General features: G+C 35.4%; 1 protein-coding gene across 3 annotated transcripts; it reads right to left on the bottom strand.

The window, feature by feature from the left end:
- Positions 1-9,846: 9,846 nt before the first annotated feature.
- Positions 9,847-83,101, bottom strand: LOC119075869 (B-cell lymphoma/leukemia 11A). Of its 3 annotated transcripts, none has more exons than XM_037182430.1 (5): positions 81,810-83,101; positions 33,860-34,015; positions 33,564-33,752; positions 32,943-33,149; positions 9,847-12,826 (listed from the first exon to the last, which is right to left on the bottom strand). In XM_037182430.1, exons 1-5 carry the CDS (start codon positions 81,844-81,846, stop codon positions 10,566-10,568), a joined length of 2,850 nt encoding a protein of 949 aa, XP_037038325.1. In that variant the 5' UTR covers positions 81,847-83,101; the 3' UTR covers positions 9,847-10,565. The 3 variants fall into 3 exon arrangements, with proteins under 3 accessions (XP_037038325.1, XP_037038326.1, XP_037038324.1); XM_037182431.1 differs by having other exon boundaries at positions 33,860-34,012; XM_037182429.1 differs by lacking the exon at positions 81,810-83,101 and adding an exon at positions 48,500-48,867.
- Positions 83,102-102,870: the final 19,769 nt, after the last annotated feature.

The following is a 102,870-nucleotide window of genomic DNA, read 5'->3' as shown; positions in this document are numbered from 1 at the left end:
ATATTGCCCATCTACGAACTTAACCTCATGATTTTCATTATCCATCGATTAAAACCAAAATTTTGCAAATCGGTAAAGAATTACTCGAGCTATCGAGTCCACAAGTGTACGGACGTTTTCTGTATTTAACGTTTTTTGCCAATGTAAAACATTTTCAAAATATCAAAGTGAACTTAGCGTTACGGACATTTAAGGGTATTTTCTTTCATAAGACCCTGACTTTCAGTCAAGGGAATAAGCTCATACAAATATGAACAGCACATTGCAACCAACCAACTGCATAAATATTACCTATCAACCACTCTAAAATTTTAAGACCCTACCACTATGCGCATCTACTGCCATCTATTTGCAAATAGATGAAACATACAGCGCATGCCGTAAGCAGGTCACAATTTATTGCATTATACTCACCTCAAAAGGTACACAATTTGTACGCATAAATTCAGGCGAAATATTTACGTTACATTCTGATTGGAACCTCATCATCGAAAATGTTGGAAATGTAAAAACTAATTGGATTTTTCTTGTGCATTCTTTGATGACTGGATATTGCATAACAAATGTGGTACGGTAATCTGTTTGTTGATAATTTTCTAGGGTGCATTGTAAACATTTTTGATAATTATTTAGAGCTACGGAGAAATGATTCCGGTCAATCATAGAGTGTGGTTCAATGTTTACAAACAATCGTTGGACCACAGTGTGCTTGGATCGGATTTGTCGCCAACCTCGAAGGAGCACCTAAGAGATTCTCGACGTTTGAAAAGTTGATTAAACATCAATTCTTGCAAACGAAATGATTTCTGAAAGGGCGCCCGGACATTTTAGTCACTTCGGCAGATAAAGGTGAAGTCACTGTGTTAATGTCGAAACTGGATTATGATTCAAAAATGAAAATGTTGCCGAATGCACCAACTGATCGCCGAAAAGTGTGTTTCAGGTGCCTCTGAAACTATAGCAAATTTTACCAAATATGAGGGAAAACCTTTGAACTACTGTCGGCCTCTACGTAGTTGGTCTCCAAAACTAATTCTTTTGCCATTGGTAGAGAAAATGTTGCTTTACTGCTAGAACTATTTATTAGCTTCATCCCTCAAGCATCCACGCCTCTATGACTGTTTGAGAATCACGTTTTTTCAACTTTAGCGTGTCTCTGACGGCTTCACTTGCACTTACGTCTTGACCGTCTTGACTTACGTACCGCATTTTTGTACAATTGTAGAATTGCAGGCACTACCGATGTTTTCCACCACTCTCTCTGTAGACAGGATGGGCTATGCACCAATGTCACCAACGGTACGAATGAAGATCACAAATTTTTGTGGAATCTTGTTCAGGGCTCCGAGTCGACTAATAAGATTCAAAAATATCAAAAGTGCATCGAAATGCTCAGTTAAAATGCATGCCGCACCGTGAGATTTAACATGCTGAGGGGGGTGGCGGGACATTTCGACACCGTCAATATCGTCAGGAACGATATTATCGTTTTTTTGGACGATACTATCATCTAAAAAACGATACTATCGTCTAAAAAACGATATTATCGTCTAAAAAACGATATTATCGTCCAAAAAATTTTCATCCAGGACGATAATATCGTCTAAATTGGAAAATTCTAAAATATTGTCTGGACGATAGTATCGTTTTCTGGACGATATTATCGTTCAGAAAACGATACTATCGTTTTCTGGACGATATTACCGTTCTAGAAAATCTAATGGATATTTTCGTTTTCTGTACGATAATATCGTCCAAAACGATAATATCGTCCTGGGCGATATTATCGTTTTCTTAAATGATAATATCGTCCAGCACGATACTATCGTTTAAAAAAACGATAATATCGCCCAGGACGATATTATCGTTTAGTTTTGGGTGGTAATATTGTCCAGGACTTAATTTTACTCAAGAGGTGCAGCAAGAACCGAATTCTCTTCCAAAATATCAAAAAACAATTGTCAGAGGAAATCACCTACACATCAGTGTTTAAAAAAGGCGTTTAGTTCGTCCCTAAATAATTAATCTTTTTACGAAATGAATACCAACTTAGATTGTACATAAAAAGCGTTTTAACACGCCGAGCGATCCGGCCCATTGCCCCGGAGCGAAGCGGAGGGCCGCAATGCGAGCCGGGCGCCGGAACGGTGTCGGAACTTAGGAGTTATTTTTTTTTTCTCGCATCGTCTCATAATTAGTCTGTGTAATTTTTCTATTATAAAATTTAAATTTACGGAACCAAATGAACCAATTCTTAATATATATTTGCCGTCTATAAAAAGGTGTTTATCTACAAGATTTTGTGTTTCGTCTTCAACAACCATCCAGAACGATAATATCGCCCAGGACGATATTATCGTCTAGAATTTTTATTTTAAATAAATTAAAAACGATATTATCGTCCTGGACGATACTATCGTCTCAAATTTAAAAAAAATTAATAAATTAAAAACGATATTATCGTCCCAAAAATTATCGACCAGGACGATAATATCGTCCAAAATAACGATAAATTTGTTCAGAAAAAGAAAATAGCGATAATATCGTCCAGCGGATATTTTCATAGTATCATCAAAAAAACGATAGTATCGTCCAAAAAAACGATAGTATCGTCCAAAAAAACGATATTATCGTTTAAAAACGATATTATCGTTTTTTTAAACGATAATATCGTCAAGAAAACGATAATATCGTCCTGAAAATATTTTAAAATTTTTAATTTTAGACGATATTATCGTTCTGGATGAAATTTTTTTAGACGATATTATCGTTTTTTAGACGATAGTATCGTCTAAAAAACGATACTATCGTTTTTTGGACGATACTATCGTCTAAAAAACGATACTATCGTCCAAAAAACGATACTATCGTTTTTTAGACGATACTATCGTCTAAAAAACGATAATATCGTTCCTGACGATATTGACCGTGTAGTTATGTCGCCTCACCCTGAGGGGGCGTCGAAAGACGTCCTTCAAACATGAAAAGTACGGTTTTCGACGCATGTAGTATGATGAAAGGGGCTTTTCGTCCATTTCGATACGTTGATGCAGAAAAAGTTGATTTTTGTAGAACACGTCCAGTTTTCCATACGAGCGAAGCAAGCGCCACGATGCATAATTGTACTATGACGTGTTTTAGTTTTAGAGTTGATGTGACAAGATTATTGATTGAAACACATTTCGATTAAATTAAACAATTTTTCCATTTTTTATTTACTTTTGTTTTTGTTTCTCTAAGTCTCATTACTAATATAAATAATCAAATATAGGTACCCTTAAACGCACATTAAAGATGAAATGAATAATTTCTATCACAAAAACGTACGTTTACATTTTGTTGGATGTTATTATCGTTCTAATGTGTTGGTTGCTTTTGTCCAATACTTTTCTTTTTCAATTATTTTTTTTACAAATTTTCTTGGAATTTTTATTGTTAAAAATTTTCTTATTTTGAATTGTATTTGCATTTCTATTGCAATTCATACCAATCAATTTTCTTCGTAATTTTCTTAATTAAATTTTCATTTATTTCACAGAAAAACGTTCGGTTTTTTTATCTAAATTTATTTATTGTTTTTTTATAGTTCTCCTCCTTGTCCGTATCTTTCATCTTCTTCTTTGCTCTAAATACATTTTTTTATGATTTTGTTAGAAAAGAAAAATCAAGTTTAAAACGGTCGTAAGTTACAATTAGAAAAAGGGGGCGAACTGTTCACCTGAACAACGTTAAAAGTATTCGCCGAAAGGGCATAAATGGCGTTCTGGATGATTTTAAAGGCCGACGATGTTAGATACAGGAAAATAAAATCAACTATTCACACACAAGTTCATAAGATTTTTAATACATTTTCTCGCTTTGATTTTTCTCAGATATGTTCGTTTAGGATTTCGAAGACCATCACGCTCATCAAATACACAAACGCTAAGAATTCATAATTTCTATGTCAAGCTATCCTCAAAGACGACATGAACGAGACCACTGTCTTCCATTGACTCATTGTTCGATAAATCTTGAATCTCATCCAGCTCCCTTTTTTATCTTCCCCAATAAATTTGATGGAACATTCTGGTTCCACATTAGCAGAATTTGAATTTGAAGCTCTGAAAAAGTGCAGATTATGTTTAATCGTGTTTAACCGTTAAAAATACGATGGCATTCCCTCATCACGGAGTCATGACTAAATCTGATACTTCAGTTGTTGAAATGCAAAATCTCTTACTTCGTTGGTTTTGACATAACTTCAGCAATATAAGACAACACCAGTAACAGCTCATTACTTCTTACTGTCGTCGATGTCGATAACAGATCGACGAATGGGTCCAAAGTTGATTTGAAAACAAGTAATTTTATAGTCTTCCCCGGAGGTGAAAAATCATTTTTTTTTTCAAACTCGCTTGTATTGAAATCAAAATGTTTTGAAAAATTGTACAGTTTCTGACGCTGCATCCTCTTCACTGCCACAAGTTGGAAATCAATTTCCGTTTTAATGGAAAAACATTTTTGCTGAAGAAAGTTTCTCATAATTGACGTTGGAACTGTAGGTAACAGCAGAGATTCTATGAACCAAAATCTTCTCTTTATACTCTCTTTGAACCACTCAGACAGTTTCCTATTGGAATTGGGTAAAATTGGAGGACGTTTGTGTTGTAAAGACGGGGACAATACCAAGATTGAGGGATGCCGGCTCTTTTATGGCTGAAACGCAATCACTCCGATTGTCCGCTCAAAAATGGTGCAACTCTTAGAATATCGTTGAAGTCGTGTGAATGAAAAAGCCGGAACTCCAGGAATGGCAAAGAAAAGAAATTGAATTTCGGTAAATTTTTCTGTTTATTTGTTTAAGTTAAGAGTTTCTATTATATGTCTAAGGTAATTTTTTTTGTTTTTCTTTTATATAAATAGTGAAAATATCTAAACTAATATTGCGGAGCTTTTGTGTCTTTTTCATTTCATTTCATAAACAACAACAAAAAAAAAGTTTTTTTTTCTTTTAAGTACAAGTTCGGTTTTCCTTTTTATATCATTTTTGTCTTGCGTTTGTTTTTTATGGTTATTATAATAACATCGGTTGATTGGTTGGTTCCGTTTGTTTTTTGTGTGTTTTTTATCGTGTCAAATATAAGTTCTTGCAATTGGTTACTATACTTCATCGTTTTTTTTTCTACAAAATTTTAAACTATTGAATGAATTCCGCCTGTTTATTTTCGTTTTGGGTCGAATTTTACCTTTGATTTTTCTTTCTCCATAAAACGCCCAGCCCCTGGACGAACTTGGAATGGTCATTGGAATTTTTTTTTAATAGAAGTAGAGGGATCAGTGTTAGTAGATAGCCTTTTCCTATAATGGCTTCTCAACCAACAAATTCAAATTTACCAGCGGATAAATGTGGAAACGGGACATGTGACATTTTAGCGAATTATAAGAAAAATGGAACTCAATCACCATTTCAAATAGGCTGGCTGAAAATATCGTAAGCCCATTCGAAAAGAGAGCTAATATAATGAAATTCAATTTTCTTATAATTCGCTATAATGTGGCATGTGCCGTTTGTGCATATATCGAAATAAAATCGGACGACATAGGCCTGAATAGTTAATCATATGGAGAATCTAGGACAGTTGAGCTTTCTGAAATCGTTTAAAAAATACTCGAGTGGTCATTTTTTGAAGGCCTGTAATTACGATGGTTTTTGGTGTAGAGTAAGAGCTATTTCCACAATTGAAATCGTCATTATTCGGCTTGTGTGGCTTGTATTCGATAATTCAATGGATTGATACAATATCGATTTTTTGATTAGAATCGATTATCGATATTTTCAAAAAGTCAGTATTAATCGAATCTTTTATCGATAATCGATCAGTATCGACTAATAAAATCGATCAGTATCGACTGAGAATCGATCAGTATAATCGACTGACAATCGATCAGTATAATCGACTGACACTCGATCAGTATCGACTGACAATCAGTATCAGTATGGACTGACTGGCAATCAGTATCAGTATCGACTGACAATCGATCAGTATAATCGACTGACAATCGATCAGAATCGACTGACAATCGATCAGTATCGACTGACAATGAGTATCAGTATAGATAATTTGCAAATTTTATCATCGATTGATGATATTTTCACTGAACATGCTTATCGAACATGAAAGAGAAATCATTCAGCGTTGTATACAGGAAGTATTTTTAGGAAAAAGTTTTCCTAAAAATAGTCCCTCGCTGTATGAAACCTCACTCTACTTTCTGTATACAAAATTTCTCTGTAAAAAAATTCCTTGGACCATTCTGAGCGCAAACTGGGATTAGGCGTTTGACAAAATATAGAAAAATCAAAGTAAAAATTCGGTCAGCCCTATTTGTCATAACAGTTTTTCTTCGTCAGTTTTCTTTTTTTTCTTTTTTAAATTTATTTTTAATGTCAAATACCCTGTTGAATAATTTACCGGAAATTGGGTAACATATTTCTTTTGTAAGTTGTGGTCGCTTAAGTACATTCATAAATTGTTTTTTTTTTATAATTTTTTACACGAAAAGTTATTTTTTTAAATTGTTTTTAATTTATTGTTTTCAAAAAGTGATTTTTTATCCGATAGAAGAGGAACTGAAATATTTGTTTTGGAAAATAGGAAAAGGAACCGAAAATAGTTTTTTTCATTTTTTTTTTGTTTGTTTATTTATTAATTTTTTGTGATTTTTTAACAATTATACCATCATTTCTAATCAAATTTTTCATTATTTTCATTATGAGAACATTTATAAATATTTTTTGAATTTTTTGTTATTTTCTTAATTTTTTTCTTGCTTAAAATTACGTTTTTTTCATTTAAATTTTTCGTATAGGAATTTCATAATTTATTTTGTTTTTCATTTTGTTGTCTTTTATTTACTTCAAAAATTCGTGTGTTCGTTTTTTTGTTGTTTTGTTGGTTATGAAAATAACTTTTTACTTTTTGCTAAAAACGGTTTTCATTTCTCCTCTCAATTTTTACTTTAAATTTTTTTTAGTTTAAATTTTACATTTTGTTTTTGTACATAATGGACTTAAAAAACATTCAAGTAGGTAAATTGGTTTACTGGGTTTACTCTCTCTCTCTCTTTCTTTACACCTAAAAACAGAAAATTCATTTCACATTAATTTTTGCGAGTTTTTAAGTTTTCATAATTTTGTTTTTGTTTTTTCCCTTTTCCGTTTTCTTTGTTTTTTAATTTAATTGATGAAATAATCACATGTCGCTGATTTATATCTCTCTTGTTTGGTTAGTATCTCGTTTACATTAATTTTTAGTTCACTTTGTCTTTTCAATTCTTTTTTAATTTTTAAAAATTATGTCTCTTGATTGATATGTGGTTCAGGAAAACTGGAAAACAAAGAATAATTTCAAGAAAACTAATTGCTTGCATTTAAGGAATGATTTCATTTTGAAATTTTAGGAATTTAATTAACAAATTAAGTGAATTCATTTCGTGGACGTTTTTTTTTAAATTGAAAAGGTGCGATGCGTACTTTTAGCCGTTCTTTTGCAGTAACGGCAGATCGATATTTAACCTCACTTTTGAATCGAAATTTTTGATGCGGAAATATTTTTAGAATCAAAAATTTAATCAAAATCAAGCTCAGAGACTCCTTCGACTTTCGCTACAGATTACAATATTTTTGTAACATCAATGAGACATCACAAGATGTATCGAGAGCTGCAGTTTTGATACATTTTTCAGAATAATTTTATTTGTCAAGTTGATTGAACTGGTTTGACCCAACCAACATCTTAGGGATTTTAATCAAAAAAGTACGCAAATCAGCTTTTCATTCATGACGAACCAACAACGCTGCCCACATCTGTTTTTGTTGTATTTTTGTGCAAAAAATTAATTGTTCGCGTAAAGTTCTCAAGTTTTTAAGCCAAACTAAATATCAGAATTTATGGAGATCCACTCAGTGTGATTCTGTGTGTTCTACAGTCAATAACGAATCCACCGAATCCACTGCCAGTAGAGGCAGTAGAGGCAGTATTTGAATACTTAATTTTTTGTACGAGACAGATCGAAGAGTGGATTGATATCACGATTTTGATGGGGATCTCTGTGGTCTTCAATGTAATTATCACGGGATTGGTTGATGAATTTTTGTTAGTTAAATCGTTCCGACTGTTAAATGAATTCACTAAATCTGGAAATTGATTTTGGTCGGTCAGACTCTCGATGATTTAAATTTAAATTTTGTAAAATTTAAAAACAAAAAAAATGTTTTTGGTTTAAAGGAAATAAATTTATTCTTTTTATCATTCATCTAAAAAACACAAACTCAAAGAAACAACAATGGAATTCAGTAATAATTCAGTCTTAAAAATTAGTAAAAATAATCAAAAAAAATGAAATTTTTCTCTCTTTGTTTATTCATTGTAATTTTATGAAAATTCTCTGGCTTCGCCCACCCCAAACACTTATGTTAGTTTTGGTTTGTATTGTAGTACACGTTCGCGTTAAATTATTAACCACAAAAAACGAGGGGCAGATATTCATAGATTTCTTTTTCGAAGGATTTTCTAAAAAAAAAGAAGGATTTTAGAAGGATTTTATATGATTTCAGTGGACTTTCGAGGACTAACGTCCAATTTTCAATGTTTTTATGATCTCCTTGGATATTGAGGATTTTCAAGGATTTTTCTTTTTGGGTTTCTTCAGCACTTTTTCTGAAGAGTTTGGTAAATTTCGTTTAAAAAAGTCCTTTCAAAGAACAATTCCTCGAAAGAAGTTCTTCCATTTTGGCTATTTTATGATCAATTGATTTTCCGATCACTTTTCTGCTTTTCAAAAGAATTTTCTTTCACGTTTTTTTTGGTGGATTTTTGAGGATTTTCGTCCAATTTTAACGATTTTTGAAGATTAGTAGTCCAGTTGCTTGTGTCAATCCGCTAGCTTTGCATGGTTCGAGATTGTCGATTAGCCATTCGATTGGAAACGAGAATCTGTGCAAAAATTCCGTTACTTCAAAAATCGACTTTTTCCATACATTTTTCGCTATCGGACCCGTTTTTTATGACACAAGCGACAATACTCAGAGAGTAGATTTCGAACGAAATTACATAAAATATGTGGTCCAAATATGAATATATTGGTGTAAAATCGTACGAAATGTGCATCTTACACAAACTGATGTTATGGGGACACATTTTACCGAACGAAATACCAGTCTAGGTATAATTTGTCAAAGAATTCCTCTGAAGGATTTTCTTCCATTTTGTGGATTTTATGATCATTTTTCGAGGATTTTTTCTTACTTGACAGAGATTTTAAAAAGGTTTTCTCTGACGTTTTTTGGTGGATTTTTGAGGATTCGAGGATTTTATAAGAATTTTTTTGGTTTCTCACGGATTATTTGAACATTTTCGTTAATTTCGTTCACAAAGGATTTTCTTCCATTTTGGGGATTTTATGATCATTTTTCGAGGATTTTTCCTTACTTGACAGAGATTTTAAAAAGGTTTTCTCTGACGTTTTTTGGTGGATTTTTGAGGATTTTATAAGAATTTTTTTGGTTTCTCACGGATTATTTGAACATTTTCGTTAATTTCGTTCACAAAGGATTTTCTTCGATTTTGAGGATTTTCAAGGATTTTTTTTTATTTTTTTTTATTTTCGTTTACAACGGATTTTTTGAGGATTTTCTGAAAATTTTCAATGGATTTTCTGAGGATTTTGTTACAATTGACAGAAACCTTAAAAGTATTTTGATGGATTTTTTAAGATTTCGTCCAATTTGAATGATTTTTGAGGATTTTATTCGATTTTGGTTTTTTTTTAACGATTTTTAACGGATTTTCGTCGGATATTTTATTTCGGTTGACAGAGAATTTTCTAGTTTATCCGCCCCTCGCACCTCGCACAAAAACGAAATTTGTTTGCTTCTTTTTTGATGTTTTTCCGACAATTTTATTAATAAAAAAGAAAAAAAAATAATTAAAAATTAATAACAGAAAAATTGCTAACGTAATTCAACTATTTAAGTGTTCAATAAAACTACACCACTCTCTTCCGTCTTAAGTTTAAACTTAAATAATTTCTCATCTTTCTCTTGTTTTTAAATTATTAAATTTAGTTTACACGTGTTCCATGGGGAATCGATTAAATTGTTTGTCTTCTCTTTAAATTTTATCTCTATTTTTACACAGCTTTTATATGTACACAGGATTCTCTTATTGTTAAAAATTCTTTTCTTTTTTTTAATTCTTTTTTTTTCACTTTTACTTTAACTTTGGTATTAATGCCTCAAGTTTTCAAGTATACGATGCCTTGTTTTCTATTTAATAATAATAATTTATTTCTCCTCACTTACTCTCGCCGTATCATTCTGCACTCTCTGCGCTCTGTTTCGGCCTAAACAAATCCACCGTCACATTCGAGTTTTCACTCATTTGTCCGACTAGGTTCACATTTTCCGTCTTCTTCTTCCTTCCGTTTTCCATTTAATTTAAAACCATAAAATCTAGTTAAAATGTCGTCGACATCATCCGGTTGGTCGGTGGCACCGGAATGCCACCCCAATGAGGATAAAGTCATGCGGTTTCCTCTTTCTTAATCAATTGAGGACATTGCGATGTTGGTTGCTGTAACGATGGTGGATTACTGGAATGTGTCTCATCGTCCGTACTGCTGCCGATCATCGGCATCGGTGGCATGGTGAAATTAGTGGGCATTATTTTGCCCTGGCTGACCACACACTTTCGCATATGCTTTTCCAGCGTTGACGGTACACTAAATGGCATATCACAGAATCGGCACCGGTACACGTCTTTGCCCATTCGGCCGTGTGTTTTCATGTGTCGGGTGAGTTTGCTGCTTTGGGCACACGCGTACGAACACAGTTCGCATTTGTACGGCTTCTCGCCGGTATGACTGCGTCGATGGACCGTCAGGTTGGAACAGTTTTTGAACACTTTGCCGCAGTATTCGCAGGTGTCGTTGCGTCGTGATTCCTTTTTCATCGGATTCATCATGTTCGCGGACGAGGTGGGAATTATTTGCGTTTTTGCTTTGAAACTCTCGTACAGCGGATCGCCACGGTTGAGTCCGGGCAGCCACCAGTCATTGTTGTCGAATTTCATTCGTTTCGACGGATCGAAGGGATTCTCGAACGGATTGAATAGAGGAACTTGTGCTGGCGTTTGGGCTTGCTGCGACTGGAGCATATTTTTTGCGAATTCTTCGCGAAGTCGTAAGGCAGCTGGCAGACCATTCAGTTTATCGTTTAATGGTGGATGAGCACTGCTGTTGTTGTTGTCCCGATCCTTGCTGGTCAGGTGAAACTTTAAAGCGTGATTTGATTCCTGTAGCGCCTGTTTGTAGGCTTCCGAATACTGAGCAATGTTCGACAGTCCAAATTTGTCCATCAGTTCGCCGACCAACGATGCTGGTGGATTCGGTCCCAGTAGCATGTCCCGTTTTATAACGAATCGATTATCACCTTTGCTGCTGACACTCAAATCTTCAGCCTCATCTTCCATTTCATCACAATCTTCCATGTCTTCGTCTTCCTCTTCTTCCTCCTCGTCCATTGCTTCGGCATCTTCTTCTTCGTCATGCGAATCGTCACCGTCACACGTTTCCACCGATCCTGCATTACTTTGTCGATCTTCGGGCGTACTGTGAATTTTCAAGTGGCTCTTCAGCTTCGACGCTTGGAAACACACAAAATCACAGCTCGTACATTTCAGCGTTTTTTCGCCTGTGTGCGATCGTCGATGCACCAGCAAATTGCCCTGGAATCTGAACTTCTTGCCGCAAAATTCGCAAGTATGAACAACATTACTCGCTGCATGATGATGATGCTTATTCGGCGGTGTGGACGCAGATCGAGGCGTTGTGGTTATGGCACCGTTCTCATCATTCAAATCGGTCTGATGATGATCGGGCGGTGTTAAGCTTTGCGGACGTGAATTGCTTGTAAGTGGCGTCGGAGGTAATTGTGAAGGTGATGGGCTCGCAAATGACGGCGATTGCTGCTTACGGGAACTCGGCGAGCTCGTTGTACCAACCCTTCCTCCCGGGCTAGTTGTTCCGGCAAGCTGTCGCAATCGCTGCGAGTAAAAATCCATCTGTGGCTCGATGCGCAAACTTTGCGTGGACGGTGGCATGTTCGTTATGTTACGTGGTGCCGATGTTCGGTCGGATGGTGACTGACTGTTCGGAAACGTTTGCGAATGCGGAGTGAGCGAATTTGCTGCAGCAACGGCAGCTGCAGCTAAATTAAGGCCATGATGTCGAAACTGTTCGGACACTAGCTGTTCCATGCGGAAATCGTGATGTTGACGCGAAAATAACGGTGCTACGGGTGGCGGTGGTAATGGCAATCGAAGTAAACCGAATGGATTGCCGTGCATGTCTGGTGGCGGAAGCATTGGATGATGTCGAAGACCGTGCGGTAAATTGGGATTGATTTGGTTCGATTGAAGTTGCGATTGAGATTGTTGTTGCTGCTGTTGCTGAGATTGTTGCTGTTGTTGTTGCTGCTGCTGCTGCTGTTTCTGTTGAGAAAGCTGCATCTGCTGTTGTTGAATCTGTTGCACTTGTTGATGCAATGACGTTGGTATGTTCAATTGCTGAGATATTTGGCTAGAACTGACCGACGAACTAGTCGACGAGCATGTGGAGCTGCCACTTAAATCGGTCAGGGCTTGATTCTGTGGTTGTCCAGTAGCTGCGTTACTGTTCGATTCGATGTAGATCTTAACACCATGAGCGTGTTGAACATGCTCAACTAATCGCCAGGCTGAATAGAGACGCGTTTTACACGTGGAACAGACGTAGTTTGTGGGTTCTGCAAAGGAAAGAAAAGAAAATTGAGATTAAAATGACAAAGAAATGCATTCGGGGGTTTGAAAAAATTTAAAAAAAAATGAAATTTCCCGTCCAACGAATCCCATTAAAACCGTATCAGACACAATGTGTTGCGCATTCCGCACCCTTGTCCACCTCAATATTAAAAGAAACAAAAATTTATGGAAACCGAAACGATGAGCGAAATGTTAAAATTTCATTTTTTTTTTCGGGTAAAGAGGGTTGTTGTATGGTCGTTTAAACATTTATATGACTCCGTGGTAACAAATGTGCTAAATGGCCCAATTTTAAAGAAATCATCCATCTAAACCGCACACAGATCCAACAAACAAGTTTTTTTTTACATCAAACAAGACGTAGGCAACAACACACAAAAAAAAAAACCGTGTCGCACATCTTGTACATCTATTAACACCCCTAAATCCTTAAGGGTGGACGTTTATTTATAAAATTTTGTCACACACATCCTGTGTGCTGTGTATCTGTTCCAATTTTTTTTTTTTTTTTTTCCTACTTGCGGTGCCGCAACAAAATATTTTATTAAAAAAGATAAAATTTGAAAGTCCGACTTTTGCCGTCGTTCTGATGGGGCTGGCATCAACCACTGACGAAAGAAAAAAACCTCACACACACAAAATGTGCGGTCTCCGCTGGTTATAAATGCCGTGAATGGTTGTGAATGCTGAATCTAATAATAATCCAAAATCGTCGAATTTTCATTCTCCGCAACCGAAATAATGGTTTTCGGTTTTTCGATCATATATGGATGCGAGAGGCACCATATGTTTGGTACGAATATGTATCGAAAAACCTCGAAAACTCTCCACCAAACTATAGATATATGCATCCCATTCGCGGCTAAACATCATTTGTATTCCAGCCGAGAGAACATCGTTTTCCATGCATATACAGATACGTGGACAAGTGTAGATTACGAGCTTTAGTAAGCCATTGATGTTCCCGTCATTTAATGTGTTCATGTTTAGATGGTTTTTGTGGTGTGTTACTCGGCTACTTATCATGCAGGCTTTTCCCAACACACAACAGCAGTGTACGAATTTGAATGATTAATAAGATTTTGCATTTTGGTTTTTGTTGTTGCATTTCTATTCCTCGCACACACAAAACGTTTGGACGAAGGAACCGGAAGCCACCAGGAAAATCTTCATCGGATCCGTAGTTTTTGAACGCAAAATAAAATTCAAAAAAAGAAAATTGTTCCACTGAATTGTCTCCAATAATAACCAATCGCAGCCCCTCGAGGGGTAACCGACTGGCCAAAATGGTGGCAAATCAATTTCTAATTCCTTTCAATTCCGTTTAATTACCTCAATTACCGGACCAACTCGTCTAATTGCCGGATTCGCTCTATTTCCTTTCAATTCCTTTCAATTCCGTTCAATTCCATTCAATTCCCTTTCAATTTCCTTTCGATACCCTTTCAATTTCTAAAGGTACTTCCTGTCAATTCCTTTTAATTGCTCTTAATTCCTTTTATTTCTTTAATCGCTCCTCCGCACAAAAGTCCATCGACTTTATACACAAAACGTTCCTCCGCACAAAAGTCCATGCTTCATACGCAAAAAAAAACAATTCGTTCCTCCGCACAAAAGTCCATCGACTTTATACACAAAACGTTCCTCCGCACAAAAGTGCATGCTTCATACGCAAAAAAAAAAAACAATTCGTTCCTCCGCACAAAAGTCCATGCTTCATAACACAAAATGTTGCAAAAGCCCATCGACCATAAATTTCCATCGACCATAATATATACACGGAAGAACACAACGCACAATAATTGCGTGTAACATTTTATGGACGATGGGCTTTTGCAACATTTTGTGTATGAAGCATGGACTTTTGTGCGGAGAATGTTACTTTTTTGTGTGTATGAAGCTTGAAGCATGGACTTTTGTGCGGAGGAACGTTTTGTGTATAAAGTCGATGGACTTTTGTGCGGAGGAACGAATTGTTTTTTTTTTGCGTATGAAGCATGGACTTTTGTGCGGAGGAACGTTTTGTGTATAAAGTCGATGGACTTTTGTGCGGAGGAACGAATTGTTTTTTTTTTGCGTATGAAGCATGGACTTTTGTGCGGAGGAACGTTTTGTGTATAAAGTCGATGGACTTTTGTGCGGAGGAACGAATTGTTTTTTTTTGCGTATGAAGCATGGACTTTTGTGCGGAGGAACGTTTTGTGTATAAAGTCGATGGACTTTTGTGCGGAGGAACGAATTGTTTTTTTTTTTGCGTATGAAGCATGGACTTTTGTGCGGAGGAACGTTTTGTGTGAGAGAAAAGTCTATATAAGCCGGTTGCAATATGAAAATGAAACATACTTCATTTGACAGTTTCGAAAATTTCGTCATGAGAAATAGGACCAAAACACGTTTTCAATGTCTCGTTTGTTTTGAGCATTAGGCTTTTGAAAAGTTGATGGAATAGATGATATTGTCGGTTCGGTGATGCATTTTTTTGTAAATTTGGTTTGAAACTGGAGCATTTCGCATCGGCAATGCCCCAGCCTAACATTCCCCCGACGAATATTCACTTGTTTGTTTCGGCTCAAACTCTTCCGTATCTGACTCACAAGAATCCTCTGAAGAAGAATCCTTCAGTGTGCATATTTTGAACATAAAAGGACGTTGGACCTGTTCTAAAATGGAACTGATCAACACTGTACACTGTTATTTATTGTGCGGGGGCTTTTAAAATTAAAACAAAAAGGAAATAAAGTGGTTTTGCATTCGCTGGTCCTTCTTTCCGATAATCACACTTATCAGCATTTACTCTCATTTACTTTCAATTCCACATATTTCCAGTCAATTCCTATCAATTCCGATCAATTCCTGCCAATTCAGATCAATTCCGGTCAGTTCCATCAATTCCAATTATTTACCGGATACTCCGGCAATTCCTTTGAGGGTGTGCAGTCAATTTCCCGAGTCGGTTACCCCTCGCAGCCCCTATATAACATCGCACACACATATCACACATTGTGCTACTTGGTGTGTGGTTATTATCCTTCAAAGTGTACTTGTTCAGTAGCGCTATGAATATGATCCCTATTGTCATTGTCCTCTCTTGTCCTATTTCGAGCATTAAAAAAAAATCCCAGAAAAGACATTGTGTATGCGAGGATGTTGATGCGATTTTTAAGAGAGTATGTTGTCGTATGTGATGGCTAGCTCTGGCGGTATATACATATAGGAACAGGATATTTAAACGTGTACAAGAGGTTATGTGCGCAGAACATTTTTTTCTATTTTAACAACAACAGAAGTGAAGAAAAAAAAGAATCTGCCAGCAATGAATGCAAGGAACAGGACGACACACATTAAGTGGTTTAATAGAGCATTACATAATTCACCTAACTTCCGATCGATTTCATTTGGTAATGTGTGCTGGTGTACTGTGCTGTAACTTAGATATGTGTAGGGGTCTGCGATTTTTTTTGCTTAATTTGGCAGAGATGCAACCGGAATGTCGGATTGGTCTTTTGTGTCGATTTCTATTTAAGTATGACCAGACAATGGGGAATGCAAGTTTACTGTGACATCGCAGGTAAAATTGATGGAAACCAATTTCGACAGGTCTGACTGTCACAAATGGCAAGTGGCTTTTTTGTGCTTGCATGGACTCGTATGCCGACTAGGTTTGTATAACAACTATTTCTTACCCAAAAAGTACTCCTTCTGAGAGACAAAATTGATTTTTTTTTTCAATTTTTGCTTTGTCTATTTGACTGCTCGCTCTCTCACGGCTCTCTCGCGGCTCTATCTACCTTTTGGAACGGAAACGTAAGACAATTGACAATTACAAATGACGAAGACAAGTAGTTTATGTAAGTTGGGCCAACATCTGTAGCCTAAATATTTTTTGTTGATTCCAGGCGATTGCCATTGGCAATGACTACGAAACGTAGTCGAAATATTTGGCAAGAAATACTACTGACTAAGCCCTTCCAACTAAACTTCCTTTCATTTTTAATCGCTGCTCAAAAACTAAAGAACCGAAAAATATTGGCACTTGATATGCACTGTATAGGGCATGATCTTCATATGAAAAAAAGAGCATGAGCAACGATCACGAGTCGTTATGTCTTTCATTTTTCCATTTATTTTTGACGTATCGGGATCTTTGCCAAATGTTGTTGCCAGCTCCCACCTCAAGCGCCAATATTTCGACACTTCATCACACATTGTTACCGTAGAGAGATTTCGGCTCAGTTATCCCTAACACTGGCCTCGATGGAAATGTCAAAATGAGAGACCGATGCCGCCTTTTCTCTCTTTGAAACATTTACCGAAACTTCAATAAAATTGACCGAATTCTCACTATCTTTACATGAAAATAGATTTTGTTCTGACGGAAATGCTTTGTGAAATATTGATTGCTCTGATCTAATGTACAACGCACAAAAACCTTAGAGAGGCGAATTTGTGAGAGAATTTCATATATTTTCTCTCACAAAATCGCCTCTCTAAGGATTTTATGCGTTGTACGGTATGATGACTATTATTTATTGGACTTTTCACATGACCAAATCACTGTCTCTTTGGCGCAGTGGAAAGCGCGTTGGACTTCTAATCCAAAGGTATTGTTACTGTTAATCAAACAAGCTTCAATTGTTACGAAAACATACAAAGCTCATACTTCGAACGTGAAATTGATCTTCGCATTTCGTTAAGAATCTAGGTGAATGACAAGTCCAGCAAGACAAGTTATCATAAATTGGTACTCGGACGTCTCGCTCTGATCACAGCAGTCTATCAGAATGGGGACGATGAAACGCAGCGTTACACTTTCGGATTTGAATTTTTTAGCTCACTTACGGCGAGAATTACGTACCGTGGACAGATAAGTACGAAGTATGAGACTTGTTGCATGGGAGTACTGTGTAACTGTTCATCTTCATTCACAATCTCATGATTTGAACAGCGTCAACCACACAGTGCCTCGTTAAGTGTCAATAAATCAAAAGAATTTCATCCGCATCGACAAAGTAACAAAGTAACTGCGCGACAACGCATCCCGAAATGTATGCATACTCATTACTGCATATGAACCCCCGTATAGACTTGGTAGTACGTGTGTAGTGTACTCTATCTATCCACACTCAAACAGAAGGAAAACATCGGTCGAGACAGGATGTGGAAAATCGTTTCCTTTGATATCCGCCTGGCACACACAAAAAGAAACGCATATGGATGGGATATTGTGCATATCTCGTTTGGTCTTATTATAAATCGTCAACTTTTCCACATTTATAATAATCTGTATGCATATGCAGGCGCGCACACACAATGATTTGTCCGAGAGATGAAGTGAGTCTGGTGTTTTGAATAAACATTTCTTAACTTTTTATGGCTCATTTTATAGAATATTTCATTCAGTAGTTTGCCAGCATGTGTTCGAAGGTTTTTTTTTTCTTTCGTCTTCTTGTTCTTCGTCGTTTGGGTTTTTTTTATATCTCCTCTTCGTCGTCGTCGTTGTTGTACTTTCTTATAAAAATGGTACCATGTATCGTCTTGTTATGTGTGTACCATACTGGAGTGTTGTAGTTGAGGATATTATTTATGATGTGTTAAACAATTTGTCTGTCTGTCTGGGGGTTTTATGGTTTTTAATGTTTTTATTTTCGAAAATACATTTAATTGCGGACAAAGATAATTTGTAAGTTATTATCGTCGGGTGGATTGTACTGTACACTGGTGGTAATATAGTTGTTTGGACATGAGAACCAGTGGTAATTTTCGACGGAAAATTGGTTACCATCGGTAAAATGTGTGTGGATTCATTTGTGGATAAAGAGAAATAACAGAAAAAATGAATTCAATTATAATTCAGAGAGGATGTTCCTGTTATACCAAAGAGAATTTATTCATCCCACTGTCACTGACACACAGACAAATCGTTGATATGAGTTAGAAGCATGGATTCCTCGGACATAGACTCCAATTTTTTATCCAAAATTCAATGAACCCTGTTATCGCCGGTCGTTGTGGATTAAATGCTATTGACAGCGGAATAACTCGATGTGAACAAGAAATCATCTGTTACCGGCAAAGACTACAAAAATGAAGCAAAACGCTGTTGCTAATGCTATCTTATATTACAAAATAAACGTTTAAACGAACGAAGTAAAAGATTTTGCTATTTACACAGAAAGGTTTATACTTTCAACAAACGAAGTACCAGATTCAATGAACACGTTGCGATACTATAAGTCTAGAGATCATAAATGCATGTAAGTCCTTCATGAGCGGCGCTCTGAAGCCATATTCAAATTGTTACCCGTTACCCGTTACGAAAAACATTTCTTTTTACGACTTTTATTTTGGTGCGCTAGAAGTAATGAGACCAACACCATCTTGTTGACACCAATTTAACTCTTCACCATGTCATTCGAACTGTGAGATAATGTGATAAGCATCTTATGATGCTTTGCATTTGATAATGCTGTTCAAAAATACATCACACCTCACCACGCCACGGCGACATTGGCAAAGAGATGACCAACGTATATGAAGTAGGCGGAAGTAGGTCATACCTTTTTGCATGTACAAGTCTAGTGAATCATAAACGAAATGATAGATTTGAAACATCGGCCTAATGAGCGACTGACATGCTCATATGGGCTCTGGGTACATTCGAGGAATTCTCGAAAGGTCAATGGCATACGCCGAAATTAGTCTCGGTGTATTACGTTAAATATAGCCATCCACAGGCAGTCAAACAAACGAACAATATGCCATACCGACCGATAAATAATTAATACGTTTTGTGTTTGCGTTCTTTTTCTTTCTTTTTCTGCAAGTCCATTATTAAACATTTATCATTTATGTATCGTACCACATTCAATTATTTTAAAGCGCGCACACGCCTTAAAAAACTAAAAGTAAAATTTTGTGCGTTTCTGTTTGATGTTTTAATCATTCGTAAGGCTTGCGTGAAGACAATAATTTTTCATAAATATTATTTCGAATAGAGATACACTGACTGGTACTGGAACCCACCTAAAAGCGACCATACACAATTTTCGATGTTTAAGATACATTTTATACAACAAATGCTGTGTGTATGCATAAATAAACGTTTTGTTGGGGAGTAATGGTACTCATGCTGCAAGAAATTGTTTTTTTTTGCTTCGCTTTATTGTATAATTTCTTCGATATTATTTTCGATGTCCGATCAGTCATTGCAGAGGTAAATAAATGTAATTACAATGATTATTGCATTTGTAGCGTAGGAGCGTATAAAAAATGTTGTTCGTCAAATAAAAACTTTGTAGTCGGTTGACGTGAGATAAGTAAGGAAATTACTCACTCTTAAGCCTTCGTCTATGAGGTGAATTCAAAGCCACTAGAGACTTTGTATAACTAAAATTGTTTGCTAGAAATGTTGATCAAATTACTCTCCGGTAATTGTTTAGGACATGGCTTTGCAACCGAGATCTTGTTCAAAGAAAACTAAATTCTGGCGAAAAGAAAGTCATTGACGAAATTGTACGAACTGCTGGAATAGAATCGGTTCAGACTGGTTGAACTGATTGCTTAAAAAAATAGTTCCGCAGAAAAGTTCCGAACTTTACGAACTAATGCTTGAAACATGAAAAATCAATTCAGAGAGCTGCGGGAAATTGCGACTTTGTACTACGAAAACGCAAAGTTATATTTGGCTTAAAGGTCATTTCTCGAAACTAAACAATAAATTTCGCTTGACTATATACAGTCTTCTTGTTTGAAATTTATTATTTATGAAAGGGACGTGTTACTTTAGTGAATTATAAGAAAAATGAAATTTCATTGAGATCTATAGAACGTCGTCCTATATAGCAAAGTATGTGTTACACCTAATGAAGTAATAGATTTTCGACAAATTTCTTAAAAATACAAACATCAAGTGAAGTAATAGATCCGGTTCAAATATACAGATGATGTCAAAAGATGTTTCTTCGATAATTCCTCTATGCGAAACGGAGTTTTATCGATGAAATGCCATTTGTCATATAATTCGCTAATGTGACACGTCCCTTTTTGCATTGTACTCATCGCTGCTACCGTATGTAGAGTATCCTTAAAGTTTTATCTTTAAGTTCTACCTGACAGGTCTTTGTACTCGTGGAGTGAAACAAGGCGTTAAAAGTTTAGGCATCGAATACAAAAGCACAATTTCCCACCAATAGAAATTCCTCAATTTACATGAAGACCATATCCAAAACGCTGCAATCACCCAAATCGTATCTTAATTACATTATTCTTTGGTTCAATCGAATTCGAACGAATTAAGATCTTCAATGCAAAACTGTTTTAAAGTTTACAATATTCCATTCACCCATATATATTCACGCCGAACATTAGACGCTGTGATTCAAGCGAAGCCTTCAGGCACCATAATAAATATAAATAAATTGCCAAAGCAACAATATTCTTGCCTTCACCATCATCATCATTGTGGGCATGCGAAATTGACAACGCGGATTTTTTTTTTCAGGTCTCTCTGCAACATAGTGCCATGACATGCGGACAAGAAAAACAATTATAAATTTTGTTGTTGTTGTTGTTGTTGTTGCATTTTTGATTGTTTAGCCGTGCGCGCATAATAATATCATTATTTGTCTTTATTTGTTGACAGGCATTTAATAAGAGTTATGGGATTTTATGAATAAATCTCGGAATGAATTTGTAATTTGAATAAGCGAAAGTCTTTTCGAATCGAATCGATGGATGAACGGCCGATTTTGGAACGGTCTGGAAAATCTTTTAGATTTGAGGAGACCTGAATTAAGAAAATTCGATTGATTATGACGGATTTGTGTGCCATATAACCTCGACCACAAAGTTCAAATCAAGCAAGAATCGAAAACATTTCTCTTTTACGAAATACGAAATCAAATTGACAGATTCGCTTAAACTACCTATTTAGACGCAAACACAAAAATAAAACGATAAAACCTCGTTGAGCTCTACCGAACGTCTTACTGTATATAGCAAAACATTTGTTACATCTAATGAAGTAATAGATTTTCTACCAATTTGTTAAAAATTGAAAAATCGAGTGAAGTAATAGATTCGATAATTAGATTACGCTTGCCGTCTACGGTAAAGTTATCGTTCAATGTTTGTCGATCAACTATACTACAAACATAGTCTAGCAAGAGAGTATACTAGGCTTAGATGGTGTGATGTCAGCTCAAGTTATTGCTAAAGGAATTGTTATGCTTAAAGTCTATTAAAATTGGTTATGAAACTGCGAAAGGACCTTGAGCAGACCGTGATGAATACATAACATCGAATGAGTTAAAATAAAAATTGAGCACAAAAGATAAGACCAATCTACCGATCTCTATTAACATCGAACTAACGACAAAATAATGGTTCCGCTCAGTGTTACATACGCCGGCATTCAGACAAAAACAAAAAAAAATCTTTTCACCTTTCACGCCATCAGCATAAAATTACCATCAAAATTAATCGACGAATTTACGAAATAATGATATGCCGACTCGACAGCAATCATTTCTCACCTTATACGATTGTACTCTCTGAATGTGTAGAATGTTTAGTAAAAGCCGACGACAAGTCGAAAAATGAAATTATTGACTGCACTGTACACATAAAACATTGAAACATATTTACACTCTCGTTCATTTTGGCATAAAGTGCATTACCCGTAAGGCCTCCATCAAAATATAATATGGACTCGGCACCCATCCATCCGATTATATGGTGGAGAAAATAAATTTTGTGCAATTACCATACAAAACGAAAAGCATAAATAACTTCTTCATCTTATCGTTCGAATGTTTTGTTTTAATAAAGATTGTCGTGTGTTGATGAAAGGGAATTGGTGTGGAAAACACAATCCGAAAGATGCTGGTGTGCTCTTCTCTCGTCTCCGAAACATTCACCAATGAATGCGACACATAATAGACTCTTGATATCATTGGGAATACAAAAAAAATGTGTAAATGAATGGCAAAAACAGAAAGGTATAATAAAGAGCGTTTGTTTTCGGTATAAATATTGGCACAGATGAATTTGTACGAAACACTATGCGATCAGCGAAAAATTATTGCATTTAAAATCGAAACGAAAAATGTTGAGCGGTTCATTAAAAAAGAGACCTTGGGTGCCTGTAATTGTGAGTGTGTGACAAAACTTAGCGGTTCTTGGAGAGTAGATTTTCTTTAAATGGGCAGTGGAAACGATAACTTTGGATAAATTTCATGTTAAACAACTGAACTTTTTCCAGCCGGAGAGTCGATTTAAATCATTGAATCAATTGTGGAATTTGTATACACATCGCAGAACATTTGCAGAACATAATGTCGATATGTTTAATGTGCCATTTGAATACGTACGGTTGATAAATGGTAAAATGGTAATTGTATGCGCGTTGGTATAAAAATGGTGATACTTTGATATTTATCGGAGAAAGATGGTTTGGGACACGATGTGTGTGACGATCTTAATCACTGGAAATCTGGCTATTGTTGCTCGATTTAGTTGCACACGAACGGAAAGCCATTTTAGATCCGTTGTAATTGAGACCGAATTAGGTGAAAACAGCAAATCTAGTGGTGCATATGACACAGACGCTATGGCTATACAGTCTGATCGGTCAAATGAGATATGACTAAAATATGGAGAACCTTCGGTATAAAACTGAAATTTTCGGCATTTGCCCGATTAGCCCATGTATCAAGTCTGGGTGAAGAAGTGATTTGAAAATTTTCTTTTTTTCATTCTGCTTATGATTCACTAGACGTTTGCATGCGAAAAAGGTATGATAACCTTCCCAGGTCTGCTGTCCCTTTGCCACTGTCACCATCACCTAATGATTTGTGACATTCGTATCTCAGATCTAAACAGAAGCAGAAACTGTTTTCACTCCGAAAACCTACTTCCGGAATCTCATTCATCAACTCAATAATTACGAACCTTCACACCAGCTGCTGCAATATGCATTTCCACTTTACCGATTTAAAAAAAAAATTGAATCTCGAAACACGCGCGACATTTTAGTGATCATCTTCAATTACAAACCTTTTTTTTCCATCTCATCAACAGCCCAATCATACACACACTCACTCGATGTAATATTTTCCTTGAGCCGAGAACCAAAGGTTACATCATCAGATTCACATTTTATGTTAAAATAACAACAACGAATTGAATAGGTCGACGTGAATGACGAAGAAAAAAAGCGATTTCGAAAAGGGTGAGGAGAGATCAGATTGTTCGTCTTATATTCAACGATTCACATATTTTTTCGCTGTTGTATAAAATGTCAGTGCGTCTTCGTAGCAACCATTCGTAGAAGTCCCAACAACAACAAGAAAAAAAATTATTTTTTTTTTCTTCCTCCTCAACTTAATATACAAAAAGGTGAGGTAAGAGGTAAAAGGCATGTTGTCTTTAATGAACAATGATGTATATCAGATGCGAATGGTGTGTGTATACCTGGTTGTTGTTTCGGGTGTACAACGGAAGCATGACTGTCACGTGTTGTAAATAATTAATTGAGGGTAATCTACGTCGTTGCTACTTCTGCTTCTTCGAATCGGGGATGATGTGCGTCTTGTGCGTGGACACAAGCCATGCAGGTAAATGCAAATGATACTTTTTTTCGGGACATTTTTTTCTCTTCTCTCTCAATATATTTGAATAATTCGAAAATATCATCTCTTCACGAATGGGTGTGTGGATGGATATGGTATCTGAGTGTGTGTGTGTGTGTGTGTGCGTGTGGCATCAGGGATGCATAGATATTGTATTTAAATTTTAATTTCTTGATTGTTGAGTCGCGCGAAGAAGAATATTATCATAAAGTTGAAGTTCAAAGACGAGAACAAAAAAAGGGCTGGGCTCGGTATATGTTGAATGTCTGGGCGAGATTTGAAAATTTGTAAAGATGATTCTTGGTGTGTGCACAAAGACCCATAATTATTTATCCATCAGGTCGTTTAAATGTTAAAAATGAATTATTTTTCTCTCCGTTTGTTTGAATATTGATTGGTTGAGTGGGCGATCTTCCATTCATTTCTTTTTTTGGCTTGGCACATTTGAACTGGTGGATAGATTTTGATACTTTGTTAACAGAAATCAATTGACAAAACGATCTGCTTGTAGTCGATTGTGATTGATGACAATGATTGCAATTTGTAGAACCAACCCAAATGGTTTGGTGTACCAAAAGAAATGAACCGAGAGGAATTGAAAGTGGGTTTAATCGTGGTTGAGATATGGAAGGAGTTGTAGACAATTAAAATTCGCATGAAGTCGATCGAAATGGAAGAATGATTAAAACTGGTGGGTCTGGTGATGAAATGTATGAATTTTTCATTTTGCTTATAATTCACTAGACTTTCTCATGTGAAAATGTATCTTGAAAATATCGTTTTTCGGAGTTTTGGACTTCCAAATGCAAGTTTTCATCTCTCAGATCAGGGTGAAAACCCAGTTGCTTATGTTTTAAGCGACATTGGTATGTATAGTTTCCAACCAACAAAAAGTACTTCGTGAGAGAGCCGTTAGAGAGCAAGTTGTCAAGTAAACAAAGAAAAAATTCAATTTTGCCTCTTTAACGAAGTTCTTTCTTGATAAGTGGAAATCAAGCTATTCGTATCAAAAGCCTTTAATGTGAAACTCTTCATTTCTCTTACTTCATTTTCTTCTCTGCTGAAAAACTATTCTCCCTTTAAAATCACTTACATTATCCACTCTTTGCCTTGTTATCATATACAACTAAATTGCCGGAGGCAATATAGACAGCCCCGTACGAAGACAAATTTCATAAATTCCTATTTAAACAGCTATATACCGCTATATTTAACTATATTTCACTGTAAATAAACATTTCACAGAGGAATATGCTATTATATAGCTCTATATGCCTGTATATAGCTCAATATAGCTGTATATAGGTATATATAGATGTCCATATATGGAATCCCTGAAACCCCACACACATAACAAATTATTTCCATGTTAACAGAAACTCTATAAGCATCATTTTTCCCAAGATATTTCTATTTTACTAAAATCCAATATGGCCGCCGGCAGCCATTTTGTTAGGAGACCGAAAATAGTACCGACGCTTTACATTCGTTAATACCTTTCAAACAAAAAAAAATTCATGAAATTCGGTCAAAATTTACTCGAGATATTGTCAAAATACACCACGTTCACTGTACTTCCGAGTAGCCAGATAAGAGCTCACTCCAAGAGACCTAGCTCACGCTCCGGAGAACATAATTTCATAAAAAAAATTTTCCCTGATTGGTACGGTCAATACCTATCTAATAAAGCTAAAACAGACGAAATATGTTCAAATGTGGCCGACCTACAAACAAAAACTGCTTGCCGCCCTGTGCCTGTTCCACACCAAGGGGTCTAACTCACAAGTCGGTCATCCGATTTCCATAAACTTTTTTTTTGTCGATGGGTATTGTAAATACCTTTTATTTGACGTATCAGTTACAAGTGTAACGTTTGAATGTCCGGAGATATCTTCGAAAAACCGTAAAGCACTTATTGGGCCACAGCTCGGGAGGGGTCGATCCAAAATCACTCATCTTCGAACTTAGCCTGTCTTTTGACATTACCAAACGGGAAAAAAAAGAATTTTCAAAATCGGATGCGTTTTACTCAAGTTATCGTGCAGACAGACGGACAGACGGACAGACGGACATTTTTTTTTTCGCGGATTTGGCATCTCTAGACAACCACAATAGGTTTCCCCTTACTCAGGGAGTCCAATTCGACGTGTTACAAACGTATGCGTAAACCCATAAGACCCCAGTACTTCGTACGGGTCTAAAAATAGGAAATGAGATAAAATTATCAGATTCTCTTAATCAAACTGAGTCCATAAGTGACTAAATAAAGTTAACAAAAAAAATGATGCGATCGAAAAATCCAACGAGAAAAAACAACCATTCCATCGAATCTCAGCAGGATATTATTTTTCATCCATAAAAAGCAATAAAAAAACCGAAAAACTTTTCAGATAGCAATCCATGTGTCCCGTTTATTCACATCATAACGATGACAACATCAAAATAACGTCACTTTCCTGGAAATTTATCCATACACCGAAACCGTATCCACACATTGTCCATTCCTTTTATTATTCACTATAATTGACCGCCCGCAGAATGTATAATGGCAGCAGAACAAAAATAAAATTGTTTTCGATATAAAAAAAGAACGAACACAAGACATAAGAACAACGAAGGCAGTCCGCAACCCCCATGCTTAGCATAAAAAAACCGCTAAAAGAAATGAGTTTTCGTTCAAATGCATAAACATTAAGCGACGAATCGTACGGAAATCTTTGCATTTCATGCAATAAAACAATGAAACCGAAAGAAAAGAGAACTGAACCGCACGTCAAAACAGTTTTTTTTTCTGAAAGGACAGAAGTAGAGACAAATTCCTAACGGAATCCGATAAGATTGCTATTGTACGCCAATGTTCGTTCATATCCCAGTGAAGCAAACGGTGGCGGTGATGTGTGTGGTACAGACTATAAAAACCCTTACGAAAATTGTCCGAGATAAAAGATAAATATGTTGAACTGTGTATGGTGTGTACACTGTTGTTGTTGTTATGTGTGCAGAGGGATTGCATATTAGAGGGTAACGGTTTGACGATCTAATTTTTTCTTCTTTCTTTTCTTTCCGTCGTCGCTTCGTTCTTCATCATACTACACGACTATGACTTAAGTTGATGTGTGGAATAATACTGTACAATGGGGGTGTTTATTAGTCGGGTATGGAGATGGTTACATATGATGGAAAAGAAAAATAAAAGTCCCGGAAGGGTCGAGAAAAACGAGAAAATCGCTTCGGACAATATGTATTTTGGGGATAATAGTCATTGTTAAATATGGACTTGCCAACAGAGTGATGGATTTGTTTATGGGGATAATATTGGGGGGTAATTGTTTTTTATATTGACATATTATGTCACTGCATATTTTTATGGTAATTTTTTTGTGGTTGTGGGGGGAGATGGTTGGATTAATGTGTTTGTTTTCGGATTTTTTTTTTTTTAGTATTTTTCTGTTCATACTGTCAATTTGAATAAATATTCGAGTTTGCGGTCAGATTTGGTGAAAGATGTCAAGAAAACTGGAAATATTTATTTGAATATCGGACTCGGTTCTTGGGAAGCAATCAGAGTCAAATTTATTTTGAGGGCTTTGGAAAACAGCCAACCAATTTCAAACGCATTTTCCACTGTTTTTTTTAAATGTCTCTAGAAAGGCTTGCGTAGCCAGTCGGAGATGATCGAAAACCGAAAACATGCACTTTTCTTTTGGAAACTTCTCGAGGTACACGAAACTAGCATGGCAGTGTGAGGTTTTAATAGAAAAGTATTTTCATGGTCTTTAAGGGCAAATATGGTCGTATGAGGGTTTGAAAGCATCTACCATTAAATATGAGCACTTAAGCACTTCAACTTCTCTTATTTCATCGTAGATGCTTCCCAAGCCTATTTGCCCTGAAAGAATATGAAAAAATCTGTCTAATGACAACCCACATGACCATGTAAGTTTCGTGTACTTCGCGAGATTTCCAAAAGAAAAGAGCTTTTCAATCACCTCCCACTAGTCTCACAAGCTTCGAAGAATTTTTTTGAAAGTTGTTTTAGCTTCTAGGGTCGAATACCTTCCCATGCACATACAAAACATTCCAACAGAAAATGCTTCCGAAAACGGTAAGATCTTTTCAAAAGAATCCCTCTTACGACGAGGGGACGTCTATAAAGTACTAACGAGATCATAAATTCGAATCTTTTCCTTTAGAAAAATTTCCTTTAGAGACCATCGAGACGTAAAGGGTCGGTGATTGTATAAGTACAACTACCTCTACTTTGACAGTACAACAAAAGAAAAATTTGATTTAGGCCTCTTTCACGTCGCTATGCGTGCGAGCAGTTATAGCGACGCGAAAGAGACCTAAATCAAATTTTTCTTTTGTTGTAATGTCAAACTTGACAGAGAAACAAATGCAAAAATTTGGATTAGGTCTCCTTTGCGTCGCTATGTGTAGCTACACTATGGATAATTGGATATAGTGGACGTTTCAAACCAACAATCTACTTGGGCAAAAAAAATTCGAATCTTTTTTTTTGACAAAATTCTGTGAGACAAGGAGTTGGCACTAGAAGAACTATCCACAATCAAAATCTTCGCCGTAATGTTAATGAAAATATGGAAAATCGATTTTTTTTCGTATTTTTCCGCTACAAACAAATGTGGACATCACAATACCTGGTGGAAAATTTCTAAGAAATTAGCCATACAGAAGAAGCCAAATTGAAAACACCTAAGCAAATGTTGAATTTTTAATGAAAAAATGGTATCAGACAAAAATAACACATCTCCGATGCGAGAGGATTTATTGAACTATTTCGAGGTGACACATCCACTACAATGAGTTTTCGTTTTTTTTCGCTTTGCTATGTCGTATCAAACAGGTCGAAATATTTTGAAAAAAAAAACGAAAAAAAAAATTAAATTTGAACAGATGTACGCTTCCATACCACAAGCACAACAGCCTTGGTGCTTGTGATTATTAAAATTTGAAAGAGAGAGAAAAAAAATTACAATTTTCAACGTTCACGTTCTCAATTGAATGTAGGTTAGTCTAGGTTAGTTCGAACTATATGTACGGAGAAACAGTCACCGCTTAATCCAAGTCGTGACCCAGCTAGAAACGTACACTCATCTGGTATCGACAACGATGACAAAAATCTGCGATGAGCTCTGGCTACCGTTCTCTTATAACGTAGCAAAAGATCATATAACAAGTGAAGTAATAGATGTCGAATCGAAAGCGATGTGATATTTTAAACAAAAGATGTAATAGATTCAAATAGAAGAAAAGTGAATTGCATTGGCTTATTAAGAGTCAATCATATCAGATCAAATTAAGTAAATTTTGAAGACCTCGTTGAGACGATACACATTGTTTCCTGTTCCAGTTTCGTTCAACCGTTTAAACTCTTAATATAGACTGCGAAAATTCACCCCTAAATCCTAATTCAATACAACGCCACGCAGACCATGAGAAATATAATAATCCAGCGTTTACAGTTCTACACCTCAACGTTTCCCATATATTGTCGTTACAATGTGAGAACATAAAACGACTAAATCTGGTATTACACTCATCGGAAACATTGGCGAATTTCAGTCCGCGTTTATCTATACCTTCATTCATATACATAACAACTCGTTCAAATCATTTCCTGATGCACTTACGGCACACACACACAAAATTTTATTATTATATCTCACCGAACCGAGAGATTTTTCGCCCGTGTGTATAGCCGATTCGGTTGCATATAAATGAAAAAGTGTACATCATACGTAAGGGTTATCACCCCCATCAATTTGTAAAATTTGTCAAAGCGAAACAATGATATCAAACCGATGTTTTTCTGTTGACATGTCAAAAAGTATCATCGTGTCCAGCATTGTTGGAATGGTTTTTTTTCTCCTCTCTGCGTTGTTTTGTTTCGTGATTTGCATGCAGTGGTTTTTTGCGTATGGTATAGGATGGGACGACGGGAAGTTGTTCCAGGGAAAAGTTGAAATTGAATTATTTCTGTAACTGAGCGACCTCACTCGAAAATCTATATGTTAACGCAGGACATGTCGTAAATTAGTGAATTATAAGAAAAATGGAATTTCATTGATTTGACTTCAACGGTGTGTAAGACGACGATTTTTCTTCTGAAGCATCAACAAGCTTCTGTTACAATGTTTTGACTGAAAACGATGAATCGATGAAACTTCATTTTTCCTATAATTCGCTAATTCACGACATATCCACGACGACTTCTGCATTTACATAGCAATACTCTAGTAGATAGTGCTAGCTAACGAAGCAATAGGTGTTAGGACCAAGGCCGACTTTTGAGAAAGTTTTTGTGAACAAAGAAGAAGTCGAGAAATTCAGGAAAATTCAGAAATTTTCCAATAATTATTTCAAGAAAATTCAAGAAACTAATCTGTAAAAAATCTGGCCCCTGTCAGGACGGATAAAACGTTTTTCCGATCGAAAAGAGTTGAATTTCCAAACTATTTACTCGACCCACCCTGTGCGGTTTTTGATCCTGAAAACTAAATTTTAACAAAACATTACTTAGCCTCCCAGGACAATAGTTAATTCGAGACGAGAGAGAAAAGAATTTTGTTAACGGTTGATCGACGTCACTAGAGGGGGTTGCATTGAAGAAAACAATTGCAAAAATCCTTCCAACAATTTTTTTCATTTTTTTTGTGTTTCAGATGGACTTTGGAGAAAAAAAAGGGTTAATGAATATAACTGCTGGCTGTAGTTTATTTCAATGGGTGCTTTTTAATTGCATTACATTTATTCAGAAGCAGAGGCAAATAAAAACGAGAAAATTTAAATATAACTCGGACATCTGCATATCACATTCAGATTTCGAAAAAAAAATCTTTTCATTTTTGACAACTCTGCATGTGGGTACTCCTTTGTTTATAAATAAAATGATATTTCAATCGCGACGAACGGAACGGCGAACCATTGCCGGTTTTATATGTGGTTTTCTGTCAGGTTGAAAGTAAACCTAGAGGGTCATTCCACGAAATTGATCAGCAAGTCTACAGAAATCTTTAGCGCTACACCAAACGAAATACGGCGCTGCACTAAAATCCATTCGAAACTTGGTTTCTGCAGTCTTTGTGTAGCGCTAATGTTTGCATTACCATTGGTGTTCACACCACAATTTCGCTTCATACTTTGTAAGGGAACAGACCGAAAGGATAATTTTAGAATGTACCGTTTCTAACAGTTGTTGAATGATATCAACGCACCTTTTACCGAGTTTCCTCCGGTGAGAACGATTCGCTCACAGAATCAATTTCGGTGCGATTGGTTTCAACAATTGAAAGAACCAAAGTCTGAGTAGCGAACCGGTTCTTTTCAATAATTTTTCGTGTCAGCTTGGCATGTGCTCATTATTTCGAAATATGAAAATCTCTATTCAGAGATACAACCCTCACACATTATGTCCAACGTAGAAAAAACAAACTCTCACTTTCCGATAGTTTTTTTTTACGTCGTTTGTGCCTGCATCGTCACAACAATGTAACATTAAACTGCTGCACACACACAATATTCTCACCTTTAATCCTTTTGCCAATATTTAAAAGCCCTCATCACTTGCTCAACATGTCACAATGTGACGGTGTGTTAGAAAACGGGGTGAATTTCATGAATTACTTATTGTGTGTAATTGATATGTCAGCGCGTACACATTTTGTCCGAATGGTCGTTTCATACTAGACAAATGCATCACCTTTTCACCTTAGGTTGTTTTTTTCATGTTCAAATGGATATGCACGCAGTGGACACATAACATGTACATTATCATACGTGTGGACATTACAAACGAGGTGTTATGACCCCGGTTGTGATGCTTTTTACTCACATGTAATGATCGTAATGTGTATGTGACACATTTCCACTGTAAAGTGTTCTCGGTTCGCAGTCAAAAATCGATGGCTTACGTACGTATACGTAACATCTAACTAACGTCCGTGCATAGCAAACATGATAAATGTCCAAACATTTATTTTCCCATATCATCATCATCATACAGGTAGGCTTGTATATAACAAACACGGCTAACCCCATCGGTCAAACATTGAATGACTTGTAACCGTGTAGCATAACACACGGACAGAATGTTTCTTTCAGTTTTGCCTTTTATAATTCATGCCGTTTGAAAGAAGCAAAAAAAAACTAAATAAAAGAAAATTGTACAATGAGAGAGTGAGCAGAGAGTCGTCTGCTGGACATATAGACATCAAAACAAACAACAGAGCAAACAGGATACTCTAGCAATGGAATTTCAAAGTAGCTGGTGTGCTATTTCTGAATTGAAACAGTTTTCCGTTTAATGAGGTTCAATGGATTCGTTCTTTTTGTTTGTTTGTTTGTCGCTTTGTTTTTCCCCAGTTTTTTTAAAGGGCTATTCAAAGTGAACGGGAAACGATTTCGTTTTTAAATTTATTTTTGTTGGAGATGTAGAATGTAGACTTACCGCTGTTTATTGTATTTGATTCGGCATCGGTTACGTCGGTTCGTGATCGCTTCAGTGGCTGACCGCTAGATATTGAGCTGGCTTCTTCGTGACTAGAACTTAGTTCCAGTCGTTCCTGTTTGATTTGAAGATTTCGTCGATTTTCCTCATCTAAACTACTGCCTAACGGACTAGCACTGGATGGTCGTTTGGTTGAGCTATCCTCTTCTGTAAAAAGTGAAATGGGAAAAGCTTATGAAACATGTCGCGAATGTGAAGGCCGTTGAGCAATGAACATTTAAATAAGATTCGGACACTTTAATGGGAACTGAAATGATTCTCTGACACCTTAACAAACATTTCGGGCTTATTAAGCGACCTGCAACGATCTACTACTTCGAATCATTAACCGACCAAAAATCGCAATTTCACTTGCTTCGCTCCTGTTAGAGTCACTTAATTTAGTTCGTTCTAATAAAGGCAACTCTGCATCAATGAATTAGAGACTTCACTCGCTTCGCTCGAAAGAAACTTCGCTCTTTTAACGTTCGATTTTCGATTATTAACCACGACTAACCGAAATGTTCGCATTAAAATGTCTGAATAAACTAAAAAAAATTTTTTTTTTTAAACTTGACTCACCATCAGCTAATCGTTTTGGTGTACTGGAAGCGCCATCGCCAATTAACAGCTCTGACGGACTTGTTGGTAGTGGTGAATGAACCCTTGACCCCGAAGGCTTTCTAGCTGATATTGGAGCTGATATCGACGGTCGTCGGTTCACTAGTCCCAATGGCCGACCATCATCTGGATCTCGTTCACTTGAACCAGCTGAATGATAAGGAAAAGAAAACGTTAGAAAACTAAATGAAGTAAAAGTGATGCAACGGTATGAATGGTTGATGCATCACACACATATACGCTGAATAGACGGTTACCTTGTGAAAAACATTGTCCATAATTTTCTTTGTTGCACTGTAACACTTTGTGTTGTATAAATTTTACGATATCCGATAATGCAAATGTTTTTTGACATGACCCGCATGTTAGTATATCCTGTGTCACTTCTGGTTGTTCGGTTGTATCAGAATCTGCTGTAAACAAACAAAAATTTATTTTTACTTTTGTGGAATGAATAATTTTGTAAAAAAAAATTAAATTCTTGGACGGACAGAGAAAGAGAGGGAGACGTGCTACAGAAGGACTCTCGAATTTTATCCTCAAATATTTTCCAACCGACGAACAAAACAAAACCTCCATCTCCAGACGAATCAAATATCTTTACTGGATTTCTCTGTGCGCCCTTCCCAACAAGTACGTAGTTTAACTGGGAACAGAACGGAAACCGAAACGAAACTGTGTGTAACTACGTCGTCTATTTTCATCTCAATATCTTTTCCCGTCTCCATTCAGAAACATTCTACAACTACCGTTTGGCCGTTAGTGTCACGAACGGAAGGGTGTTTCTCATGCCTTCAAGGGGCAATAAAATATCCATGTGAAACATTTGGACTTTATTTGCTGAAGGCATTAAAGTGACTATTCGGTTAAATAAATCGTCTCGATCACGTGGTACACACAGGCGGGATGGGAATTCCGACTAATATTTTGTACAATTTTAGATTGTTTCTGCTCCAATTCCCATTGTTTTTATGGTTTTGATGGTAAAAATAATTGATTTCGGGGGTGGAATGGAGTAAGAGATAGGAATTTATGTTGTGCAAAGGTGGGATGCGAGTTAACTGGCAGTTGATGCAATAAAATTGATTCATCTGATTTGATTAGAGAAATATTAAGGGACGGTCAGTGGAGGATGCATGAGTAGTGTAAATCCCTGCTCGTAAATCTCTGCTATAAAATCCCATAAGAACTGTCAAGTTACGATCGCTACGAGAAGTTACACCCAGGGCGCCGATTCTCGTGAATTTAAGAATTCGTAACTTCACAGTTGTCACCTTAAAAGTTACGAATCGTATGAACCACTCTTAGCTTTAAGGTGACGTCTGTCAAGTTACGAATTCTTAAATTCACGAGAATCGTCGCCCTGTGTGTAAATTCTCGTAGCGATCGTAACTTTTTCGTAACTTGACAGTTCTTATTGGATTTTAATCACGCAACTGCCAAGTTACGAATATTTATCGTTACGAACGCATGAGAATCGAGGCCCTGGGCGACGATTCTCGTAACTCCAAATATTCGTAACTTGACAGTTACGTGTATAAAATCCCATAACAACTGCCAAGTTACGAACGGCATAACCGTGGATTTACATAGCAACGTAAAAGTGACAGATGCAATGTTTTTTAAATACTGCAACCCGAAATTTCATTCATAAAATTAAAATTATGAATGAAATTTCGAGTTGCCGTATGAGAAAATTTTTGCTTCTGTCACTTTTACGTTGCTATGTAAATCCACAGTAAGAATCTACGCTCTGTACTTGTGTCTATAAAAAATTGGCGCACAATTTGAAAACATTTTAGCCCAGGAAATCTGATTGATTGCTTGTCGTAGCAAGCATTTTACAGGGAAATAATGCTTAGTTTCCTCTTACCCAAAAAGTACTCCGTGTGAGAGACAAAATTGAATTTTTTCATTTTTTCTTTGTTTATTTGACAGTTTGCTCTCTCACGGCGCTCTAACGGCTCTCTCACGGCGTACTTTTTTTAAGTGGAATGGGCACTTAAGAGGGACGACGTGATAACGTGAACATCGATTATTTCGATTGAACAAAAATTCATCCGACGTAATACCGTAAGCGTTACAAAAGACTACAATTTCGTTAATGGACTACACACTATTCAATTGATTTGTAACTGAAATTTTAAATTATCGCAGGACTCGTCACAAAAAAAATGGTTTTCTTTCTCTGCTCTGGAAAAAACGCCATAAGCGCTACACATCACGGTTAATACCCACACTTATATGTTCACCCAGAGAGACCGCTTGATGAGAATCATTTGTCCATATTTTATTGTTATATGGTGATAATATCGAACAACCAACACCCCCGCCCACACACCGCACACATTAAATCAAACGGTACAATTCGAACTGAAAATGCTACGGATTAACACCCCCCAAAAATGTATGTCGTTATGTGTATGGATGCTTGGTCGTCGGATATATATTTATAATATTAAATGTAACGCTTTTTCACTGTTGAATGGCATGAGAGTAATTTTATATGTTTTGTAACTAGCGTATCGGTAATTAGTTTGAGTAGAGAAAAAAAATGAATTTTTACTTTATTGAATTAATGGAGTTCGATGTATTACATTTTGCGACATAAAAATATATCAAAGCGAAATAGCCGCTCATTTATTTTAAGTTCTTTTTTTGTTTAGTTGTTGTTGTCGTTGCTGTTGTAGCTGTTGAACATAATATTTTATTTCAAAGAGGTGAATATGAATGTGGATTTAAAGAAAGAGTTTAATTTATTATAAAACTCATATTACGTTTGCGACAAATCAAAGAGAGGTAAAATAGCATTTAATATCTGAGGAAGGTACGAGTGTGTATTATATGCATATATGCGACAAAACACTGTAATTACTTATGAAAAATAATTGCAAATCCCCTTCGATTCAATACCATTTTATATATACAATGCACAACCGACAGTCAGATTGTTACATGAACACACAGAGAGAAATGTTGGATCTTTCAAAAATCTGTTCAGTTATCTCGCTTCGCTCGTAAGGAAAAGTTGACTGGTGCTTAACAAATTTACTTTTATTGCCTTGCCCCAAACGAAGGCTGAGTCTTAGACATCTGTTCCCAACAACTACAACAAAGGTAAGCGATGAACCTAGACAAATTGATCATTTATTTATTCGGGAAGCTTCGAAAAGTTTTAAAAGAAAGCTAATATCTCACGGTAGAGACCTTCAATCAATTTAAACCTCCACATTCGTCTCTGTATTGTAATTGTGTATTAGTGTGTGCTCGTAAGCGATCGTTTTGTTATATTTAAAATAATTTTCAAACCTAAACTTAAAACATTATTATAATTGTTTGAAATTGTGAATAATTTTCTTTGAATATATCATGCATTAAAACATGGAATAAAAGTGAAGAAAAAAAAAACATTTTGTGTTTTTTTGCCGTGTGTGTACCGTATGGAACAGCCGAATGGAAATTATCAATCGTATATCGTGTATGTACTTGAACGAAAAAAAAAGAGAATTGGAATATGCTTCGACGATATGGTTTTGTTTTCGAAAATTGTTTTGACATTTCCATTGTTTTATGTAGTGTTTGAAGATGTTGTTTGACGTACCGACATGAGTTTCTTACCATAATGATTGCCATGTCGAAGGTCTTTGAAGGTCTTTGAAATGGGAATGGAACTAACTATTTTATCGTTTACCAATCTGTTCGAACATAGAGTTAGGTATGGTGAAAGAATTTGTACCTCGGGTACGGTTCAAAAATCTTTTATCGGCTTAAGGTGATTCACGAGTCTGGTGAGTCTTATTTTCTGACCACAGGAATGAATAACATTGTCTTGATACCTTACTAAATAATATTTGTCCTTAGCCACCTAATGAATCTGTTAAAGGTCTGTCATTTCTTTCATCCCGCAGTTCCTCGCCTAATCTTTTAGTTATCGCAACAAAATCTATTACTTCATTCGTACAATCTTGTTAATGAATATTAGATTACGACACCGTTTGGAACTTTTGCTAAGTAAGAGGTTTTCAACCCGAGCCGAAGGAATGGGCTTCTCATTAGTAAATAGTTAAATGTACAAATGGGACATGTCATATTATAGCGATTTATAAGAAAAATGAAATTCTCAGTTTCAAATAGATGGCCGATGTCAATAGAAGTTTTATTGTAGTTTAAAACAGAAATCATCGTCGACCTTTTGGAATCGAAGCTGAATGAATTAAATTTCATTTTTTTTATAATTCGCTTATAATGTCACATGTGTCATTTGTACATTTAACTATTCACTTAAAGTAGAAGCACTGTACGGCTGCTCCGTTGATGGAACTATTCTCCATAGATTTAAAGAAAATCTTCTACTTCACCAGATTTTAACCACATTCAATCAAATCTTTTACTTCACTAGATTTAACAAAATTCAATTTTCTAAAGAAAACAAACTGTTCATACATCTACTAATCCATGTAGCATATTACTAAATCTACAAAATCTATTACTTCATTCGGATAATCTTGTTAAAATGAATATTACGACATCGTTTGGAAGTTTTGCCAAATGTGAGGTTTTTAACCCGAACCGAAGGCATGGGCTCCATTCACACAAGACACTCACCGAAAATGAGTTTCAACGCTTATGTCAATCAAGTAATGACTCATTTTCCGGGAGTGCGGTTAGTGCAGCACCACCTAAAACTTTTCATTACACGTTTACATTAGCGAAAAAAATCGTTTTTGCAGGGCTTCGCAAGTCCAATAAACTACGCCCTTGTAAGGGGTTTGACTAGCCAGTTTGCATCCCTCGTCTACGGCTCGAGCTACAAACGACACACTAGTGAAAATAAAACTCTTCAAGCCAGTACTATTACTGTAGGTATATGGTAGCCGACCAATCACTATTGTCGGAACTTTGAGTAGCTCTACCAGTTGTAGGTGTTAGTCACAAGTTCCCCAACGTGTTTGAAACATGTTATCGATTGATTTAACCTTTCCACTGAGGCGTCCAAAATAACCCGTAAAAAACACACACTCGTCGCCGATGGCCTTCGTTACATTTCCAGGCGACTCATATGTTCATTTCACCATGAAAAGGACATCGAAGTTTGTTCAATCAAACAAAGAAATGGCAGGCAGGAAAAAAAGAGATTTTCCTTTTATTTGTGTAATATCAATCGAAGCATATAAACATACATCGAACAACAGAGCAAAACACATGTACTTTCTGTGGCATTGTCGACCAAAAATTAATTCCCTTATCTCTAATCCGTAGATTTGATTATTTATTTATACAATCGATGGAGTGTGGAGTGTGTGTGTGGAGTGAGAGTGTCGGTTGGTTCATAATAAAATATATTTCTGCGGAAAATGTTTCCCCGGTTTTATGATGGTTCGACAAAGTTTTCCTCTGTGTTGTTTGTGTGGCATATTTATTATATGGGTTTTTGGTGGCACTATCGCTGGTAATTTGGTAATTTGATAAGTGGACTGCTTTGGGGAATTTAATATACCATAAAGGTTATAGTGTCAACTTTATCAGCTTTTTTTTCGTTGTTATGCCTCGACAACAATTGTCATAAGGATTAACATTTGGAAATTAGTTTTTTTGTTTCGGTTACAAACAGCTATGGTTAGATTTGATGTTTTCCATATTAAACGCCTTCTCGCTATACGAATTCATTCCGTTAACGGCATATGGAAACCCTCGATACTCACATTCCATTCATCAATGCACATCGAAATGCAAAGACTTTTCGTTCGCTTAAAATCCTTGACCACATTTAGTTCGATTGAGGGGGTGAATTTAGAACGAAAAACTGCCAGAAATTGACTCCTACTATAAGAACACACCGTTAATGGTTCCAACAACAAAGGAATTCAGTTCGGTATGTGTATTTTGGTTGTCCTTTATTAAGGGTAAATATTGGTGCGTCCCTTTGCACATACACGACTATTGTATTGTAGTTGGATCGGTCGTTTTGTGTCCATATCAATTTTTGAAACACATTTAATAATTCGGGCGTAGTCATTGGTGTATTGAGTCCGCACATAATGCATGCTTCATGCATCTGCTTTCATTTGTTCGGGTTTTGTGTGTACAATGGGAGAGAAGGGAAAGTTTGCTGCAGGAATATTCATCGATGGAAGAAATTTTCTGATTTCGCTGCAAAACATCAATTGTTTCGCTTGAATGGTTAAATGCAGAAGTTAAATCTGGTGAAGTAAAAGATCTATCGAAAATACTTCTATCAACAGATAGGATAAAGCGTGCAGTACTTCTTCTTTAAGTGACTAGTTAAATGTACAAGTGGGACATGTCACATTATAGCGATTTATAAGACAAATGAAATTCTCAGTTTCAAATACATTGACGATGTCAATAGAAGTTTTATGATTGTTCAAAACAGAAATCATCGTCGGAATATTCAAACCGGAACTAAATCAATTAAATTTCATTTTTCTTATAATACGCTATAATGCCACATGTCCAATTCGTACATTTAACTATTTACTGAAAGTGGAAGTACTGTACGGTTTATCCTTACAGTTGATGGAACTATTCTCAATAGATTGAAAGAAAATCTTCTACTTCACTAGATTTAACAACATTAAATGCTAAAGAAAATTACGAAACTGTTCATACATCTACTCATCAATGTAGCATATTACTAACTCATCTACCACATCGTCCAGCCAGACGTTTCTATCCATAAGCCATTTCAATTTCTAATTGAATTGTTGACATCATTTCGATTCATTACCGCACACAGACAAAGTCCTTTTCCACCCTTCATTTCAACAACAACAAACAACGGAAAAAAGAGAGACTGCAAAGATAATCCTAACACCGCGTTACCAACGTGAGATTATAAACCATTTCGCATAAAGTATTTAAAATTCAATCTGCTTGAGCAGAAATAATCTTTCTGTTCAACCGGATTTTATTCGGAATTTATTTGAATAATGTGAGACAAGGTACCCACATTTATACACACACCGAATGGCAATGGCCAACCGCTTACTAATTAAGTTAATTAAAAAGTTCAACGAAAAAAAAAGACAAAAACAAATTTGTATGACACAAGACTCATACAGAAAAAAGCATCAAATTTTTGGGGGGAAAGCAACGATGGTTATAACACAATGTAGACAATACATTACATTGTCTGCAACATCATAAAACAAACCGTAAATACAACAAGATATCTAAACGGTAATACAGGTGAAAAAGTAATCTTTTTCTCTCTCTCCACTGCTGTGTAACATGGACACTACACCATATCATAAGTCACCATATCTACCACATATACCTCTGCATAATCCACGTCTCGCCTCATACGGAATGTGAAAATAAAAAAAAAAACACGAAAGAAATTCAATAAATGCATGGGCGTTTCCATCCCCTTAACCATGCGCATCTGGATGACCAATGGTCAAACATATAAGGCGTGTACCGGTGACCACTTTCCTATACGAATGTCCTGTAAACCACCTCCCTTTTGGTCCTGTTTCGGAATGCTTTGAACGGTTGTTGTATATAGAAGTGACCAATGTCTGTGCGGTGTGTGTATAGTATATGCAATCCACACGAAAGGTGTTTGGGTTTTTTTTCTTTCTGTGGATCGTCTTCGCTTTTAAAACAAAAGTAGAACGGAGAGATGTACACACCACAACGTGCATAAAAAAAACACACAGTTTTGTGACTGTAGAAACGGTGGGGTAGGTGTGTATAATGCTGATGTGTAGGACTCTTGTAATTCGGTTCGGGAAAAGTTTTTTTTTTCTTTTTTGGTGGAACGGGTGGAATGAGATACTTTTGCGATGAGGTTTTAAGGTACAGATAGAAAAGTTGTGAACTTTTCCGTTCGAGTAAAATAAAAGTCGATGAAAGTAACTTTAAGGTGAGCGCCGGTTTTTTTAAAAGATTTAATTGAATTTAGTGGCGACATGAAAAAAAAGTTGAAAAAGATTGTTTCTCTCCCAAAGAATATGCTGAAACAGGGGTTATTCGGAAGAATTTTCGGAGTTTTCAGAAATTTTCGGAATTTTCAGTACTTTTCGGAGTTTTTACAACTTTTCGGAGTTTTTACAACTTTTTAGGAGTTTTCAATACTTTTCGGAATTTTCAGTACTTTTCGGAGTTTTTACAACTTTTCGGAGTTTTTACAACTTTTCAGAGTTTTTACAACTTTTTAGAAGTTTTCAGAACTTTTTAGAAGTTTTCAGAACTTTTCGGAGTTTTTACAACTTTTCGGAGTTTTCATAATTTTTCGGAGTTTTCAGAACTTTTCGCAATTGTTCAGAATTAAAATTCCCTAAAAATAAGCCCTGCGCTGAGATTAAATTCACACTGCCGTTGTGTCTGGTATAAAAACCATCGTCGCATACACATACGATAATAGACCGTGTCTATCCAACTAACAGCGACAAAGAATAATAGAAAAATTTTCATCCCCTACAGCCAATTTCCTACCCATATTATTGACACATCCTAATCAAATTTATTAGTGGTCATGAATTTCATGTTTGTCAAACAGACTATGAACATGTGAAAGCCACACCATACATTATATCCACACACATTTCAAATTTATTTATGATTCTCATATTGGGTTTTATTTGGCTGTTGTTGTTGTCATATTCTCGAGTTTTTTTTCGATAAAATAACCAATTCCTCCTACTCTTAGAGGATAGCAACACACACACGACACACAAAAAAGTACACGAGATGTTCCCAAGTAATTTTCATGTTGGGTGATTTTTTTTTGCTGTGTGTTTTTTGCCTCTCGCCGTCCGTATATCGTTCAATATCACGAGAAATTGGTTGATTCGGATGTTCGTTTGTCCATTGATTTTGATGATATTGTTTTTTTCCCTCTGCGACCTATATTATAGACTTGAACTTCGCCGTACAGATATAGTTGTACCTCCACATAGATAGAGAGCCGCGACGAAAAGATCTTGGGAAAACCGCACACACATAATGTTATACACGGAAAAAATTGTGTACATTTATTGTCTTGTAATACCGCAAGAACGTAGCGGCGAGGGATTGGTTGAAGAAGAAGAAGAGCAAGGAGAGAGAGGACATCCATCGACATATAGATGTACAATTTTTGATAACAGAAATGTATAGAAACATTGATATTTTGTCGGTACGGCTTTGGCAATTTAGAACCAATTTTCTTTGGTAATAGAATCGGCATTTTCTGATTTTACCATATTTATAAGCGTATATCATAAAACTGGAAGATAGGAATCAGTGATGTGTGGGTGGGGTGGTGATGGTTATAAGGGAAAAATTGTTGATTTTTCATTTTTTTGTTGTTGTTGTTGTGGTGTATGTCTCCGATTCATTTTATTGTAATTTTTATGTGGCATAATGGAGAAACGACCGAAAATTTAGTGTGGATTGATGGATATAAGTGACGGAACACGAGCGGGGGGTTCAAAGTTGAGCGCTCGGTTTAATGAAGGGTAATTGAGGGAAAAGTTATGTTTTCATTTCATTTGGTATGCTTGCCGCGTCGTATGGGACTTTTGGTTCAGTCGTCGGTGTCATATGATTAGTTCACATTTTTTGAGGAAATTTTTTTGACGAATTTTTAAAGAGAAATTTTTGTACGAATTAGACATAATTTGGAAATTGGACAAGAATTTAAAACAAGGTAGACGCTAGTAGAGGCTCGAAAGCTTAAAAGCCTCTTATTCCCTTAGCACAGCACGGTGCAACATTGGTCAAATTATTATTCGACTAGAATCTACCCGAAGCTTGATTTATTACGCGCGTTTTGTTTGAAAGATTCGTACAACGCGAAGTTAGAAGTTATATAACCAATCAGACATTGAGCTTACAAAGCCTAGAGTAGCCCTACAAGGATCACATAATGATAGACTCAATCATTAGTCATGTGTTTCATAAAGAATTTTATTCTTTTTCTCCCAAGCAGGACCCAATATTCAGAATTAGTTAACTAAGTTTCACTAAAAAATTCACCAAATTTGAAGAAATTATAGTGTTTGGTAAATTTGGTAAAAATTTGTGAAATTTGGTGAATTTTTGAGTGAAATTTGGGGAACTTTAGTAAAAACTTTAGTTAAATTTGGTGACGTTTGATTGAATTTTAGTGAAATTTGAGATGAAATTTGTAAAAGTTTAGTTGAATTTGTAGCGAAATTTGGTGAAGTTTGATGAATGTTGATGAAATCTAGTGAGTTTTTGTGTGAAATTTGATGAAATTCAATAATTTGTGGAAGTTTAGTTAAAGTTGTAGTGAAATTTGGTGAAGTTTAGTGAAAATTATATTGAAACTTGGTCAATTTTGATGAAATTTGGGGTAATTCTTAGTGAAATTTGGTGAAATCTAGTTAAATTGTGTTAAGTTTGATGAAATTTAATATAATTTGTGGAAGTTTGATGAGTTTTAGTGAAATTTACTGAAAGTTTTATGGAAATTTGGTGAATTTTCGATGAAATTAGGAGAATTTTAGTGAAATTTGGTAAAAATTAGTAAAAATTTTATTGAAATTAAGTGAAGTTTGAGGAAATTTACTGAATTTTTGAGTGACATTTGATGACATTCAATATAATTGGTGAAATTTAGTTAAATTTCGTGAAAGTTTTAGTGAAATTTTGGTGAAGTTTAGTGAAAATTGGTGAAATTCTCAATATTATCCCCCCGCTGGTAAAATTAAGACCGAAGATTAGCACCTATAGACTCATCGGAAAAATTCGCTCAATGTGCTAAACGTATACACACAATACATTGTAACTGTTAGCAGTGCATTTAATACCTCAACAACACTGTTGTTCCGTTTTAGACTATATTAAGTTAAAACACAAAAAATTATTCATAGATAAAATTTGAAAACGTTTACCTCGCTCCACATTTTATTTGTTTAATAATATAAATTCTGTTTAACGTGTAGGAACGAACGAAAAAAAAAAAAGTAAAACTTCAGAGGTTTTTTTTGGGCGAATATTTTTTTTATGACCGCGTCGCCTGTTGATAAGAAAAACACTTTTTGTGTCCGCCTACGCAATAAAACATGTTGTCAAATATTTGTCATTTAAAAAGGTATGTGTTTTGTATGTTGATACTGATAATGATATGCGATAATGTACGGGAACAAAAATTGTTTCATTCATATATATATATATATATGAGCACCATACCAGTACTGTGCGGTATATCTAAATGATATTCATACACCACAGCTCACTCACTCTCTCCGCGTTATACTACTTTAGTACCTTATGAATTTAAGCTGTAAGCAAAGTTAGATTATTATTATAATTAAAATGACTCTATAAATGGCAGTTTTTTTCGGTATTGTGTGTGGACGTCGTATGTACATATGTACAGTCATAGAAAAGAGACTGGAAAAGCTATATTTGAATTATGATTAAAAGGTGGTTGAGCTATTTTAAATATTTATTTATAAATTCTTTTTTTTCGAAATAAGCATTCGTTGTTGTGTGTACGGACGGATGATGATGAAATCATATTGCTTTTTCATCCGAAAATGGTTTTAAATGTTATACACACAGCTCAGATCTCTCATCATCACAGGGCTTATTTTGAAGAGTTTTAATTCGGATAAATTCTTAAAGTCCGAATCATTCCGAAAAAATCTGAAAAGTCCGAATCATTCCGAAAAAATCTGAAAAGTCCGAATCATTCCGAAAAAATTCTAAAATGTACGAATCAATCCGAAAAAATTCTGAAAAGTCCTAATCATTCTGAAAAGTCCGAAATATTTCGAAAAAATCTGAAAAGTCCGAACCATTCCGAAAAAATCTGAAAAATGTCAGAATTTTTGCTGATTTTTTTCAGAATTTTTTCGGAATTACAATTCCATAAAACAAGCCCTGCATCCTCACAATCATCATACCTTCATCATATAAAACTTACACCAAACAATCGCGTCAAGTGAGTTAAAATTTATTAGTTTAATTGTTTTTCGCTTTACGTAAAATGATGAATAATGAATTAAGTCATAAATTTACGACCATTTCATTATTATAAATAATATAAAGTTGTTGAGACACTCGACAGAGATATTTCTATTTAATTTTTTTTTTGTGCTACGCTCTGTGGTGTACACTTTTCTTCATAGCCTTTGTTTTTGTCCCACAATGTTTGTCCAGTTTATTGTCACGGTGTGTGTGTACTTAATTGCTGCTGATAACAGCAACGAGTCATGTCGGTTTAATATTTTAACAAATTGTTTGCACATGGATGTGCTCGATTCACGGTATTTTGTGTCCGCAAATAGACGTAAAGTGTCAGCCGTAATGCGTGATAGACAGTCAATATTGGATGGAAAAGACAATTTTAATTTTGAAAGGGAAATGAGATTATGAATGCTCAGGTAAGCATTCCCTAAGACGACGGTGCGTCAAAAAAATATGGAAAAATGAGAGAGAGAGAGAGAGAAATCAGATGCTAATTTGTGATCTTTGCTTTTTCATAGAAAGTTGACGCCATCTACAGCGCATCTGAAGCTTCAGCAGTATTACCTTGAGTGTTTCAAAATCGTAATACACTACATAGCCTAAGGGTCATTCAGAAATTACGTGTGGCTTTTTCAGTGCTATCATCAAAATCTCGAGACAGCTCAGAAAAATCGTTACGTAATTTATGAATGTTCAAAGATCGGGAAATGTACTAGATTACCTGCAGGGGCTCCGACAAAAATGATTCGAAAGTATTTGTATGTAATAGCTGTCAAAGTACTGCAAGGCTAATCTAGTACATTTCCTAAACCTGGACAGATTTTGACAAATTGATTCAAGGCGTGCCACAATCTTTTAGCCATCTGTTATCGGACAATTGTGGCAATAATAGGCGATGAGATCTCGTGTTTTATCTTGTATCAAAATCAATGTGCTAATAATAAAGAAGTAAAAGATCTAGAACTGAACATTGAAAATAGTTTTAAACAACGGAAGTACTAGATTTGCGGACTATATTGTGATGCGTTACGAAATGTAATGCGTAAATCTCAAGTTTTTTGAAGTCACTTTTCCATCGGTTAATCGATGGAGCTGATAAGTGACATTAGTGCTGAAGTGAAAGCTTCGTCATGTACTCCTCATGAACTAATCATTCATCGTTCCGAGAATCTTATCGACCATGATGCCACGTATAGCCCATGTACACATCGATTGGAATCATATTTTCATAAAAAAAGATATGAAAATTTGCTTCCATTTAGCCAACCCCTTTGACATTTCTGACAGAACCGATGATACATTTAATAAAACCGTTTGTCTTCACCCTTTTTTTTCCCCCGGCTGCTCATGTTACGGATGTCAAGGCTGTGTCTGATAGGCGAATTATGAATTCGACCTGAAATTGTGAATGTCCTGCCAATGTCAATCAATTCATTGCTGCCGATCCAGTGTGGGTGCATTTTGTTCGACGATTTATTTATGATATTGGAGACGAGTGAAGGTTTGTTTCTCTCTCTGGCGAATATTGTACGATAAATAAATAAACCCTCCGCACAAGCACTCTCTCTGTGAATATAATATTCGCAATCCACCACACTCATCGATTTGATAAGAACTTTACCAAACAGTCGGGTGGTTTTTTCTTTCCATATTCGCTTTGCCATTCAGATTCTATCATAACCGTATTGCCCGGGAAAAACAACTTAACTTGATGGGTTGGATATATATATAAGTTTCGGAGCGAAGAAAAAAAATATGATTTTTGTTGGAAGTGGATCTAATTTTCCATATCGATTGGTTTGTGTTTCAAATTATCTCAATCTTATTTCCATATTAATAGTCGCTGAGAAATCAGCAACAACAACAACAAACTAACAGCACAAACAACAACAATTTCTTGTACTAAATGTTGCCACTCATATAAAACTGACATCCATATTCCGTTTGATTTTTATTATGGCACAGCCCCGACTCCACACAGTGTATTAAAACATTACATTTCTACATCCCCCGATGTATAAAAATTAGATGAAAATTTCTGTGCTGTTGGTAGAAATTACGTCTGTATTTTATCTGCGATACTTAATCGTTTGGGGTTTTACGCGAACCAATTTTTCCGTTTTTTTTTCTTCTTCTGCCGTCGTCGTCGGAAAAATAGGTCGTCCAATTTGCAATTACTTTGTGCCAGTTGGTCATTAAAAAGGTGACATAAATATAGAACGTTTGCCGATTCGAATTCTGTTTAATATTTCTAATAAGAAACGGTAAAACGAATTGTTTATTGTTTACTGTTAAACAGAGAGAGGCATTAATAGTGTAGTGGTGCTAATTGGTTCAGTTGTTATGAAGAGTGATTGAATTCCGATAAAATTCGTTCGTTAACCGAACGTGGATTAATGGTATGCGGAAAATTAGTGAGTTTTCTGTCTCTTTGTAGCGCTTTTTTTGATCATGTTGATAGGGTGACGCATTAATTTGTACATTTTGATCAGAAGGTGGTAGTCAACGATCGAATAAACCATTAGAATGAGTAATGGTACACACAAAAACAACCTTAAATTTATTAGCGAGTTTAAGGTTCTATTTCATTGTACGACATGAGTCTCAGATTGTTAACTTTCGTTAACGTGCGATATCACTTCCACTACCATTCCCATTGTCATTTCCATTCCCACTATATGAGTCATTACGATCATCTGTTATCGACAACGACTACGAAAATAAGCAATGAACAAAACGTGTACTTAAACGAAAGAAGTAAAAGATTTTCCATCACATCCTGATGGATTTTTAGTTTGATCAACGGAAGTAGTAGATTTAGGAATCTTAATTTGTGACGACATGCTCAGTCGTTTATGGACGATTAAAACGGTCATATTTACTAGATTAATCAATGAGCAATGATTCAACATTCAACATTTACATTACATGAGCTTTTCCGAAAAACTTACTACTTTGCGGACTGAATGAACGAAATCCTGCATCTTCGCTGGTGGACAACATTGCGGTCAAATAATTCACAAAGAACATGTAAGCATTAACATTAAAATCCAACGTGCACATAGAAAGTGTGTCTTCAAATTTCTTAAAATCTCGCAATCTTAGCGATCAAATCGTCCAAAATGTCAGTCGCGCACGATACACACAAAAAAAACTGTTTTTCTATTCCTTCACACAAAACATCGAAAAAATTGACGACCGACACTCGTAACACTAAAAATCGCAATTCCGAAAATCTATGCGGCCTCAAAAAACTATCACTCTCTTTCTGTGTTGACCTCACCAATAACTGAACCAAACTGAAATGGTTTTTGTGTCTGGTATAAAAAGAAGTTGTTAGGGACGATGTGTGTAGAAACAACAACAAAAAAAATCATTTTTTTTTTTGGGTTCGAATGTGCAAAACAGAGCGAGAGAGGAAATGATTGAGAAAACAGCAAAAGAAAAAACGAAAATCAAAAATTAAAATTTTTTTCTGTACGATCATCGTGATGATGTGAATCCAGTGGGGTGACACCGTCCCTTACCAATTTTCGTATATCATGATTACATATATTGAACCACTCTCTCTCACTCTCTGTGATTTTTATAGTTATGCAGTTTGAGTATCATATTGAACATTACATTTTTTCTATGGGGTGCAGGTCAGGTAAAAGAAACGTATATGAGCCGGGAGATGAAGAAGAAAAAAACAAGATTTCAGGTAGGTAATAGTTGGAAAAAGATAATTTTTTTTATTCAAATTTTATCAGCCAAAATGAATAAAGAATATTTTGATGAAATAGAATTGAATAAAAAAACGTCTCAGCTCAGGGGATCATTTTTTAACCATCGCATTCAGACCGGGGTCCCTTTTTATTCATAAATTCTCTTAAGCAATATGTGATTACATTTTAAATAATTTTCGTGTTTTTTTCCCATTTGTTTTTTAAGGGTAACCCTAAGTTTCATTCGCAGACCCCAGAGGAATAGGTTTTTTTGAAAGCCTGGGAATGTTTGTCAGTAACGGCATTTTTTATGCTAATTTTTTTCGATGTTCTCCTCATATATCAAATCCACATTGTACCTCTCCCGGCTTATTGTGCGCATACCTTTCAGTTTTATTAATTTTCTTAAATTTATTTAGATTTTTTTTTCCCGGTCTATTCGGTTTTGCCATTGCGCAACGGTTACGAGATTATTTTTTATCTTCTCACACAACTCATGTTTTATAAGGAGACCGAGAACAAAAAGTTTCGTTCTTTTTTCGGCAATGTCCCTTTACCAAGAAAAAAAAAACATTTTTATGGAAGGCTGTGTGGAAAAACATTTGCATTTTTTTCCCGTTCACCGAAAAAAGACCCATCATTCAACATTCACTTCAAGCGCATAATTTTATTGAAGAGTTTTTGTGGCCAACAATTTCAATTTTTTTTTCTCTTGTCCTATCTCTCTCGACCATTCATATCTTACAACTTTGTTGCATGGCATAACTAAAAAAACGAAACGAGAAACGACTGTGCAATCCTACACATTGCATTATTGAATTACACATATTGCATCTTGAACAGAAATCTTTTCTTTCGATCTTTCTGACCATTTTATGATAAAGAGCACATTCGTACGTCAAAGATCAATCATATTTCTGTGGACCATTCACTTGAACAAACAGCAACATTTACAACAAAACGACATAACGAAATATGACAGGAATGCTATTTTCTGCCGGACAAAGTGAATTTAATTTCAGTTTTTCCATTCAACAATTGGACGAACACTCTACAGAAAGGAAAAAAAAAAGTAGAAAGAAAACACAGCCCGGGTATATGACACGTAGGTTTTTGTAGCAGGACATTTAATTTTTTCGTTTTATTCTGATGGTTTCACTGTTACGCTATTGACCGTCCACTCATCGATTATTGGATATTGTGTGATTGAACAATAGTTTGTTCCAAGTCTTTTAAATTGTTGGATGATGTGCTGTCAGGAGGAGGATTTAAATTGCGAAAGTTTGTGGAATAACAAAAATTAATGAGAATTTCGGTCAACATTTCGTTTCTTATGCTAAGTGTTGTTGGTGGCAGGATATTGCTGCACCGTCGATATCGTCAGGTACGATATTATCGTTTTGTGCACGATAATATCGCCAAGGAAACGATAATATCGTCCAGGTAGAGAAATGTTAAGTTGGTGCACATGCGGCGAGATAGAAGGAACATGTGAATGACAGCTGGCACTTATGGGAGAGAATTCGTATGAAATTCTCTCGCATTCTCTCCTATTTATGCCAGCTGTCATTCACATGTTCCTTCTATCTCGCCGCATGTGTACCAACTTAACATTTCTCTGTGTATAGGCAATAAGAGTTTCTACGTGCAACCGTCAAGTTACGAATATTTGAAGTTACGAAAATACGAGAATCGTCGCCCTATATGAACGACAACATTTTTTAAAACGATATTAACGTAATATCGTCCATAGAACGATAAATCATACCTGACGATATTGACGATAAAGAAAAGTCGCCTCTTCATCAAATCTGGTAAAGTGTGAACAATTCCACACAGAACCCAAGTTTCGGGTGAATTCGAGTACAGCGCAACTTTATCTTAGCACTACACTTACGATTTCAATAGAAATGTGTTTCACCACATTCCATTAATTTTGTAGAAATCGTTTCGGATTTGGTGCCACTCAATTACTCCTAATCGTTGACGTAAAATTCATGCTAACTGAAAACATATCGAAAATGATTCTTCTAAGCGGATGCTCTAAAACGATGCCGACAAACAAAACTATCCGAACAACGAAACGACAATAAAATATGCAAAAAAAAATAGATAAATTGCAATTCGGACAAAACTCTAGAAAAAAATGTAATTTTATTGCCAAAAATGGATTGTAAAACAATCAGAGCCGTTTTGTCTAAGTCTCAACTTCCATAATGTTTAACCAAAATATTTACGAAAATTTGTCAAAACAAAACGCCCCCCATTTATTGCGCCTATTCACCGACGTACATCTATATTGCGAATGTCCGACAAGGCGTTAGAAAAATACCGAAATTCATTTGTAAGTTTTTACGTACACAATTTATGGTAAATTAAGTGTGTGTCGTAATGTCTTTTTGACGAAAAGGAACAACAAACAGACAACAAATTTACGAAGGTTACACAGAACAATGAGGATCGGTCGGTCCACTTTGGCAGTAATAATTGCGAGCACATTATTTTGTGCACACTGAACGAAGTAAAAGAAGAAGACGGTAAACAAAAACGATGAGAAAAGGGAATCTGAAAGAAATATGGAACCCAACGGTTGGATTGTACCAGATAAGAATAGAAATAAAATTTATGAGATTGTTTACTAAAAACGAAATAATTGAGCTGCGGCTCTCAAAATTTATGGTCAATTTGTTCCTTTGCTGTGTGTGGTTGTTCGTGCAGTGTTTTTCTTTATTTATTTTTTCGAACGATTTGGGTCTATTTACTACAAAACATTTCAATTGTCTGGTTGTGCAATACGGATTTTACACAATCTTTTACTGTCGAATGGGAGATATGTCAATTAGCGCTATTGTTACCTCTGCCTCGGTTAAGATTTCGTTTTTTTTTGTTGGATGAGCACTCACCTGAAAAGAGAAGAAAAACGAAATTAATAAATTTGTGGAAATTGTTGATAGAGAGAAAGAGAACAACAAAGAATTTTTTTCCGCAAGATTGAGTAGGCAAACACTGAAAGTAATGCAAGTTCTTCAGCGAATCACAAAAAAATAAGGAAACCAAGTTTCGGGTAAATTTGAGAGCAGCGCCATATTTCGTTCAATGTAGCGCTAATGATTTCTATAAAATTGCTAGCAGCATGAATGTCAGCAAAGTAATTCAACACTGCAAAAAGTCTATTGAAATTGTAGGTGCTACTCGGGCTGCCCTCCAATTCGCTCAACACTTACTCCATCTACACATAGCAACGCGAAAGAGTCCTAATTCAAATTTTTCCTTGGTTTTACTGTCAAATGTGACAGGAGAACAAAGAAAACATTTGAATTAGATCTCTTTCGCGTTTCTATGTGTAGCTGCATTACTCTAGCATCTAGCTACACATAGCGACGCGAAGGTGACCTAATTCAAATGTTTTTGTTACAATGTCAAACTTGACAGTAGAACAAAGAAAACACTTGAATTAGGTCTCTTTCGCGTCGTGAGTAGCTACTCTACTCTACTTGATGATCAAATTATTTTTTTTTTACGATAATCGATTTAAGAACAAACATTAACGAACACCTAATCGAATTGCCTAGCTCCACATTCTCTGCCCTGCACATCAGAAAATTCATTTCAACTCTTTTTTTATCGACTTCTAGCTTCAATATACTACACCATACACCATCGATTACATCATACTGAAATTTACTACGGCCTTTTTTCCACTAATTGTACACAACATTTTAATTAATGTCTGGTTGTTTGTTTGCTTGTTTGTCACCATATAAATATTGGATCTAGGTTTGTGTTCGAAATATATGACAACCAAAAAAAAGCAGAACCGAAACATTGCTCAAATGACCACAACCAATTTAAAAAAAAAAAATTTTTAATCTACAAAATCGTGTTAATAAAAATGTGACAATCAAATTGATATCAAATTGTATTTAACTGAAGGCGCGCATTTATATCGAGTGAGTGGTATACACATTCAGTCTATTTGTTCAAAGAGTCCGTTCAATCTAACCGCTTTCTTGAATTGGTCTCGGTGAAATGGGCTCGGTGCTAACAATTGTCCACAGTGAGTTTCATTGAATGTACAAGGATTAAACGATTACAGAAATTAAATTTCATTTATCCTGATGAAGGTGTTCAAAACGATTAGAAACAAGTATTTATTACGAAATTATTACACCAATTACGATCTGGCAAAAGTGTAATTATGATGACATCCATACACTTTAATCAACCTAGTTTCATCCAACAACAACTATTTGCATCGAACGCTTAGTATAACCGTTTTCGATGAATTATGCCTTGTCGTAATAAAATTACGCTCTTCTAATGTGGTGGTGAATAGTGACAGTTCAATTGAATTGTAGCAATGAGTGTCATTCTCCCGCAGTTACTCACCATTGCGTGACCATTGCATTTTCTGGTCAATTCGTGATTCGATACCATACAAAATGGTCAATCCGACAAAGAAAACCAGAACCAATAACGATAACCGTAGCGCAAAATTGTCTTTGGTTCACAACTTTTAATTACCATCGCATATACGATGAATTTAGTTGATTTGTTCAATTATAGCCGAACAATGTTTTATGATTTTATCTGTTCCAACTAGACTATGAGATCATTGCAATGGGTATGACCACAGTAAGGCCTTCGGTTATATATGGTTATCGAGAAATGAAACCAAAATTAAACGTCATATAGCCAAGGCATACACATCTAGTTATATCCAACAATATTTTATGACTTTGAGACTGGGTTAGATTGAAGCACACACTCTGTGAATGCGATATATGTTAGCGAGCGCACATAAATTGCGAAATGTCACATTATTCATATTACAATATTCTTAATTGACCACAAAATATATTATTAACAGAATCTCTCTCTCTCTTTCTCTCCTTCTCTTGTCAACCATTTGGATTTTTCTGTATATCCAAAGCATCAATCGAGTCCATTCGTTTGGTTATTCGTTAGAGGCAAAAGTGCGCATTGTGTGCGTGATTAATTGATCATTGTTGTTGCTGGATCAATTAATTCGAAGTCATAAAACAAAGCTGATTAAGAGACACATTTTCGTTCGATGAAACGATCAGTGTGACACAAAGAAATAATGTGGACGAATGGCGTTAGTATGCAACCTTGGTCAAGTGAATTAGTCATGATAGACTAATTTGAATGCTTGCGTGAGTATAAATCTTGAGTGAGAATGTTTGTGGAACGAGTGGAGGCGAAGTCGAGTGGAATGACTCTCTCACGAGGATCTATGCCACATTCAAACAAGTTAATCATATGACCCACTAATTTGAATAAAACATAATAAATTAGGCATGTTAAAGCGAGCCTATGAACTTTGGTGGCTGTAACGGTCACTACAATCACAGTCAGTAGATCACTATACAAGTGCCAGCTAAAACGGTCAGGTGATGTGCTTGCGGTAACTACAACATTTAATGTTATTACCAGCAACGGCTAAGCCTTAACATTCCAACAAATCAAACAATTTGGTTCATTTTTACTTCACGCAATATTACAACTTAATGAAGAAGTGTCGACACTTGTATGTACAATAGCATCTGTCATCGACCGTGACGACAAAGACAAGAGATGAGGTCGGATCAACGCCGTGATTTATAGCCAAATTTATGTTAAAACAAATGAAGTAAAAGATTTTGCACCAGATCGTTGGATCTGTTCAATATTTCAACGCAGTTTAGTACGTCTTTAGTACAGCGCTGCTGGCAAGTCACTATACACAATGTAATGTGAAGAGAGTCATAATTAACCATTTTAAACAAAAATGTCATTGAAAACGAACTATTGTGCTAGGCCTGTGTCTTAATTCGATTACCTCCACATTATATCTGCCTTGGATTTGTAGAAGTATGCTTTGTGTTAGTGCGTGTATGCACTTACAAAATCCACTCTTTAGACCTTGATTGTAACTTACCTGCCTACCTTTGACAAAACTTAAGAGAAAATCAAGGAAATTTTGCTCAAAGGCAGGCAGTTAGCGTAGATTGACTAGAGAAGATTCAGCTGCCACTCCAAGCGAAATTAGTCAAAGGAAACCTCTATCTCGATGCACCACTTCTCTACCAACAATATATTCTCTGATTAAAACCATAATTTATCACTAATTCCTCATAGAATGCATCATTGCATTTATCGTCGTAACATATACCCATCCCTATCCCGTACACTAAATGGGTCACCGAAAAATCAAGCATAAAACATAAAAAATCATCGATCCGTGTCACCGTCTATGCCCACAACATATCGATAAAACAATAAAATGTTTAGAGAGACGACAACGACACAAACAGAACTTCGGCACATTTTGTTATGGTTTTGCATAAATGAACCGAATAAACCAAAAAAAAAATGAAGAGAAGCAGCACAACTTGTAAGTAAAACATATTTCCATGTCTTCCATTTATAATGCACTCGATGTGTATACACACCAGGCGACAATTTTTTTCTTCTTTTCTTTGAAAAGGTCGGGTTAAAGTAGCAAATTTATGAATTGCAGCATATTTATACAAAATGCACAATGTGTTGTCTTGTTGTTAATAAGAATGCATATCACCGCAACGGAGGAAGACGATGATGCTGAAGATGAAGAAGAAGAAAAAAGTGGAAGGTAGAGAAGAAGAAGAAAAAATTGTCAAACGGTTTGATGCAAAAAACCCAGAGGAGAAGGAAAAAAAAACGATGAACAAGAAACTGGAAAAGAGAAATGAAAAACATCATCTTCAAACTCATGCCCGCCAAGATCTAGGATACATCTCCCTCAAAACAAACAAACAAACAGAAGAAAAAAGAAACGATATTTTACGATGAAGAGAAAATATAAATACAAAAAAGAAGTAAGAGACGCCGTAACCAGAAGTTAAGATTAGATTAGGTATGCAAGCATATGATGCACATAATAATATCAACTGATATATGTAAGTAGTTATATATGAAGAAATTATAGTTTTATAATACCAACCACACACAATATAATAGCGAATATAAGTCGCTTTTTGATAGCCATCTAGTTCTCACGAACTATAGATCTTATTCATGCAGCATTTTAATGTTTATTATAGAATGTTACAAGACTTTTCTGTTCCTCGATGGTTGTACGTTTGGCGAAAAAGTCTTGTCGGGTTTTCGATGGCAATGTTTTATTAAATTATGTTTTCGCTTAAAACAAAAGTCTTTTGCTGGTACACAATGTACACACTCAACGAAATGCTGATGTCTCCTTAGAGAGTGTAAGACGGAGCATTTTCCAATGACAATTTTTTTGTGTTGTTGTTAAGTGCAGTTGTTGTAATGCTGCCCGCTAAATGGCATTACATTGGACACGATGATTTTCTAATTTATTTTATTTCGATGAAGAAATTTTGCGAATCTTTTCCATTTGTTGGAAAGTTACGCGATGTCGTTCCCGATGTTCACATATGGGACATTTCAGTTAAATTAGGACTTAAATTAGGATTTCGGTAAACTGAAGATGATTTTATCGTCCAGAAGATGATTTTATCGTCCAGCAGATGATGTTATCGACCAGAAGATGAGTTTATCGCTCAGGTGATGATTTTATCGCTCAGGTGATGATTTTATCGCTCAGATGATGATTTTATCGACCGAAAGATGATTTTATCGACAGGAAGATGATTTTATGGTCCAGAAGATGATTTTATGGTCCAGAAGATGTTTTTATCGCCCAAACGATGATTTTATCGTCCAGACGATGATTTTATCGTCCAGAAGATGATTTTATCGACAGGAAGATGATTTTATGGTCCAGAAGATGATTTTATGGTCCAGAAGATGTTTTTATCGTCCAGAAGATGATTTTATCGTCCAGAAGATGATTTTATCGTCCAGAAGATGATTTTATGGTCCAGAAGATGATTTTATCGTCCAGAAGATGATTTTATCGTCCAGAAGATGATTTTATCGTCCAGAAGATGTTTTTATCGTCCAGAAGATGATTTTATCGTCCAGAAAATGATTTTTTCGTCCAGAAGATGTTTTTATCGTCCAGAAGATGATTTTATCGTCCAGAAGATGATTTTATCGCCCAGAAGATGATTTTATCGTACAGAAGATGATTTTATCGACAGGAAGATGAATTTATTGCCAAGAAGATGATTTTATCGTCCAGAAGATGATTTTATCGCCCGGCAGATGATTTTATCGTCCAGAAGATGATTTTATCGTCCAGAAGATGATTTTATCGCCCAGAAGATGTTTTTATCGCCCAAACGATGATTTTATCGTCCAAACGATGATAACATTTTGAACAGAATTGTGTAGTAATACCACTCTGAGTGATAGTATTGTCCAGGGTGATAATTTCTGGGCAATAATGTCGACTAGATGGTGATATTATCATCTTTTTTGGCGATATTTTGGTAAAAATGTCACGTCTTCCCCATGATTTGGTGTCTCATTCGCGCATATTTGTTCAATATCAACACCTAAAATATTGTGAAAATTTAGCCTCAAACAAACAGACCAACTTTTTGGGCTCAACATAGCTCTCAAGGGAAAAAAAATGTTTTGTGCCAAATGGATTTAGCTGAGTTACAATTGGGATCAAAAAATGGTCTTTTCCATCTGTCAAAGGGACGTTCTAAACGTCAAACAAACCTACATATTAATACATAGTCAGAAAATGGTTTATTTTTCCTCAAGTCTATTTCTCTGATAGAACCGTTTTTTGATCCCAATTGTCGCAAATGTGTAATTGAACTCAACCTGCTACCTCAACGACCAAACAGGTCAAACTGAGCAGTGGACAACTTCAAAAACTGATAGATGTGAACGTACGGCGTAAGCTTAGGTGGAGAACATTATTAGTTTGATTTTTCACCGAAAACCATAGCTGACACAGCATCCAGTTTATAGGTCAATGAGGAACTTTGTAGCACGCGACTAACTGTTCGGAATGTCCCATATAAAACGTGACATGTAAAAGCGAACGCTGCCAGAAAATGTGGTGGTGAACTTTATCTTATATGCATTTCGGTTGGCTCTTCCAAAAACCAAAAATAACCAATTCAATTTTGTCAGACCGAATGTCAGCAGCGCTGAACCGAACCCCATAAATAATAACGGTGCATGTCTCCGTCGAATATTATATTTATATATTAACCGTTTTCGCTGAAAAGCTTTTCTTCCAACCATCGGTTCGGTATTTTTACTTTTTCATTTTGACGAAGCGAAAGAAAGAAAAAAAAACGGAATTTGCTAAATGTGGATCGTCGTCGTTACGACCGAAAACGGAATAATTCACTGGGAATATATGTGGCTGCAAACGTACAAATAATAATAATAATCGGTCTTATGAGGGCTAATAAACCTTGAGTCGATATTGTAATTTGTGATGTTTATGCGTTTCATCATGGCAACGTGGTTATAACAAACATATCGTACACACACAAACTGGCTCCGCTTTAGCTTATATGTATTTTTGAAGCGAACATAAATTGCGGTCAACAGTTTCGATCAAACTTTTGGTTTTGGTTAATTTGAATAAATAATTGGATTTTGCCAGTTTGTTATTTTATATAAATAGAATTCGATATTGCGCTGAAGCCAATCGGGAAATATGACATGGCATCGGGTAGTGAGTTTGACGGAACATTGTTAAAAAAGAGGAAAATCCCAAAATGAGGTGGTGACTTGCAGGTGTTGGTTAGACCACTCGTCTGAGTTTATTTCGAATCGTTTTCAGTTAAAACTAAATCGAAATTCTAAACTGAGGCGAAAATTTCTTGGTTCCGACTCATGTCTACAGACAACCCGAAGAAAATTGATTCATGAAACTATACAGGGAAGGAAAGGATATTTCAATGCAGCCAATTCTATTCAATCCACATGCGCTTACACATGATAACGCCAGTGGAATGAATTGAAATCGTTGTACCTAACAATTAAACGGCTTTATTACATCTTTACGGTGTCGGACACCATGCTTCATGGAAAACTAAGAATCAAAACGAATTGTATCCCAAACAAAGTGACAGAGCTTGGAGATTTGGATGGACCTTTTGGCTTGTGACAATGATTTTATGGAAAGTCTTACCATTAAGGCCCGTCATTGGGAAATGACAGGACAGTTTCCCGAAAATGTACGGAAAATTTTATCACAAAAATTCACCGAAAAACTTCAAAGAAACTCACCTCTTATGCTTTCCATTGTATTCGGGCATAGTCTCTTTGGGTTGCCAAGGCATATTTGAACACTAAAACACTTTTTACTCGATGCAAAAACAGAAAGTTTTCTTTGTGTTTTGTCGCGACAAAAACACAGAAAATATTTTGACACAACTGTGACACTCCGCTATTAGTACTAGAATGAATGTTTGCTGTGTTCACTTCACCGGTAAAATATTTTCATTCAAAAAAGTGTCCGACACTTCAACGATGGTGGACATTTATTAAAATTGAAACTTCTCTCACTTCTTTAGTAAGCTAACAAGACTTCGCTGAGTCTAATTATGCCAATTCTTTGAATAAAAATATCGGCTGAGGTCGAATAATTCTCCGCTGAGCTCTAATAATTCTCCGCTGGGCTTTGGCAAACCTCTAATGAGCTCTAATAATTATCCGCTAGGCTTCAGTAAGAGTCCGTCAGACCTTAGTACGTTGTAGTAAGGCAATGAAGCTAAGCGAACACTCAATAAGCATCAGCGGATACCTAATAATTGTTGCTATGATTTAATAAGACTCCACTTAGCTTTGGCAGATCTCCGCTGAGTGTCCGATTCGCTCCATTAACCCTTCCTGCAACTTGCTTAGGCCTAATGGACACTTCCTGAAGCTCAGCGAAGAATTATTAGAGCTCAGCGGAGAATTATTAAAACTCAGCGGAGGATTATTCGACCTCAGCCGATATTTTTATTCAAAGAGGTGGCATAATTAGACTTCGCGAAGTCTTCTTAGCTTACTAAAGAGGAACGAACATTAATTTACGCTCAGCGCAGTCTTACGAGAGGCTCAATTTTTAATAAATGCTCTCCCATCGTTGAAAGAATGTCCGCTGAGCTCTCGTAAAGCTTTAAAAAATGGTCGATGAGCATTATTAAATGTATACGCTACCCTTTGTCAACTGTTTCATGATTTTTATAATATGTCCGACACTTTTTTGAATGAAAATATTTTACCGCCGAAGTGAACACAGCAAACATTCATTCTAGTACTTATAGTAGCGGAGTGTCACAACTGTGTCGAAATATTTTCTGTGTTTTTGTCGCGACAAAACAAAAAAAAACTTTTTGTTTTTGCATCGAGTAAAAAGTGTTTAGTGTTCAAATATGCCTTGGCGACCTAAAGAGACTATGCCCGAATACAATGGAAAGCATAAGAGGTGAGTTTCTTTGAATTTTTTCGGTGAATTTTTGTGATAAAATTTTCCATACATTTTCGGGAAACTGTCCTGTCATTTCCCAATGACGGGCCTTAACCTGAAATTTAATTTACAAAATTTTACCGAAAATTTACCGAGAATTTACCAAATTTTACCTAGAATTTTCCGAAATAAACAGAAAATTTACCGAAAGTTTACGATTTACCTAGAATTTTCCAAATTTTACCGAAAATTTACCAAATTTTACAGATAATTTACGAAATTTTACCGTAATTTACAGAATTTTACCGAAAGTTTACCATAATTCACCAAAAATTTACCAGAAATTAATGAAAATTTACAGACAAAGATTTTTGGTAAATTTCAGTGAGTTTGATAAGTTTCAGTAATTTTCAGAAGTTTCAGTAAAAAGAATTTCCAATGATACGCTCTGCCTTTACCATTAATTAATCTATCTATCTCGAGTAGGACTATAAAAATGCTTGCCAACTACTTCAACACAACCTTTTGCAGTTAATTCTATGTTATCCAGAATGACGACAACAATAAGCGACTAGTTCTGGTTCTCTTATAAATAGCAAAATTAATGTTAAAACTAATGAAGTAATAGATTTTGTACCAAACACTAGACGTAGGTTAAACAAACGAAGTAGTTGATTCGACAATTATACTGGTGATATGCTTGCCGACTGTGAAAGCCTAATTGAATCAATTGATTGTATTTTATTGAGTTTCTGAATAGAATAAAACAAATTAAAACGAAGAAAAAGATCAGGAAAATGAATAGCAAAATTTTCAATTTAAAGATCAGACTGCACACGAGAGCGAACCATTCAAACGAAGCGGATAGAGCGCGCGGCTTTTTTTCCGTTTTCGTTTGTTGGCCATAAAACTGTTTTGTTTATGTTTTTTTTTTATTATTTATTTATTACATTTTATTGATATGTGGTATCGTTGTTTCGTTTTTCTTTTCATTTTTCTTTTCTTATAAAATATGTTGAAACATTTTGATGGCCTTGCGGTCAACTGATTTTAATCACAATAAATATAAATGCAAAAATCTCTTCCACAGTTCTCTGTTTTTCGTATTTAAAATGCAATCGCCGGCTCACCACTGTGAGTATACATACGTACATGTAATATTCAAAGGCAGCAGAACAGAAGATCGATCGTTATCATCCATTCGCTTTGATCGAAATGTATATAACGAGAAATATTTTTCCGTTTTGTGCATACACAGCAAACGAATTAAAAAAAAACGAATACGATGACCCATACATCAATTTGAGAAATGTTGTTCGATGGAAAGAAACCGCGAATGGATTTGTGTGATGCATTTTTGTGGTTGAATTGAGAGATTGACTTTAATTAAAGAAGCTCTATTGTCTTCGGAACTTTGTCTTGTTCGTTGCCATTCAGTTTAATGCAAAAAAAACAAGGACGTGCAAATGCGGCTCGATCGGAATGAGATTGCACATTTTGATTTGTTGACGGTTATTACAGGGAACAAAAATGGTTTTTTATTCTTGTGAGAAATGTTTCTCGGTTCACGTCTATCCCCTCATTTACTATGAATAAATCATAACTTTCGGGACTCAGTTCTTTATTTAATGGACCGAATGATGGCGTCAGAAAATGTCTTGCATTTCATCGCAATAAACTGCAGAACAAAAAAATGTTTTTCTTTTCTTTCTTTGAACTCGTACATAACATAAAGCGAACAGTAACACATCAATGATCGAAATGAAAACAAAACAAAAAAAAAGTCGATCTCCCGCCGCGTATTTGTCGAAACAAACTGGACCAATGGCAACGCGTTACGGTAGGAATAATTTTTGTTGAAATTTAAACATCAAATAGTCGAGTTGAGTGTGTGCTGAAGGTTTGTGAGGTCTTAGCACTTGTATCCTTAACAGTCGTTATTAGACAAATGTCTTAGGATTTTCGTTGCAAAATGTTAAATTTTGAACTACATTTTCCTTATAATTCACTAGAAAAGTACTCGGAAACGGAGTATTTAGTATTGTTGGAACGTTTGCGCCTAAAATATGATTTGATTGTTTGAGGACTTGTTATCTTGAGCACTCGTAATTTTGCAAAGTTTTAGGATTTTCGTCGTGGAATCTCAAATTTTGAACTACATTTTCCTTAGAATTCGCTAGAAAAGTGGTCGAAAACGGAACATTAAACCTTTGCCACCAAAAAAACGATTTGATTTTCTTAGGACCTGTTATCCTGAGCACTTGTAACTAGACAAAGATCTTAAGACTTCTGTTATGGAATTTTCAATGTTGAACTACATTTTGATTATAATTCACTAGAAAAGTGGTTGGAAACGGAGTACTTTATGTTGTTGGAACGTTTGCGTCAAAAAGGATTTGATTTTTTAAGCATGATCCTAACACTCGTAAGGCTTTAGGTGTTTTACGTGTTTAGATGTTCTTCAATTTTGATAGAAATTTTCCTTAGAATTCGCTAGAAATGTAGCCGGAAATGTAGTAGTGAACGTTGTTGAAACGTTTGCTCCTAAAATATGATTTGATTTACTTAGGACTTGTTATCCTAACACTCGTAATTAGACTAAGATTTTCGGTGTTACGGAATCTTAAATTTTGAACTACATTTTCCTTATAACTCGCTAGAAAAGTACTCGGAAAAGGAGTACTTAATGTTGGTACGTTTACGACTAAATTACGATTGGGTTTTCACCATCCGGGATATTATTCAAATTTCCAAAACATAATTCCGGTTCTTAGGAGTTAGATCATCCTCAATTTGATTGTGTAACGAATCCATCTTGTGTCCTCAATCATCATTATATCAGAATGGAACACGCGACTCAAACATTCTCGGTATTATTGCTAAAACGAATTACTTGTGATATACTTAAAGCTGTCGATTTTTATCAATTCGAACGTTATCCGATGAAATTTTCACATGCTTTTGTTTAAGATAAGCCAAGTACGTACTCAACATTCAGTGAAGTGGGATTGATATTGAAAATATTTTTGTGGTTGATTCTTTGAATCGCACTGCACATTCATATTTATGTACACATGACTGATTGAACCGCCACATGTCACAACCGGACTATAATTTTGATGGTAACATTATAAGAGCAAGATTTTTTGTTTGTTTTTTATTTCTCTTCATGATATTACACTGCTTTGTTTGGTACCTATCGCGAGCTGGTGATGTTGTTAGCCTTCGGCAGTTACCTTATATACACCGATTAAAATATAATTTTATGAATGGTGATTGGTGACTTGACTGGTTATGTATTTATTGAGTGGAAGTAGGTCCAAGTTATATTTTGTTCGAACGGCTATTGGTATATCGTGCGAGTCGTAAAATTACATTTTTTTTTGTTATGTGGCCATTTTGTATAAGAAATATTTGATTTGATTGAAATTAATTCGGTGAGAGAATGGCGATCGCATTTTTTTGTTGTATTTCGTTTCATTCAACATTTTTTGTGGCAGCTTGGAAATGTAACTAGGTGAAGTAGGAGGTCACCTTTTTCACAATAGAAAAGTGGTTTCAGATCGTTCTCGAACACAATAAATTCTCTTAAAAGAATTTTTTCACCATCTCCATCTCTCTCTCTCTCTCTTTTCTAGTGTTAACAGAATTGAACTGAGTCTGAGTCGAGCGATACGGTCTATTGTATTATTCACAGAATAAGTAAAAAATGGTAACATCACAGAGCTTATTATCAATTAGCTGTACAAATAGAACGTACGAAAAAAAAACTAATTTTCGTTCATCATAACCCATAAAATATCATAAATAATAAACGAAACAATATACAATTGTAACCGAGTCGCATATCTTCCTCTATGTGGTATGAAATACACTCATGGCATAATACTTGTAATACAAATAATTGTCTATATCTTTCCTCTGTCGACATTCTTTTTGAACAAAAAAAAATATTTATAGCTCACCACAATGGCTATGGCAGGCCCGTACGCAACGATACCAAAATAGACTATTAATCAAAGAATGTAAACTATACTAGGTCTAAAATGTCCCCGTAGATGACATAACTAATTTCAAAGCGGATTCAAACGCACTCATTTACATATTATTTTGACAGGAACAATGAATGCGTTCAAGATAAATCGACCGATTTTAATGATTGACAAACTTGATTCAATGAAAGTACAGAACAGGTATGGCCAATCGAAAAATTCATCTTAAACGCACTCACAAATTGTGTCAAAATAATATGTAAATGAGTGCGTTTCATGGCGGAAATCAAATTTTTATGTCCTCCGGGCGGGTAATAGACCATACCTGTTTTACACTTTCATTGACTTGATTTCAATCCGAACCAAGAGTTGAATCGGACGAAAGAGATAGTGGGTCAGATCAGACGCTTAGTGCCTGTGCTCTCAATCAATAGGCATACACGTGCAACTTGTGACGAAAATAATTTTCTTTCAAAATTATTAAAAATCAACTCGAGACAATTGACACAGAATGTCAACGAACATGAACATGTGTAACAAACGTTCCAAATTAGATTTGAAATGAATGAATGCTTCGTTGGTCTAGTGGTGAGGACAGATCAGGCCATATTTCCTTAGGAATGTTAATTCTGAAACTTCTGAGAAAGCCACACAAAAATCTGAAATTTTGTTCGGAATTTTTCCGATTTTTTCAGAAATAAAATTCCCAAAAATAAATTCTGGGACAGCTGTGTGCACTGAAGACTCGGGTTCGATTCCCGAAGAGAGGAGTCAAAAATTTCTTTTCGAATCTACTTTCAAAATGAGTGCACATAATATAACAGCTGAACAAGTCTCGAAGAAGTTTTCAGTTCCATTTGAAACACTCAGCTACGGTGACTCAGTTGACACTTTGTCAAACGATGAATAATGGATGGTAATGGATGGTAATATTCGAGCGTTGTTTTATATGGATTTACCAATAAAATTAATGGAATTACCGTTATAATTTGCCGATAACGGTAAATTGCTCGAACGTATTTGTAAGATGAAAAATTCTTCTGGTAAATCCCCAAAATTCCGTTCCTTTGGAGCATCAATGGCAAAAAACAATCGTAATAACGGTAGTTCGCTGCTCGGTGTTTCATTAGTAACAGCAACCACAGTCGATGGACTTGTTGTTAGAACACAACTGATAATCTAGATGCGGAATCTGCCCTCAGATTAAGTTAATAATTTCGGTACAAAAAGCTCAATGATCACTACGGCTATTCAATATTCATTTGTTGTCGATAACGACGAAAAAAGTAATGACAAGCTCTGGGTAACGTGGTTCTTTATCTAGTAAAATGCATGTTAAAAAAATTGAAGTACAAGATTTGAAATCAATTGATTAATATTACTTTGATCGATGGAAGTAATAGACCCGAAACCAATACTGGTCATATGCTTGCCGTCTGACATCGTACCCAAACCCGAAGAAAAGAGAAAAGAAAAGAAAATTTCTCTCAAATAACATTCTATGACCGAAAAAATTGACAAGACTCACCATTCGCACGAGCCTGAAAAAAAGAAGCGCTACACAATCATCTGTATGCACTGGAATACGAATGAATGATTAATTAATTACCATCGTCCGAGTGTTAAGTATTTGGCGTAAAAAGCGCGGGAATTACATTCAAATGAAGTGTTCAACACATCACACATAAAATGTAAATTGTAATAATTTTCTCGCTGCGACTATAACGTACATATGTGGTCATGGAACCTATGGCTGATACTGGATACAATAGTGAGAATGTTCTCATATAATGATGCATGTTATTTAGATCATAATAATGTTGAATATTGTACACAATTAAAAATAAAAAGAAATATTTCGCGCTAATAACACCGCATGCGGAAGATTTTTCCACATATTTTTCTGAACAATTTTCTTCTTAATATCATTACCTTCTTTTTCATTTATTATTTAATCGCGATGCTAAATTCACAATTTTTTTTGTTGTTTCGTTGTAACATTCAACAATTGCACGAAGAGCATTATACTTTGACGCGAATTATATGTATGAACAACAGCACCGAGAGAAGTAAAAAAAAAAACAAAAAAAAAATTGTTCATTAAATAGCAAGTGCATTTAAGTCGCGATTGTACTGTTCTTCATCAATGTTTCATTATGGTCTGCATGGTGGTTATATAAGACGAAATTGTATAATTTGTGTGTGTGTGTACACCGGAGAGTACTATGCGCTTTTGTACACCTTTTCACGAGTGCATTACAATATAATTATTTTCTACATTTCTCACGATCCACAAAATGTGCCACATTGCACACGGAAAAGGTAAAAACGAAACAAAATCACAAAATTCCCTCATGTACACAATGCCTTTGCGACCATAGAAAAAAAAACCCATATATTCATCATAAATGTCTTAAACTGCAGCATCTAGATGTTATTTTGAACTGCATGCATGAGTAGTGCATATGGCCACACATTTTTATTGAAGAACGGAGAGAGAGATAAATTACTAATCCTTTTGCTCGTCATAATTTTTCTTCTTCTATTCCATTCTTTCGTGCACCAATCCATTTATCTTGTTGAGGAGCCACTTGTTTATTTGGAAATAAAAGTAAAATTAAATAGATTTTTCTTCCCACAAAATGTGTCGGACAATGTCCCATTCATGTAAACTGTTTTTACGGGTTTTTATTGTCCGAACGAAAAATAAAATAAATTTTTGTAAAGAAAACTGCGGTCAATAGAAATACAATTTTGTGTTTGGATAAAAATTCACTTTGTCCCTTGAATCTGTCCAAAAATGCAGAAAATTTATTGGCCTAAGGGACGAGGGAAATTGTGGAAGAGTTACAGGTGGATCAAAGCAAATGATAAAATTTCGTTTGGTACAAAAACCACGACTGCCTCCAGTCTCACCTTAGCTCCAGAATTTAACTATGCGACCGCAGGTCATTTTTCTGATTTCTTGTGTGTGTTAATGATGGATATATGGAACGTAGATGAGAGACTTAGTTTAGATAAGATACAGACTTGAAAGTGGCCTGAAGCTTAAGTGTAGTCACAAAATAAATGTCAAGGCTAAAATTGAGGATTCAATTTACTGAAATGTACCCAGACAGTAATTTACAGATAGTTTCCGGTAATTGTCCGGTAAGTTTTGGTAATTTTCCGGTAAATTTCTTGTAAATTTTGGTAAATTTCCGGTAAAATTCCCGTAAATTTCCGGTAAATTTCTTGCAAATTTTGTTTATTTTTCTTTAAAATTCCCGTAAATTTCCGGTAAATTTTGGTAATTTTACGGTAAATTTTGGTAAATTTCCGCTAGATTCATTCAAACTGCAAAGTCGCAATTAATCGAGTCGATCAAATTGATTTTATGGAGACTGCTTCCACATTCTATACAAACCAGGGCCTATTATTGACAATTTTGTTTACTGAAATTACCAAAATTTACCGAAAATTACAAGAAATTTACCAAAATTTCAGTCATACAGTCATACAACTGTCAAGCATCTGTTATTGACAACGACACGTCAGCAATGAATGATGATCTCTAGCTAGGTTTTTCTCTTATAGCAAAACGTATGGTCAAACTAAAGAAGTAGAAGATTATGAATCAAACTATGATTTAATCAAAAGAAGTAACAGATTTAAATCTTTATGTGTCGAACCACTTGCCGTTTATAAATGGCCGAATCGAAATATGATTTCCAGGAATATTTTCGACATCGTTTCGCTCATTTCCTATTTATCGCCCATACGACGAATTCTTGTGTCGCTATAATATGCAATTCGGTGCGGACAACAGCATTCACGGCTTAAGCCATTTTGATTCGAAAAGTCACGAAAATGAAATATTTTTTTGATTCCAGCAAACAAAAGCAAACAATAGCCGTCGACGAAACTTATTACCTGACCGAAATAAGGTTTTATCAATCCGATAAAACGACGATCTGTATGCTGAATGAAATGTTCGAGAAAACCCATTTACCAAATTTGTCACATCATATTCTTCATCCCATTATTAAAATCAAGCGACAGAATGAAAAAAAAAACATTTTTTTTCTGACATTCTTTTGACAAAATTTAATACAAAACACGGATACTTTCAACAAGAGAGATGTTATTGTGATTTGACACAAACGAGAAAAAATAACGAATTCATATGACCAATTGAGACTCTGGCTGCGAGGAGAGACCAATGTAAATTTTTGTCATTTTTCTACAGCCCAACAAAAGGTTAATAAATTGTTCTTAGTCTTTTTCACTAAAGACATCACACACATATGACCCTGTTGATATATCGTGTACGGTTAGTTTTGTATTATATGCTTTACCGACACAATTTTGAAATATATTCATTTCTCACGGTTGTCATGAATGGGTTAAAAATGTATAATATTCACACATCCATCGTGGAAAAGGCACTGAAAATGTGATACAGTTAAGGTGTCCGGTGAACTTAATCAGGTAATAACATTCGAATGTTGATCCTTTATGTGATAGACGAGTTGTTTTCTTCCTTTTGTCAAAATAACGGTAAAATTGTCACTGTGTGGGAGAATTCAAACGATGCGGATTTTCGTCGTGGTTGGAAAAATGTAGGTCGCATCACAGTTGAACATAGATAGCATGTCCGATGATGAAACGGTATAAAACGAATCTTTTTCATTTTCGCTTATAATTCGCTAAACATTATCATGTAACTCTTTATGACTAGCCAGTTGAGGTTTGCCACTTGATGCGATGTGATAATTTTCTAACATTTGTCAAGTGACTCTTAGTGACTGTTAAGCGCTCTATCCGATTAATTACTCATATCTCGACTTAATAAAATATTTCCCAGAAACAAGCCATTCAACGGACCATGTCATGGATGCAGGTCGTTCTGTTGGGCCCACATTTATTCAAAAATGCTTTCAACCAACAATAACAGTTTCTGTTAGAAAGACAAAACGAATCGACTTAAATATGAAAATGACCTAAATATTTTGTTATTCGGTTGAAATTCATCATTCATTTGCGTCAAACCAAATATTAATTATTTAATGATGAATGTTGGACTTTGTACAGGTGTTTTGTGTGTTTCTTTTTTCGGTGAGGACAAACATGTAAAAAAAAATAATTTTCTTCATTTGGATTGATATTATAATACGCGCTGTGTATCGACGATATGAGCGGATAAAATGACCTTGCTCCGAGCAATTGTGATGATAGAGACGAGAAAAACGAATTAAGATCGAAATAGTTGTTCCAATATTGGTCGACTGCATTTGACTGTCTCATTTTCTCACTGACTCAACAAAAGAAGTAATAGATTCAACAATTGGGACCGGCATCCACAAACTCTAGATGCCATCAAATCAAATACATTTTCAAATGTGAAACATTCGCGAGCAGTCTTCTGATTGGATTCTACGGATAACCCTCTAAATATTGTTGAGTTACTGTAAAAACATGGAAAGCTTCACGACTATACAACCGAGCAAAAATCCTTTCTAATGGCAACATAAAATGTTGCTTATGGCCTGCCATAAGCACTTCTTGCAGGATAATAACCGGCGATATATATATCGGATGATTTCGTTGGTTTATGAATAGATTGCGCCCAAAGTCCAATTAAATTTAATTAATCCGAATAATTAAATTTAATATAAAACGGTTCCCTTTCATTGATCCTCTGTCTGTAGTGAACGCATAGTCAACCGAAGAATCTTTCACTCTTCGATAAAAAGATTGTTTTTTAAACAAATTGCAAAAATCGGTTTGTGGACTACTGTTGAGATGAGTTATTTGGTTACTACATGTTTAAATTCTCAAATTTAAAACGAAAATTGATAATTTTACTGAAGAATTAGAAACGTTAAATGGGATCGTCTTATATGGAGAAGGAGATAGATTAACCAAGTATTGAGAGTTTGGGCACAGTGATTTGTATAATGTTTTCAGCGGTTCAAAGAACGCGTATTATTTGAGATTTACCAAAAATGCCTAAATCTACCAAAATTTATCGAAAATTTACTGTCAATGAACAAAAATTTAACGAAAATTTAACGAAAATTTAACGAAAATTTGACGAACATTTAACGAAAATTTATTGAAAATTTAGTGAAAATTTAACGAAAATTTAACGAAAAATTAATAAAAATTTAGCGAAAATTTAACGAACAAATTACGAAAATTCAACGCAAATTTGCCAAATTTAGGCCCTGTATCCAATGTATAAAATTTACATTTAAATTCTCTTCTGTCAAATTTAGAATTTAATTGATTGAATCGGTTCGCTATGAAGGCTCGTTACAGCAACAAAATACCTTGAACTACTGAGAAACAATAATGTTCAAGAGGCGTGTCTCCCGTTCAACGTTTCGTATTACCACAAATTATTTAAAAAAAAAAATCAAAACTGACATTCCACAACCGAACAAATCGAATGCAAAATCAAATCGAATGTTTGTCCACCACCTGTACCATTTTCCCATGCTCTACAAAACACTGTGATACGAAAAGCAGCATAATCTTAATCTGTAAAATCTCTAATCATCAGGTTATACGGTCAAAAAATGTACAAATATTCCAACAATCACGAACGATTTTGTCTCCGTTTCGAATTTTTATTTTGATTTTTTTTTGCCTTCCTTCGGATCGAATTCAATGGACATGTGTAAAATTTATGGTTCATTTTGTCCTGAATGTTCTTGTCAGTTCATTATATTAAATTTTAATATTGTCGAAGGAGGACAACAAACACAAAAAGGATGTGATTTTATCCTCTCGTCACCACTCCGTTCTGTGTGTGTACGATTTTTATATAAATTAATGTTACAAATCGTGTACAAGAGAAAAAAAAAACGGACGAGAAGGTAAACATGGGTCAAATGTGACCTGCTCGAATATCTCCAATGAATCGTAAAAGGTTCCTTTTTTTGTGTCAGTCGAATTTAAAAATTGAACGAAGGAATTAAATGGGTTTGTTGGACAAAACAGATATTGTTACCTTTTTATGCACATTTTTTTCTCTCCATCGTGTGTGTGTTAAATGCTCTGTTGTGGTTAATTTCGGTCGAAATAAAACACCTTGCTCGATCAAAACGAAACAGTAAAAGGTATTGTGTTAGGGGGGCGCAATATACCTGAATCAGTAATGTATTATCATCGACATTTAATGGCACAATTTAAAGTTCCCATTCGGACGATACCAACTAAAATCAATTTATAGACACCGTCGTAGTCGCACACTCTACGTATACAATGTAAAATTTGTATGTTAACAATTAGAGTTATCAATTTTCGCGTAGTTTAACGATTCACTGCATTTTACAGTCATGTGAACAGCGAAAGGTGAATTAACCATTTATCTACATTCCAGTTCTATCCAATTGGTGAATTGAAATTGTGTGAATGCCACACACACACAAGGTTTCGAATTGTGGATAAAATGTGTTCGACCGCACAGACAACCCTAATACTGATAGCGCAATTCAATTTTTTTTTTGTATTTTCTTTCTACTGTTCGTTTCGATGTCGATTTATTATATGAATTCCGTTCGGAATTGCGATAATAATTTATTGTTTTAAAATTAAATGCGATGCACATTCGATGTGATTAAATGGAGCTGGGTTCGGTCGAACGTTTTGGTTGGTGGGAAGTATTATGTTATGAAATGAAAATCTACGTTTTGATACCGCATCTTACAAAACTTTTGATAAACGGATAGCCATCTGTTGTCGACAGTAACGAGGAAGACATAAGCCACGAGCACTGGCTGAAACTAATGTACATAGCATTGTATGTTCAAACAAATGAAGTAATAGATTTTGTATCAAAATTTTACAAGTATTTCGAACAAATGAAGTAGTAGATTCGACAATTTTAGGCAGACAACTGTGTCCTTGCAAGACACTTCAGTACCGAACACAAGCTTTGTCGGATTGTCTTTCATTTTACTTTTACGAAACTTCTAAGAAATTACTGGCGTTTAATTCTTCCACTCAAAAACTCTCATTTCTTAGCTTTTGTCGAGTGATAGAACCGTCGATGATCCATGTGGATTAGTGGACACTCGTTCGTACCATCCAAGTATGAAAACGAATAAAATGTTTAAAAAGCATTGAAATCCCAGCAAATAATGAGGTCATATAACAATCTACCCGCGATACGGATCTACCACACAATGCACAGCTAACCTCGACAATAAAGCCCATTGAGACTTCACAAAAACAAGGTTTTCGCAATCACATTTTATCGTCTATATACCTCAGCTACTGTACACGGCATATTATGATGCTGAAACCAGTGGAGAGTAGCTTTTCGTTTGCTGTTTTTTATTTATTTTTTTTCATTTCACATTAGTCAGCAGAATGAATGCGATGACATTATATAAATACAACCCCACCCACCCCGACGTACATATAGGTAAAATATATACACAGTCGAAACGGGCGATGGTACAATAATAGAGCCGGTATGTACAGAGCATATATCACAATGCAATGTTTTGAATATTTTGCATAATTAATGTCGAAATGAGGAAAGTTTATTTTTAATTGGAAAAGCCATGTAATATCATGGAATATATCGGTTTTTCGGTGGTACCCGGGGGTACACATACAGCCAAATATAATACAAAACACATTGCCATCATACAATCCGAATGTTTTATTTAAAATTTTCGGAAATTTTCGAATGAAAAGGGTTTTTTTTGTGCATAAAATACATTTTGGATTTTGAATTTGTAATTTCGTATAATAAAACGTGTCAATCTGATCCATCCGGGGAAAAAAAAGTTTTTAATTTTCCAGCTTTTTCCAGCTTAATTAATTTTTTTGTTTTTACTCATTTCCGACAATGACATGGAGTCGACATTATGCGGTTTTCCATTAAATTGAGGATTTGATAGATTTTTGTTTGTTTTTATTTAATTGTTTTCGACATTATGGCCTCTCCTCTCATTCCCTTGGCCTGGAAAGTCAGGGTCTTACGGATGACAAACACTCGGAAATGTTTATCACAAAATGTTCTTAGTGTGCCAATTGATCGAGTTATTCTCAACGGATGTCCCAAAACTAATTTTTTATTTTGAATTGTTAAATGCAGAAACGGACGTGTCATATTAGTGAATTATAAAAAAAATGTAATTTTATTGATTTAGATCTGTTTCACATAGATTGACGATGTCAATAAAAGTTCTTTTGATAATTTAGAACAAAGAACCATCGTAAGTCTGTTAATGAAGCAACGCACTGAATGAAATTTCATTTTTTTTATAATTCGCTAATCTGACACGTGTTTAATTACTTGATAATGACTTTGTCCTGTCACTTTACGATACGATAACTCGAGTAATTTTCAACGGATTTCCGGATGAAATGCCTGAGGTTAGGTTCGAAAGTGGGCTTTAGAGGAGTAGTACTCTCAACAGAACTTTCCGGCAAAATTAATCATTAAAATAAAAAATAAAAAAATTATTGAGATATTGAGTCAGTCAAGGGTGCTGACCCATCCAAAGTGTGGGTCCTAGTTTTTTTCTCCTTCATACAATACATTAAATCCGTACCATCATGTCTACTCATGTCTAACATAATATGAACAAATTAAGCGATTACCTTATATTTGGGGGGCGTGGGGATGGAGGAAAACTAATTTTCGTCAAAAACATAATGACCCAATAATTACATTTCGATAGAGAACATGGGAAACATGTCAAGACATTTTATATATCTCCGACAGAACAGAACGCAGAATATATCCGAAATGTATGCTGAGCGAACTCCTTTTGTTTCACCTTTTCACGGAGCCAAGCACGCGACATTCCCGACGAGGTGTATTCGTATGTAATGTCTCGGTTGGTATGCTCGATGGTATGTACGATTTTATAGGATCATACGGTTTATCCATGTAGGCACCATTGTGGTATGTATATGTATATGCATGCACGTATCTGGTACATCGTATAGATACGTATGTTGTATGTTAACCAGCGAATTGTGTTCTATTCGATTGATTCAATTAAATTTGCATATGACATATGGGTTTGTAAGTTTAGAATGGAATTAATAGTAACGTTTAAATTCACAGACTGTTTTGTGAACGTTTCAATAAATGTTACACACAGTGTCATACACGTACGAACGTTGAACAGACAAATTCAATTGATGATTTTGTGTGTAAGATAAGTATTGGATTTCGGGGCAGCATTGTTTTAACAATGATACGGAGAGGAAGTGTAGACACACGAAAACGTTGTCGAAGAGGAGATTTTCAATGGATGTCTGTAGTCGAAAGAGTCAATGGCAGCACAGACGACGGATAGTTTGATTGATTCATATTAGTTTGGTGGAATCACAAGCCATATTGATTGTTCAGCAATACGTTTGTTCTCACAAAAATTAGTGCACAATTGTATCTGACCCAATCACGAGTCGAATCGCCTTTTAAATTCGCTCAGCTTGCATCACAACAACCTGCATCCCAGTTTCTGTCCTTAGATAAAGATTAGCAGGGCCTACTTTAAAGAATTGTAACGCCGAAAAATTCTGTCAACTACGAAAAACTCTGCAAACTCCGAATACGTTCTGAGAACTCCGAAAAACTCTGCGAACTCCGAAAAATTCTGAGAACTCTGAAAAATTCTGAGAACTCCGAAAAACTCTGCGAACTCCGAAAAATTCTGAGAACTCCGAAAAATTCTGAGAACTCCGAAAAATTATGCGAACTCCAAAAAATTCTCAGAGTTTTCAGAATTAAAGAAAATCGCAGAAAATTGCACAAACTGTAAAAATCTTACGAGCGACCGATTTTGAAACATTCACATTGCAAACTTACGCGAAAGAAAAGTCACAGGAAAAAGATTTCAAGTTCAACGTGCTGTTGTCTCTAATTTTTTTTCGTGTTTCGTTTGTGAAGCTTAACAAAATAATGGCAAAAAAACAGAAATTCATTTTAATTACGACACTTTACAACCACCCCCCAACACAACCAGAAAAATATTTTTTTCCCATTTTCCGAATACAGGCGCACACACCAGTGACGCAATATTGTGAGCTCATGAATTTCCATTTAGAAATGAAGGCGAGAGCTTTTTTTTACCCCTCCGTCGAACAACAAAAACACACCAAGCACTTTTTTGACTGTCGAATGTTGTTTTTTTCTTCTATTCCGTTCACTTCCAAAGCGATACACAAATATTTTGTGTGTACATAAAGAATTCATAGAAATTCTTTGTGTTATAACGCGAAGGATATACAAACGACAAACGCGAAAACAGCTGCGAGAAAATAAATTTTCACTGGAAAAAGCGGAGAGATTTTTCCTTGGCTTATGTACCAAGACTTGCACTCGTAATTCTCACTTTTTAAAATTGTTGTATATGTACACAGACATTCGGGGGTATATAGGGCTTATATGTACTCGGTTCAATGTATGAAGAATAAAAAAGTTTGAATTTTCCATTGGAATTTTCTTTTCATTTCTATGTACACAGCCAGTGCATGCAATAAGAACAAGATGCTCCATTTATGTGCAAGAAAAAAAATAAAAATTTCACGCGCAATGTATCGGTAAAAATGCATCGGTGAAAATGCAATGCAAAACTTTTCCCGTGCATGATGTTAATCCGAAAGCTTTTCGCAAACTTCCAATTGTATGTCGGTTGGATGTACAATGCAAAACAAAACTTGGACGAAACTGGTTAACTGGGGTACAGCAAACCCCAGTTAACAAACGAAAATGGATTTAATTGAATTAACCGCAATAGCCGACAGAGTCTCTAATTTCATCTCGGATGGAAATGAATGCAATGGCTTGTCGGTGTCGGTGATATGGTGAAATGGTCGGAAATAATTTTCAATTTTTCTTTATTAAACAAAAATTTACGGAACGGGGAAATTGTTTACAATATCCCGAGACTTGATTTCTGTGAAAGATTTTTCGTCTTCGCTTGTATTTCCCATGTAGTAAAATGCGGCTGTGTGTTGCGCGGGGTGTGAGTGGCAAAGGAATATTATTTATGTACAACCAAAAAAGAAAAGTGTACTTGAACCGACGAAGAAGTTGAGACTTCTGTTGTGTGAGCAGATTTTTTTTCGTCGTATTTCTTCTTCTCGTGCACCCATTCCCTATTCCACACAAAAATTATATATTTCGCGCGAGGTTGTGAGTACGATAATCGACTTTTCGCTGTGATGAAAGTGAAAAGTTAGAATTTGTTATGTCTGGGAAATGTTCTTGCATTAATTAAATGAAGTAAAATGGTTTATCTGCTTCATTATATTGTGTATATATAACACTGGGACACACAGAGCACAGAGGGTGTACATGGGGGAATGACGGAATCGGGGGGAAAATGTTTTTTCGGGTGAAATTCTCTTGCGGTTTTGTTTACAATTTCTTTTCGGTGAAATTAAATTATAATTTTATTGACTGAATTTAGGATTCAAAGTTTATATAAATATTTGATTGGAGAGAGTTGGAATGTAGTTGGATGGATGTTGTAGAGGTGTTGCAGGTGTTTCGGTTTGAACGAATTTTGTTTTGCTTGTTTTTCGGTGGAAATGGATTTGATTCGTAGTGGAGAGGTTGTAGAAAATACAGGAAATATTCTGCGGGTCATTTTTCATAAGATTTCCAAAATTTCACTAATTTTACCAAAATTTCCCTAATTTTACCAAAATTTCCCTAATTTTACCAAAATTTCCCTAATTTTACCAAATTTCCCTAAGTTCTACCAAATTTCCAAAAATTTCCCTAATTTTAACAAATTTCTCTAATTTTAGCTAAATTCTTAAATTTTACCGAATTTCCCTAATTTTCCTGAAATTTCCCTAAAATAAGAAAAAATTTCCCAGATTTTCTCAAAAGTTTTTTTTTATAAAAAAAATTGGGAAAATGTGAAGAACTGTTGCTCCGAAAATAGTCCACGATAAAACATCAATGTCAATTCTAGTGAACCGTACAACATTTCATTGTACTCTCAACGATGACCACATCCAAACGTACTTTGTACGATTGTCGTTGTTTATTTTAACAAAATTCTTTCGAATTTCTTTACAATTTTACAACAATCTTATCGGTCCGCTATATGCCATCAATTAGACTAAACAACGATCGCGATTGTATTTCTCTTTAAATATTAACAAAAAAGTGATAAGACGGGGTTCTGGTAAAGAAACAGTTCCGCGTTAAATTCTCTAACATAAAAATGGAAAGGAAATAAAACAACTGGCAAAATCTGGAAGAAAACAAAGTCTATCGGCGCCTGAGTGTCACATATCATCGATTCCGTTTAACGATTTTGTTTTACAAATTCAAAAATCTCCATATCTTTAATCACAGAACAAACAAATCCAATTTTTTTAAAACAAAAACATAAAGAAACGGGGAAGACGGAGAAGTCCGATTTTTAAAATGTTTTCTGATGAAATTCTGATCGATTGGTATCCAATTTCATAATTTTAATATTCGGGAGCGTTCCACGGACGTGGTTTTTAATCAATGTATGTGTTTTGTAGGCACTACGGCGAACGAAGTTACGGTAAAAATTTGTCCGAGATTTGTTAATGATTTATAAAGAAAAGAGAAAAGTAAACTGTCCCATCGGGGCCTTCGGTTTAGTTCATAGATATCCTTTCAATTATACATTTGACATGTACTTAAAGTATTTTGATTACCGTGGATAGGTTTCGTGCGTCAGTAAAAGTTAAATCTAGTACTTCGAAGTAGTGAACGTTTTGGTTCGTTGGACGAGGTCTGCGAAAAATGTTCAGGAAATTCCTCAAAATCAACTCGTTAAAAGACCTCTCCATTCTCTGCTGACTTACTCGGATTTTTTTTTTAGAATAGTATCGCGAGAAGCGCTTGAATTTACGGTTTGATTTGTGTGTGTGTGTGTGATGTAATTTAAGTAAGAATTGTTGATGGAAATATGCCAATTGTGGTAGCGAACAAGTTTGCAATAAAATCTCATCTGAGATCGATATTCGTTTGCGGTCATGTCAATATTTTTCCATCGACTTAATCGCGTCGCAATTAAAACGAAAAATAAAAATTTTTGGTTTTGAAATGAAGCGATGAAAGGTGTGCCAGAATGTTGAAGCAATACCAGATAATCGACCGCTTAGCTCGAAATTTATCGTGCATACAGACAGAAACAGACAAACTAAACCAATTTCACTATTCCACAGAAAAAAAGTGTTTTAATTGTAACGTTGTCAGTGTGGCGATAGTGTGCATAGCCATGAATGTAATTAATAACAGGTGATAAAGGAAAAAAAAACTTGGCTTGAACAGAGTGTTTAACCACCTTCACCCGATAAAATGTGTGTGCTAATATGTGTACATTATATGTGTACCGTGTAGCATTACGTTCAGAAATGAAGTGTTCAAACAAGCATAGAATTAAATAATTTCCTTGTAATGAGAGATATGCTCAACGATATTAGAGTGTGTGTTCTTTGATGACACATATTGAGTGTATTTTGTAAGAATTTGTTTTAAATTTATTTCCTCAGCAGCAGTCGATAATGTCAAATTTTCGTTGTACGTACCCGTAATGCGTTCTATTGAGTCGATTGTTATTTCTAGCATTTTTTGTCATACAAAAAAAAATTATAAACGCGATATTCAACTTCAAACATTTAATCATCTGCTATCGACAACTAGGACAAAAATAGACGATTGGCTCTTGCTAACTTCGTCTTATTTATAGCAAAAAGTATGTTTTAACAAATGAAGTACAAGATTTCCAGTCTTATAAAAATGCATTGATCAAATCAAGTAATAGATTCGGCAACTATCATTGATCACTGTCACGCTATAAACAATTGGAATTTCTTAAAATTCTATTAGACTTATTGTGTACATTTGATTGACTGTTCAGAATTCGATGAAAATTCACAAATGCTCTTTTTGCCGTTCAACTAACGACTTATCGCTCTACTAACGACTTATCGCTCTACTAACGACTTATCGCTCTACTAACGACTTTTCGCTCTACTAACGACTTATCGCTCTACTAACGACTTATCGCTCAACTAACGACTTATCGCTCAACTAACGATTTATCGTTCAATTAACGACTTATCGCTGAACTAACGACTTATCGCTCAACTAACGACTTATCACTCAATTAACGATTTATCGCTCAACTAACGGTTTGCCGCTCAACTAACGACTTATTGCTGAAATAACGACTTATCGCTAAACTAACGATTTATCGCTCAACTAACGACTTATATCTCAACTAACGACTTATCGCACAAATAAAGAGTTCACGTTAATTGAATGACGACAGGGCGAATGGCTCATTCGTAAATTACAGGAATCAGACGTAAAATTGCACGACTTAAATGTTGATTCTACATACGAGATTTATTTGAATCACCAACGAAAGCTGTCCTAACCATACATCGGATTCTTTTCCGTGATCGCTCATTTTTGTCATCGTTAACGATAGGCATCTGCCTAGCCGTTTTTTTTTTGAAAGGTTTAACCATCAGAAAACATCAAATAATTTCATTGAAATAAAACAAATTTTTATAAAGAAAATAATCAGATTCGATGTTGATGATAAATAAATAATAAAAAAAACTCAGAAAATCATCAAACAAACGAACGAAAAAAATCTGTCGATGTTTTTCAAATGGAAAATCGAAATTTATTTTGTTTATCTATATCATTTTAAACAATTAAGTTCTTTTATTGGTTTATTAAAGCGATATACAGTCGATAAACTGATAACTTTTGTTGCATTAAATAATAAAAAAAATTTGAGATTTCTTGTTAAAATACAAAAAAAAATGAAAGGTGACCGACGACATCGACGATATGTAATGAGAGAGTATTTGTGGTTTCGTTGAAGAAGTGGATTTATTTTCGGAAATTTTTTAGTTGTTGTAAGTTGTGATAAAAATTACTTTTACAAAAATGTTGCGGTTGACTCGTGTAAAACACAAAATTGGGCTTCAATCAAACTCTCGTTTATTTATGAACAACACTATCAGTAAAAGCGATACCAAATCGACACCTCGACCTCGACAACCATCAATTACCATACGAATAGTTAAATGCAATTAAATTGTGAATGTAACATTATAGCGAATTATAAGAGAAATGATATTTGATTTATCTGACGATGTCAACAAAAGTTTTTAACAAAAAAAACATCAAATCGTAGCCCAATTAATAAAATTTCATTTTTCTTATAATTCGCTAATGTGTCCCGGATCTATTTATTTAACTCGAAAAACAAAAGAATTCATTCGATTAACCCATGAAATTGTCGGGAGTCAAACGGGATATCGGATTAACAAACCGAAATCTGTATACCTCAAACAATGACTCGTGCCGGAAAAAAAACACGTTATAATGGGACACGTTACAGAGAGACGGAAAAGGCGATTGGAGTCGTTAAACAGATTTTTATGAGTTCCTTATTAAAACGCATCATCTACATATAAAACATCAATTATACCATATATAACATGAATATTTGAATGCGAACCCCTTTCATCATACGTATATAGTGCCGTATATGGATAAAAAAAAATAGTCGTACGCTTTTGTTGAATAAAATAATGTCTTAAAGGTCGTCGCGGGCATAACCTTTTTCGGACTGTTTATGAGGGTTTAAAGAGCGAAAAACTAAAATCGAAAAGGGACTCAACAATAATGAAACTGACGTGTGGCTATTTCACTTCATGCGAGATGATTTTTTGTTCTTGAGAAAATATAATGAGAATTTCGCGTTGTTTATTTTGCGAAAAGGATTTGTAGTTATTGGAGTTAAGTTTTGTTGAATATACGTATAAGTCAGCGCAAGCAAACTTTGATTAACATTTTTTTTGGGCTACCGACCGCTGCTGTTAACAGAAATTTGATATTTAAGAGTCTAGCTACAAAGGACTTTGACGTTCCATTCAGAGTGTTTGATTTATTGGAAGTTGTTTGAATGTAAACTGATGAATACAAAAAAAGCGAGGAAATGAAATTCAATGGTCCGGTTGTTGGCTTATTAAATCAAGATTGATCAAGACGTTAACGATTCAAATAAAGTTTTTTTTTCGTGAAAAATGATTTGCGAATTTGATTGACTTTGATTGCGAGCACTTGAACACAAAAAAAAAAATTGAATTTCCATTTCGAAGGAAACATTCAATCACAACAGAAATTGTAAAGGACACCCAGCTCGATATAACCTTGTCATATTAACCTAATCCTTACCTTGAGCAATCCGAACCGCGGGCATTTTAATTCTCATTTTGATGTATTTGTTTTTCACGCCACCTCAAACAGTTTCTCTTCCACTTGGTATTTCCCAAAAAACGAAATTTTTTTCGAAATTCAAATATCCTTTTTTTTACTCTCTCACTAACTTTCACTCGTCCCGCTGAACGACACGTTCACTCTTACCGTTCAATGTTTTTTTTTGTTTAATTTAAAAAATTATTGAGCAAATTAGGAAAACGAAAAAGAATTTGAGTTATCGATAAAATTCATTTGTTTCACTCCAGAAAACACACGGGTTGTTTACCGTTCAACAACAAACTTATCATACGATTAGAATTTCCCTTAGCAACTTTTTTGTGTGTGTGCTTTCGTTTCTTTTCAATTTTTTTGTTTGTTGTTTCGGTAAAAATTGGTCGATAACAAATAAATAAAAATTAAATTTCTCCTAACAACCGTCCCGTTTATTCTGTTCGGAAAATTTATTTTTTTCGGCTTTTTACTTCCACGTCTTTCAATTCAAAATTTTTCCTTTTCTTTTTGGTTAAATTTTTATTTTTACTGACCACTGTCCAACTTGACCATTTATCCGGGTCCCAATAATTTGCATAAATCTTCTTTATTATCACTGTCCATCGATCAGTTCCAATAAGCATTCAGCTTACTGTTATTCCATCAAACTAATTTAACCGTCAGTTCTCAAAACACAAATTTCCCACATCGAAATTCATTTCCACATTTTGCACCCACAACTCAAAAACCGAATTCACAAGAAAAAGGCGAAAAACAACCAAACCACCGGAGCACAAGGAAGAAAATTTTTCTGTTTCCATATATCACCAACAAAACACACGAGAAGATAGTTCGTTTCCTTTTCAAAATAATTTTTTTTTTCTTCTTTTCTTTCGAATTATTATAAAAAGACGGAACACACAACCCGACGTCGTCGCAACGTCCTTACTTCGCGACAGTCCGTTTGCATCTAATATGATGGTCTAACAAAATACGTTATATCACCAGCACTGGCCACCGGTTCCCCCATTCAAGACACACATAGAGAAAATATGATTTTACCAGTGTAGCGCGCATATAGATCCATCTATATCGGTTCGGATATATCGTGTATATACAAACAACTCCGAAAAACGTTGTTATTGTCGGATCGCACAATATATAGCAAAACCATACCATGCCATCATATTCCTCTCCGTCGTCGTCGTCGTCGTCGTGGTACACTATACAGAAAACACACCGAAAAACGTAAACCGAATGTTCAATAGTGCCCTATGTGCACTATACTGAACCAGAATGATTCTGCTGGAAAATTGCGCGACTTTTCGAAACGGACCACTACGAGAGTGAGTGTGTGTGTTTGGATGTCGTGTGTGGGTATGTATGAATTCGACTTATACGTGCAGCACACAGAGAGACGTGTTTTAGTTTTATGGTTGTGTGAACGATGTGTATATGATGAGTATACACACACACCCGATGTGTGGAAGAATTGAGAATGAATAATGTTTATCCGCGTCGCGTACATATAATAATTTCGAGATTTGGACTTGTGGTCCAACAAGAGTTTATTTGCTGCTTGTTTCCACTCTATCACTCTGTTGTTGTATTGTGTGTATGTGTGTTGTTCTTCGCTTACGACCGTCCATTTCACGTACACACATTCGAATTCGAGTCCCCCCCTTTGAACATGGGTATAAAATCATCCCTTTTCATTTAGTTTGGCACACACAAAATATATCGAAAATTCAACTCGTTTCTCTTTCACATGTTCACTAACGCTGCTGGGTTGGTGTGTGGTGTCGTTGTCTACCCCATATATGTGCTACGTTTTGTACACATATGAATAAGTGATGATATATTGGTTCGCGAGCGCATTATGTATTTTTGGGGAGATAGTGCGGGTACAAAAATGTTCTATTGAATTTGGAGAATCATAGCAAGGTAATTTTCGAACGGAGAAATATACATTTAATAAACAGGTTGCGCGCGCTGCTGCCCTTTCATCCCTACTAGATAATTCGGCAAATATCTCTATATATATCTACGTACACACACGGCACACACAGAGTATACGCTGTTGGGTTATGCAAGTTCATCCTGAGAACATGTTTTGTGCGTTGTGTGTGGGGGTGGGATAAAAATGCGAGTAGTGTTTAATATTGTTTATGTGTGTTCGTCCTGTGTACATTCCATGCATACAAGCATGTAATTTAGAAACTTATACACATTTACAGAAATGTTTTTTTTTTTGGTCGGAGGGATGGGGTTGTGGGAAGCTTTTACTGTTGGAGTTCAACTAAAACGAACAGGTAGAGAAGAGAGGTTATTGTGACTCTGCTGAATGTTTTCAGTTATACCTGTCGGATATATTTTGTTGTTCGGTGATCCTTAGGTGGTCTTTCGATTAATTTTTTTTCTCCTCCAGAATAGTTGGAAAATGTTAAAGTCCGATGCTGGAAATGTTCCCACAAGCGAAATGAATTGAAAACATTTTTCTGACCTCCTTCGAAGAATAATTTCGTTTAACTCAGAGCACGTTGACTGCATTCAGACAGGAATTACTGGAATTAATCTGAATGTACCCAATCATTTCACGGTGGATAAGGATGAAAAATTGAGCATGAGATGAGACTTTTGTCGATCCGTGATAACGGCAAATCTGGAAAGGCAATGTCCTTCACAGATAACCTCCGAATCTAGTAAAATATCATTATGTATTACGTATTATGTCGTACGTATTACGTCGTACGTATTACGTCGTACGTATTACGTCGTACGTATTACGTCGTACGTATTACGTCGTACGTATTACGTCGTACGTATTACGTCGTACGTATTACGTCGTACGTATTACGTCGTACGTATTACGTCGTACGTATTACGTCGTACGTATTACGTCGTACGTATTACGTCGTACGTATTACGTCGTACGTATTACGTCGTACGTATTACGTCGTACGTATTACGTCGTACGTATTACGTCGTACGTATTACGTCGTACGTATTACGTCGTACGTATTACGTCGTACGTATTACGTCGTACGTATTACGTCGTACGTATTACATATTACGTCGTACGTATTACGTCATACGTATTACGTCGTACGTATTACGGCTTTCGTATTACGCATTTCGTATTACGCAATTTCGTATTACGCATTTCTGTTTTAATTATTGAAATAAGTGCCGATGTTTCTTAATCACAATAAACGTAATAACCAAAATCCGACAGTACCGTCCAGCACGTATATCACAAAATTACGTAAATACGAAATGTGCATTTTCGTAATAAAAAAAATCCAACACTGGCAACTGTGCTATCCGTTAAATACCAATCGCTTGATCGAAAATGGTGCAAAATGCCGCCTTTAAATATTCAAATCACTTTATCCATGCGATTCAACACCTCCGAAATAAGTTTATTAATTAACCCAGACAAAACAGAAAAGAAAACCTCTTTAAGATACGGAGCGTCGAGAAAAAAAATTAATTTTTTAAGTAAATACACGGGAATCCCTATACCAATTTCGTGTAATGCTCCGCGCGTTTCTGTATCAACATTTTTCAAAAACATCACTCATAAAACTCTGCACACCACGAAGTTCTCGCGCAAAAGAACAAACATAATAAAGTTAAAGAAAAGCGAGACGGAAAGTTCAATTAACGCGGCTGCCTTTTTTTTGTGTTCATCTTTTGTGTTGTATTGTGCATAAATTGTAAAATTTGTAAAAGAAACTCGATTAACGTAAAGATGTTTTACTCGAGACAAGGAATTTATTCATTCATAAAATTTTTCCTCTCTACCACAAAATTTTTGTATGAAATTTTTCGTTGTTGTTGTTGCTGCTGCTGCTGCTTTCGTTCACTTCTTCCGTGCTTTTTATTTTAAAATTTCTGTAGAAGTGTTTTGATGAACGACGACGATATGACGCGTTAGTATTGGGTGAGAATAGGGATGATAGGCGAGGAATAAGTTTTTTCCGTCTTGTTTAATTTATAGGCATTAACAGATCAAGCATTTATATTTACTGCGTCGCATTAATTACATTAGGAAGACTTGCATTTTGGAAGATTAGAGGTTACTACCATGTTACCAACGTTTGACCAATTTGTGTGAGTGTGAGCCAGTTTCAAACATTCCAATGATACGTTGGAACGTTGGAACGACTGCCAATAGCATTTTCCTTATACAAACTGATATTGGCAGGCGAACTTGCATAGCATTTTCCCTTTTACACAGGCTGTTGGCAGGCGCCTGCCAATAGCATTTTCCCTTTCACAAAGACTATTAGCAGGCGAAATGACGTGCCAATAGCATCTACGGAAATGATAAGTCACGTTTGACTGAATTTATTATTCTCGGCATCGCCTCGGATCACCAAACTTCACATGAAAAATCTACTATTTCATCGCAAAACCTCAAAATAGACTAGTCAAAGTCATAAATTTTCGTATGATAAAGTCTAGCGAATTGTAAGTAAAATGAAAGAACTGTGCTGAACCGTGGCAACACATGAACCATGTCTTGACCAAAGAATAAATGGACGACTATCTGAAAAAGGTTTGGCTACGAGACGTCCGCTGTACACCACGATCTCATTATTATTGCGTTATCAAGACTAATCCTTGAAGTCTACAAGGTCTACTACTAAAGCGAAAATATTTTCACGGGTTACATTGAGTCGAATGAGGTTTTTTCTAAGGATTTTCAATGCGGATTGTGAGTATATACAACACGAACTGGAAATCGTCACGTTCTTTCTAATCTGTCTGATGTACATCACCGTACCGTTTAGATTAGAATAGCAAAGAGATAAAGAGAAATACATCGGCAAAAATTCCACCTGAATGTCTGTTCATTCACTCAATCGAAAAAGCTTTGATCCCTTGAACTATACGATTATGTCCACCCACTCCACCACACATATACTGTCTTCATATGTGACAAATTTCAAATCTATCGAGCACTAGATGGCAACATTCATATCGCAGCAACACGCACCCAACATCCCACATACAAAAGCTGGATGTAGACATGTATGTGTTTGTGGGTGGTGGTGAATAGGAAAGAGGGTGGTAAAACATTTGGTGTATAGTGAGTGAAGGTGTACGATTTAAATTATGTTCTTCGCACAACGGATTTTTTTCCATTTTTTTTTTCATTTTCAATTTATCGTGCCAAAGAAAGTGATCTCTTTGAACTAGTAAAAATGATTGGATGCAATAAAGTACAGATAAGGTTAAAGGTTTCATATAAAACACTTTGTATCTATGCATCTATCGACACACCGAGTGTACACATTTTGTACAACACACTCTCCATATAAATAACAAAGCGAATGGTGCTTTGGATTTTTAAAATACGGAAAAAAAGTGTTGCATTGGATCGCTGGATATATCGAGTAATATATATATGGCAAACGAAACAGCACAATAAAATGTTACCTTTAGAATAATTTACGCAATTATTGATTAGCCAGTTACCTTGTTACCTCCATAGATAATGTGGAACACTTCAATGTTTTACACACATGCAATTCACAGGTTTTTTTTCCGTTGTTGTTGTTGTTATATTCGCTCTGCGTCTTTCTATTATAACTTTTAAAATATAGGAAACGAATGCTATAAGCACAGCATTGATGTATATTTTCAGTAAACAAATTTTCATCCTATATGGGTGCATATATAAAAGGTAATTTAGTGAGCTCGTGACTTTAAATTAAAATGTGCCCGCATTTAAGTCTTCAAACAATTTAATTTTTTTTTTGATTTCCTTCTAATAAATGAATAAATGGTATGCATATGAGTTCGGAACGGTCTTGCTCTGTGTGTGTGTGTGAATGGCATTAACGAAAATTATGGACAAATAGTAGGGAAAAAACACTCCTAACACTAGCTGCAGTTTCGTTGCCTGAAGGATATGAATTTATTTCGAATTATAAATTTAGAACAAAATTTAATTGAATCGATCAATATGTTTAAAAAACAATGTTACATTGAGGCGTGCAGCATTCTATTAATTTTTCTATTAATGGAATTCGATGGCAATGGAATACGTAAAAATGAACTTCGGAATTTAGGGTATGGTTCAAGGGCTACATCAAGTTAAACCCAAAACACTGGCCTTTGGTGTTCAGTAGAAGGATAAATCGTGGATTTAAGTAAGGCTCGCTCAAAAGACTGTGAGAGATTCTTTTGAAAAACAGGAGACCAAAATCAGACGCATTTCCGAGTGGAAATTTTTACATGTTCCCAGAAAGGTATTCGACCCTAGGAGCCAAAATCACTTTCAAAACGAGCCATCAGAACAGTCGGAGCGTTTGCTACGACTGAGCCCCGTACAAACCCGTATATCTATTGCGTACGTGACCCTAGTGCGTCTGTCACCCTACTTTGACCGTAAGCCTATTGCGCCGGTTAATGTAGCTAAAGTAAAATTATTATGTAATATGTACATCTTAGAAATAGCGCATAGCGCAATTACGAAGCCCCGTACGACGTTCCTTTCAAATGAAACAAAAATTTCAAATCGCCCTAAAAATTTTATTTTTTTGAAGGGCCTAGTATCGGCCTCAGTCCGAGGACCCAAATTAAAAATTTTTTTCAACTACATTCTATTCGGCGTTCGATTACCTTCCAAATCAAACAAAAATTACGAAAAACGGATGAAATTTACTCGAGTTATATGTCGGCCTTTGATTACCTTCCAAATGAAACAAAAATTACGAAAAACGAATGAAATTTACTCGAGTTCTATGTAAAATACACATAGGGCCCTAGTAGCATTTCACTTCTAAGGCCCTAACTCACGGTCCACTCACCCGATTTTAAAAAACTTTTTTCCCTGGATTGGTATTGACAATACCTACCATTTGCCGTGTCATTTACATTTCCATCGTTTATTTTGCAATAAATATCACCAAAAGACCTTAAATCACTTAGGTGGCCCTAACTCACGAAGGGCCGACCCGAATATGCCCATCTTCGAACTTAGCCTCACTATTTCGACTATCTTTCAGGGAAAAAAAAATTTTTGAAATCGGATTTGATTTACTCAAGATATCGACGTGACAGACGGACAGACAAAATTTTTATTGCAGATTCGTCATCTATGAACATAGGCAAACACTTTGCCCTTACCGTCTGCTTCGAATTCCATCAATTACACACGGCATCGTAATCCTATAAGCCCCTTTGTACTTCGTACGGGGCTAAAAATAATTCGAAGCTTGTGTGGCTAGTGGGAAGTGATCAAAAATTGAAGGGTCCTGTGGGGTATCATTAGAAAGGCAATTTTATGTTGTTTTAGGGCAAATAGGGTTTTATTGGGACTTGGAAGATGGAAGCATCTACGATGATTTATAAGAAGTTGAAATGTTTTTAGTGCTAATATTTCATCGTAAATGCTACGAAACTTCCGTAAGACTCTTCATACCCTGAAAGTACGTGAAATTACCTTTCAAATGACACCACAAGAGCCCGTCGTAGCACTCATAGGATTTCAATAGAATTTTTGCAGAGTTGAAATACTTGTTCAACATTCATGCTGTCGTATTCACCACACATTCCATCATTGTTATAGAAATCAGTAGCGCTACACCAAACGAAATATGGCGCTGCACTAAAATCCACCCGAAACTTCTGTTCCGTGGGTTTTGCGCAGAAGATTTGGATTCGCCTTCACAGCTCTTAGATATTTTGGCTACGAGTTGTTTTTCAGCTTGCAAGACATTCAGAGGGATTCTTTTGAAAAACAGTCGACCGATGTCGGACGCATTTTCCAGCAGAATTTTTTATCGATGACCAGAAAGGCATTCGACTCTAAAAGCCAAAACCAATTTCAAAAATATTCTTCGAAGCTTGTGTGACCAGTGTGAGGTGATCAAAAACTGACAACTAGCACGTTTCTTGCAGAAATTTATCCAGCCACACGAGCCGTACATGGTCGTGTGGGGAGTCATTAAAAAGGTAATTGCATGTTGTTTCAGGGCAAATAGGGTTTTATTGGAGTCTGGAAGCATCTACGATGAAATATGACAAGTTGAAATGTTTAAGTGCTCATATTTAATTGTGGATCATACCAAACTTCCGTAAGACCCTATTTACCTTGAAACAACATAAAATTACCTTTGTAACGACACCCCACACGACCCTGTACGGCACGTGTAACTGGAGAACTTTCAGTAAGAAAAGTGCGTGTTTTCGGTTTTTGATCAGCTCCCACTAGTGACACAAGCTTCGAATATATTTATTGAAAGTGTTTTTGGCTATGAAAAATTCCACTGGAAAATGTGTCCAATCTCTGCGGAAGTGAACGGATTGAAGCAAGAATCTCTGAACAGATCAACTACAGGCTCGACCTGACGAATAAACCTGAAGGTGACTTGTTTGGAGATTAAAGGTTGACTAAATTTGCTGTTATAACAACGATATGTTCAACGGAAAGTTAGTGCGGTTGACTACAAATCATAGTAGTCAATTAAGTTACTTTTGGGTGAACTGTTTCTAAAGCCTCGGCTAACCTTCAGGCTTGTTCGAGCTTTTTCTACATTTTCTACATGCTGACTTGTAGTTTCGCTACAGACAAACGGTGGAAAAGGCTGACACCCGAGGGTGGATAAACTAGAAAATCCTTTTGTAAATCAAAAAATCGTACAAAAATGTTTGAAAACTAAAAAATCTGAAAAATCACAGAAAATTCTCAAAATCACCTCATGCTTAAAATGCTCAAAAAAAAAATCCTTGGAAATCCCAAGAAAATCCTCAAAAATATCCTTAAAAATACTCGAAGTCAGAAAAAATTCTCAAAAAATCCTTGGAAATCCTCAAAGTCAGAGAAAATCCTTTAAAAAACCTTGGAAATCCCAAGAAAATCCTTAAAAATACTCGAAGTCAGAAAAATCCTCAAAAAATCCTTGGAAATCTTCAAAGTCAGAGAAAATCCTTTAAAAATCCTTGGAAATCCCAAGAAAATCCTCAAAAATATCCTTAAAAATACTCGAAGTCAGAAAAAATCCTCAAAAAATCCTTGGAAATCCTCAAAGTCAGAGAAAATCCTTTAAAAATCCTTGGAAATCCCAAGAAAATCCTCAAAAATATCCTTAAAAATACTCGAAGTCAGAAAAAATCCTCAAAAAATCCTTGGAAATCCTCAAAGTCAGAGAAAATCCTTTAAAAATCCTTGGAAATCCCAAGAAAATCCTCAAAAAAAAACCTTAAAAATACTCGAAGTCAGAAAAAATCCTCAAAAGATCCTTGGAAATCCTCAAAGTCAGAGAAAATCCTTTAAAAATCCTTGGAAGTTCTTAAAAATCGATGAAAATCCTCGAAAAACCAGCACTACTAAGTTATGAATGAATTTTCGTCCTGATTGTAAATTCAGCAGAAAATGCAATCTAGGACGTCGGAATCATGAGCTATTCCCGTTTGAAAGCGAGACAAAACTATTTGTCGGCGTTATTTATTGTCATAAACCATTTTACTAGTCAAGTGTCTCCGAATCCATTCCTTTAATCAATGCAATTCCGATGCAATGTACATCGAGTTACTAGATTCTGATTTTTGTACTTGTCTGTCATGCGGATGCAATTTATTTATTGAATAAAAAGACGTTGTGATCAGCAATATCGTTATGATGACGTTCCCATTAATTCTTTTGATTCCACAAGAGACTCAACATTACATTTGTATCATGAAGTCGATATTGCATGAGGAATGAATGAATGGATGAGTTTGAATTGGATTCGCTAGAAGTTGTTTCATTCATTAGATGAAGGAATTACTGATTTTGTGTACTTGATATATAAGGGACACAAGTAGAATCCTGCCTACAAGAGAAAAGCATTCACAGCTCTGTCTACATTCCATTATGAAAAATGTTGATTTTTCTAAAGGCACATATTGTACCCCTTAGAGCACATACACATATATTGCACATGATAGAGTACAGACATGCATTGTACACTCTGAGTTCTATTTGTCGGAAATTAATGCTATTTTAAAAGGCACCTGCAACAACGTAACTATCAACAACAACAACAAAAAATCTCGATGAAATTTGATGTCACATAAAAATGCACATCCTGCTATTCCTGCAATTATTCTGCTCGCAGTCTGAATACATCTATGATCGTTGGATACAAAATAAAAATATTTTTCCCGATCAAATTGGAACATCTCAAATAACCAACAACAACGACGACAAAAATGCCTCTTTCCGTTCTATTGGATCGATAATGGTACCGAAGAGAAGCGCATTGTCTTCCTTTTCACTGTCTTTTGCAATATGAAATACAAAAAAACAATTTTTTGTTCAATTTCCATTCAAACAATTTTCTATCACACCGTTGACTGCGAACCTATAATAGATTCGAACGTCTAAAATTGCATTTTGATGCAATCGAACGATTACACAGCAGAATCTATTCATTAATGGATTTTGTGTTGTGTCCTCTCTTGCTGGTATATTTATGCTTAGTTACGGTACATGGTCAAAAATTGGATTAAAATGGTCGCTCCGCAGTATGAAGGACTTTTTTAAAACTTTTTTTTTCAATTTTCTTTGTGCTGTGATGTTCCTAATGCAATTTTGTCCCGTACTGCAACCTTTTTATTGAAGAAGTAAAAAGAATCGGTCTTTATGTAGGTGTGACAGAGATCATCCAGTTACACGGCATACGATTTTGGGTTTGTTTCTGTTGGTGTTACAACTAGAAATTGAAAAGATTGTCCCAAATATACAAACTGACTAATGGATTTTGATTGGCGCGGTCAAAAGAATTTTCAATGAGATTAGCCCGTAAAGCAATGTGTTTGAGATAAATCTCTCGTCCGCTTGGTGTTGGTATGAATAATCAATGAAGGAATCTGATTTATTTGTAATTTTCTTTAATTTGGTAAAGTTAGGGAGTCTTTGGCCCATAAATAAATTACCTTCACTTTATAGTGAACAACTGGCGTGATAATAACCTAGAATTCTCTAATTAAACTACAAGATCACTAAACAATCTGAAAATAACATTAAAGAAACATTAATCATCTCCATCTGCTATTGATAACGTCAACAAAAATATTCAATGAGCTCGGGGTAGTTTTGACCTTATATATAGCAGAACGGATGGTAAAACTATTGAAGTAATAGATTTTGAATCAATCATTAAAAGACACTTTATACAAATGAAGTGCCAGACTTGTCATTTTGCTCACAAACAAACGGTACAAAAACTGACATCAGAGTGACGGATAAACTAGAAAATCTTTTTCCAACCAAATAAATTCTTAGAAAACACTGGGAAAATCCTTCGAAAAATTTGAAAACTAGAAATTGAAAACGCTAGATTGTTGGAAGTCTCAGATCTTGGATCAAAAGATATCCCACAGTGAAAGACGAATTGTTAAGAAAGAATAATTTTGATGTTTATTTAATGACTGCAACAGAAAGAATGATTAGCTAACACGATTATAATTTACATTTAAGTTTCCTTAGGATCACTAGATGAATATATAAATTGCATATTCCAACATAGATACCGTTAAGTTAGTTAATTTTCTTTAATTTGCTAACGTTGAGGATACTTTCAACTTGCTACTGACAACGACAACAAGAATATGAGATGAGCTCAGAGTAGTGTGGACCTTATAGTGTGGGTAATTCCAGTGTTAGTTGAGTACCAAATTTCCGTCATATCTGAGGCATGAACTTAGCTGTGTTGGCTATGCTTTGCAGTAGCAAATCAGACTATAAATTTTCTAATACTCAGGAGACATGCCAACAAGAATTGGAATTTTAGCTTGCGAAGCGTGACTTGTGTGATCGTAGAAGTCGGCGGTTAGTTGCGTTACAGTTACGTAACTTTTCGAAATATTTTCACCAAATGTAAACTAATTTTGGTAAACTTTTTTTCCCCTGAAAGCTATGGTCAAGACGCGCAGTTTAAGCCCAATATGAGGTTGGTAGCCCAAAATTTGTGGGAGATGTGTCTATAAAAGTGTTATTTTTCGGTGGTCATTAATATCCAGAAATATTTTTTTTCGAAATTGGTGGTTGTTGCCCCACAGAAAATGTTGCTTTGGCTCAAAACCGTTTAAAAAAAATGGTTACAAAATTTTTCGAGGTAACCCCGACGAGTTAAAATTCGAGGATGACACTTATCACCACTAAGAAGCAGATTTCACCTACTTCACTCACCCAACTAACCTGATCGACACAAAGTTATTTTTCTCGTGAAGTAATATGCTGTAGCTTTCTAATGACAACAATGTTCAGTTTTTAAATGAAAAAATGTAATTTTGGCAACGTTTTGGTCGTGGTGATTTTACACGGAAAATTCGGCAAATTCGACATTTGTTGTGTGCTGCATATATTTGCTGCAGACTGAATAATGTTCCCGTGTGTTGTATTACAATAAACATGTAATATGAATATTTTCAAAATATAGTTCCGGCAACAATATTATTCAGCTCGTAGGAATATTGTGAGGTTCCCAGGTATATATTTGCTGTGTGCTGAATTATATCTTCAAATTAGTTGTGGGATGTATTACTTAACTTTACCTACATGCCGAATATTGACTAAATGGTACTATCGAACTATACCTGCATGCTGAATATTGACTAAATGAATAAAGTCGTCTGTATTTAGAATGGACTATGCAACAATAAATTTATTGTTTTAATGAAATAAAAGGAAGATCTCAAGAACATACGCATAAAGATGATTATCAAATCTAATTTTATTCCTTCATTTAAAGTTATTTCTATTTTTACCGAATTAATATGCAATGATAATGTTACATTTATGTATTTCAATAGAAATTTTGACGAACGAACTTTTAAATCCATTTTCGGTGTTAAAGGCTTTTGAAATGTTAACAGAAATAGTTGGTGGTATTCAGCAATAAATGATGGAATTTGTTTATGTACTGTCCGTTTGACAAGAGGATCGCCACGGTTCACCAGGGGGTTTTGAACATTTGTTTTTTACACGTTGGCACACGTGCTCTTGTCAGATTCAAGATTCTTTTTACGAAGGTTACGCATTGTCCTGAAATTTCGACGACATGAGTATCGGTGACATCCTGAAGAAACGGTGACTTACTGAAAAAACAACGAGAAGAAATGGTGACTTCCTGAAGAAACGACGAGAAGAACCTGCCACTATAGTCGCCGTTTCTTCTCGTCGTTTCTTCAGGAAGTTATCGTTTCTTCAGGTAGTCACCATTTCTATAGGATGTCACCGTTTCTTTAGGAAGTCACCGTTTCTTCTCACCGTTTCATCAGAAAATCTGAAGAGTCGTCTTTACATGTCACCATTTTTTCAGAAAGTCACCGTTTCTTCGAAACCGTCGACTTCCTGAAGAAACGACGAGAAGAAACAACGACTTTCAGAAGCAACGCATCTCACCGTTCAATCTCTGATTGCAAGCAACTAAAACAAATAAAATAAAAAGCTTTGTATTTTATTTCAAATGAATAAAATCTACGGACAGTGGCTTATTCTTGATTTGAGATGAAATTTCGATTTCAAGAAATTGTTCAGTTGACAATCTCAACTCAAGATTACTAATTCAGCTGACATTGAGATCCCAAATCAACTCTAATTTTCGTCTCGCCGTAAAGGCGTTTTGTTGGTTCCTATAGAATTCATCCCTTTACGAAATGTAACGTAAAGGAGTTTAGTTCATCACTACAGAATTCATCTTTTTACAACATGAAAACCAATTTTCATTGCACATAAAAAGCGTTTTAATACGCCTAGCGATCCGGCCCATTGCCCCGTAGCGAAGCGGAGGGCCGCAATGCGAGCCGGGCGCCGGAACGGTGTCGGTAACTTAGGAGTTAATTTTTTTTCTCTCGCATCGTCTAATAATTAGTTTGTGTAATTCATTGCACATAAAAAGTGTTTTAACACGCCGAGCGACCCGGCCCATTGCCCCGGAGCGAAGCGGAGGGCCGCAATGCTAGCCGGGCGCCGGAACGGTGTCGGTAACTTAGGAGTTAATTTTTTTTCTCTCGCATCGTGTCATAAGTAGTCTGTGTCATTTTTTATATATACACGCTCTGAATTTTGAAAACCGACACATTTTCTGTTTTGTGCTTTACTGCCTTTTTCTTAATTTTACATACATTTTTATATGGAGAAATCAAAAAACTCAAGTACAACACAGAAACATATCGCTCGGTGTCTTAAAACACTTTTATGTGACTAATTATGACACGATGCGAGAGAAAAAAATTAACTCCTAAGTTACCGACACCGTTCCGGCGCCCGGCTCGCATTGCGGCCCTCCGCTTCGCTCCGGGGCAATGGGCCGGATCGCTCGGCGTGTTAAAACGCTGTTTATGTACAATGAAAATTCGTAAAGGGATTACTTCCTTATGGTTGGTATTCAATACAGAAAGATTATTACAGCAAGACTATTCAACAACCAAAAAGTTACTGCCAAAAAGTTACCGCCAAATCGCTTATTATCGACTTTCTGTATAGAGACGATAGAATTTGCACTTCATGTATAGCTATAGAGACGATAGAATTTGGTTTTTGGCCTTATGAAGAAACGTTGACTTCCCGAAGAAACGATGAGAAGAAATGGTGAGTTCCTGAAAAAACGATGAGAACCTTTCGTCGCCGTTTCTTCAGGAACTTGTTATTTCTTATGAATTCACCGTTTCTTCTCGTTGTTTCTTCAGGAAGTCATCGTTTTCACAGAAAGTCAGCGCTTTTTACATAAAACGGCGACATCCTGAAGAAACTGTGACTTTCTGAAGAAACGACGAGAAGAAACGGCGAGTTCCTGAAGAAACGGTGACTTCCTGAAGAAACAGCGACTTCTTGAAGAAACGGCGACTACTCGCCGTTTCTTCAGGAAGTCGCCGATACTCATGTCGTCGAAATTTCAGGACAATAGGTTACGCTGATTATACTTTGTGAAAAAGGCCAATACCTTGCAAATATGTCACATCTTGGACAGAATTTGACACTGCAATATCTGCAACATGAAAAAACTAAATGTTCGAAACCCCCTGAAACCCCGTGCTTCCACCTACGTAATATACACAAACTAGGTGAGCCAATCTTAATTTATTAATTCGCGTAATAGATGCTCACTATTAATGTGAACAGTTTTTTTGTAGAATGATTGAAAAAACCTCTAATTCAGAACCAGGCTCAGAATTAAAATAATAATATCCGATGACATTGCTTAGTGGGGAGAAGTACTACATTTCATAGAAAATAAATTCAATTAAATGTTGTTGCATAACCCATTCCAAATACGGACGACTTTATTCATTTAGTCAATATTCAGCATGCAGGTATAAATATGCCTGTGTGCTGCATAAAGCAAAGTAACAACGGTTCGAAATAAGACTGCCACTATAAGCAAGCAGTATAGCAGCAGTGGTAAAGTCGTTGGCAGTCAGAAACTGAGGTTAAGCATCGATGGTTGCGGTCCGTACTTGGGTGGGTGACCGGAAAAAACGTAAGCAAAAAAAAAATTCTGTTAGCAATTTAATATGATGAATTTAAATATAAATCTACGGCTAATAACAAATAATAATAATAAAATTGAAAAAAAAAAAAAATAAAAATTTTGAAAAAGTTTTTTTGTTTTTTTTTTGCTAACGCAAATAAAATTGATAAAGTTAATTAAAGTCGAAGCATTATAATTTGATCGATTCTATTCATTTTTAAATAATTGTAGTTTTTCAAAAATTCATTTCGAAAACATTACAGTATAAAAGTTTACAAATGCGAATTAGAGATGTTTACTCGCGGTATACCTGCGGGTAATCCGTTCAAATGCATGTGTCTAAGCTTTTATACTGTAATGTTTTCGAAATGATTTCTTCGAAAACTACAATTTTTAAAAAATGAATTAAATGAGTAGAATCGATCAAATTATAATGCTCCGACTTTAAATCAATTTCTTCTATTAAACGATAAATTAGGTTGTTTATTGAATTGAAAAAAATGGCGTCATTTTATATTATAAAACAGGCATACAGCTAAGACCTGCACGCTGAAAAATAATATCCAGCACACAACAACAATATTCATTAGGCGGGCATTGTATGATCCTCAGATCAATATGCAGCACACAACTAATGTTCTATAATCGTGAAGCTGTTCCCAATTTCTTCGTCTGGGGTGCATATATGAGTTTTCCGTGCACCCAACTAACCTGATCGAGCCAAAGTTATTTTTCTCGTGAAGTAATATGCTGAAGCTTTCGAATGACAACAATCTTCAGTTTTTAAATGAAAAATTGTAATTTTGGCAACGCTTTGGTCGAAGTGATTTTACCTTACTTCAAAGCAGAATGAACCAAAAATCTTCTTAAAATTTAATTTCGTGTCATTTGGTGCAATTGTGGAATTATAGCGTTCGGATCTACAGCGAAACAAGTTTACAGAAATCATTTGAGATTTATTGAGAATGTTTCGGAATGTCGAATACAAACAAACACTTTTTGGTCAATATCTCCCCGAGACGTTATGCCAATGACCTCATATTGGTGTCAAACTACTCGTCTTGTCAATATCTTTCAGCAAAACAAAAAAGTTTAGTGAAATTGAAATCGGTTCAGGTTTCGTGAAATAAACTAGAATTTTCAAAAATTTGCTTAAAACAAGCATACACCTTTATGGTGGTATCTCCCCGAGATTTTCGGCCACCGACCTTATATGTGGCTTAAACGACGCGTCTGGTAAACAGCTTTCAAGTTTACTGAAATCGGTTTTCATTTGGTGAAAATAATTCGAAAAGTCTTAAATTAGCTGGAATTACCCATATAGCAGAGCGAATGGTAAAACTTTTGAAGTAATAGATTTGATTCAATCATTAGGAAATACTTTATACAAATGAAGTCCGAGATTTGTCGTTTCGCTTACACAAACTGAACAAAGGCTGACATCAGAGACATAAACTAGAAAATCCTTGGTTAACCAAAAGAAATTCTTAGAAAATACTGGGAAAATCCTTCGAAAAATTTGCAAAACTAGAAAGTTCTCAAAATCTATTATTTGTTCATCAGAACAACAAGGTAAAATCCTCGAAAAATTCTTAGAAAATTTTGGAAATCCAAGAAAATTTTTAATATTTAGAAAGACAATAACTAAAAATTGATGGAAATCCTCGCCAATCCTCTCAAAATCATAGAAAATCCTCAGATAATTTGCATTGAAATCGCTAACGTTACTGACATTTAAAGTTAGGAAATCCTTCGGTTTCGGATTCGGATTTGGAGTGAACAATAACACATAATCTGTGATTCATCTGCATAATCAGTAAAGTATCAGACTTTACCATAAGAAACAGCAACTGACATAAAGGAAACATTAATCATCTGCTATTGACACCGACAACAAGAATAAGCTCAGGGTAGTTTTGATCTTATATAGCAGCACGAATGGTAAAATTATTGAAGTAATAGATTTTGAATCAATCATTATGAGCTACTTGATACAAGTGAAGTGCCAGATTTCATGATTTTGTAACGACACGCTTGAGTCAGACATAAAAGGTTGATCGGACACATTTCACTTAACAAGAATAAATATCACACCATTTGGTGGAGATAAGACGATCTCTGTAATAGCGTGTTAAGGAAGCTCCATTTTGGGAGAATTTTTTAGTGAGATGCAATAAAACATCTGAGACACCAAGAATACGCCGTTACCAGCTTGGAACTTATTAATTTAAGGATCTTAAATTCCTAAGTTTTTCTTAATAATTCACGGCTTAACTCTTAACTAACATGTTGAAGTATTTTCTTTTGCTGTTTGAGTTGCTGGCGATGTACATTGATCCACCCAATACACAGGCCCGCAGTGATCATATGGTGAATCGGCAAGCCCGATTGCGCCTTTTGGTTGTATATCGATTAGAATTCCTCTATTGACGCCTATCTCACATAACTTTTACTCTTTTCGACTAAAATGTTGAGCGTTGAGAGTAAGATTTTGCGCTCATAGATTTGCCCTTCGGAAGCCAGTGCGGCCCTGGAAAATTAACTTAAATGAGAACCACGTTTCACACGAGGTTCCACGTTCCACAGGATGTTCCACGTTCCACAGGATGTTCCACGTTCCACACGATGTTCCACGTTCCACACGAGGTTCCACGTTCCACACGAGGGTTCACGTTCCACATGAGGTTCAACGTTCCACACGAGGTTTCACGTTACTAAGAAAACCGATAATTTGACATTTTTGTGGAACGAGGCAATATTTTACGTATTCGAGCCTAAACAACTAACGAACAACATTACATTTTGGAGCCCTCCAAAGAAATTTGAAGTCGACTACATGGAGTGTCTTAGGGAAAATGGAGTAACCTCTAGGTAGACCACATTGAACGGGTGAATTTTTTAAACACAAAAATGTCACTCTTAAAACGGCGTGACATTCTTGTAGCTTCAGCTAAAAAATTAAATTTTGGATTTTACATCGGAATTTCTACGGAATTTAAGGTTTTCGAGATAGGTTCTAGCTGGTATTGAGATATTCGTTATGTTTTAGATCTTTTATCGCAGCTCATTTACCAGCAAACTGTCAAGACAAGGATTTCCAATAACCACATATCATGCTAAACCATGTCAAAGTAACTTAACCATCGTCTACACCGAGCAATAGTGTTAAAATTATACGACAAATCATTCAATTGTTTCAAACTCTTGTTGTTTGAAAAGATTCGAAAATTAATGGCACAACAGATTATGGAACGATTCAAAACCGACTCTATGCCTCTATGATAATAGTTTTGTTACCTGAAGCACAATAAAAGACCATCATCAAACCAATTACTACTTCATAAACCAGTGGACAGTAAAACGACTCTGTGATGATCGTCTCCATGCACACAACGCACACACAATTTTTTTTTCTTCGTAATATTTAGATTAAATCGCAATTTCTAAAAAATAAAAAATTATTATTTAATGGTTGACTGTGAATTGCCACAAACTTAATCTTGACTAGCTGAAGAAACTGTGTATCTATTTTCAATCTCTTGATAAGTTTTAATGTTTATTGTAAGTATATGAAAAGTTGTGCACATCAGGCAGCTTATACATATAACGACATGGTTATTGTAATCGAAGACATTTTTGCGGTAGATGGACAAGAGAGAGAGATGTTTATTACAATGTTATAGTAGTGCACATTGTGTACAAGCATATAGACGTATTATATGCATACCTACATTGTACGTGTAATGCATGTTCGGTGTATTTTATCGCGCAGCACAAAAAAATTACAGTAATTTTCTAATTTCATATAAATCTGTTGCCCGTGTCCATTTTACATTAATAAATTGCAATCAATGCATCGTGATATTGTCACGTTCTGTGCCGATGCGTGCTCTTCATTTTTGAAAAGCGTACACCACTAACTGAGCAATTAACTTTTCTTCAGTCACATTTACGGGTGGCTGGTCATTATATCGTAGTAAAGGAGTGTGAACGTCATTTATTCCATCAATTTTTAACCGATAGAGGTCATCTGATAGCGACAATGTCGACAAAAATAACAAACTATGAGCTCTGGTTGATGTGGTTTTATAGATAAGAATCAATATTAAAACCAATGAAGTACAAGATTTTGTGTTAAAATCTATTAAAACATTTGAAGTAATAGATTTAACTGATTAAACTAGGTCCTACTACAATTTGTGAGGCTAACTTATACATTCAAGTGTCTAAGAATGTCATGTCTTTCGGAATTACTGATTACAAATGCTCGTAAGACGTTTTGCATGTGAGGTTATCTGTCTGTATCAACTGGTAGATAGCGAAGTCTTCGGATTATTGGCAATGTAAGAATCAGCTGATGTGACTGATGTACATTATACCATGCTTGACTAAAAACTCCTTCGAGCACATTATTGAGATTTCAAACCTTACCTCCCCATTCAGTGATTTCCGTTTAAAAATGAAAAGATTTGATTTGCAGTGATTATTAAAAGACATCGCCAAAACGATGCTTCTTACTTGGCTAAATTCAACAGCACAAACAGAGTCGGCGAGTAGGGGTTTTATAGCGACAAAAGCATATGAACACGAACACAGCAACTAGTGATTGAAGGACGAAAGTCCTACTAATCTTATCTAAAACGGGACAAGAATGGTTCAAGAATGGAATTTCAAATGGAATTTTTCTAGCGAATTTATCGTTAAATTTTTGGTAAATGTCGTTGAGCTTTCGGTAATTTTCGGTAAATATCGTTTAATTTTTGTTAAATTATATGTTAATTTTCGATAACTTGTCGGTAAATTTCGTTTAATTTACGGAAAATTTCGTTAAACTTTCGGTATATTGTGTGTAATTTTTGGTAAATATAGTTTCTGTAAATTTCGTTAAATTTTTGGTAAATTTCGTTAAGCTTTCGGTAATAATGGTAAATTTCGTTAAACTTTTGTTAAATTTTCGGTAAATTTTGTGTAACTTTTGGAAAATTTAGGTAGAAATTCTGTAAATTTCGTTTCTGTAAAACTTAAACTTTTGCTAAATTTCGATAAATTCGGTAAATTTTCGGTAAAGTTTAGAAAATCCTGTACAAATAAGACCCGGTAGAACGAGGAATTGCGACAAGTCTTGGTCTGGTTAAGATTAGAGAATGCTTGATATGACATCACACCCTTAAATTTTGAACCGACTAATAGTCAAATGAGCCAAAAAACCAGACATTTGAAACCATCCCAGAATTTCTCGCCACGATTTCCGAATTCCCTAACGATCAATTTCAAAATTTTAAATGAAACATTCATCCAGATCCGGTCAAAAATTATGACTCCATTCGATGAAATGAATGTAAATATTTGGACGTAAAATTTAAAATACAAATTTTCTACTTTAACCAATATCCGCTTAGATTACGAACATTAATTAAATATAACAGACAGAACGTACAGTTCCATTTAAAATTTAAAAAAAATGTTACACTCTATATGGACCTAGTTGGAATTGTCGTATACCGCAAACGAAAAACTTATTTTTAATTTTTTTTTTCTGTGTCTTACATGAAATATCCACATGTGTTTACCAT

Source organism: Bradysia coprophila, unplaced genomic scaffold (genome assembly GCF_014529535.1).
Source record: "Bradysia coprophila strain Holo2 unplaced genomic scaffold, BU_Bcop_v1 contig_232, whole genome shotgun sequence".
Taxonomy (NCBI): domain Eukaryota; kingdom Metazoa; phylum Arthropoda; class Insecta; order Diptera; family Sciaridae; genus Bradysia; species Bradysia coprophila.
This window is presented reverse-complemented; position numbering and strand designations above follow the sequence as displayed.

Bases quoted from the DNA above. Each gene is read 5' to 3' on its own strand.
- LOC119075869 (XM_037182429.1), bottom strand. From the start codon at position 48,611: ATGTGCACGTTGGATTTTAATGTTAATGCTTACATGTTCTTTGTGAAT. The intron at 33,753-33,859 runs GTAACCGTCTAT...CTTATCATTCAG, and splicing joins TGGACAATGTTTTTCACAAG to CTGGTTCAAGTGAACGAGAT. The intron at 12,827-32,942 runs GTAAGTCTACAT...TTTCCTTTGCAG, and splicing joins ATCAAATACAATAAACAGCG to AACCCACAAACTACGTCTGT.